The sequence below is a fragment of the Hyla sarda genome, chromosome 3 (genome assembly GCF_029499605.1).
Source record: "Hyla sarda isolate aHylSar1 chromosome 3, aHylSar1.hap1, whole genome shotgun sequence".
Lineage (NCBI taxonomy): Eukaryota > Metazoa > Chordata > Amphibia > Anura > Hylidae > Hyla > Hyla sarda.
In genome coordinates this window covers 188,655,968-188,800,146 of record NC_079191.1, presented here as the reverse complement: position 1 = coordinate 188,800,146, position 144,179 = coordinate 188,655,968, and the positions used below count along the sequence as shown (strand labels likewise).

At 43.7% G+C, this 144,179-nt stretch overlaps 1 protein-coding gene across 2 annotated transcripts; it reads left to right on the top strand.

The window, feature by feature from the left end:
- Positions 1 to 49,117: 49,117 nt before the first annotated feature.
- Positions 49,118 to 117,200, top strand: GCLC (glutamate-cysteine ligase catalytic subunit). Of its 2 annotated transcripts, none has more exons than XM_056565734.1 (16): positions 49,118 to 49,442; positions 75,323 to 75,435; positions 76,656 to 76,838; positions 83,723 to 83,836; positions 92,564 to 92,622; positions 92,707 to 92,843; positions 92,922 to 92,996; positions 100,092 to 100,208; positions 101,192 to 101,330; positions 101,496 to 101,608; positions 101,859 to 101,951; positions 103,438 to 103,542; positions 107,499 to 107,580; positions 114,215 to 114,318; positions 114,406 to 114,526; positions 115,915 to 117,200. In XM_056565734.1, exons 1-16 carry the CDS (start codon positions 49,293 to 49,295, stop codon positions 116,118 to 116,120), a joined length of 1,911 nt encoding a protein of 636 aa, XP_056421709.1. In that variant the 5' UTR covers positions 49,118 to 49,292; the 3' UTR covers positions 116,121 to 117,200. The 2 variants fall into 2 exon arrangements, with proteins under 2 accessions (XP_056421709.1, XP_056421710.1); XM_056565735.1 differs by lacking the exon at positions 49,118 to 49,442 and adding an exon at positions 49,518 to 49,668.
- The last annotated feature ends 26,979 nt before the right edge of the window (positions 117,201 to 144,179 follow it).

Genomic DNA, 144,179 nt, shown 5'->3' with positions numbered 1-144,179 from the left:
TTTTAACCGTATGGACCTACAGAATAAATATCAGGTGTCATTTTTACCGAAAAATGTACTACGTAGAAACAGAAGCCCCCAAAAGTTACAAAATGGCGTTTTTTTTTTCAATTTTGTCTCACAATGATTTTTTTTTCCGTTTCACCGTAGATTTCTGGGCACAATGACTGATGTCATTACAAAGTAGAATTGGTGGCGCAAAAAATAAGCCATAATATGGATTTTTAGGTGCAAAATTGAAAGAGTTATGATTTTTTAAAGGCAAAGAACAAAAAACGAAAATGCAAAAACGGGGAAAAAAAACGGTCCTTAAGGGGTTAATCAATTTTTTATTTTTCAAAATTTTCATATAAACAAGAAACATGCAAACATCCGTGTGAGTCACGCAGGACTAAGAAAATGTTAGGGGATTCAACGAGTATGTTACACAAAAAAGTACCACAGTAGTAACACAATAAGGGCAATAAACAGTACATCGCAATGGTACAATAGCCAAAAGACGAGCAGTGACCCCTTCACATGGATCTATATAAGGGAGAGCCTGCTAAACATGTGGAGAGACTCAACCAAGTAACCAGGTGAAAAAAGACATTGAAGCAGAGGGAGGACAAGACGGAGAGGAAGTAGAAGGTAGCAAGGAAAAGAACAGAACGGGGGAAAGGTTCAGGGGTGGGGGGGGGGGTTTAAGAAAAAAAAGAAAGAAATAACCAGAAGAATAGCAGAGACAACCAGAGGGAAGAAGGAGGGGGGGGGGGGGGAGAGAGTAAAATGTAAGGGGCAGGGGGGGGGGAGGGAGTAAGGAAAGTTGGGGAGAGGGGACGGGTGGGGGGAGCACAGGTCCAGTCCTAGGGGAAGAGAAAAAGAAAGGGAGGGGGGAGGAAGAGAGGGGGACAAGGGAGAGAAAGGAGTGGGGTAAGTGCAAGGAAGACCTCAAAGTGTGAATTGTGGAGGTAAACTTCTTAAGACAAGAGTGGGAGTGCAGGAGAATGGGACCCAGAAGGAAAAGTGTTGGAGGTGGGGGGAGAGGAGGCATGGGGGACCGGGTGACATGTCAGAGACGTGGCATAGCTCAACCATGGTGTCCAGACCTTTAAGTAGGTGTCATGAGAGCCGAGGCTCCAGCTCTCCATCTATTCCATTCTACACAACTCGTGCACTTTTTGATGCCATTGAGCCAACGTGGGAGCCTAGGATTGCAGACAATGCAAGGGTATCAAAGCCTTTGCAACAGAGAGAAAGTGGGCAACCAAGGAATTCCTATGAAGATTACAGTCGGCATTGGAGAGTCCCAGTCGGACTAAGGCTGGGATCAGCTTCACTGTTTTCCCCACTACTACAGATATGAGCCCACCCACTTCTGTCTAAAACTGCGTAATTCCCGAGCAGGACCACCAGATATGGATGTATGAGCCCAGCTCCCCCTGACACCTCCAGCATGTGGCCGTAGCAGCCAAGCACCTGTGATAAAGCAACTCAGGTGTACGATACCAGCGAGAAACGAGTTTATAGTGGTCCTCCTGCAATTTCACGCACTTGGAGAAACCGTGGGAATGCCTCAGTACCTCCCTGCATTCTTCACCTGTCAGCGAGACACCCAACTCCCTCTCCCAAGAAAGCAGGAACAGGGGAACCATGGGCTCCCCCTTCTTGGACAGCAAAGAGCGTATTGAACGCAAAGTAAGTTTTGAAGGGGGGGCGACTATCATGAATTTCTCCAGCCAGTGTAGGTCAGGACCAAGGACACACACCCTGAGCATCGCAGCACAAGCCCTCCTAATCAAATAGCAATGAAAGAAATTCGGGGCAACCATCGGCAACAGCGTTTGTATATGACCAAGGGAAGGTGGGGAGTCATCGGGGCACAGGTCACCCAGGTATATGTGTTCCAAACGTAACCAAATATCGTCAATGACAGTTGTTTGGGGGTGGGCGAGAAAAGGGACAAGGGAGGCTGGCAGTGCTGGTGAGACAAGTCTACGGTCAGAGGTCGCCCTTCCCTCCCTCTTGTCATAAGCTTGTTTGAGGGCCAAAGTAGCTTTAGTTAGTGGGTTAGTCACCATCTTAATAGAATGTATGGATGGGAGCCATATAGCCCCAGAAGCTGAGTTAGTCACGTGGGTCAGTAGATATAATTCTAAAGAGTCACCTAATGGGAAGGATTTCAGCTGCGTCACCAATTCCGCCCATCTCTGCAGGTGAACCGTACGATGCAGGCGAGAGATGTCTGGCACACCTAGTCCTCCCAAATCCCTATCCCTAGTGAGGAGGGAATAAGGCAAATGCGGCCTCTTACAAGACCACAAAAACGTACTGAACAATCGCTTCGACTGAAGTCCATCCTCAGCATGTATAATATGGTCAGAACAATGTAAGTTTGCAGCAAATTCCTCCTTCCAATCCAGCAGAGGTAGGGCAATTTATATTGTTCTATTTGCAGTCTTAACTTATTGTACAGGGGTGCATAATTGGCAATAAAGAGGTCGCTTAGCGAGCTATGCACCACAATTCCTAGGTACTTGATTCCAGACTGTGGCCAGCAATAAGGTGACCTGGATTTCAGTACAGCTGCTTTGAACGGAGGAGAGTAATATTAAGGATCTCGGACTTACCATAATTGATCTTAAAATTAGAGAGGCTACCGAAATGGTCTAGTAGGGCCTGTATTTTAGGGAGTGAGTGTTGGGGGTTGGTAGTCATGATCAACAGATTGTCTGCAAATGCTGCCACCAAGCGTGTCCGCCCCCCAACCCTCAGTCCCTTGATTTCATTGCCCTGACGTAATACCTGCATGAGCGTCTCCATGATCAGGATGTAAAGGGTTGGAGACAGAGGGCATCCCTGTCTCGTCCCGTTCCTAATCCGGAAGGGCAGGGACAGGGTGCCATTGACCAGTACTCAAGCCCTGGGATCTGAATAAAGCGTCATCACAGCCTGGACAAATGACAGGGGCAAACCTAATCTTAACATAGTATGGTGTAAATAGTCCCAAGCAACCCTATCAAAGGCCTTCTCTGCATCTGTTCCCAGAAAGAGTAAGGGGGTTTTGGTGTGCGTGGCGTGGTGAATGAGGTGTAAGACCCTGTGTGCATTGTCTCTGCCTTCCCTACCCTTGACAAAGCCAGTTTGATCAATATGAATAAATCTAGGCAAAAACGCCGCTATACGTAGGGAAAGTAGTTTGGCCCAAATCTTTACATCCAGATTTAGCAAAGATATGGGCCTGTAGTTAGAGCAGAGCATTGCGTCTTTACCCTCTTTAGGGAGGACTGTTATGTAAGCCTCTAAGGCTTGTGGCGGTAAAGGCACCCCTGTGAGTAAAGCATTGCACCACAAGGTCAATCGAGGAAGGAGGGTGGTTGCAAATTTTTTGAAATAAAGAAGGCTTAGGCCATCGGGCCCTGGGCTCTTCCCAGCCGGAAAGGTGGACAGAACATTGCCCACCTCCTCCTCCGTACATGGGCGTAGGAGCATTGATCCCTCCTCCTCTGAGAGACCAGGCAGGTCCAGGTTGTCCAAGAAAGTTTTGATAGCCAAGGCTCTATCGTGGGGGGTTGGGGTGGTGGTGGGGGGGGAGGTTGTACAGTGAAGCATAATATGCTGAAAAGGCTGAAGCAATGGAAGAAGTGTCAGTAGAGGAGTGGCCTCCGGGTTGACATAGAGAGTGAATGTACATTTGGTCTCTGTGTTTCTTGATCATAGCAGACATTAATCTACCTCCCTTGTCGCCATGGAGGAAAAGCCTCTGAAACATGTGACATTAGCAGCATTCTTGGAGTGGAGTAGCTGTTTCAGTTCGTCTCTCAATTGTGTCAGAGTCCCCTACCTCTCCATATCCCCCCGCGGCTCCCCCCGCCATCAGTTTGTCTCTCAATTGTGTCAGAGTCCCCTCCCTCTCCATATCCCCCCGCGGCTCTTAACCTTAGTCCCCAGTGCTATCAGCAGTCCTCTCATGTAGCAGATGAGAAGAGAGGGAGACAAGACAAGAGAAGAGCACTGAGAGAGAAAGGGAAAGACAGAGAGTGCAGAAGAGAAACAGAAGTGGGAGAGGGGGTACAAGGAAAGGAAGACTTAGAACGAGAACGCCTATACAGGCAAGGCACAAAGTACAAAGAAATCAAAAGACTAAGAGGACACTAAAGTAGTGTACTCAACGGGGTACGGCTGCACTCCTGAACCGACAGACGATCCGACCTGCAGAACCACCAGGGAGGCCAAGTGGTAACCAATTAAACACTATGAATTAACAGAAATCTAACCACCCCTAACATGTAAATGGACTACGGAGGGAAGGATCAAAAGCAGGGGAGAGAACAGATGGGGGGAGGGGGGAAGTGAGGGGGGAAGGGAAAAGGAGGTGGATGAAAAAGGGTGGGGAAGGGAGGGGGGTAGGAAAACTACTAGATCTAATGGAGTAGGTAAGGCCAGATAGCAATAGAGGTTGCCCCCGGAGCCCGAGACGGTCAGCAACAGATAACCCCTTTGAAGGCATGGCAGGACCATCGGGCACACAGAGTCATCCCCAAACCGACAAATATCAACAAGACATGCATAATCACAGTTGCTCAGAAATAAAAAAGAAGCTTGGGTCGTACTACAGGCAAGTAGGCAAGCAGATGTAGATGCAGTCCACGGCTGCAGTAGAGGGCCCCACTGACACAGGAGAAAAGTCCCCAGGGATCTGGCACCAACTGTGTAAGCCATAGGAATGGTATGATGGTGAGCGGGCATCGTCCAGCAAATAAACGGCAGTCCAGGTGCTTCCAAAAAAAAAAAAAAAGGACCGAGGTCCGATGGGCCCAGTCCCCTGTGTGGGCATGAGGCCAGGGAAAATGGGGGTGGATGGGAGGCGAGGGAAGGGGGGGCGATGAGGCCTGGGGAAATGTCGGGCAAAATGAAGGGCAAAAAACAAAAATAGCACTAAGGTGCATGTGAAAAACGGCAAACGAAAGTCTTAAAGGGGTAGCACATGCAGCTCCTCCAGCATGAAGGTGCTGTTCTTGCGCTACAAAAATGGGGCAAAAGAAAGGCAAAGAGTCACCTTATGTCTGCTTGTCGGCTCCGTTGTTTCTGCAAAGCTCTGCAGGCTTTGGGCGACTTCAGCTTCTCCGAGGAGGACCACGAAGATACTGCCGGCAGTTGTGGCAAGCAATGACTCAGCTGCACCGGTAGCCATGACGGAATGTCCATCGGCGGGATATCAAGCAGGACCCATAGCTTCTCGAGGTTCTCCGGTGACCGGACAGCCAGGCGGCCCTCCTTCACTATCGATATACCGAACAGGTAGAGCCAGGTATATTGAACTTTCATGCCTCTCAACTGCTGCAACAACGGCTGGGAGGATCCGCCGCTTGGCCAGGGTAGCAGGGGAGAGGTCCTGGAAGAAGCACAAGGCATGGCCCTCGAAGGTCACCTCACCCACTGTTCGGTTTGCAGACATCACGGCAGCGGTGTCCACGTAGCTGAGAAGCCCACAGATTTCATCTCACGGAGGTTCTTTGGGAGATGGTGTCGGGCAAAGCGCTCGGTGAACTCTCTCAATCACCACAGTTTCCGCACGTTCTGCACCCAGCAGAGAAGCTTCTGCGGCATAGGACTCAGGTAAGCCCTTGATCCAAAATGTTTTCGTCTGCTGAGATTTTCCTGATTCTCCAGAGGAGAAATGCTTTATTTAAGTGGTCTTTTTGTTGCATCAACTGCTGGGTTGTGGTGTCGCAGAACGTTACAGTTTCAGAGATGGCTCCTTCCAGGTACTCTGTGCGGTGTCCTATTTGCTGCACCTCGGTTTTAATTTCGGCCAGCTCCTGTAGCACCGGAGCCAGGTCACCCTGTAGGGCCTTAGCCACCACCTGATGCACTGCTTTCTTTATCATCGAGCGAGAAAGGGGACCTCGGGTGTCTTCCCCACCTGAATCAACTCGACTGCTAAGGAGGCTTTTTGTGTGGGGGTCGGTGTACGTGCCACCAGCCACTGTTCTGGGCTGAGTGGCCAGACACCCCCCCACTGACTTCTTCGCCTCCTGCCGCCACCAAGTGCTAATCAGTGGGCACACCACTGATTTGGTAAACATATTTTTTGGGCGCATGATTTTTGCGCTAGACTTTTTTTAGTTTCTTTTTCTTCTTAGGGCGGGTAATTTAGTAGTTTAGGTTGGGTTAGGGCGGGTTACGGTAGGAAGTCTCGCACCACACCACACGCAGCACACACACCAATTCCCCCCACATATATACACTTCACCCCCCATTAGAGTAGGGAAATGGCCTGCAGGGCATTTTCAGCGGAGGAGGCATATGCCGTACTTGCCTCATTCAAAGCGCCACAGAGGACAAGGAAGACCCCACCTTCCTTATTTCCTCATCCTCTCATCATTTTCTGATGAGCCACAAAGGAGGCGGAGTCACTGCCATGCGAGGCCGCAAACCTCCTCGGCTCCTGACCCTGTGCCCCATGCTAGTATGTGTCCCCCTGGTGCTCATACTAGTCAAGCCCCCCAGCCAAGTCCACTGGTGCCTGATACCGACGAACTTGTCTGGACTCAGCTAGGGGACCTCGAGCCTGTGATTCCTGAGTTTGTTGGCGACACAGGAATCAAGATTGATATCGTCAGATTCACTGAAATGGACTATTTCAGTGTTTTTTTCAGTGATGACTTTGTCAATCTGATGGTTGACCAGACGAATCTGTACGCCCAACAGTTCGTCTCTGCAAACCCGGGCTCATTTTTAGCTAGACCCAATGAATGGTACCCAGTCAATGCAGCTGAAATAAGGACCTTTTGGGGCCTTGGGCTCCATATGGGTCTAGTTAAAAAACCCAGTGTCAGGCAATACTGGAGTGGGAACATCCTCTACCAGACCCCGCTCTACAGTATGGCCATGGCACGTCCCCGGTTCGAGGCCATTCGGAAATGTTTGCATTATGCTGATAATCGGCATGTCCCCCCCAAATTTTGGGAGGCCTATGTCCCTGGGCGGGAGGTCGCTATTGATGAGTCTCTCATCAATTTTAAGGGGAGACTCAGCTTCCGGCAATACATCCCAACCAACGAGCGCGGTATGGCATGAAGTTTGCGAGAGTACCTCAGGGTACACTTGCAAGTTCATGGTGTATGAGGAACGAAAATTCCCGTATTGAACCCCCAGAATGTCCCCCCCACTCTGGGTGTTAGTGGGAAAATCGTAGATAACTTTTATACTAGTATCCCTCTCTTCACATCCCTCGCCACCAGATCAATGATCGCTTGTGGGACAGTCCGGAAGAATCAAAGAGGCCTTCCACCCCATCCCGTACGCGCTCCTATCCCCCGGGGTGAGTCTCGTGCCTTTTCCCATGAAAACCTGTTGCTGATCAGGTATAAGGACAAGAGGGATGTCCTTATGCTCATCACAATTCATGGGAACGGCAGCACCCCTGTCCCTCTGCGAGGTACCGTGGGAGCGGTCCTCAAGCCCGATTGTATTCTGGACTACAATCAGTATATGGGGGGAGTTGATCTTTCTGATCTTTTGTACTGTTCAAGCACGCTGGCAACACAGAGACATTCCTGCAGTTTCAAGAGGAAATTCTAAAGGCCCTCATCTTTGGTGACCGCCAAAGAGCGGGTCAGAGCACCTCTGGAACTGTGGTTCCCCAGATCGTCCCCGGCCAACACTTTCCAGGTAGGGTCCTCCACACTGGAAAGAAGGGATGATCACAGAAAAAATGCAGTGTGTCACAAGAGGGGCATTCGGAAGGACACCACCACTCAGTGTGACACTTGCACCATCTTCCGGGCCTCTGCATTAAAAACTGCTTCAGGGAGTATCACACTTCCATGGAGCACTACATTTTTAATACCCCACTTCATCTATTCCTGGAAAATAAATTTAGGGAACACCTGTCTGTTCCAAATCTCCACTTCACTCCTATACCCATCCACTTCACCCCCTTCCCTAGGGGGTGTACTGTTTGTAATAGGCTCAATGTGGGTGTTCCTTTCTTGTATTTTCCTCTGAATGTATGTAACAGTTAGGTCCGTAAGAAACATCGGCCTCAAATGCGAAGAGTTCTCGCTCATGAGCTCTCTCGTATTTCCAGGCGGCAATTCGGAGTCACATGTTAGTTGTTCCCAGAAAGATGAAGCAGAGCATAGGTTGAAAATTGCAATTTTCAAAAGCTACCCTTCATCCATTCCTGGAAAATAAATTTAGAAAAACCAGTGCATTCAAAATGTCCTCTTTACCCCTATACCCATTCCCCAGGGAGGGTACTTCCTGCAATGGTGTCACATGTGGGTGTTTTTTTTTGTGTATTTTCCTGTGAATGTATGTAACCGTCAGCTACTAATATGCCATAGGCCTCAAATACAAACTGACCTCTATGACTTCTGAGCCTTGTTCTCCAAAATTTTTAACCCAATTTCTCCCATTACCCAAATTTTTCAATTTACGGGCCACTGTTCCAAAAACCTCTGAGGTGTAAGTACTCACTGTACCCCTTGTTACCTTCCTTGAGGGGTGTAGTTTCAAAATTGTGGTCACTTGCCGGGGTTATTATTTTAGATTTTGTGTCAGAACCTCAACTATTGCAGTGCAAAGCACCACTTTAGGCCTCAAATCTCATTGGTGCTGTCTCACTCTTAAGTTCTGTTTTGCACCCGCATAGTGCTTTACTGTCATATATGGGGTATATCCTTATTCTGGAGAAATTGGGCTACAAATTTTGTGGCGTTTTTATTCTCTTACTACTTGTGAAACTAACAATATTTTGGTTAATACCAGCAATTTAGTATTAAAAATCAAATTTTTCACTTTTACGGACCACTGTTCAAAAAACCAGTGAGGTGTAAATACTCACTGTAACCCTTGTTACGTTCCTGGAGGGGTGTAGTTTCCAAAATGGTGTCACATGTGGGGGGTTTCTGCTGTTCTGGCACCATGGGAGGTTTGTAAATGCACATGGTCCCCGACTTCTATTTCAACTAAATTCTCTCTCCAAAATTCCAATGGCACTCGTTCTGTTCTGAAACTTGTAGTGCACCAGCAGAGCACTTAACATCCACATATAGGGCATTTTCTTAATTGGGAGAAATTGGGATTAAAATTTTGGGGTACATTTTCTCCTATTACCCCTTGTGGAAAAGAAAAATTTTGGAGTAACACCATCATTTAAGTGTTAAAAATCAAATGTTTCACTTTCCACGTCCAACTTCAACGCAAAGTCGTCAAACACTGTGAGGTGTTAAGGCTCACTTTACCCATTGTTACGTTCCTTGAAGGGTGTCATTTCCAAAATAGTATGCCATGTGGGTTTTTTTCTGCTGTTTTGGCACCCTGGGGACTTTCTTAATGCAACATGCCCCCCAAAAACTATTTCAGCTAAATTCTCTGTCAAAAAGCCAAATTTTGCTCCTTCTCTTCTGAGCATTGTAGTGCGCCAACAGAGCACTTAATGTCCACATATGGGGCATTTTCTTAATTGGGAGAAATTGCACTTCAAATTTTGGGGTCTATTTTCTTCTATTACCCCTTGTGAAAAAGAAAAATTTGGGGTAACACAATCATTTTAGTGTTAAAAATCTAATTTCCCATTTTCATGTCCAACTTCAATGCAAAGTCGTCAAACACCTGTGAGGTGTTAATGGGGTACCCTGGTCGAAGACTGTCCAGAGTAGGAGAAAATCCCCATAGCAAACATATGCTGCTCTGGACAGTTCCTAAAATGGACAGAGATGTCAGCAGAGTGCACTGTGCTTGTGATGTCAGCAGAGAGCTCTGTGTTCCAAAAAGAACTGAATTTCCTCTGTAATATTCAGCAGCTAATTAGTACTGGAAGAATAAAGATTTTTTAATAGAAGTAATTTACAAATCTGTTTAACTTTCTGGCACCAGTTTTCCACCGGAGTACCCCTTTAAGGCTCACTATACCCATTGTTACGTTCCTTGAGGAGTGTCATTTCTAAAATAGTATGCCATGTGGGGGAGTTTTTGCTGTTCTGGCACCCTGGGGACTTGCTAAATGCAACATGCCTCCCAAAAACTATTTCAGCAAAATTCTCTCTTCTGAGCATTGTAGTGCGCCAGCAGAGCACTTAACGTCCACATATGGGGCCTTTTCTTAATCAGGAGAAATTGGGCTTCGAATTTTGGGGTCCATTTTCACCTATTACCCCTTGTGAAAAAGAAAAATTTGGGGTAACACCATCATTTTAGTGTTAAAAATCAAATTTTCAATTTTCACATCCAAATTCAACGCAAAGTCGTCAAACACGTGTGAGGTTTTAAGGCTTACTATATCCCTTGTTACATTCCTTGAGGGATGTAGTTTCCAAAGTAGTATGCCATGTGGGGGTTATTTTGCTGTTCTGGCACCATGGGGGCTTCCTAAATGCAACATGGCCCCCAAAACCATTACAGCAAAAAATTTTTTAAAAATCCCAGTTTCTCTTTCCCTCTTGAGCCATGTTGTGAGCCCGTAGAACATTTTATGTCAACATATGAGGTATTGCCATACTCGAAAGAAATTGGGCTACACATTTTGGGGGGCTTATTCTCCTTATACCACTTTTAAAAATGAAAAAAATTGGGGCTACAAGAACATGTTAGTGTATAAAATGCAGATTTTTATATTTTTCTCCTCCATTTTGTTGCTATTCTTGTGAAACACCTAAAGGGTTAACAAACTTTCTGAATGTCATTTTGAATACTTTGAGGGGTTTAGTTTCTATAATGGGGTAATTTATAGGGTATTTATCACAGAAAGGCCCCTCAAATCCACTTAAAACTTAACTGGTCCCTGAAAAATTCAGATTTTGAAATTTTCGTGAAAATTTTGAAAATTGCTACTATACTTTGAAGCCCTCTAATGTCTTTAAAAAGTTAAAACATGTCAACTTTCTGATGCCAACATAAAGTAGACATATTGGAGGGGAGATTTATCAAAATCAGTGCAAAGGAAAAGTTGCCCAGTTGCCCATAGCAACCAATCAGATTGCTTCTTTCATTCTGCAGAGGCCTTGTTAAAAATGAAAGAAGCGATCTGATTGGTTACTATGGGCAACTGGTCAACTTTCCCTCTGCACAGGTTTTGATAAATCTCCCCCATTGTATTTGTAAATCAATATAAAATGTATTTGAAATATCCATTTTGCTTACAGCCCCTATACACAGCCCCATACACACATACACTGCCCCAATATACATACACACAGCTCACATACACAGCCCCATACACACATGCACTGCCCCCATACACATATACACTGCGCCAATATACACATACACAGCTCCTAGACACAGCCCCATACACACATACACTGCCCCAATATACACATACACAGCTCCCATACACAGCCCCATACACACATACACTGCCCCCATATACACATACACAGCTCCCATATACACATACACAGCCCCCATATAAGTTAATACCTGCGTGCAGTGTAGTCGGCTCTGCTCCTCTTTTGCGGGTGCTGGGCAGGGAGAGGAGGGGTGAGACACGTGGGCCAACGTCACTGGCCTGCTGGTAACTGACGGCTGCGCGCAGGCACGTCTCTTACCAGATGCAGCCACAGTGTCAGTGTGCTGCCCTCCGGACAGCACTCCCTCTAGCTCCAGCCCCTGACGGCCATACCCTGGCTGGGATGAGCTGATCGGGCCTCAGTAAGAAAGGAATGTGATGATAGCAGCGGGCCCTCTCTCTGGTGTGACTGACTGCTTGTACAGAGTAGGGTCAGTCAGTCAGTGTATAGTAGAAATGGGTAAGGGTCAGCACTCCAGTCCCTTGGTGGTGCACGTGGAATAAGTGGCAACGGTAGAAAGAACAATCCCAGCACTCACTTTAGTCTTTTGCCAAGTGAAATGTGTTTATTAAAACATGGTGCAAACACAATATGACGCGTTTCGGCCAAAGCCTTTGTCAGTCTGAAACGCGTCATATTGTGTTTGCACCATGTTTTTTTTTTTTTTTTCACCAATCAAGAAAAGAAAAAAGACAAAAGGCCAAATAGCCATACTTATACTTGTTTACATCTGAGAAGTATACCTAGTCATTATTAACCCCCCCCCCCCCACCCCACCCCACCTACTGGCACCAAGAAAAGGAAAGAGGGAGAAGAAAAAAAATAATAATAATTTTTAGTAAATAATTGTTTATGTTTAAGTCTACCACACATTCCAAATTTTTCTACATTCTCTTTGACCCTTCTTACTCCTCATCCATCTAAACTCCTTATCTTTCATGATTTTTAACCCTTCCTTCCATTCCTCTATCTGCAGTTCTTTAGGGGATATCCAATTTCTTAGTATGGTCAGTCTGGCGAAGAGCAAAATCCGATGTAGCAGGCACTCAAATTTCCCCATATTACCAATAGCTCCCAGCAGTATAAACTCTATCGTACGAGGTACCTTCACAGGGATTTTACTTTCTACCTCTTTTATTACAGATTCCCAGAAAACAGATATCTTCTCACACAACCAAAAGCTATGTAAATAATCCGCTTCTTCCAAACCACATTTAACACACTGTGACGTAATTTTCACCCCTATCCTATATAAATGAAGCACGGAATAGTGGGTCCTGTGTAATATCTTAAATTGTGTGATTTTATGTTCCATATTACGAGAAACCTTGCTTATATTTTGGGCCATAATGTCCCAGTCATCCTCAGACACAGTACCCACTATCCCGGACCATTTTTCTTAGATTCTATCGGTCCCCCTTACTCCAATAATCTTATTTAATTTCTTATACAAAATTGATATTCCTTTTTTTTTTTTTAAAGTGTTCTATTTGGGTTAGTGCTTCTATCAAATTGTGTTTCTGTGCTACATATACCTCCTTATCTATTGTGTTATGGACTGCATGACTAACCTGCCAATAGTACAGCCAATCATTATCACTAATGTCATACCCCCTTTTTATGTGCTCAAATGAAAAAAGTTGTCCTTTATCAAATGTTTGTTCCAATCGTTTTATACCCTTACTATCCCAAAAAGTTGACTCACAATCCACCAATTCTTTAAATTTGTTGTTACCCCATAAGGGTGTGAACCCAAAACTATTTTCTATATGCAATTCTTCCTTTAATCTTTCCCATACTTTTCTGTATTTGTGCAGTAGCGTCGTGTTATTTGAACCGCTCTCCTCATAATCATCTAATTCCAACACCTCATATATGTTCTCTTTCTCCTTATCTACTACAATCTTCTCCAGATATCTAGAATTCCTCCAATTCACGACTCGTACCAACTGCGCGGCCAAGTAATAAACAAGAAAGTTGGGCATGTCCAATCCCCCCCTATCTCCAGGGGCCATAAAATATCTGTACTTCAAACGGACCCTTTTTCTTCCCCATAACAATCTGCCCAGTATCACTTCTATCTTCCGGAACCAGCCCTTGCCGATCCACATTGGCGAGGCACTAAGGAAAAAAAGGATCTGTGGGAGGACCACCATTTTTACTATCGACATCCTTTCTGACATCGAGAAAGGCATTTTAATCCATACTTCTACTCTCTTCACTAGACTATTTAATAGGGGGCATATATTGTTAATCACAAACCTATCATTTGTGGCTGCTATTTTTACTCCCAAATAGGGGAAACGTTCGTTTTTTTTAGCACGGATAGTCTTCCCACCATCTCCCCCATATCTTCATCCAGGGGGAGCATAGTAGATTTACTCCAGTTTATCTCCAACCCAGATAGAGGGGCAAATACCTTGAACAGCTTAATGATACAATGTATTTTTTCTTGTGGGTTAGTTAAAAAAAGGAGGATATCATCTGCAAATAATAAGATCTTGTTAATTTCTCCGTTTACTCCAAATCCCTCATAGACATTGTTATCTCTTATCCAGGCCGCTAGGGGTTCAATATAAATTAAAAATAAAGAGGGTGAGAGGGGGCAGCCCTGCCTTGTTCCTCTACTTAGTTTGAATGGGTAGGAGGGGATTCCATCCATCACTACACTCGCCTCCGGATTAGTATACAATAACTGAATATAACTCAAAAGTCTAGGGCCCACCCCCACCCTCTTCAAAACTTCCCAAAGGTATCCCCACTCCACCCTGTCAAAAGCTTTAGTAGCATCCAGTGACAGAATGGAGCGGGGCCCCCGGGATCCACTCTGGATTGCCTCATACACCTGGTGGATTTTGTCGTGGACCGTTCTTCCTGACCTAAATCCCCCCTGGTCGTTCCCCACCACTACCTCCACCACTTTATCTAATCTCCTTGCCAATACTTTCGCTATTATCTTTATATCCGTATTAAGCAAGGAGATAGGGCGATATGAACCCAGATCCAAAGGATCTTTATCTTTTTTCCTAATGAGTCTGATATTAGCCTCACACATTGATTTAGGGAGAACACCCCCCCCCCCCCCCCCTCCAGGATTCATTAATGATACCCAGCAGTTTTGGAAGTAGCAGGGTTGAATATATCCTATATATCTGGAATGGAATACCATCGGACCCAGGGGATGTATTCCCTTGAATTGATGCCAATGCTTCCTCCAATTCCTGGAGGGAGATTGGGTCATCCAAGGAATCCCTGGCATCCTCTGTCAGACTTGGAATATTAATTCCCCTCAAAAATTCCACTACATCAACCCTATTAATGTTGCTGCTTTTATAGAGATTGGAGAAAAAAGAGCTAACCGTTTGAGCCATTTCTTCTCTTTCTGTGGTTATGCTGCCATCCTCCCTCCTCAGAGCCATAATACCACATTCCTCACCTTGATTTTTAAGTAATCTTGACAATGTCTTATTTGGTTTCCCTTTCTCAAAAAAGTTAAATTGCCCACTAAAGAATAGTTTATTTTGTGCCTTTTTAAGTAGATATTCTTTGTACTCCTCTTGGGATGCCTTCAATTCTAACAGCCGTTCACCCCCACTATCCTCATCTATCCCTGCTTCTAATGTTGCCACTTTACTATTCAGTGTTGATTCTTCCAGTAAAAATTCCTTTTTCTTTTTATTAATTCGCCCTATATATAGGCCCCTCAAGTATGCCTTCATGGTATCCCATACTACCTGAGGATTAGCTGACTTATGATTAATCTCCCAGAATGCCTCTATTTCCTGTCTAAACCAGTCCTGGTCTCCCACTAATTCTATCCAGTGGGGGTTGAGCCGAAAGCCCAACCTTATCCCACCCATTGCCTTACCTCCGATTTCCACCACCACTGGGCAATGGTCCGATAGGGTTTTAGCTCTATACTGCACCCTACTGGTCCAGGTCATCGCATTCTTATCACAAAGGCATAGGTCAATTCAGGAAGCAGTGTTATAGGAAGTACTAAAGCATGAGTACTGTCTTACTCCTGGGTTTAATTTCCGCCACCCATCAACCCAATTCATCTCTCCACAGTACCTCGCCAATGCTGTTTCACTCCCCCCTAAATTACTACCTAGTTTGTATCTGTCCATACTAGGGTCCATTACATTATTCAAATCTCCAACTATCCATAATGCCGCATGTGTCTTACTTTCGCTATAACTCACAAGGTCCCTCAGAACATCCACTCTAAAAGGTGGAGGAATATAAATAAAGGCCAAGATAATGGCCCTATTTTCCCACATTCCATAAAGAAATACGTATCGACCATACTTGTCTACCTTTGCATTTTTTGTTTCGAATGGTACCTTCCTATGGACATATACTGATACTCCCATGGAGTAGGAAGAGAGTCTGGAATGGTATTCTTCTTTGGCCCACTTCCTTGGTAGTATCTGCTCATCTCTTGACCTATGGGTCTCGACTAAACATATGATCGCAGGAAGGCACCACCGAATATAATCAAAGATTGCACACTTTTTAATTCTATCCGACATGCCTCTCACATTCCAAACTACCAATTTAAGCATAGACATATTAACCTAATAAAAAAAAAAAAAAAAAGGAACACCTCTTTCCATCTTCCCGTGCCATCCCTCCCCTTCCCCCTACCCTTCCCCCCCCACAACCCCCCTCCCCATAATGCACCGTATTCTACTATGCATTCCTATCCTAGTGACACCCAAAGGTCCCCCCCTCCCCCCCGAGACGTAGATTTAATACTCAACTAATACTTCCAACCCCTAATGCCACAATAATATCTTATACTACATGCCTTCTTTATCCATCCAATCTGAGACTTCCTGTGGGGTTCCAAATATTATTACCTTTCCCTTATGCTCTACCCGGAGTCTCGTTGGAAACAAAAGAGAAAAAGGCACCCCCGCACTCTTTAGCCGCCTTTTTATCTCCCGAAAGGATGCCCTTTTCCTCTGGGTCTCCCAGGAGAAATCCGGATATACAAAAATGTTCTGCCCACTGTACTGTAAGTCCCTCATTTCTCTCGCCCTCCTAAGAATCATATCCCTATCCTGGGAGGTGTATAACTTGATTAGGATTGTCCTAGGGGGAGGGGGTATCCGCCTTGGGACCCGATGAGCTCGTTCGATCCCAAACATTGGGGTGAAGTGCCCTTCACCTATCGCTTCCTTCAGCCATCCACTGAAGAACTGGATAGCAGAGTCCCCCCCCTCTGCCCCTTCAGGGAACCCCACCATCCTTATATTACAGCATCTAGATCTATCTTCAAGGTCAGTGAGCTTATCATTGATGGATATCTTATCCTTCTTCAAATCATTGACCTCCTCTTCCAGAACATTGATCCTTTTTTAAATTTTTGGGGCTTCTTCCTCTAGTCTGGAAATCCTATCTCTCATCTTAGACATATCATGTCTTATCAGTGATACCTCGGTAGATATCACAGTTGTTTATTTATCTCCTCAATTGCACAATTAGATTTTTTTTACCCCTCCCAAGATCTCCTCCAACAACTGGGTTCTCATGGGGGGCACGGTCTGTCTGTCCTCCATTTCTTCCACCTCCAGAACTGAGTATCTAGAGCCTGTTTTGCTAGGGGAGAGATCCTTCTGGGTTCTGGTTTTAATACCCACAGCTGGAGATTTCCATATTTTATCCAGTTTCCCCATAGCCCCCTTATCTTTCTGTGGCGAGCTACCCCCTGATCTTCTGGGGTTCAGTTTCCCCATAGCCCCCTTATCTTTCTGTGGCGAGCTACCCCCTGATCTTCTGGGGTTCACCTTAGGGGCCATTTCTCCCGTTTTTTTTCTCTTCGGTTTCTACTTACAAGGTGTACGAATCCCCACCCCGATTCCACCTATTATCTTAACAAAATTATACACCATAAGCCCCTCCCATCCAATAATTTGCATCCAATTATTTACAACATACAAAGGTGAGGATTCGTGGCTCCACACAGTTCTGAGATACGCTTAGATCTGCAAGTATCCACCGCCAAATATAACATAATAATATACAACTAAGAAATCATTAACATATTCAAGCTCCCCTTGATAGATAGTCCAGCCTCCCCCTAAAGTCACTGATCTTGTAAGCCCTCTGTTGGATCCAGAGCAAGAGTCCGATTTCATGGAAAAGGAGATCTACCAAGGCCCAACCGATCGATTATATCCGTGAATCCGGACTAGTCCTGTATATGGGTGAGAGAGAGGGAGGGATAAGTCTTCTAGGGACATCACTTTAGCAATAGAGCAGGCCATGGATACATCTGCGTGGCCATAGTTATATTACCCATACTCCTTAAAAGTCCATAGAGATTCCATTATGGGCAGCAATGTTTTCGTGGTTTAAAAAGATGTCTAGAGGAGGGAGGGGGGGCGCCAGTCCCACAACACACAATACATTCAGTTCCCCAAGACCCCCTATTGTCCATTAGGGCTTGACCTCGGTAAGGCAGGGTTGGGACGCCACTACCCCTGTGATTATAGATATTATAACTCCCTTCCGATGCATAACCACCAAGGAACACCACAAGGGAGATCAGTGCCAACCACCACGGGGGGGGGGGGGGGGGGGAGGAAGGACTTGCATATACATTGCCACGACTTTCACTCACCAAGTCGCCAGAAGGAATAACCAGGCAGGATATCTGGTGTCCAATGTTGTCTATTCCATCTGGGACCATTACTGAGGGCCGCTGCCGTTCATAATATGCAGAGATGCTAATGACTGATTTAACCTATTAAAGGAAATCCATGGGTAGGTTACATAACAGTCTCTCTCCGTGTTAGGCTCCTCTATCCAGGGAGACTGGCTACTTAAATGTCCCACCACCCCAGAAGGGGGGGATAACTCACCGGCTTAGAGGCTGCCAAGCTAGATCTCGTGTGACTGTTATCAATGTGGCATCAGATCTTTATCGTTTCTCCTTTCCACAGGAGAGGGTCTGGCCCAGCCTAAAAGAGTCCCAGCAAAGAGCAGCAGGACCCCACATGTGCGCTTCTCCACCTCAAAGCCGCCGCACCGTACTGCCATATTAAACTTCAACCCATGGGTGGGCTTCTGGAACAAGGCCGGCACTCCTCTCCTGTATTGGCTGAAGAAATTCACACCTCCCTCTCTCTCACCTTCTCTCCGTCGCCTCTCCCCACACCACACGGGGGGAGGGAAAGCATCAGCCACGCCACCTCCTGCCGGGCAGCAAACCGCCATCGCCTCCCACGGAGAACATCGCGTCTCATCGCGTCGCGCGAGTCGGCAGACGCCTAAGCGTCGCTCCTCCTACGACCCGTCCAGGGAACAGCGCTCCCAGCTCTCACAGGCTGTCTAGGTAGGCATGCAGCCCTAGCAGCATTACTCCATCGACGTCTCGGCATCTCGGGGTTCACTTCGCCTCCACGTCCCGAGGGCTCAGGGGCCGGGGGCGGAGCCCCGGAGCGCGCGGCCCTAGCTCATGCTGCCGTCACTTCCTCACCCCGTTTGCACCGTGTTTTAATAAACACATTTCACTTGGCAGAAGACTAAAGTGAGTGCTGGGATTATTCTTTCCTGTCAGTGTATAGTGACGCCCCGCAGCAGTCAGTGAGTGACTCACTGATACACAAAAAAAAAAGGTTTAGGCCCAGTCGGGCCCCCCTGGGGGTCCGGACCCCTTACTGGGGTAATGGTTGTACCCCCCTGATGGCGGCCCTGCTTACAGCCCAACACTGTGCACTGTGGAACACAGAGCTCTCTGCTGACATCTCTGTCCATTTTAAGAACTGTACAGAGTAGGAGAAAATCCCCATAGAAAACATATGCTGTTCTGGACAGTTCCTAAAATTGACAGAGATGTCAGCAGAGAGCACTGTGCTCGTGATGTCAACAGAGAGCACTGTGTTCCAAAAGAAAATAATTTCCTCTGTAGTATTCAGCAGCTAATAAGAACTGGAAGGATTAAAACATTTTTATAGACGTAAATAACAAATCTGTTTAACTTTCTGGCACCAGTTGATATAAAAAAAAAAAAAAAAACTTTTTCCACCGGAGTACCCCTTTAGTTCATTCATTCAGATCTAGGATGTGTTATCTTAGTGTTCCTATATATTTTTGAGCAGTGTATATAGATGTATGTACCATCTGCCTCTTAAAAAATGGGCTACCTCACATAGTCCAGCCACACAATCCAAGTCCATAAGAACATTTTAGCCCAATCCCATCCACAGAGTACGGCTTATTAAAAATGGGCCCCTGGGCACTTAATGTGCATTAAAGCTGTGTTCTCCTCAACAAGAGTCTTCCAACATTACTATCAGGTGCCACACTGTAACCTCCATAGCAGTCATGCTGTGGTTACCTCACCTCAGAGGTCTGCGTGCAGGTCCTGGTTCCTTCTCAGCCCGAAAGAGAGCATCATCAGCGGATGCGGCTCGTTATGTACACTGCTCAGGTCACCTCACTCGGCTGCACCACATGATCGCTCACGCAGGAAGCCAAGGAGGGGGGAACCCGTGCCCTTCACAGCCAGCGAGGGTGACACCGCAGCCAGCAGGGGGCCGCCACATTGCAAAGCGGCCCCAGAGCATCCAAGCAGGTAGTCAACCAGGCCCGGTAAAAGACCCGGTCCGGGTCCGCCGGGGTCCTGCAGCCGGCGAGGTGAGTATTGATGTTGTGGCATTGTGACAACGCACTTTCTTAAATTTTCATATGTGAGGAAGAGGAGAGTAGAGTCAGGGGGAGCGCATGGAGGGAGAAGCCAGGACGAGGAGATGCTACGTCCTATGTCGTGTCGCTAGGACACTCCCCACAATGTATGCTTAAAATTGCTCTATTCTGACCACTATAACTTTTTCATTTTTCCGTATATGGGACTGTATGAGGTGTAATTATTTGTGCCATGATCTGTAGTTTTTATTGATACCACTTTTGCGTATATATGACTTTTTGCCCAATATTTATAACATTTTTCTGGAATAAAATGTGAACAAAAGGCAGAAATTTTTAACCTCTGGTCACATAACGTTTTAAAATATGTTTATTACATTTTTTTTTACACTTATTTGAGTAAATGCCGTGTTCAGTATTGATCAAGGCTCATGAAGGGTTAATGGTAGAGAGGAGTAGCTTCGAAGGAGATGCCGGCTCAACGTGGCACTGGACACAGGCAGCAAGAATAGGTAAAAGCAGGGGTGTTTATTTTTCCCAAAATGCAATGCGTTTCACTGCATAAGCAGCTTCATCAGGCATAGGTGAGAACAACAAGGTGGTGCATTTATCCTTGTACTAATTAGTCACCCCTAACACCCCTGCTTTTACCTATTCTTGCTGGCTGTGTCCAGCGCCACGTTGCGCCTGCGTCTCCTTTGAAGCTACTCCTCTCTACCATTGCCATAAGCTGGAGGGCTGCGGACACTTTTATACTATATGCTCACCATTGTTGTGTATGTGGTTACACAACTGTATCAGGTGAGCAGCTTATACAGCTTTTATACGTTTTTATTGTCCTCTTGTATTACACCACGGAGCGCTGTTACTTCCTTTTTCCAGATCGTGAAGGGTTAATGGCAGGCATCAGAGCAATTGCTGATGTTGGTCATTACCAGCAGGTCATCGGCTGCTGATAGCAGCCAGGATCCACTCTACAAGCCCTTCATGTACAGGATGTAAACGTACGTCTTGGTGCGCAAAGTACCAGGGCATCATTTATGCCCAATCTTCTTAATGGGTTATACATTAGCACTTTAAGCATATTACATCATTCAACTTGACCTTTGTAAAAAATAAATGCTGAGTCATAATTTTTGTTTACAAGCAAAAGATAGACTTTTAGAATGTGCTATTTCGTATGTGTATCCATTCTCTAGCTTACATCTACACAAATAACTTAATCTGATAAAATGTGTGTATGAATTAGTCATCTTTTCTATTGTACCTGGAGAATATATGAAACACATACAGCTACAGTTTAGGCGAGCGCTGACAGGCAATAAAAGGTATGGCTTCAATTTAGCTGTGTCATTTTGTATCTGCATCTTTTACACAGTACCTATGGATTTCACTGTATTATATCAACAAAACATAACAAACACTATATATACACTATACCAACACCTACAGGAGTAAAATCTGTCTGCTGTATTTGCTGCTATGCATTACAGATTGTTACACTGTTGGATAGCTGTTAGGGTATATAAACAAACTACAATTCCTGGAGCTGATAATGGTGGTTGCCAAACTCAAAAATTCCCTTTTTATTTCTCAGCTGAGTGTCAAGGAGGCGTAGCCAAGCTGCTCCGGTGCCAAAGCCTGGCATGCGTTCCCACTTGCCCTGTCCTTCTTTAATTGTAACTTTTAGTTATGGACCGTTACACTACTACTCAAGTAGCTGTGACACAGTGTGACATGATTCCTTCCTGTGTGGACATTGTTCCTTTAGTGACTACATGAAGACGAAAACGTTCACAAATCCAGTTGATGAAAAGGTCTATAAAATCTGTGACTTTATAAATTGTCGGCATCAGGGGTAGTGTATATAGGGAAGTGTACCCGTCTGAAACAGTATGTCGGTAAGTCAATACAATAGTTTAGGGAAGGACCTGAACTTACCAAACTTAGGGAAGGAACTAAAGTCATTTGACATTAACCCCCTATCCACAGCATAGGGGATACATGTCTGATCGCGGTGGGGTCCGACCACTGGAACCCTCCCGCGATCTCCTTTATGGGGCTTCAGCTACTTGGCTATCCCAGCCCTCACATTCCTGGACTAAAGAAAGTGACAGGCTGCTCAGCCAATCACCAGCTAAGGCAGGACATCGTAGCAGCTGGTGATTGGCTAAGTGGGCTTTCACTTGCCCTTGTCCAGGAAGGTGGGGGCTGAAGCAAGCTGAGAACAAGTAAGTAGCCATGGCCCCATACAGGAGTTTGCAAGGGGTTCCAGCTGTTGAAGCCAACATCACCCCCCCCCCCCCCTACCCCCATGAGTGCTTATGAGTGAGACACTTATACCCTTGTCTCATAAACTATCAATCAAAAAAGAGGTGGGATCTTCTAAACATTGGGCATTATCTTTATTGTGAGCATGGAGAGAGAGGAGTGACTGCTGACGTTCCCGAATGGGTCCGGATAGTCATAACTGAAGTGGTCTGAACTATCATGCCACAACAAAGGTTAGAAATAGCTGTGCTGTGGGGTTCTATTGCCGTTTGCATCTAGACCCTTCAGAAAGCAGGGCCACCGCTTAAACGTCAGGGTGGCGATACCTTTATTTTTAACAATCTCTCCTGTGTTCAGAATATAATTTAAAACAGAAAATTGATTGTTTTATTATTTTTAGGGCAGAAAGAAAGCTAATTCAGAGAAGCCATACAAAGCCGTCACAGATGCCGTGTTCAGTATTGATCACGGCATCTGAAGGGTTAATAGCGGGCATCAGCGTGATCGTTGATGTTGGCCATTACCAGTCGGTCCCTGGCTGCTGATAGTAGCCAGGACCCACTGTGCATAAAGAGAGTGGAGCTCCTGCAAGCCCCTCATGTACAGGACATAAATGTACGTCCTGGTGCACAAAGTAAAAAGGCATCAGGACATACATTTATGTACAATCTCCTTAATGAGTTATACATTAGCACTTTCACCCTTTGGGGATGGAGGGTTTTTCAGTTTTTGCACTTTTTATTATCTCCTTACCTTTTAAAAATCATAATCCTTTAAATTTTGCACCTAAAAATCCATATGATGGCTTATTTCTTGAACCACTAATTCTACTTTTGTAATGACATCAGTCATTTTACCCAAAAATCTATGGCAAAATGGAAACAAAAATAATTGTGCAACAAAATTGAAAAAAAAAAACGCAATTTTGTAATTTTCCGTGCTTCCGTTTCTACACAGTAAATTTTTCGGTAAAAATTACACCTTCTCTTTATTCAGTAGGCCCATACGATTAAAATGATATCCTACTTATATAGGTTGATTTTGTCGTACTTCTGGAAAAAATCATAACTACATGAAGGAAAAATGTATGCGTTTAACCCCTACAGAACCCATGACGTACCGGTACGTCATGAGTCCACTCCTGTTCTATAACGCGGGGCCACGATAGTGGGCCGGGACCCGTGGCTAATAGCGCGCGGCACTGATCGCGGTGCCGCAAGCTATTAACCCTTTAGAAGCGGGATTCAAAGTTGAACGCTGCGTCTAAAGTAAAAGTACACCATAGCCGGTTAGCTGCGGGGGCTGTTTGGGATCACCGCAATGAAATTGCGGCATCCCGAACAGCTTACAGGACAGCCGGAGGGTCCCTACCTGCCTCCTCGCTGTCCGATCGCAGAATGACTGCTCAGTGCCTGAGATCCAGGCATGAGCAGTCAAGCGGCAGAATCATTGATCAATGGTTTCCTATGAGAAACCATTGAACAATATAAAAGATGTGGGAGAAATACCATTGCAAAAAAAAGTAAAAAAAAAAATGTTTGAATCACCCCCCTTTTCCCATTTATAAAAAAAAAACTGTGTAAATAAAAATAAACATATGTGGTATCGTTGCGTGCGTAAATGTCCATTTTATAAAAATATATCATTAATTGAACCGCGCGGTCAATGGCGTATGCGCAACAAAATTCCAAAGTCCAAAATAGTGTATTTTTGGTCACTTTTTATATCATGAAAAAATTAATAAGTCCTATCAATGCAAAAGTGGTACCGATAAAAACTTCAGATCACGGCGCAAAAAAATTGAGCCCTCATACCACCCCATAAGCGTAAAAATAAAAAAAGTTATAGGGGTCAGAAGATGACGATTTTAAACGTATACATTTTCCTGCATGTAGTTATTTTTTCCAGAAGTACGACAAAATCAAACCTACATAAGTAGGGTATCATTTTAATCGTATGGACCTACAGAATAAAGCTAAGGTGTAATTTTTACCAAAAAAAGTACTGTGTAGAAACGGAAGCCCCCAAAAGTTACAAAATGGCGTTTTTTTTTTTCAATTTTGTCTCACAATGATTTTTTTCCCCGTTTTGCCGTAGATTTTTTTGTAACATGACTGAGGTCATTACAAAGTAGAATTTGTGACGAAAAAACATAAGCCATCATATGGATTTTTAGGTACAAAATTGAAAGAGTTATGATATTTTAAATGTAAGGAGGAAAAAACGAAAATGCAAAAAACAGAAAAACCCCGGGTCCTTAAGGGGTTAAAATTGTCATTTTCTGACCCCTATAACTTTTTTATTTTTCCACGTACGGGGCAGTATTAGAGTGCGTTCAGACGTGTTTATTTTCTGCTGCAGATTTACTTCAACAGATTTTGCTGCCCATTGAAATCAATGGCAAGCAAAATCTGCAGCAGCCTTAGGGCTAATTTTTTGTGCCGTGATCTGAAGTTTTTAGCGGTACCATTTTTGTATACGCAATTTTGGACTTTGGAATTTTTTTTGCGTCTACGCCATTGACCATGCGGTTTAATTAATGATACATTTTTATAATTCGGACATTTCCACATGCGGCGATACCACATATGTTTATTTTTATTTACACAGTGTTTTTTTAATGGGAAAAGGGGGGTGATTCAAATTTTTATTAGTTATTAGGGATGGGGTTAAATGATCTTTATTAACTTTTCTTTTTCACTTTTTTCATTTTTTTGCAATGTTATAGCTCCCATAGGGGGCTATAACAATGCACAGACTAATCTTTTACATTGATCAATGGTTTTCATAGGAAACCACTGATTGATGATTCTGCCGCTTGACTGCTAGTGCCTGGATCTCAGGCACTGAGCAGTCATTTGGTGATGGGACACCAGGAGGCAGGTAGGGGGACCTCCTTGTGTAATACAGCTGTTTGGGACGACGCAATTTCGCCGTGGCGATCCCGAACAGCCCCCTGAGCTAACCGGCAGCAGTTTAGTTTCATTTTAGACGCGGCAATCAACTTTGAATGCCGCGTCTAAAGGGTTAATAGCGCATGGCACCGCGATCAATGCTGCGTGCTATTAGCCACAGGCCCGCAGGTTAAGCATATTACATCATTCAACTTGTCGTTTGTAAAAAAAAATCAATGCTGAGTCACAATGCTTGTTTATAAGCAAAAGATAGGCTTTTAGAATGTGTTATTTCCTATGTGTATCTATTCTCTAACTTATATCTACACAAATAATTTCATTTGATAGTTGACAATGCACTCACTAATTGCTCACCTGTAAAATATGTGTATGAATTAGTCATCTTTTCTATTGTACCTGGAGAATATATGAAACACATACAGCTACAGTTTAAGCGAGCACTGACAGGCAATAAAAGGTATGGCTTCAATTTAGCTGTGTCATTTTGTATCTGCATCTTTTACATAGTAGCTATGATTTCACTGTATCATATCAACAAAACATGACAAACACTATTTAACCCCTTAAGGACCAAGGACGTACCGGTACGTCCTTGGTCCTGCTCTCCTGATATAACGCGGGGTTACACAGTAACTCCGCGTCATATCACGGCGGGCCCGGCGTCATAGTGAAGCCGGGACCCGCCTCTAATAGCGCGCAGCGCCGATCGCGGCGCCGTGCGCTATTAACCCTTTAGCCGCGCGCTCAGAGCTGAGCCGCACGGCTAAAAGTGAAAGTGAAAGTTGCCGGCTAGCTCAATCGGGCTGTTCGGGATAGCCGCGGCTAATCGCGGCATCCCGAACAGCTGACAGGACAGCGGGAGGGCCCCTACCTGCCTCCTCGCTGTCCGATCGCCGAATGACTGCTCAGTGCCTGAGATCCAGGCATGAGCAGTCATGCGGCAGAATCGTTGATCACTGGTTTTTTATGAGAAACCAGTGATCAACGATGAAGATCAGTGTGTGCAGTGTTATAGGTCCCTATGGGACCCATAACACTGCAAAAAAAAAAGTGGAAAAAAAAAGTGAATAAAGATCATTTAACCTCCTGAGCGGTAATCCCGAGCGTGACTCGGGGTTAATTTTCCCTGCCAGGATCGGTAACCCCGAGTCACGCTCGGGGTAGAATTGCAGAGTTCCCGGCCGGGCTGCACGATATATCGCAAAAGCAATGCGATATAGCGATGCGGCCCCCCGGGAAAACATGCGATTATCTGCTCTGGTCGGCTCCCGTTGCGGGGGCCGGCCAGAGCAGGTAAAGAAAAATACTAAAAGTCAGTGTTTCCCTACCAGGGGGCCTCCAGCTGTTGCAAAACTACAACTCTCAGCATGCCCGAACAGCCAAAGGCTGTCCGGGCATGCTGGGAGTAGTAGTTTCACAACAGCTGGAGGCCCCCTGGTAGAAAAACACTGAGCTAAGTGTAAAAGGAAGAAGTAGTAAAATAAAAAAAAACTTTTGCTCACCTAGTCCCGGTCCCTGCAGATGCCGTTCCCCTCCGTGCGGTCCGGGGTGTCCTTTCTTCACTATTCATCTTCTAGGACCTTTCACTTTTCAGCCAATCACAGGCCGCAGTGGTGTAAAGCCTGTGATTGGCTGAAGGGGAAAGGGCTTGTTCTGCAGCAAATACACTAGGTTTGAAATCTGCCCGGCAAACCTAGTGTATCCTGCTGCAGAACAAGGTGACAAGGGGGGATGAATGTGACAAGGGGGGAATGTGACAGGGGGGGGGGTTTGACAGAGGGGGGATGTGACAAGGGGGGAATGTGACAGGGGGGGATGTGACAGAGGGGGGATGTGACAAGGGGGGAATGTGACAGGGGGGGGGGGAATGTGACAAGGGGGGAATGTGACAAGGGGGGAATGTGACAAGGGGGGAATGTGACAGGGGGGGAATGTGACAGGGGGGGGATGTGACAGGGGGGAGGGGAATGTGACATGAAGGGGGGATGTGGCAAGGGGGGGGGATGTGACAGGGGGTGGGGAATGTAACATGAAGGGGGAGAATGTGACAAGGGGGGGGAATGTGACAAGGGGGGAAGAATGTGACAAGGAGGGGGGAGAATGTGACAAGGAGGGGGGAGAATGTGACGGGGGATGTGACAAGGAGGGGGGAGAATGTGACGGGGGATGTGACAAGGGAGAGGGGAATGTGACGGGGGAGATGTGAAATGGGCGGAGGGAGATGTTAAATTCAGTTAAAAAAAATTGTACCGCTTTTGGTACAAATTTCCAGACAGAATCATACCGCGAGGGAGGTTAACTCCTCCCCTATTAAAAGTTTGAATCACCCCCCTTTTCCAATAAAAAACACAGTGTAAATAAAAAGAAAAATAAACATATATGGTATCACCGCGTGCGGAAATGTCCGAATTATAAAAATATATCATTAATTAAACCGCTCGGTCAATGGCGTGCGCGCAAAAAAATTCCAAAGTCCAAAATAGTGCATTTTTGGTCACTTTTTATATCATGAAAAAATGAATAAAAAGCGATCAATAAGTCCTATCAATGCAAAAATGGTACCGTTAAAAACTTCAGATCACGGCGCAAAAAATGAGCCCTCATACCACCCCATACACGGAAAAATAAAAAAGTTATAGGGGTCAGAAGATGACAATTTTAAACGTATTAATTTTCCTGCATGTAGTTATGATTTTTTCCAGAAGTCCGACAAAATCAAACCTATATAAGTAGGGTATCATTTTAATCGTATGGACCTACAGAATAAATATCAGGTGTCATTTTTACCGAAAAATGTACTACGTAGAAACGGAAGCCCCCAAAAGTTACAAAACAGCAGGTTTTTTTCAATTTTGTCGCACAATGATTTTTTTTCCCGTTTCATCGTAGATTTGTGGGCAAAATGACTGACGTCATTACAAATTAGAATTGGTGGCGCAAAAAATAAGCCATCATATGGATTTTTAGGTGCAAAATTGAAAGAGTTATGATTTTTTAAAGGCAAGGAGCAAAAAACGAAAATGCAAAAACGGAAAAACCCCCGGTCCTTAAGGGGATATACACTATATCAACACCTACAGGAGTAAAATTTGTCAGCTGTATTTGCTGCAATGCATTACAGATTGTTACACTGTTGGATAGCTGTTAGGGTATATAAACAAACTGTGCATATACTGGAGCTGATAATGGTGGTTGCCAAACTTATAAAATTCCCTTTTTATTTCTCAGCTGAATGTAAAGGAGGCGTAGCCAAGCTGCTCAAGTGCCCAAAGGCTGGTGTCCGCCCCCACTCGCCCTTACCTTCCAGTCCTTCCTTAATCATAAGTTTTAGTTAGGGATCGTAACTATACTACTACTCAGGTAGCTTTGACATGGCATGACATGGTTCCTTCCTGTGTGGACATTGTTCCTTTTGTGACTACATGATGGAGACGAAAACATTCACAAATCCAGTTGATGAAAAAAATCTATAAAAATATCAGGGGTAGTGTATACAATGGCGATCAAAATAAGAGAACAATTTATGAACACTTAATTATTTTTTTAAAATGTAATCAACATTGATGATGATTTGAAGGATTATTTTGTACAAGATAAACCATGCCATTAGAAGTGTTTTACAAAATTACCAAACTACATCAACATAAAACCTGGAATTTTTCGAAAAATGTGATGATCATAATTAGAGAACAGCCTGGGCACAGGAAAATACATTTTCTTTTACTGCATATCTCCTTTAAACTTGCTTTATCACTAAAATGAACTCTAGAACAATTCTCCTCTGTCCACACATGCTCCTCAGCAAAGGTGAGTCTAGCCTTTTGAGAGGTTTGGTCACTGCAGAGTGGGCTTTCAGTCCAAATGCTCTTAAACGTTGAGACACTGTATGACAAGACACATCCTAAACCTGTTCAGTGCTGAACTTCAGCAATTCCAGCAGCAGTGTTGAAATGATGGAGAAACTATGGAGATACTCTGCACTATCCTGACCTCTCTTGCATTTGTCTTTCAAGGGCGACCAGCCTTCTTGGGGAACTTGAATGAGTTTGTGATGTTGTAAAGATGCAATATTCTAGAAGTCACAGATTTGGAATGATCAACTTCTCTTGCTACGGCTGATTGGGTCACCCCTTTGGCATTAATCTATCTGGACAACCAGCTGCTGGAGGGTTTCAGTCACTTTGGAACAGCACACCATTTTGTCAAAGTCAGTGAAAACTGGAAAGTTAGGCTGCCAATTAAATAGGGTTTGTCAGATCATTAAGGTGAAAATGAGTCCCTAAGGGGTTAAACATTTAGCTATTTTTGGGAGATTTCGTTTTTACACAATGCACTTTGTAATAAAAGCGACGATAACTTTATTTTGTGGGTCAATATGTTAACAATGATACCTATATTTACATAGTTTTCTCTTATTGTACCACTTTTAAAAAAGCCAAACTTTTTAAACAAAATAAGTATGCTTAAAATTTCCCTATTCTGGCCCCTATAACTTTTTATATTTTCTGTATATGTGGCTGTATGAGGGCTCGTTTTTTTTTTTTTTGCACCATGATCTGTAGTTTTATTAATACCATTTATGTTTTGATGAGACCTTTTGATAACTTTTTATTCATTTTATTTCTGATATATATATGATATGACCAAAAATCTGCATTTCTGGCATTTAATATTTTATTGTGTTTACGCCATACACTGTGCGATGCCAAATAAGTTTATTTTTTTCTTCTTTATGTTTTTTTGTAAAAAGATTGCTGTACCACTTACCAATTTGTCACTGGGCCAAACTTGGGAGCGGAATCTAAGTGTTCCGCTCATTTTCACACTTTATCCCGGAACCTGGTCTTAGCTGCAGGGGAACACCAAGTTGCTGCCACAAGAGTGGGCCCGGTGGTAGCTGGCTGAGCAGGCCAGAACACTCTGGAGCAAAGCACCAGGGATACAGGCAGGTGACTGCGAGCTGCATTGGAGATGTAAGAACACAGCAAGAGGAATCAGACGCAGAAGGGCAGGCCAGGTGATTTAGCAGAGCTGGTGCAGCTAGATGGAACAAGCTTGCTAGCAGAGAGAGGCGTAGTCAAACACAGGACAAGCTGAACAGGAGCAGAGGGGTCAGGCAGAGACAATGTCAGGAACAGGCACAGGTCAGGAAACTTGAATGCGGGAACACAGGAGATAACACAGTTTCTTGCAGAAACTACAATATTGCTCAGGCAAGGAAAGGAGGGCGAAGTGCCCTTAAATAGGTGACGGCAATCAGGGATTGGATGGGGAGCAGAATCAGAGGCAGGCACGGACCCTTAAAGAGACAGACCTTGTGGGACCCCTACTGGATGCACCAGACACTGTTGCCACCTGAGACAGTGTAGAGGGAACAGTCCTGAGCCAGCAGCGATGAGGAGGAGCCATGCATGCAGTTCGACCGAGGTATGCAGAGGAATGCGGTACATGCTAATGGCTGCCAAGCGCAAGCGTTACAGATTACTCATGTCTGTCATAAGTGCAGGGCCCCTAGCTGCTGATAGCAGTGGTCTTCATCAACTATAAACATGCCGTTACATACATGTATGTTGATGTGTGCTAAGTACCAAGGTGCAGCGACTAGGGGTTAAAAGGAACTTGACACTTAAAGGGGTACTCCGCTGGTCAACGTGTTTTTCCGTTTTTGACTTACCCTATTTGTTTTATTTCATTTCTATTCTTGTTGTTAAGGCTACTCTATTTCCGTTCTTTGTTGTCTTTTTATCCCCCACTTTGTTTTCCTATCTTTGCTTCTATTTCCTGTTTCTTGCTGTGCTGAAAACTACAAATCCCAGCATGCCACATACCTTGCTGGTTTTGGGGCGGCTCCTTTTTTTTTTTTTTTTTGTTCCGCCCTTTACCCACCCTACTATTTTCCTGGGTCGGCCCCCTTATACACAGCACACTAATATAATCAGCCCTGGTTGGGATACACTGGCATACACACACAAAAGGGACTACAACTCTCAGCATGTGTCATTCAGGAGTCTTCAGTCTGTGGAATAAGACCAGCATGCTGCCTCTGTAGTCTCCTGGGGGTTTTAGTTCACCACACCTCTATAGGGCATACACCAGTGTTTCCCAACCAGGTGCCTCCAGGTGTTGCAAAACTACTACTACCAGCATGCCCGGACAGCCAAAAGCTGTTGGGGCATGCTGGGAGTTGTAGTTTTGATCCAGCTGAAGACACCCTGTTTGGGAAACAACGCACTTTGTTTGTAATATACTGATTAGGCTAGGCCAGTGTTTCCCAATCAGTGTGCCTCCTGATACAACTCCCAGCATGCCCAAAGGCTGTCAGGTCATGCTGGGAGTTGTAGTTTTACAACAGCTGGAGGCACACTGGTTTGGAAACACTGGTGTAACATGATGCGTATGCTGAATAGGCTAGGACAGTGTTTCCCAACCAGTGTGCCTCCAGCTGTTGCAAAACTACAACTCCCAGCATGCCCAAAGTCTGTCCAGGCATACTGGGGGTAGTTTTGCAATAGCTGGAGGTACACTGGTTTGTAAACACTAGCATACACACACATAACAGGGACTACAACTCCCAGCATGTGTCATTCAGGAGTCCCCCCCCTTCACACACAGAAATCATCCCCAGTCCGAGATTTATTCCCCTGCAGTCTATACATCCCCAGCCTGTGCACTTTGTTATCCTCCCCTTCACATAACACACTTATCTTCTCTGTCTTCTTTCAGTGCAGACCAGCATCCTCAGAAGACAAAGCAGGGGGAGGGGGGATAAGGAGCTGTGTACATCCTCTCTCTCCCCCTGCTCTGGCTTCTTTCTCTCATGCACACCTGCGTCCTCCAGGAGGGGGAGACGAGGGGGAGTGGCTTCTTTCTCTCATGCACACCTGCGTCCTCCAGGAGGGGGAGACGAGGGGGCATGGCTTCTTTCTCTCATGCACACCTGCGTCCTCCAGTAGGGGGAGATGAGGGGGCGTGGCTTATCTCTCTTATGCAGTTCTGAAAGAACAGAGAAAAAATAAAGCCATGTCCACAGCCAAATCCTAACATGGTCGACGTTGAGGACAACAGTAAGAGATCCAACACAGAACTACAGAATTTCCTGGCCCACAAACAGGTAAGAAAAAAAGACACATGCTACACAATAATATAATATGTGTCAATTGCAAAAAACATGAACATTAAAAGAAGATGCAATATAGCCAAAAATCTTAACCACCGTAGTACCCCTTTAACGCATATGGACGTTTATGAACGTCCATAAGCGTCTCCTGAGGTATGACGCCCGCTTGGCAGGTGAGCGTGCATCATACCCGGTGGGGCCCGGTTGCTATAAGTAACCAGGACCCGTGGCTAATACCGTACATCACCGATCGGGCTGATGTCCTGCATTAACTCTTTAGATGCGGCGATCAAAGTTGATCGCCGTGTCTAAAGTGAAAGTAAAAGCTTCCCGGCAGGTCAGTCGGGCTGATCGTGACAGTCGCAGTAAAATCGCGATGTCCTGATCAGCTAGGAGAAAGCAGAAGGGTGACTTACCTGCCTCCTGCGTGTCCGATCGGCGATTGATTGCTCCAAGCCTGAAATCCAGGCTTGAGCAATCAACCGCCGATAACACTGATCCCTGCCATTGAATGCAATGGCAGTGATCAGTGTATTGAATCAATGTACTGCATGTTATAGTCCCCTATGGGGGCTATAACATTGCAAAAAAAAAGTGAAAAAAAAGTTAATAAAGATCATTTAACCCCTTCCCTAATAAAAGTTTGAATCACCCCCCTTTTCCCAATAAAAAAAACTGTGTAAATAAAAAAAATAAACATACGTGGTATCGCCGCCTGCGTAAATGTCCGAACTATAAAAATATATCATTAATTAAACTGGACGGTCAATGGTGTACACGTAAAAAAATTCCAAAGTCCAAAATAGCGAATTTTGGGTCACTTTTTATACCATAAAAAAATGAATAAACACCAATCAAAAAGTCCGATCAAAACAAAAATGGTACAGATAAAAACTTCAGATCATGGCGCAAAAAAAATGGGCCTCATACCGCCCCGTACATTGAGAAATAAAAAAGGGTCAGAATAGGAAAATTTTAAACATATAAACTTTCCTGCATGTAGTTAGGATTTTTTTCAGAAGTAATACAAAATCAAACCTATATAAGTTGGGTATCTTTTTAACCGTATGGACCTACAGAATAAAGATAATGTGTAATTTTTACCGAAAAATGTACTGTGTAGAAACGGAAGCCCCCATAAGTTACAAAATGGTGTTTTTTCTTCCATTTTGTCGCACAATGATTTTTTTCCCGTTTCGCCATAGATTTTGGGGTAAAATGGCTGATGTCATTACAAAGTAGAATTGGTGGCACAAAAAATAAGCCATCATATGGATTTTTAGGTGCAAAATTGAAAGTGTTATTATTTTTAGAAGGTCATGAGGAAAAATCGAAAATGCAAAAACTGAAAAACCCTCCGTCCTTAAGGGGTTAAGTTATGCTGCCCACTAAAGGCAGCACAACATAGTGATAGACATCACTATGGGGGGTAGATTTTTTTATTGCTTTCCTTGAAAAGTGAGTTTAGAAGTAATTTTTCTTTTGCTTTGGTTTTGACACATTTCTCATACTATCATACTATTGGGGGGGGGGGGGGGCTTAGGTAAATTTGGCACACATAAGTAAAAAAAACAATAAATAACTTTAGAAGAGCATTTTATATTATTCCTCCTCTCCGACTTTTGTAAGACTTTTTAAAAGTACTTTTCAAAGGCAGTTTTGTAAGCCAGGTCTGACATGGCTTAGCTTTGCGACTTTTTGGAGGGGTTTGCACTTTATAAATTCGCAATCATTGCAAAGTGAAAACTGAAAGTTGCTTAGGTTAGGCTGTTTGCTACTTTATGCGTACCCACAAAACTCACACAAAAAAAGGCTTTAGCGCACGTGCAACATTTTGTGCGCCCAGAGTAAGCAAAAAAATCTCTAAATGCAATGATAAATCTCCCCCATGGTGTTCCCATGTATGATATGTACCGATGTTTATCAGAAATTACATAATGATGTGGGAAGCATGGGTCCGGCAGTCCAGGATAAGCAGTCATGGATATCCACATGGGCCCTCTAGGCACAGTAATAGGGATAAACCTGCCAATTATTAATGGGTTAGCAGGGCCAATGGCTTATCGGGCCGGGCTAGCAGAACCTCTTTTTCCAAGACAAGGATTAAGTAAAGAAATAGCTACTTTTCAGATGTGCAGATAAACAAATAATTATGGAAATCCATGCAGTAAAGGACCTGCAGAGAGAGTTATCTCACAATATAAACAGATGAATAGGATAGTTAGCAAACAAAGACACTTTTTTTTGCTTTAAAATAAAACTCCTTTTGTATATAATAAACCCAAGTCTGGGCCTACTGTTAGCCCCCATGAACAAAAAAATAAAGAATGGCTGAAACTTCCCATTTGTTCTTCAGATTCAACAGCTATTATATGTACAAGGTTACCAACTTCAGGAAACACACAGAAAAGAATTCAATGAAACCGTAACATGCAACATTAAAAACCTCATCTACACTGTACAATGTCCTTGCAAGATACAACTTGTGGGCCCTATGTCTCATAGTCTTAAAAAGAGAATATCTGAGCACTTTTATATCAAAAGGGTCTATGAAAAACATGGCCTATCCTTACATTCCATGAAAGTACGATACAAGGTACAAAATTTGCTGCCATATTAACTGTGAGTCCAGACTGGAGGGGTGGGAATATACAGTATAGCTAAAATGTCCAGACAAAAATCAAGATTAATCCCTTAAAGGGGTACTCCGGTGCTTAGACATCTTTTCCCCTACCCAAAGGATAACTCAGACTCCGCCCCTATGGGAGGGGGCGTGACAGCGGCGGGAATCCCGCGATCAGGCATCTTATCCCCTATGCTTTGGATAGGGGATAAGAAGTCTAAGCACCGGAGTACCCCTTTAAGGACACAACCAATTTTGGCATTGAAGGGCTACTTCGCCCCAGACATCTTATCCTTTATCCAAGGGATAGCATGTCTGTGACGTCACACCCCACCCCCTCCACTCATGTCTATGGGAGGGGATGTGATGGCTGTGCCGGGTCAGATATTGCGGGGGGGTCCAGCGGCCAGACTCCCCATGATCAGACATCTTATCCCCTATCCTTTGTGAAGTTGATAAGGTGCTATCAGATCCCAATCACATATAGGTATCACCTTTTGCACGGTTACAGGTTGCACCTTCCACATTTGTGACGTCACACCATGCCCCCTCCATTAATGTCTATGGGAGGGCATGTGACGGCTAGTACAGAGCCGTCATGCCTCCTCCCATAGACTTGAATCGAGGGGGCCCGGTGGCCTGAATCACCAGTCACCAGGCACGGAGCGGAGTTCGTTCCTTTCCCCGGATGACAGGGGTGCCGGCCTGGAGATCATGAGGGTCCCCAGCGGTGGGACCCTCAAGATCTAACATCTTATCCCCTATCCTTTGAATCACCAGTCACCAGGCACGGAGCGGAGTTCGTTCCTTTCCCCGGATGACAGGGGTGCCGGCCTGGAGATCATGAGGGTCCCCAGCGGTGGGACCCTCAAGATCTAACATCTTATCCCCTATCCTTTGGATAGCAGATAAGATGTGTGCAGCGGAGTACTCCTTTAAGTGGGGAAAAAGATATCGGTGGATGATGCCCTGTGGGCACAAATGTTGTTAAGTCCCCATGAAGTTTCAATAAATGAAAATCACAAATTAGTTAAATTTAGGTTTATTTACAGATTACACTATTCCCTCAGGGATTTGAGTAGATTTGTGAGAGCTGGAATCATTCCATGTCCCAAATGTCAGTCCCCCAATGCTGACCTGATCCATATGGTCTGGTCATGTATTAAGGTTCAGAACTTTTGGAAATTATTTATCATGGAAATTGAATGTAGATTGAGGGTTCTCCTAGGCTTTGACGTTAGGAGTATATTGCTTGGTGAAATTGATATCTCGGTATTTTACAAAAGAAAATTATTACGGTAAATAAAATTTTATTTTTGGCTAGATTGGTCACTCTTAAAAATTGGATTGGTCCCTTATTTCCAGGGGTGGGGGTTGGGTTCCTTTTGGCTATTTAAAGGAAATCTGTCATCAGTATCATCCACACTAACCTGTCATACAGGCTTGTAGTGCCTGTGATACTGATCAAAATGATACTCACAATGTCCTGAATGGTCCAGCATTTGCACCGTTATCCCTGTTTTTCTTTTTTTGAAAATGAGGTCTCTTGGGCACGGGCGGAGCTAGGACAAGAGCTCTGGGCACCTCACGTCATCTTCTGCCGGGCGGGAGCTCCATCCGGCTCATCAATATGCACGGCCTCCCTTCTCTTACAGCAGGTTCTCACCACGGCGCATGCACCACTACCAGAGTACACCTGGAAGTGGCGTATGTTTCATCCTCATGCTTCAGTGCATCATTACACTTCACTGCTGGCCACGGGAATGAGGCTGAAACTGACGCCACTTCCGCGTGTACCCTGGAAGCAGCGCATGCGCAGTGGCGAGAACCTGCCACGAGAGCAGGGAGGGAAGCCGTGCATATTGATGAGCCAGGTGGAGGGACCTCATTTACATAAAAAGAAAAACAGAATAACGGCACAACGGCTTGACCATTCAGGGCATTGTAAGTATTATTTTGATCAGTATCACCCGCACTACAAGCCTGTATGACAGGTTAGCGCGGGTGATACTGATGACAGATTTCTTTTAATGCAAAATTTTTAATTCTCATATGTTTTAAAAAAAGATATATTTAAAATAGTTTGACAAAAAATAAACATAAATTCTTTCAAATTAAAAACAAAATATTCAGAGGGTCCAGTGTGTGGTAGTATTATATTCAGAGGGCACAGTGTGTGGTAATATTACATTCAGTGGGTACAGTATGTGAAAGTATTATATTAATTATTGTTTTCATATAGAGGATCAGAGTCCACTGATGAAGTGAGGAGCCAGTGCCATCTGGGCATCAAGTTCTGCAGAGAGAAAATTTAGCATAAAGAAGTCACTGTGGTATGTAACAGTTGAATTAACGGAGAGACGTCAAGAACTTCGTTAGCATTGTCCTTCTTATTGGCAATTGGCATATTTGATTATTGTACTGGAAATAATTCTTCCTGATATGCTACACTGTGGGCATCCATCGCAGATGACTAAAAAGTTTATTTAGGGCGGTGAGTATGGCGTGACACCACAATCTAAGCCACTGGCGATCTGATCATCCATTAGAAAACCTGCATTGCCGCAGATGCCGTGATCAGTATTGATCATGGCATCTGAAGGGCTAATGGCGGACATCAGCATGATCACTGATGTCCACCATTGATGCTGATAGAAACTGGGGCCTGCGGTGCATAAAGCGAGCACCACTCCGATGTCTGCGTCATGTACAGGACGTAAATGTACATTTCGGCACATTAAGTACCAGGATGTACATTTACATCCTGTGTCGTTAAGGCGTTAATATTTGGATTTCGAACCCTAGTTCCAGGAGGTTTGCATGCAAATTTGGCTTCCTATGAACGTTCATTTCACTGTTAGGCTGGGGGCACAGACCACTAGCTGGTCCAGAGCCAGACTGTTTTCCATTGCCTGGACAAAACTCTGGCCTGCACCTCTCTATCACAGCTAAGGAGAGATTACACATGGAAGCTGTGATGGCTTCCAAAAACCAGTTAGAAAATAGAACCAAGCAGAACCTCACATACACTGCAAAATGTCAAATTATATGTGTTTTTTAATCTACCTCTCAGCACCGATTAGTTGGCCAATTATGGTCTCGATTAATTGCCTATTAATGGAGAAAAAGATAATCTGTGAGTTAGATTAGGGAAGGAGTTAATGAGGTGAGAGGATCAGACTGAAGGTCTTCTACGTAAGAAATGCATTGTGTGTTAATCTCTTAACAACCATGGATGTAAATATACGTTCTGGTGCGGGGGTACGTAGCGCACCAGGATGTGCATTTACATCCTGAATATGACCGCGAGCATCAGAGCGGTGCTCGCGTCATGCACTGCAGGTCACAGCTGCAATCCGCAGCCGAGGACCCGGCAGTAATGGCGGACATCAGCGATCGTGCTGATGTCCGCCATTAACCCCTCAGATGCCGTGATCAATACAGATCACGGCATCTGTGGCAATGCCGCGGGAATCCAATCATCTAAAATGGCGGACAGAAGTTCCTCACCTGCCTCCGTCCAGGGGTCATCTGCTCTGGTTTGAGATCGAGCAGACCAGAGCAGTAGATCACCGATAACACGGATCAGTGCTATGCCTATGTATAGCACTGAACAGTATTAGTAATCAAATGATTGCTGTAGATAGTCCCCTATGGGGGAAAAAAAAGAAAAGAAAAATAAAAAAAAAGTGTGAAAAATCCCCTCGCCCAATAAAAATGTAAATTGGCCTTTTTCCCCATTTTACCCACAAAGTGTAAAAAAAAAATATATAAACATATTTGGAATCGCCGCGTGCGTAAATGTCCAAACTATCAAAATATAACGTTAACGATCCCGTACGGTGAATGTTGTAAACCTTTAAAAAGAATAAGTCCAAAATTGCTGCTTTTTTGTCACATTTTATTCCAAAAAAAAAAAATGATAAAAAGTGATTTAAAAGTTTCATATACAAAATGTGGTATAGTAAAAAAGTACACATCACGGCGCAAAAAATCATACTGCCGCATATACGGACAATTAAAAAGTTATAGGAGGTCAAAATAGGGCGATTTTAAACATACTGATTTTGTAAAAAAGTTTTATATTTTTTAAAAGCAGTACAATAATACAAGAGTATGTAAAGATGGGTATCATTTTAATCGTATTGACGAACAGAATATACAAAACATGTCATTTTTACCGTTAAGTGTACAGTGTGAAAACGAAACCTTCCAAAATTTGTAAAATTGTGGTTTTCATTCAAATTTCCTGGCGAAAAAAAAGTTTTTTTGGGTTCGTCATACATTGCATGCTAAAATGAGAGTTGTCATTACAAAGTACAATTGGTCATGCAAAAAAACAAGCCCTCATGCCTGTTGATGGAAATATAAAAGAGTTATGGATTTTAGAAGGCGAGGAGGAAAAAAAACGAAACTCAAAAATAAAATTGGCTTGGTCCTTAAGGTCAAAATGGGCTTTGTCCTTAAGAGGTTAGGAGAGAGTTTTGCCCCCCCCCCCCCCAAAACTCTCTCCTAACCTCTTAAGGACAAAGCCTTAAGGACTAGATGCTGAGCTTTGTGAAGGCTAAGAGGAGAAGCTTTTTATTATATTTAAATACATGTAATAATTCTTTAAAGGGCACTGTTATTAAAATTTATTTTAATATGTTGTAGCTTTTAAAAAATAACTATTTTTGTTTTGTTTTAAACATGTCTTAAGTTTTGGCCATCAAGGGGGCTGGCCCCCTCTCAGGTCCTGCCACATTCCTTGTCTCCTGGCCGCAGCAGTTTGGTCTCCGTTTGAGTCCAAACTTAGGAAGTGAAGGCAGGACCTGGTCTAAGCACAACACTCGCTCTCTGCCCTGTCAAGCATACAGGGGAGAGCAATTGCTGTGTGCAGCAGCGTGGCAGGTCTGCTCTGTGATACTCGTGCAAAGAGGAGGGGATTAAGGAGCAGCCTGCGTGATTGGCTGCCTCTTCTATGCTGCGCTCCTGATGTGAGTGCAGCATAGAAGAGAGAGAGCGAAATTTCTCCCGGCAGGCCTTCAGATGAGGTCACGCCTGCTGGGGAACGCCCCCCTCAAGCGTGCTGGAGCTCACACAGTGAAAAAATAAAATATATAAAAAATAAAGGCTTGGGGTGGGTTTATTAGGTGGAGGAATCATAAGGGAGACTAAAAAAAAAAGTTTAAAGACAGTTAAAATATATATATATATATATATATATATATATATTGAAGGGGCCAGCACACATAATCTTCCACTTTCTGCATCTTCTTTCTGCTATAATTGCGATTCTAGTCTTTAGCACAGAGCCTGACAACCAGGGACTCACACTAGCGGCAAAAAGAGCTGCAAAAAAAGATGCTGGACCCCCTCTTCACTAAACAAGCTGCCGAGGACCACAGTTGCTTATATACATAGTGATAATCGCTAAGTGTATGTGAACTTTAGAAACTGGCTGACCAACTAATTGACCAACCGATTATGAAAATAGCAAAGAAGGAAAGTTGTCCAGTGAGGGAATAGTGCAAAAATCTTCTTTATTATTAAAAGCCAGCAAACAGGATACAAAGTGATGCGTTTCAGGTGTCCATATGCACCCTTAGTCTTACATAGTGGAACAAGATAAATTACACATATATGTGCATGGGAAGATGTGAGGTCAATGCCCCCACCCACCCCCCCCCCCCACCCCAGGTGATCTGTATTAGGGTGGACCCCACATCTTAACCCCTTACATGTAAAAACCTTTTACACCTCACTGACAATATATACTAAAACAAAATCAGATGCTATCAATGGACAGGATGGCATAATAATACAGTGACCCCCCAATCTACGATGGCCCCGACATATGATCAAATCGACATACGATGGCCTCTCAGAGGCCATCACATGTCGATGTCAGCATCGACATACAATGCTTTTTTATGTCGGGGCCATCGCATGAAGTGCTATCTGGCAGCGCAAAATGCTTAAGCTGCTGCCGGATAGCAGCTTAATGTTCCCCGTGTGGTGCGGTAAGTATTACTTACCCCTCCACGATGCTCCGGGGTGCCCTCCGGGTCCAACGCTGGTCTTCCGGTGTCTTCTCGGCACTCTCCGATGACGTCAATACGCTGCTGCGCGCGTCATCCAATAGGAATGGCGTACGCAGCGGCGTACGCAGCGGCTACGCAGGCCCAGTAAGGCCTTGCGGAAGACAGCGGAGGACCGGAGAAGACAGCAGAGGACCGGAGAAAACAGCGGAGGACTGCAGATGACCAGGGGAGCCCAGCGGAGGCCCGGGGTCACCACCGGGAGCGGCGGGGACACCATCCCGAGCGGCGGGGACAGGTGAGTACAGCTTCCTATACTTTACATTGCACGAATCCCTCAACATACAATGGATTCGACAAACGATGGCTCGTTTGGAACGTATTACCATTGTATGTTGAGGGACCACTGTATGTGTAAGATATTATTGTACAGAGACCCACTATGAAACCCATATAAAGAAGTAAGCAGGGAGAGAAGAAAGACCAAACAGCAGTGAAGTACTGAAGAGGTAAATAGTAGCATAAGAAAAAATAACTAATGTTTGTGTACAGACACCTCTATGATTCGCCTTACTGGCATTGAAAAAGTAAAAAATGCCCTATCGGGGAGGAGATCGCAAGAAAACATTGCTTAATAGAGAGGTTTACTGGATTGTTAAATTGGCTACCCGAGTACCGCGAGGCCTAAACAGATGCCAAGATGTGTCATTACACTATTGAAATAATATAAAACATTAGTTATTTTTTCTTATGCTATTACTCACCTCTTCAATACTTCGCTGCTGTTTGGTCTGTCTTCTCTTCTCCTGCTTCTGTAAATTTGATAATTTTGTTTTCTTCTTCTTATGTAACTGTAAATTAGGGACTCTCAATATGTTTTTTGAGCTTATATTGTAAAGTAATCGCAAGTTCCATCTTGTAGAACAGTAATATGTACAATTTCCAACTCATATGTATGTATATAGCATCTTTTATATTCATATATCTATTATTTGATGAGACATGCTATTCCCTCTCACGAGGGAAGTTTAATATATTTTTGCTTACCTCTTTATATGGGTTTCATAGTAGGTCTTTGTACAATAATATCTTACACATATAATTATGCCATTCTGTCCATTGATAGCATCTGATTTTGTTTTGGTATATATTGGCAGTGAGGTGTAAAAGGTTTTTACATGTAAGGGGTTAAGATGTGGGGTCCACCCTAATACAGATCACCTGGGGGGGGGGTTGACCTCACATCTCCCCATGCACATATATGTGTAATTTATCTTGCTCCACTATGTACGACTAAGGGTGCAGATGGACACCTGAAACGCGTCACTTTGTTTCCTGTTTGCTGGCTTTTAATAATAAAGAAGATTTTTGCACTATTCCCTCGCTGGACAACTTTCCTTCTTTGCTATATTGCCTTAGTGCCTGCCACAGCACAGGCCGTGCGAAAGACGAGCAGACGATGAGCTAGATTTTACTATTTTTATAATCGATTAGTTGCCGATTAATCGATTAGTTTCAAACCTAATATATATTTATCTCCCAAACTAAAGAAACAAGTAGCAGGAAGTGAGTCAGACTGTGGCTGAAGGACATGGTAGGAAGAGGTTCCCTGTTACATAGAAAGACTGAGGCCTAAAGTAGCTACAGAGGAGCAAGCTAGTGATGTGCAGAATTAGACTATGGCCCTCATTTACTTAGAAAATCGGGTTGTAAGTCTATCTTGCTCTCTTACTCGACTGCTTTTTTCCCCTGGTATTTATTATTATGTCGCATCCTGTTTGTCGCACTGGGTTTTGGTTTCCAACTCCTCTGAGTTGCGGGGAAAAAATCCACAACAATTCAACAAATTCGGGTTGGAAACCTTTATAAATACGTGGGAAAGCTCAGAAATGTCGGGTTACGCCCCTTTTTCGGGTTTGGGAGAATCCACATCGGGTCCGCCAGGAAAAATGTTGCATTGTGTCGCAGACTGGCGCACAATGTCTGCGACATGTCACAGACAAAGATGCGCCAAAAAAAACAGACAAAAGAAGTCGGGTTTAGAATAGTAAATGAGGGCCTATGTGTGTATGTCACTGTGGGAAGATATTTGCCAGTGTTGCGGTGTTAGTGGTAAGATGCTGCTGTGTGATATATACTTGCTGAATTTTGGGGTACTGTACATCTTTATTCTGGGGTACTATAAATCTTTGTGAGCACCACCCTGTATTCTGGACAGTCACATTGCCATTGGGCTCCAGTAAAGGAGGTTAGCCGGATAGTCCGTCAGAAGGATGGAAGTTGTGGGCAGTCCTATTTTTTTTTTCTCTGCTCAACTCCAGTAAATATACCAGATCCATGAAGGACCACATTCAAGTCAATGGGATCCATCTGGTGGTGTCAGTTGTGTTCTAACCCGTTTTGACTCCATTTGGCACAAAAATAAAAGAGCCAGAACCGGATAGAGCATAACGGCAATGTGAACTTAGCCTTATAAGTAAAGCCGAGCAAACGTCAACAAAGATTTGTAAAAAATCTTTGCTAACAATAGCAGCCAATCATAGTGCTGCTTTTATTCTTTAACCTCTTGAGGACCCCTCTTGGGGACCCCTGGTGCAGCAGGCATCCCGTGACAATGCCGGGGGGGGGGGGGGGGGGGGGGCTGAGACCAGTCTGCCTCCAGCTGTTGCAAAACTACAACTCCCAGCATGTATGGTCTATCAGTGCATGCTGGGAGTTGTAGTTTGCAACAGCTGGAGGCACACTGGTTGCGAAACACTGAGGTAAGTAACAAACTCTGTGTTTTGCAACCAGTGTGCCTCCAGCTGTTGCATAACTACAACCCCCAGCATGCACAGACAGCCAAAGGGCATGCTGGGAGTTGTAGTTTTGCAACAGCTGGAGGTTTGCAGGGTACATTCACACGAGCGGGGGTTTATATTGAGTTTTTCGCTGAAAGTGTGAGATGCAGCAAATTTTCCGCTGCAGCTCAAACTCCCAGCGGGAAACTCGCTGTAAACACCCGCCTGCGCAAATGTACCCTAAAAACACTATACTACACTAACACAAAATAAAAAGTAAAACACTACATATACACACTCCCCTACACAGTACCCCCCTTCCCCCAAAGAAAAATAGTCTCGTACAACACTTTTTCCAAAACGGAGCCTCCAGCTGTTGCAAAACAACTCCCAGTATTGCAGGATAGCCATTGACTATCCAGGCATGCTGGGAGTTATGAAGCAGCTGGAGGTACCCAGTTTGGGAAACACTGCCGTAGGGTAATTTTGGCATCGGAGGCAAGTCTAATTCTTGCATCCGGGTCTGTCCCTATGCAATTCCCTTATTTAGGCCTCAAATGCGCATGGAGCTCTCTCACTTCGGAGCCCTGTCGTATTTCAGTGCAACAGTTTAGGGCCACATATGGGGTATTTCTGTACTCAGGAGAAATTGCCTCACAAATAACTTTTTCTCCTTTTACCCCTTATGAAAATCACAAATTTTTCATTTTCACAAGGGGTAATAGGAAAAAAGCCTCCCAAAATGTGTAACCCCATTTCTTCTGAGTATATAAATACCCCCTATGTGGACATAAAGTGCTCTGCGGGCGAACTTCAATGTTCAGAAAAGAAGGAGCGCCATTGGGCTTTGGAAGAGAGAATGTGTCTGGAATTGAAGGTCATGTGTGTTTACAAAGCCAGAACAGTGGCACCATAGGGGCTTCCTAAATGCGACATGCCCCCCAAAAACCCTTTCAGAAAAACTCACTCTCCAGAATCCCATTGTTGCTCCTTCCTTTCTGAGCTCTCTAGTTCGCCCACAGAGCACTTTACGTTCACATATGAGGTATTTCCTTACTTGAGAGAAAATTGGGTTACACATTTTGGGGGGCTTTTTCTCCTTTTTCCCCTTGTAAAAATTCAAAAACTGGGTCTACAAGAACTTTTTAGTGTAAAAAATGGAGATTTTGAATTTTCTCCTTCACTTTGCTGCTATTCCTGTGAAACACCTAAAGGGTTAAATTTTCTGAATGTCATTTTGAATACTTTGAGGAGTGCAGTTTTTATAATGGGGTTTATGATGTAGACATATTGTATATGTGAATCAATATAACATTTATTTGATATTGTTAGGTTCGACCCCAAAGGTCGAGACGTCTTCTGTCGGTGGATGCCCAATTAGTGCGTGGAAGGCTTGTAAGGGGCTGCAGTCACCCTACTTTCCTCCCAACGCCACCCTGCCACTCAAATCAAGACACAGAGACAAGTGCTGTCTCTAAGCCGAGGGCAGTACAAGTCTGACCCTCTTCTCAAGTTTTTCCTTACAAGCAGAGAGTTTAGTAAGAAGTTAGAAAAAGCAAACATTTTCAAATTTTTCATGAAATTTTGGAATTTTTCTCCAAGAAATGATGCAAGTATCAACGAAACTTTACCACTATGTCAAAGTAGAATATGTCATGAAAAAATGAGCTGGAAATCCAATTCATAACTAAAAGCATCCCAGAGTTACTAATGCTTAAAGTGACAGGTCAGATGTGCAAAAAATGCTCTGGTCCTTAAGGTCAAAATGGGCTCATTCCCCAAGCGGTTAAGAGGAGCACAGTGACTCAGTGGTTGGCATTGTCGCCTTACAGCACAGGGGGCCTAGGTTGAAATACCACCAAGGAAATTATCAACAAAGAGTTTGTATGTTCTGTGTTTGTGTTGGTTTCTTCCCACACTACAAAAATCATACTTAGAAATTTAGACTGTGAGCCCCAATGGGGACAGGGACCAATTAGGTGTACAGCACAGTGCAATATAAAGACTTATTATTAGGTGTTATGGGGAACAAAATTTTTTTTTAACATGTTTTAAGTTTTATAAATCTCCTTCATAGAGTACTTATTCCTGCAGGCTCCTATTGGCCAATGGCCAATGGGCAAGAGGATCCATTATGGCCAGCCCTGGAGAACCTCACCTGCAAACTAGTGACTAGTAACATAGTAACATAGTAAATAAGGTTGAAAAAAGACCAGAGTTCATCAAGTTCAACCTATATCCCTAATGAGTCCCTACTGAGTTGATCCAGAGGAATGCAAAAAACCCTCATACTAGAGGTAAAAATTCCTTCCTGACTCCAAATATGGCATCAGAATAGATCCCTGGATCAACGTTCTGTCCCTATAAATCTAATATACATAACCAGCGATGTTATTATTCTCCATAAATCCATCCAGATCCTTTTTGAACTCTTTTACAGAGTTCCCCATGACAATCTCCTCAGGCAGAGAATTCCACAGTCTCACTGCTCTTACAGTAAAGAACCCCGTCTGTGCTGGTGTAGAAACCTTCTTTCCTCTAAACGTAGAGGATGTCCCCTTGTTATAGATACAGTCCTGGGTATAAATAGATCATGGGAGAGATCTCTGTACTGTCCCCTGATATATTTATACATAGTTATTAGGTCGCTCCCAAGCCTTCTTTTTTCTAAACTAAATAAGGGTGCGTTCATGGCCATTTGCCCCCGTTCCGTTTAAAAAAAAAAAAATAAATGGATTTAAAAAAAACTGATAAACAGCTGATCACACGGGTATCCGTTTTGAAAGTTATTTTTTTTTTAAATCAGCCACCTACAGACTCCCGCAGACAGGACTACTACTACTCCCATCATGGAACAGATTTTCTTCCATGGTGGGATTAGTAATTCCCCGGCTGCAGGAGTCTGCCGGTGGCTGGGGAGGTTCCATGATGGGGGTAGTAGCACAGGGGCTGAGGGATTGCACCGGGTCTCACTTCTGAGACCCAATCCGATCAAAAGTTATTAAGCAGGGGAGCGGGCGGCATGGTCTGCAACCCTGCGATCACCGATGTATTTTACTTTAATTTTTAAATTCCCTGCGGGGAGCTCTTAATGGCCGGTAATGAGGAGCCAATCAGAGCTCCCTGCTGGGTTTTTAAAATGGACAATGTATATTAAAAGCGCTGTGGGGGGGGGCAAGATATATAGTGTTGTATATCTAGCCCCGAGCGCATTTGTAAAGATGTAACCCCCGCCAGCGCAAAAATATTTACACCCGCAGTATATATATATATTTATATATGTGACCCCCCGCCGGCACATTTATAATGTAACCCCCGCAGGTGCATTTATAATTATATACCCGCTGCCGGCGCAATTATCAATATATACCCCCCGCCAGCGCATTTATGTGCCCCCCCCGACCCGCTGGCGCATTTGTCATTAATGCAACGCTATCTGTGAAAAGCATTTTACTAGCAGAGCAGAGCACCAGCCGCCGCCGGTGCAATGCTGCTGATAGAATACTATTCATACATAGCGCTGCAGCCTGCAGGGGCAGATTATATAATAGTGCTGTGAGGGCCAGATATATAGTATTATCTGGCCCCCTCAGCACTTCTATATAATATGCCCCTGCAGCGCTATGTATGAATAGTATTCTATCAGCATTTCACAGATAGCGCTGCATTAATGACATATGCGCCAGCGGGGGGGGTCACATAAATGCGCCGGCGGGGATATATATTGATAATTGTACCGGCGGGGGGGTATATAATTATAAATGCGCCTGCGGGGGTTACATTATAAATGTGCCGGCAGTGGGTTACATATATAGTTCATACGAGGGGTAGCACGGCACTGCGTTTGTGGAGGAAACTACCGTGTTGGATGTACGTCGGTGTAGCTGGGAGCTGCTGGTGGTGCTCTGACACAATAAGATTTTCATATAGCATTCGAAGAGAAGAGAAGAAATCGGCAACTCACCATCTCAGCTGGTTTATTCTTTTATTGAAGCATACTATATATTTTTGCGCTGGCGGGGGGGTTATATCTTTATAAATGCGCTGTGGGGCTATATATATAGCGCTATATATCTTGCCCCCCACAGCGCTTTTAATATACATTGTCCATTTTAAAAACCCTGCAGGGAGCCTTGATTGGCTCCTCAGTACCGGCCATTCAGAGCTCCCCGCAGGGAATTTAAAAATTAAAGTAAAATACATCGGTGATTGCAGGGTTGCGGACTATGCCGCCACCTCCCCTGCTTAATAACTTCTGATCGGATTTGGTGCCAGAAGTGAGACCTGGTGCAATCAATCCCTCAGCCCCTGTACTACTATCCCCATCATGGAACACAAACACTTATGTAGTCCCCCCCCCCCCCCCAACCACCGGCAGACTCCCGCAGCCAGGGAATTACTACTCCCATCATGGAACAGACTTGTTTCCATGATGGGAGTAGTAGTAGTCCCACAACACTGTAGGAGTCTGCTGATGTCACCTCTTCTGAGCATGCTCAGATGTAATTGCAGATATTTTAATCCCGGGTGCAAACGGATGAGATTAAAGGTTGATCCGTTTGCCATAGACTTCAATGTTAAAATTATGATGTCCGTGTTTTCTTCCGTTTTTTTTCACAGAAGAAACAATACTGCATGTGCCGTTTTTTCTTCCATGAAAAAAACGGAAATGAGTGCAGACGGGTGCAAACGGATGTAAACGGATTGTAAAATAAATCCCATTGACATGAATAGGATTTTTTTTAAACCGTTTTTAATCTGTTTACAGTCTGCAAAAACGGAACTGAAACGGGGATAAAAAAAAGTGGACAGACGGCCGTGTGAACAAGATGTAACCCTAATTCTGATAATCTTTCTGGGTACTGTAGTCCTCCCATTCCCCGTATTACCCTGGTTGCCCATCTTTGAACCCCCTCCAGCTCCACTATATCTTTCTTGTACACTGGTGCCCAGTACTGTACCCAGTATTCCATGTGTGGTCTGACTAGTGATTTGTACAGCTATCCGGGCATGCAGTGATTTATACAGCTATCCGAGCATGCAGTGATTTATACAGCTATCCGGGCATGCTGGGAGTTGTAGTTTACCAACAGCTGGAGCCTGGCTGTCACTACTCTTGTGAAGTTGCCTTGATGGCCCTATCCAGGAATATAGCAGGGAGTGTGGAGACCAGTGCTCACTCTCCAGCACATTACATCATTGTATAACCAGTGATTCTTCTAGAATACCATTTGAGCACTACATGGTAACAAGCTGCAGCTTATGGTGACCAGAGAAGTGCACAGTCATCCACACCCCCACACTAGTGCCTAAAATCCACAAACGACATGACAGAGCAGTGTGGACGCCTGGCAGCGGCACGGTTAACCTTCCCACTCCAGTCACTAAATCTGCCAAGTCACGGCGGGAGTGACGCAAGGCCCCGCCCACTTGCCGGAGAGCGCGAGAGCCTGCAGCCTGTGGAGACGGCGCGAGTCACGTGGTGGGGCCGGCCGCCTCCTCATAACAAGACGAGTGGGGAGGAGCGGAGTGACAGACCGGCGTGAGAGAGCGGGGAAGAGTTTAGTGACACGACGATTGCTGTATATACACTACCGGGGGTCTCTGCTCTGTACGTACCGCAGCAGCTATGGGTCTTCTCTCTCACGGCTCCCCGCTCACCTGGGAAGAGACTAAGAAATATGCGGATCACGTGCGGAAGCATGGCATCGTCCAGTTCCTGAACATTTACCATAAGTTGAAGGATCGCCAGAAGGACGTGCTCAAGTGGGGCGATGAGGTGAGCGACACTGGCCGGTGCGCCCGCGGGGATCCCGGCTGGCGCGTGATAGGGGCGCCGGTAGTCATGTGACTCCTGGAAGGGAATCTCCTCAGTAGTAGTCATGGCTGCAGGAGAGCGGCGTGCATTGGGGGTGGAGGAGCTGTTCTGGGTCACCTCAGTCCAAAGATAAAAGACCAGGAGGGAACTTGGCACATAATCTTTGCAGTCACCTCAGAGGAACTTGGTAATGGCCACCGCTGTTTCTGAACTCTGCCTTGTGTGCGGCTTTTAGTTCTAGGGTCCCATGCACATCATGTGTGTATTCAAGGAACATGACTAGTATGTGTCAGGGTACAAGCTGAAAGCTAACAAAGCCAATATATCTTTGCTGCGCCTGTTAACTAGACCCTATGTAGTCTGCTTTTGACTATGCTTCTTAAAAAAATAAGTCTTAATGTTCCGTTATAAAAACCCTGAAAATAGTGCCAGCGCTACTTCTCCCGTTACTATCTTCCGTCACAAAATAGCGTCCATTAATAATGGGCTAAAACCAGATTATGTAAAAATCCCATAGGCTATAATGGGTGTTTAGTAACGGCCGTTTATTGGCCGATTTTTCAGGGTTTTTATAACGGAACGTTGAATGGATCTTTAACCCCTTAAGGACGCAGGACATAAATGTACGTCCTGGTGCGGTGGTACTTAACGCACCAGGACGTACATTTACATCCTGTGCATAACCGCGGGCATCGGCGCGATGCCAGTGTCATGCGCGGCTGATCCCGGCTGCTGATCGCAGCCAGGGACCCGCCGGCGATGGCCGACGCCCGCGATCTCTCGGGCGTCCGCCATTAACCCCTCAGGTGCCGGGATCAATACAGATCTCGGCATCTGCGGCAGTTCGCGATTTAAATGAACGATCGGATCGCCCGCAGCGCTGCTGCGGGGATCCGATCATTCAGAACGCCAGACGGAGGTCCCCTCTCCTTCCTCCGTGCGGCTCCCGGCGTCTCCTGCTCTGGTCTGTGATCGAGCAGACCAGAGCAGGAGATGACCGATAATACTGATCTGTTCTATGTCCTATACATAGAACAGATCAGTATTAGCAATCATGGTATTGCTATGAATAGTCCCCTATGGGGACTATTCAAGTGTAAAAAAAAAAAAATGTAAAAGTGAAAAATCCCATCCCCCAATAAAAAAGTAAAACGTCCATTTTTTCCTATTTTACCCCCAAAAAGCGTAAAAAACATTTTTTTATAGACATATTTGGTATCGCCGCGTGCGTAAATGTCCGAACTATTAAAATAAAATGTTAATGATCCCGTAAGGTGAACGGCGTGAACGAAAAAGAGAAAAAGTCCAAAATTCCTACTTTTTTAATACATTTTATTTAAAAAAAATATATAAAAAATGTATTAAAAGTTTTTTATATGCAAATGGGGTATCAAAAAAAAGTACAGATCATGGTGCAAAAAATGAGCCCCCATACCGCCGCTTATACGGAAAAATAAAAAAGTTAGAGGTCATCAAAATAAAGGGATTATAAATGTACTAATTTGGTTAAAAAGTTTGTGATTTTTTTTAAGCGCAACAATAATATAAAAATATATAATAATGGTTATCATTTTAATCGTATTGACCCTCAGAATAAAGAACACATGTCATTTTTACCATAAATTGTACGGCGTGAAAACAAAACCTTCCAAAATTAGCAAAATTGCGTTTTTCGTTTTAATTTCCCCACAAAAATAGTGTTTTTTGGTTGCGCCATACATTTTATGATATAATGAGTGATGTCATTACAAAGGACAACTGGTCACGCAAAAAACAAGCCCTCATACTAGTCTGTGGATGAAAATATAAGAGTTATGATTTTTAGAATGCGAGGAGGAAAAAATGAAAACGTAAAAATTGTCCTTAAGGCCAAAATGGGCTGAGTCCTTAAGGGGTTAAATTGGATAAGTTTTATAGTGTGAAAGCAGTCTAAGGCTACTCTCACACTGTGAAATAGATCCGTTTAGGAACTTCCGCCATAAGTTCCGTCACTACATCGGCGAAACCCCTGACGGCCGTGACTAAATTGCATTGCAGCCTATGGGGTTTTGTAACTGCCCGTTTGCACCCGCATATGCCTGTGATTTATTACGGGCGATATATAGTGACGGGACATCGTGGCGGAAAAATTACTGCATTTAGTCACGGCCGTCAGGGGTTTTGTAACGGCCTGGTTTCGCAGCTGTAGAGACAACTTCTGACGGAAGTTCCTAAATGGAGAAATTCATAGTGTGAAAGCAGTCTAACATGTGACCTATTTATCAAATAGTCGCATGACCTTGATAGATAAATCACATAAGCAAAACCTGGGAAACCCGCTTACAAAAGCATTTTTTAAAGCAGGAAAGTTTTCTCATGCCCGGGCAGAGCTCCTTACATGACCGTGTGCTCAGCCTATGATCGGCCGAGGCGTGATGTGGCCGGTGATACGCTGATGGCTCTGTGACGTTCCTGTCCCCAGGAAGCGGCAGGAGGATTGCAGCGGAGGACCGTGAGGCTGATACCGGAGCAACAGGGGAATTTATGAAGGGAGTTAAAGTTTAGCTTGTTTGTTTTCGCAGCCCGGGCACAGGAATATGTAAAACTCATGCAGTACAGATGTCCTTTAATATCCGAAGTTCTTTACCAGTAGCGTTGCTAGAGAGTGATGGGGGAGGGGGGTGAGTGTCATTTTTAATCGTATTGACCTTCAGAATAAAGAGAAGGGGTCATTTTTAACGTAAAACTTCCTGCGTAGAAAAGGGATGCCCCCAAAATTACAAAATGGCATTTTTTTCCTTCAGTTTTGTTGCACAATGATTTTTCCGTCTTGCCGTAGATTTTCGGGTAAAATGACTGTCGTTACAAAGTAAAATTGGTGGTGCAAAAAAAAGCAATCATGGATTTTTAGGTGCAAAATTTAAAGGGTCATGATTTTTAAAATGTAGGGAGGGAAAAACAAAAGTGCAAAAAAACTGAAATGCTTGGTCCTTAAGGGGTTAAAGGACATCTGCAAATAGCGGTTAGACCCCCCCCCCACGATCTCCTGCACAGGGCCACTGATCTGCCACGCGGCCGACACGCCTCCTCCTTGTAGTTCTATGGGAGAGGCAAGGAGACAGCGTTTGTGCCTCTCCCATAGAACTGTATGGGGAGGGGGTGTACCACCGACCTCAGAGGTCGATGCTACACGCATTTGCCACTCACATAGAGCGGCAATGCGGGGTCTCAGCGGTCGGACCCCCCGCGATAAGACACTTATCTCCTATCCTGTGGATAGGGGATTAGTTGTCTTTTCCTGCAGATGTCCTTTAATCCCCTCCTGTGCCATTTCATCTCTCTCTCATTCCCCCATGCTTCATTCACCTCCTTTATCTCCCCTGTGACACTTATTGGAAAGCCGTGCGTTAGATGATTTGAATGGGACCTCAGGCTGTGTACAGTGTATGCCATGGTACGTCTGTTAGTACAGCCTGCCTGAGACAACCTGTATTGGCAAAATGCCACTTTAACTGTTCAGTACAAGGTTTTAGCTTTGCATTGATCAGTATAAGCAGTCCAATGATTGCTTATAGAAGTCCACTGGGGATCTTAAATGGGCATTTTCCAAGGTTTTGATTGGTTGAGGTCTGAGAGACCAATCAGTAGAACAAGACTGGATTTATTTTTTTTTTTGGACGGCAATTATTTATCAAATGTACACTGACCTTAATAAATTTGGCGCAAATTTTATATATATATTTTTTAACCTTACAATCAGCTAATGAGATGTCATTTTCCCGCTGTTTCTATGAACATACAAGTTCTTTGCCACTCTTGGCTGTAAGACTTTGCGTTCACCCTACAGAGTTATTTTGGAAACCAGTAAGTCTGTTTTTTCTGGGGTTTATTCAACCCTTTCTGATTGTTTCTAATATTTTGCCAAGGTACAATTCTTTTAGTTTGTGTGTTTCATGTATAGTTTAGGTAGCCCATAATGGTGGACGAAGCTGGTGAGGGATCTTCACAAATTCTGTAGCTTGATGACTTCCACAAAGTGCTTTTCATTGCAAAAAGACTTTTTTTTTTTTCTTATCGGGAAATAGAGATTCTTATAGACTAAGTACTGACAACTATGCTACAGTTTCTTCACATGTAATTTACCTGAAAAGTGGTGTTTTTGCCCTTGGCAACTAATTCTCTGGCTAATTATGGCTTTTCCTGTCCTCTTGAACAGTGTGTGAGGATTTTGAAAAGCAAGTGGCCTTACTCCTCATTTTGACTTTTGCCCTGTTTATCTGTGTATGCCATGGGCAGTGTGGTGTACATCACCTTCCAGCTTTACATTCCCTACAGTTGTGAATGTGCCTAAACCAGATAGGCCGGCTGTGTGTGTGGGGGGTGTTTTTTTTTTTTTTTTTTTTTTTTTTTTTTTTTTTTTTTTTTTTTGAGAAAGTGTTAAAACAACTAAAAATGAAATTGGGGAAAAAAACTATTTTAAAATTGGAAATAAGACTGGAAAATTCTTCTAAAGCCCAACCAATTAAGGGGACTGACTTATTTGGTCTAACAAGTCTGTGTAAAGATTAGTATGAATGTAAATATTAAAAAATAAATATAAATAGTAACGTCTAGTGCTAGGCGGTATACCGTTTCATACCGAATAAGTTTATTTTTTATTTTTTAAATATGAATTTTTCATGTACCGCATTACCTGTGTGTAATATCACGCCACGGGACATTGTTTGAGAGGGGCCTGGTTTTGCAGTTGCACAACACAAGCACCATGTGAGTGAGAGCGTGGCATCCTGAGTGGAGAACAAAATGCACAACGCTGGTGAAAGTAGTGTAACTGAAGCTTCAGAACGAGCAGAAAATTAAACATAAGGACTGGTACCAAAACGAGGAGCCATCTGTGTTGTATTAAACCTGTATTAATACTAGTGTGAACATTAATGGTTTTTCTACAATATTCAGTACTCGTGACAGTAAAATAGGGAAGTATAAGGCAGTTTACTGCAGTAATTACAGTCTAATTTATTCGAAAATTAGGTAAACCCCAGTCATGCATGAAGAAAAATACTGTGAAACTGCCTTAACCCCTTAAGCACCAAGGACGTATGAGTACGTCCTTGGTCCCGCTCCCGTGATATAACGCAGGGTCCCACGGTGACCCCGCATCATATCACGGCGGGCCCGGCATCATAGTGAAGCCGGGACCCGCCTCTAATAGCGCGCGGCACTGATCGCGGTGCCGCGCGCTATTAACCCTTTAGCCGCGCGCTCAAAGCTGAGCCATGCGGCTAAAAGTGAAAGTTAAAGTGCCCGGCTAGCTCGGGGAGCTGTTCAGGATCGCCGCCGTATAATCGCGGCATCCCGAACAGCTGTACTACAGGAGGAGGTCTTCTTACCTTCCTTCCTGCAGTCCGATCGCCGATTGAATGCTTCAAGCCTGAGATCCAGGCTTGAGCAATCAATCGCTGATAACACTGATCATTGCATCTCTATGGAGATGCATTGAACAGTGTTAATTGCATCTCTATGGAGATGCATTGAACAGTGTTAAAGATCAGTAAATGCAATGTTATAGCCCCCTATGGGGGCTATAATATTGCAAAAGAAAAGTGTAAAAAAATAAAATAAAATAATCATTAACCCTTTTGAATTATCCCTTCCCCTAATAAAAGTTTGAATCACCCGGCATTTCCAATAATAAAAAGTGTAAATAAAAACAAAAATAAACATATGTGGTATCGCCACGTGTGGAAATGTCTGAATTAAAAAAATATACTGCTAATTAAACTGCACGGTCAATGGCGTATGCGCAAAAAAAATTCCAAAGTCCAAAATGGCGTATTTTTTGGTCACTTTTTATATCATGAAAAGATGAATAAAAAATGATTAAAAAGTCAATGCAAAAATGGTACCGACAAACTTCAGATCACAGCGCAAAAAATGAACCCTCATAGCGCCCTGAACACGGAAAAAATAAGTTATTGGGGTCAGAAGATGACAATTTTAAACGTATAAATTTTCCTGCATGTAGTTATGATTTTTTTCTGAAGTACGACAAAATCAAACCTATATAAGTAGGGTATCATTTTAACCAGATGGACCTAGAGAATAAAGAGGTGTCATTTTTACCGAAAAATGTACTACGTAGAAACAGATGCCCCCAAAATTTACAAAATGGCTGTATTTTTTTCAATTTTGTCAATGATTTTTTTTTCCCCGTTTCGCAGTAGATTTTTGGGTAAAATGACTGCTATCCTTACAAAGTAGAATCGGTGATGCAAAAAATAAGCCATAATACAGATTTTTAGGTGCAAAATTTAAAGTTATGATTTTTTAAAGGGAAGGTGGAAAAACAAGAGCAAAAACGGGAAAACGCCTGGTCCTTAAAGGGGTATTCCAGGAAAACTTTTTTTTTTATATATATATCAACTGGTTCCAGAAAGTTAAACAGATTTGTAAATTACTTCTATTAAAAAAATCTTAATCCTTTCAGTACTTATGAGCTTCTGAAGTTAAGGTTGTTCTTTTCTGTCTAAGTAATCTCTGATGACAATTGTCTCGGGAAACGCCCAGTTTAGAAGCAAATAGCAAACCTCTTCTAAACTGGGCGGTTCCCGAGACACGTGTCATCAGAGAGCACTTAGACGGAAAAGAACAACCTAAACTTCAGAAGCTCATAAGTACTGAAAGGATTAAGATTTTTTAATAGAAGTAATTTACAAATTTGTTTAACTTTCTGGAGCCAGTTGATATATAAAAAAAGTTTTTTCCTGGATAACCCCTTTAAGGGGTTAATTTAGGAAAGCACCATGATATTCATATTTGGTCATACCGCCCAGCACTAGTAACATCTTCACATTTTTAAGAATACCCTTCAACCTGATCCCTCTGCCACAAACTGCTCTACTGTATATAATCGTCTGCCCCCCCTTTTTTTATTTTATTTTTTTTTATAATATGCCATGGTTGTCATGGGTGTCGGGGAAGATGGAGGCGTTGTGGGGAACGCCGGCGCCAGTTACCTGAGCTCACACGGCAAACGAGGACCAGGGACCAGCGGCTGACAGGAGGCGCAGTCAAGTGGAGGCGATTGTTTCCCAGATACAGCTGTGAAGATCGCCGTAAAGTGATCTACACTGCTGTATCTAGGAGTTTAAAAACTACAATTCCCAGCATGCCAAGACAGCCCTGTAGCCCTCCAGACAACATCTGGAGGTACAGTTTGTACACCACTACACAGTGGTCTCCAAACTGTTCTCCTCCAGTTGTTGCATAACTACAACTCCCAACATGGCCCTTCGGCTGTCTGGCCATGCTGGGAGTTGTAGTATTGCAACAACTGGAGGCACATGGTTGGGAAGCACTGCGGTAGTAGGTTTCCTAAATCAGCGTTTCCCAATAAGTGTGCCTCCAGCTGTTGCATAACTACAACTCCCAGCATGCACCGACAGACCATGCATGCTGGGAGTTGTAGTTTTGCCCCAGCCCCTCCCGCACGTGAATGTACAGGGTACATTCACACGGACAGGGGTTTACAGCAAATTTCCCGCTTCAAGTTTGAGATGCAGCAAATTTTCCGCTGCAGCGGGAAACTCACTGTAAATCTCATCGCGTGTGAATGTACCCTAAAAACTACACTATACTAACACTAAATAAAGAGTAAAACGCTACACCCTTACTGTCGCCCCTCCCCCCCAATAAAAATTAAAAACGTCTCATATGTCAGTTTTTCCAAAACGGAGCCTCCAGCTGTTGCAAAATAACTCCCAGTATTGCCGGACAGCCATTGACTTTCGAGGCATGTTGGGAGTTTTGCAACAGCTGGAGGCATCCTGTTTGGGGAAAACTGATGTACAGTATTGTATTTTTGGTTGAGGAGGCAAGTGTAACGCTTGCATTAGGGTCCACCCCTATGAAAATCCCTAATTTAGGCCCCAATGCACATTGCGCGCTCTCACTTCAGAGCCCTGTCGTATTTCAAGGAAAAAGTTAGTTTAGGGCCACACATGGGGTATCTCTGTACTCGGGAGAAATTGCGCTACAAATGTTGGGGGGGCTTTTACCCTTTATGAAAAGGTAAAGTTGAGGTCTACACCAGCATGTTAGTGGGGGGGGGGGGGGAATAAAAATATTTTTTTTACTCTAACATGCTGGTGTTGCCCCATTCTTTTCATTTTCGTAAAAGGAGAAAAAGACCCCCAAAATTTGTTCCAATTTCTCCCAAGTACGGAAATACCCCATATGTGGACGTAAAATGCTATGCGGACGCACAAGGCTCAGCTTGCACAGGGGTGGCTGCTGGTTACAGCGGTTCTGACATAAATGCTAAATAAATATCCACATGTGACCCCATTTTGGTAACTACACCCCTCATGGAACGTAACGAGGGGTATAGTGAGTAGGGATCGACCGATATCTTTTTTTTTTTTAGGGCCGACACCGATAATCGGTGCAGGTTAGGGCCGATAGCCGATAACTTATACCGATATTCCGGTATAAGTTATCGGCTATTTAACCCCCTGCGACACCGCTGCAGATCATGGATTTAAAGCGGGCGCTTTAAATCAATGATCTGCAGTGGCTTTTGCGGGGCCATAGACCGCCGCCGCCACCACCCGCTTCTCTCCCCCTACCTGTCAGGGTGGTCCAGGCCATCCATCCATCGTTCCTGTAGTGTCCGGGGGCGTTCCGGGTGGAGGGTGAACCAGTCCGGGCTGTCCTTCTTCTCCGGGGGTCCTCTTCTCCACTCTGGACAGGCTCTGGCCTAGTACGCTGCATAGACGCCGCTGCGCAGTGACTCCCATGCACAGCGACGCACCTGACGTCACGGCGTAGCGACGTCTATGCAGTGTCCTAGGCCGGAGCCTGCCCGGAGTGGAGAAGATGACCGCCGGAGAAGGACAGCCCTGACCGGTTCACTCTTCACCCGGAACGCCCCCGGACACTACAGGAAGGAAGGATGGATGGCCCGGACCACCCACATTACGGGTAGTGACAAAGATAGACTTGCATATTATGAAACTATGTGACAATCATTCTTATAGACAGTTAGGCGTGAAAAGTGTGGCTATTGACTGGGGTCTGAACACTTATGGGGAGTTTTATCTAAACATGTGCAAATGAACAGTAGATCAGATAATTATATTTTAATTAACTCCTTAACCTGTTAAGGATGCAGGGCCCTCTGCACCTGCTCCCCTGCTATGATGCGAGCTCACAAGCTGACCTGGTGTTATAGCAGACCCATGTCTAATGCTGGACATCACCGAACGCGGTATTAACACCTTAGACGCGGCGGTCAAAGTTGATTGCCGCGTCTAAAATGAAGAAAAAAGCGTAAGTTGGGCTGATCAGGATCACCGTGGTGGCCCGACCAGTTGGGAGGACGGCGGGAGGGTCCTTACCTGCCTCCTCGCTGTCCGATCTCTCCTGTGATGCTCCAGGCAGCCTGGAGTAATCGAGCGTAGATAACACTGATCAATCACTGCATAATATTGAACAGTGTATGCAATTAGAAGATTGCATGTTATAATCCCCCTATGTGAACTAAGTAAATTAAACGTGAATTAACCCCTTTCCTAATAAGTTTGAATTTGAAAAAGTGATGTAAAGTACTTAATCCTGATTATGTACATATCATTTTCATGTGTCTAGGACATATAACAAATAGCATTTATACGTTGCTCACTTGCTTTGTTTTCATGCCTTGTGAAGGGGGTGTGTCCGTCTCTCTCCCTCACTGTGATGACTCATCTGTCCTGAGTCTGGGAGCAGCCTGGCAGTCTGCAAATACTGCACAGTAGTTTTTATGCATAAATTAACTAGATGTTCCTAGTAAAGCTGGAGGCTAATCAACATAGCTCGCTCTCACTGTGTGTCATTCAACTTTCACAGACTCCTGAATGTCTGTCTGATCAGCTTTTTTGTCATACAGGAGTCAGAGAAAGCTTTGGCTGTTCAAGCATGCTGGGAGTTGTAGTTTTGAATTGGCAGCTGCTGGAACTGCAGTGTTTGTAAAGCACTGTTAGCAGTGTTGCCTTTAGCTGTTGTGAAACTACAACTCCCAGCATGCTCACACATCCTTTGTCTGTAGTTTTGCAAGAGCTGGAGGCACACAGCTCTAAAACTGTTTTACAAAGATTGTATCCCCCGCTATTGCAAAACTTCAACTCCCATCATGTGAGTTGTAGTTAAGGAATAGCTGAAGGCTTTAGTGGTGCAATGTGATCTCTAGAGATGAGGGAAGTTACAGCAATTCGATTCGTCTCGAACTTCTCGGCTCGGCAGTTGATGACTTATCCTGCATATATTAGTTCAGCTTTCAGGTGCTCCAGTGGGCTAGAAAAGGTGGATACAGTCCTAGGACCGTATCCACCTTTTCCAGCCCACCGGGGGAGCACCTGCAAGCTGAAATTTATGCAGGCTAAAGTCAGCAACTGCCGAGCCGAGAAGTTCGATGCGAATCGAATTGCTGTAACTTCCCTCATCTCTAGTGATCTCCTATACTGATCCCAACACACTTTACAGCCGGTATCCAGTATGCTGCAAAATAGAGTAGTATGCATAAAGACAGATGACCCCTAGTGGTGGCTATTTTCATTTTACATTTTATTAGTAAAATTGACACTTCTTAAAAATTTATATTTAAAAAAATTATAGCAGTAGTACTACGAAATATAAAATGTTTCATGACAGTGGGGAGGGCTGTGGCTGTGGTGTAAGATTGTGATTTCAAAAAGCCTCCTGAGCATCCATGTTTAAAACTCAGTGGAATTTTATTTAATTAAAAAGGGATCTTGTTTAACTATTGGTGACCTAACAAAGTATTGTTAGTGAGTTTACATTTATTGCATATGCCAGGTTTTCATTATTTTAGCTTCTACATTTAACTCATTATTCTAATGTGATTAATTTAGTTTCCAGAGACTTGAACATAAAAACCTTTCATGATATACAGTAACATTGTATTAAACAATCCTATTTATGTTTGTGGCTTTGACCCTGGCTGCCTCCTATATTACTTTTTAATGGACTGTTGAGCTATACTGGCAGTGTTAAAGGGGTATTCTGTGTTATAAAAATGATCCCCTATTGTGCTGGGATCCCCTGCTGAATGGTCAGGCTGCTACTTTCTTGAAAGACAAGACTTGTCTTGACATTGACAGCCTGCTCAGCCAATCTCCTGCCTCTGTGGGCTGTCGCTGCTGAAGAGTCTCTTGAAGATAGCAGGCAGAGCATTCATTGGGGGGCTACACACACTCTCACACACTCACTCACTTACTTAACCAGTTTATCTAAATGGTGGTATATACTAGAACACTGATGGAACTTGAGAGCCTGAATGTGACAGAATTTGAGAGAATCTGACAGCTGGTTCACGCACACTAAACCCTACATATTAGATTGTTGTGTGTGTGTAGCTGTAAAATTAGGGGTCACGTTTATCCATGACTTGTGTACGGAGTTATGTTAGTTAATACTTTTATTTGTATTGGAGTTGGGGATTTACTATTGTAAACAAGCCAGAATTCTGTCTCATTGTGCCAGAAATGAAGAAAAATAACCTGACCAACACTCCATTTTACTGAGAATCAGAAAAAGGGGCATGTCCCTGACATTTTCACAAAACCCAACATATTTACAGTACTAAGGTTTCCACAGAAAATGTGGATTTCAGAGGAGAAAAACCCTACAGATCAGAGCATGATTATAAATAAATAAAACTATATATCACACAGAAACCCCCCCCCCCCCCCCCCCCACACACACACACATATGATGAAGAGGCCATCGCATGTCGCTGTCAGCATTGACATATGATGCTTTCATATGTCGGGGCCATCGCATTAAACTGCTACCCGACAGCGCAAAATGCTTAAAGGGGTAGTCCAGTGGTGAAAAACTTATCCCCTATCCTAAGGATAGGGGATAAGTTTGAGATTGCGTGGGGTCCCACCGCTGGGGCATATTGGTATGTTATCAGTTACTTATCCCCCCCCCCCCCCCCCAGCGACACCGCTGCAGATCATTGATTTAAAGCGGGTGTTTAAATCGATGCACTGCAGTGGCTTTTGCTGTGCCAGAGACCACCGCCACCACCCGCTTCTCTCCCCCTGCCTGTCCATATATAAGGAGATAGAGATGCAAAACATAAAATGTTGCAGTATCTTGTAATACCCTTTTTTTTTATTGGACCAACAGCATTTTGTAGAGACAAGCTTTCGGGATTCCTCCCTTGATAAAGGACTTGATAAAGGGAGGAATCTCGAAAGCTTGTCTCCGTAAAATGCTGTTGGTCCAATAAAAAAAAAGGTATTACAAGATACTGCAACATTTTATGATTTGCATCACTGGACTAATACGGCTACTCAAATTTACTATATATAAATATATAATAATTTTTTATTTTTTATACATATTGAGAATACCTTTTTAGTCTTTATGCTGATGACACAAAAATATGTAATAACAGGGTTGATGTTCCTGGAGGGATAGGCCAAATGGAAAAGGATTTGTGTAAACTAGAGGAATGGTCAGAACTCTGGCAACTAAAGTTTAATGTGGGTAAGTTCAAGATAATGCACCTGGGATGTAAAGACCCAAGGGCAGAGTATAGACTGTGGTACAGTCCTAATCTCAGTATCTGAGGAAAGAGATTTAGGAGTAATTATTTCAAAAGACTTAAAGGGGTACTCCGGTGAAAACCTTTTTTTCTTTTAAATCAACTGGTGGCAGAAAGTTAAACATTTGTAAATTACTTCTATTAAAAAATCTTAATCCTTCCTGTACTTATTAGCTGCTGAATACTACAGAGGAAATTCTTTTCTTTTTGGAATGCTCTCTGATGACATCACAAGCACAGTTCTCTTTGCTGACGTTATTATAATAATGCATAATTTATTGTTGTCCTTAGTGGGATTTGAACCAAGTCCCCAGCACTGCAAGGCAGCAGTTCTAACCACTGAGCCACCATGCTGCCTTTAGCATACATCTGCTATGCATGGTTGCTAAAATGGGCAGAGAGCACTGTTTCCGTGATGTCATCAGTGTTCCAAAAAGAAAGGAATTTCCGCTGTAGTATTTAGCAGCTAAGTACTGGAAGGATTAAGATTTTTTAAATATAAGTAATTTACAAATATGTTTAACTTTCTGCCACCAGTTGATTTAAAAGAAAAAAGGTTTTCACCGGAGTACCCCTTTAAAGGTAAGAAGACAATGTCGTAGAGCAGCAGGAAATGCTAGCAGAATGCTTGTATGTATAGGGAGAGGTATTAGCAGTAGAAAGAGGGAAGTGCTGTACAGAACACTGGTAAGACCTCACTTGGAGTATTGTGCGCAGTACTGGAGGCCGTATCTGATGTCATTACAAAGTAGAATTGGTGGCGCAAAATAAGCCATCATATGGATTTTTAGGTGCAAAATTTAAAGGGTTATGATTTTTAAAGGTGAGGAGGAAAAAAACGAAAGTGCAAGAATGCAAAAACCCTTGGTCCCCAAGGGGTTACAAAAAAAAAAAAAATTCTAAGGGAGAAAAGGTGAGGGCTCCTATGAGAGTTGTGCAAATACCGGCACAATTTGTAATAAAACGAAATGGAAACCAGGCTGTGGCTCCTTCCCCCAAACACACCAGAATGTAACCTACAACTAAATCACTCCTCCTCAATGTTCACAGGGTGCAGCTAGTAAAATGGTAAATAGACCAAACTTTAAAAACTAAAATAGCTTTTATTGCATACAGCTCGCTACAAAGCCAGTCTGGCTTCTTCCTCGGGTATAAAACCTACAAGAAGACTTAAAATTCCCACAAAACTAAATCACGTGACAGAAAATGAAATCCTACTCATTAGAATTCAGTGTGTGTGTGTGTGTGTATGTATATGTATGTGTGTATATATATATATATATGTGTGTGTGTGTGTATATGTATATGTGTATATATATATATATATATATATATATATATATATATATATATATATATAATTTTGCACGTAGTATTACAGAACCATTATGTCCTCCTGAAGACACACAAATGTTTAGATATATAATTCACATTAAAGTCCATTAGATTACAATTCTTAATATTTTAGCTGTGCTTGTTAATTGTTGAACACACTTTCTGAACAACGTGTCCGACATATTGAACCTAGTAAATGGTAAATGCATGTTAACAAATCACAAACTAAGATCCACGTGAAAAAGAACTTTTCAGCGATAACACTTCATCTGTAGAGTTGTAAAGAGGTGATGCTCCTCTTGATTCAGTAATCCATGCATGACAAAGGCAATGATTTACTCCACATCGGGAGGTGCCAGGATGTTTATCACAGGACTATTAACTTTTTCCTAACCCTATATGAGGATCCTTATTCTTTTATATAGAATGCAACATATCCAGTGGTACAAAATCTTAAGTTTCTAACCCAATTACTCCAATTATTTTAAAGATTTTTTTTTATTGTCCTAATGAGGTCGAATAAAAAAAAAAAAATGGACCAGTGGTTCATGAGAATTTTCTTTCTTAGAGCGATCTATTGATTTGAACTATTTACTTGTTTTAGAAAATAAAATGAAAAAAGGTCTTTCCATTTGATATTAATTTTACCAGTTTTAATAGCTCTAAGAGAAAATGCTCCATTAACCATTGTTCCTTGACACTGTTTGAGAATGAACAAGCAACACTCAAATATTCAGAATTGTTTTATAAAACTGGGGGAGATTCATCAAAACTTGCAGATAAAAATGTGTCCAGTTTCCCATGGCAACTAAGAGCTGCTTAAATTTTTTTAAAAGGCCTGTGAAAAATAAGCAGCTATCTGGTTGTTATGGCAGCTGCGCAACTTTTCCTTAGCCCAGGTCTTAAGGACTCTTCCCCCAGTGTGTCATGCCATGTGTGTTTAGCATACAATGGAGACAAACTCTACAGCTATGCTTCATTGAAATTATACCTTATTTTTCCAATGGTGTCCAACAATCAATTGGAAATCCTAGATAATTTTTTTTTGTTAACTCCTTAACCTCTTCAGGACATAGGGCGTATGGATACGCCCTGCATCCCGAGTCCTTAAGGACCGAGGGCGTATCCATACGCCCGGTTGGGGACCGGAGCCAGATGCCTGCTGAAATCGTTCAGCAGGCATCGGGGCATATCGCCCAGGGGGGTCATTATGCCCCCCCATGTCGGCAATCGCCGCAGATCGCTGGACAATTCAGTCCAGCGATCTGCGGCGATTCCGGGTCAATCGGGTCTCCAGTGACCCGATGACCCGGAATTATTGGCTGTTCCCGGCCCCGAACAGCCAGAGCCTGCAGGGGTGAGGTGGCACTGGTGCCACCTCACGATCGCCCTGATTCGTCGGCCGGATTACCGGCCGACCAATCAGGGCGCCTGCTGCGGGTGTCACTCCCGCACCCGCTCCGCCCCTCTTCTGGAGGACGTGAGCGGGTGCGGGACGTGCACCCCGGGTGCTGGGGACCCCGATCCCCGGCGCCCCTGTTGGGATCGGCGCCCCAGGACCAGCTGCGGCGGCGGGACTGACCTGCAGCGTCTGGATCATTGGAGGTGAGTGACAGCCTCCTGCTGTTGCTTAGCAACAGCTCCCAGCATGCAAAAAGGGCATGCTGGGAGCTGTAGTTATGCAACAGCAGGAGGCAGACCACCACAACTCCCAGCATTCCCTTATGGGCATGCTGGGACTTATGGTTTTGCAACAGCTGGAGGCACATTCTTTCTATGGAAAAGTGTACCTTCAGCTGTTGTCTAACTACAACTCCCAGCTTGCACAAACAGCTAAAGTGCATGCTGGGAGTTGTAGTGGTGCATCTGCTGGTTGCATAACTACAACTCCCAGCATGCCCGTTGGCTGTCGGTGACTGCTGAGAGTTGTAGTTTTGCAACAGCTGAAGGCACACTGGTTGTGAAACTCAGAGTTTTTTTTTACCAAACTCAGTGTTTCACGACCGGTGTGCCTCCAGCTGTTGCAAACTACAACTCTCAGCAGTCACCGTACACCATGCACCGTACATGCTGGGAGTTGTAGTTTTGCAACAGCTGGAGGCACACTGGTTGTGAAACACTGAGTTAGGTCACAAACTCAGTGATACATAACCAGTGTGCCTACAGTTGTAGCAAAACTGCAACTCTCAGCAGTCACCGACAGCCAACGGGCATGCTGGGAGTTGTAGTTATGCAACAGCTGGATGTCCCCCCAATGTGAACGTACAGGGTACACTCACCTGGGCGGAGGATTACAGTAAGTATCTGGCTGCAAATTTGAGCTGCCGCAAACTTTCTGCTGCAGCTCAAATTGCCAGCGAGAAACTACTGTGAACCCCCGCCCGTGCGACTGTACCCTAAAAACACTACACTACACTAACACAAAAAATAAAATAAAAAGTAAAAAACACTACATATACACATACCCCTACACAGCCCCCCTCCCCTCCACAATAAAAATGAAAAACGTCTGGTACGCCACTGTTTCCAGAACGGAGCCTCCAGCTGTTGCAAAACAACTCCCAGTATTGTCGGACAGCCGTTGACTGTCCAGGCATGCTGGGAGTTTTGCAACAGCTGGAGGCACCCTGTTTGGGAATCGCTGGCGTAGAATACCCCTATGTCCACCCCTATGCAAGTCCCTAATTTAGGCCTCAAATGCGCATGGCGCTCTCACTTTGGAGCCCTGTCGTATTTCAAGGCAACAGTTTAGGGTCACATATGGGGTATCGCCGTACTCGGGAGAAATTGTGTTACAAATTTTGGGGGGTATTTTCTGCTTTTACCCTTTTTAAAAATGTAAAATTTTTGGGAAAACAAGCATTTTAGGTAAAAAAAAAATTTTTTTTTTACATATGCAAAAGTCGTGAAACACCTGTGGGGTATAAAGGTTCACTTAACCCCTTGTTACGTTCCCCGAGGGGTCTAGTTTCCAAAATGGTATGCCATGTGTTTTTTTTTTTTTTTTTTTGCTGTCCTGGCACCATAGGGGCTTCCTAAATGCGGCATGCCCCCAGAGAAAAATTTGCGTTCAAAAAGCCAAATGTGACTCCTTCTCTTCCGAGACCTGTAGTGCGCCAGCAGAGCACTTTTCACCCCCATATGGGGTGTTTTCTGAATCGGGAGAAATTGGGCTTCAAATTTTTAGGGGTATTTTCTGCTATTACCCTTTTTAAAAAGAATTTTTTTTTTGGGAAAACAAGCATTTTAGGTAAAATTTTTTTTTTTTTTTTTTTTTTTTTTTTTTTTTACATTTGCAAAAGTCGTGAAACACCTGTGGGGTATTAAGGTTCACTTTATCCCATGTTACATTCCCCGAGGGGTCTAGTTTCCAAAATGGTATGCCATGTGGTTTTTTTTTTTTTTTTTTTGCTGTTCTGGCACCATAAGGGCTTCCTAAAGGTAACATGCCCCCCAAAAACCATTTCAGAAAAACGTACTCTCCAAAATCCCCTTGTCGCTCCTTCCCTTCTGAGCCCTCTACTGCGCCCACCGAACAATTAACATAGACATATGAGGTATGTGCTTACTCGAGAGAAATTGGGCTACAAATACAAGTAAAAATTTTGTCCTTTTACCCCTTGTAAAAATTCAAAAATTGGGTCTACAAGAACATGCGAGTGTAAAAAATGGAGATTGTGAATTGTCTCCTTCACTTTGCTGCTATTCGTGTGAAACACCTAAAGGGTTAAAACGCTGACTGAATGTCATTTTGAATACTTTGGTGGGTGTAGTTTTTATAATGGGGTCATTTATGGGGTATTTCTAATATGAAGACCCTTCAAATCCACTTCAAACCTGAACTGGTCCCTGAAAAATACTGAGTTTGAAAATTTTGTGAAAAATCGGAAAATTGCTGCTGACCGTTGAAGCCCTCTGGTGTCTTCCAAAAGTAAAAACTCATCAATTTTATGATGCAAACATAAAGTAGACATATTGTATATGTGAACCAAAAAAAAATGTTTTCGTAATATCCATTTTCCTTACAAGCAGAAAGCTTCAAAGTTAGAAAAATGCTAAATTTTCAAATTTTTCTTCAAATTTACGAATTTTTCACCAAGAAAGGATGCAAGTATCGACAAAAATTTACCACTATGTTAAAGTAGAAAATGTCACGAAAAAACAATCTCGGAATCAGAATGATAACTAAAAGCATTCCAGAGTTATTAATGTTTAAAGTGACAGTGGTCAGATGTGCAAAAAACGCTCCGGTCCTTAAGGCCAAAATGGGCTCCGTCCTGAAGGGGTTAACAACCATGGGCGTAAATGCACATCCTGGTTTGGCGGTACTTCCCCCACCAGGACGTACATTTATGTCCTATGTATGACAGAGCATCGGAACGGTGCTCGCATCGTACACGGCAGGTTCCGGCTGCTAGCAGCAGCCGGGGACCTGCCGGTAATGGCTGACATCCGCGATCGCACGGATGTCCGACATGAACCCCCTCAGATGCCGTGATCAATACAGATCACGGTATCTGCAGCAGTGCGGTACTTTGAATGGATGATCAGATAGCCAGCAGGGCTGCCGCGGCGATCTGATCATCCAGCATTGCGGCCGGAGGTCCCCTCACCTGGCTCTGGCCGTCTCCCGGGGTCTTTTGCTCTGGTCTGAGATCGAGCTGACCAGAGCAGATGATCACCGAAAATACTGATCGGTGCTATATCCTATGCATAGCACTGAACCTTATTAGCAATCAAATTATTGCTATAGATAGTCCCCTATGGGGACATAAAAAGTGTGTTTAGAAAAATGTAAGTGAAAAATCCCCATCTCCAATAAAAATTAGTCCATTTTTCCCATTTTACCCCCCAAAAAGCTTAAAAAAAATAAAAAAAATGTATAAACACATTTGGTATTGCCGCGTGCGTAAATGTCCAAACTATCAATATATGTTAATGATGCCGTATGGTGAATGCGTAAACATAAAAAATATGTCCAAAAATGCTCCTTTTTTTTGGGTCACATTTTATTCAAACAAAATTAATAAAAAATTAAAGTTTTATATGTGCAAATGTGGTATCGATAAAAAGTACTGATGACGGCACAAAAAGAGCCCTCATACCGCCCTATATACGGAAATATGAAAAATAGGTGGGCAAAATAGGGCGATTTTTACATTACTGATTTTGTACAAATTTTTTCTGTATTTTTTTTCTTTAAGCGGCATAAAAGTATCTAGCCATGGGTATCATTTTAACAGTCAAACCAAGAATCTTTTATTGAAAAGAATAATGATAGCAGTACAAAAGGCAAAAGATAAATAGTAAAATGCCTTTTCAGGCATAAAATCACATAAGAACAAATAAAACAGAGAACATGGAGGTTACATCATCTCGTTGGTTCGCACAGAAACAAAGAACATATGCATGGAAAACAGTACAAATACAGGGCAATGGCAGGATCGGTCGTCCCAAACAGTCGCCTCAAGCACATATAATACCTAGTAAAATTCCCCGCCCCCCAGTTCAATATAGAGAAAGGCAATTCTGCATAGGTGGGCAATAAGAGGAGGCCTGCCATTCTTCCCATAATTTATCAAAATATTCCACCCTGTTCTCACGAATGGCAGACAATTTTTCACAAAGCATAATAAAGTTAACTCTATCGATAACCTTCTGGAACGACAATAACGGGGATTTCCATTGGGCCGCTATATGAATCCTGGTAGCCATAAGAATGAATTGAGCCATTCGAAAGGTGCGGAATGGCATCCTACTGGGTCTGTTGCTTAAAAGACAAAAAGATGGGGAACTGGGCATGCGGTCACCAAATAAATCTACCAGGACCACATGAACCCTTCTCCATAATTGCGCTACCGTAGGGCAGCTCCACCAAATATGATGCATAGAACCAGTAGTCTGACATCCCCTGAAGCAAAGAGGAGACACCGATGGGTATAGTGTGTGCAATCTAGAAGGGACCATATAGACTCTATGTAGGATTTTAATAGATGTCTCCATCAAGGAGACCTGCCAACTACCCTTACTAATAGCCGTGCAACAAGCATGCCATTGGGGCAAAGATAGGGTCACACGGAGGTCACGTTCCCAGGCTACCATGAAGCGCAGTTTAGTATCAGTAGGGGGAGCATTTAGATGAGCATAAATGCGAGAAAGCATGCCTGGCAACGTAGGACTATAAAGCAAGGCTGCTTCATAGAATGTAGTATGTACCTGAAAGCCCTTAGGTCCCAATGAGGAGTAATATGATAGGATTTGAAGGGCCCGGAAGTATTCCCCAGGCGGGAGTGTATGTATGGAGCAGAGTTGCGTTATGGTGATCAATTGTTTACCCACCAGCAGGTCAGATAATCTAGTTAGGTTAGCAGAGCGCCACCAAGAATATAAAGCAGTGGAAATGCCAGGTTGAAAAGAGGGATTAGAAAGAAAGGGGAGGAGGGGAGGTATAGGGGACTGCAGACGGAATTTGAAGCGAACCAGACGCCAGAGACAAGGAAAACAGAGTGATTTGCGCCAAAGAGGAGAGAAGAGCTGAGACAGGACAAGAGGACCACATCAAGGCGGAAAAAGAGTAGGGAGAAATAAGGGATGCCTCCAACCCCACCCATCTAGGGGCATTTTGCGTGGCGTGTGTGAGGGCCAATTGGGCTAGGCGAGCAGCATAGTAATATTTCAACAGGTTGGGAACCGATAGGCCACCCACCCTTTTATGATAATGCATAACAGTCTTATTAATGCGGGGTCGTCTCCCATTCCAGATGTAATGGGAAATAGTGTGTTGAAGAGAGCATATGTCTTTTTTCACTACCGGGATGGGAAGGGAGCGGAACAAATACAGGATGCGTGGAAGAATAACCATTTTGCATACATTTATGCGGCCTATCCACGAGATATGGGGTACCGTCCACTTAGTGAGATCCGCTCTAATAGAGCGAAATAGTGGAGGATAGTTTGCCGCATATATAGCTTTAATGGATGTAGTAAGAGTAACACCTAGATAGGACAGGCCTTGGGAGGAATCATGAAACCCAAAATTTAATTAAATCAATTGACGTGTCAAAGGTGGGACATTGCAATACATAACCTCCGATTTAGCCACATTCACCTTCAACCCCGACAGCCCAGCAAACCTATCCAAGAGGGTGAGTAAATTAGGTAAAGTAACTAAAGGATTCGTTAACGTCAGGAAAAGGTAATCTGCAAATAGACTAGTTTTGTATTCCAGCGAACCCACCACAAGGCCCTTAATGTCAACATTGTCTCTAATAGCAACCGCCAAGGGCTCCATCACGAGCGCAAAAAGTGCCGGTGAGAGGGGGCATCCCTGGCGCGTTCCCCTCCCTATAGATATAGATGAGGGTGAAGTGGAGGGCAGCTTCAAGTAGGCCGTTGGGGCCGAATAAATGCCACGCAACATGCTAACAAAGGGACCCGAGATGCGAAATTTCGACAGTACCTGAAACAGGTAGGGCCACAAGACCGTATCAAAGGCCTTTTCTATATCTAGCGCTAGGGCGACCATGGGAGTTTTAGTTACATCTGAATAGTTGATAAGGTTTAAGATCTTCCTGATATTATCTGGGGCTTGTCGGCCTGGGATAAATCCCACCTGGTCATGGTGGATAAGAGAGGGCAAATAGGAATTAAGTCTAGAAGCAAGAATAGAGGTAAGTAGTTTAGAATCGACATTAAGAAGAGAGATAGGATGGTAGTTAGAGGGTAGAGTGTGGTCCTTAGAGGGTTTAGGCAACACAGTGATCAAAGCATCAAGAAATTCAGAGGGAGGTTTGGCGCCAGAAAAAAGGGAGTTGAAAAAGGAAACAAGATGAGGAATTAGCAAAGAGGAAAAGGTTTTATAGTAGGAGGCAGAAAATCCGTCCGGGCCGGGAGACTTGCCCAATTTAAGATGGTCAATGGCCCATTCTACCTCCTCCACCGTGATGGGTCCGTTCAAGGCCTCCCGGTCCAAAGCAGATAAAGATGGGAGAGACAATTGAGAGAAAAAAGCATTGAAAGAAGCAGAATAATTAGGGGGAGAGGGAGGAGCCGAGTAGAGGTGAGAGTAGAAGGAAGAAAAAGCCTCATAAATACGATCAGGGTGGGATGTGCGGAGACCCGGTCTCAACTGAACACTATGTACCCGGTTAAATGAGGAAGTTTTCTTAAGCATAGCCGCGAGCAACCTGTCAGGTTTGTTAGCCAACCTATAATAGGTTGCACCCGTCCACCTCAAAGCTTTCTCAACCTTAGTAGAAAGCAGGGCATCCAATTGCAACTTAGTATCCGCAATAGACTTATAAAGATAGGGGGTAGGATCCTGCTGATGGGCAAAAACCAATCTAGACAATCTGGCCTCCAAGGCCGCCTGGACTCTAGACCTATCTCGCTTAATACCCGAGGCCGTAGAGATCAGGCGTCCGCGGATGTAAGCCTTATGGGCCAGCCACATCCAATGCGGAGACGATTGTGGGGAGCTATTTAAAGAGAAGTAGGAAGCAATATCACTCTCCAATTGGGTTTTAATTCTAGGCATAGTCAATAGAGACTCGTTAAGTCTCCACCTAAATGGTAATATGAGAGTGGACATAAAATTAAAGACTGACAATACCAGATCATGGTCCGACCATGACACGGGTACATGACGAGCATAGACCAGCTTAGACACCGTCGCAGCGTTGACCAAGATCCAGTCTATCCTCGTGTAGTGGCGTTGGACCGGGGAATAATAGGTATAACCTCTACTGGCACCGTTATGTTCCCTCCATGTGTCCACAAGAGAGTGCATAGCAAACAGATTGGATAATAAGCGTTGTTGAGTCCCCGACCTACGAAACTGAACCGTATTAGAACGGTCCAACTTGCCGTTATAAACAAAATTAAAATCACCTGCCCACAACAATGTCTCATAAGTCAGGGAGTCAAGAATGGAACACATATCTCTAAAGAATAAAATAGGGTTGTCGGTGGGGGCGTAAGTATTCACAAGACAGTTTTCCCATACAGAGTACCCAAAATAATTAGATAACGACCTTCAGGATCACATTTCGCCTCCGTCACCTCAAGTGGAAGGGAGTTGTGCAAGAAAATAGCAACTCCTCTACACTTAGTGGTAAAGGACGCCCTGTACATTCTTACAAAAGATTTATGAATAAAACTAGGGTAACAAGTCACAGTAAAATGCGATTCTTGTATACAGACTATGTCAGGTTTGAGGCGGACATATGTATGGAAAGCCATTTTCCGTTTGTTAGGGGAGTTAAAGCCCCTAACGTTATGTGATATTATCCTACACATAATGGGTAAAATTAAAAAAGCAAAATATAAAAGAAGGCAAACCATCACCCACATATACTTTACAATAGGCGACGACCGACCCTGTTACACTGCCTTCATCACAAAAGAAAGGTGTAGCTGGTAAACCTCCTGAAACAAAAGAAAAGACAAAAACAAACCAAATAGAACAAATCAAAACAATACAATACTCAGGAAAGGCGGTCCAGGATATCATCTGAACCATCGTACTTCCTGTGCCCCAATCGGGACAGGTGAGGCGCAACAGTCCACATTGCGTCTAGCCAGCTAAATAGGTGACCCAAGTAAAGGCACCAGGTCAGCCCAGAGAGGAGCTAGAAAGGTAAGGACAAGGGAAGAGACGAAAAGCAGGATGAGGAAGAGAGAGAAGCAGGAGCAGTCTAAAGAGGAGAACAGGGAAATCTAGAGGGAAAAAGGTGGGGGAAAGAAAAGAAACGTAGAGGATCAGAGTGTAGGTAAAAGGCAACAGAGACTAAGTCTCAAGTACACAAGTCCCGGGCAGCTTGGCAAAAAATAGGTGCGGATCCAGCAGGTAAAGTCTCGCTGAGCAGGAGAATTCTCATATGCTTAGTAAACATTATAAAAATAAAAAAAAATGGAAAGTAAGTGAATATCCACTGTCAGGACTAGAGGCCATATTGAAAAACAAAGAAAAACTCAATCAAATCAGGGGGCAAAAAGCAATCCACAACTTGCCAATGGGGGTGTACAGTTCACTTCAAGTAGGTTGGCGCGGCTCCCGTGAGGGAGGTCGGTCCCGCTTAGCCTGCGGTGCCGGAGTCCAGGTTCTCGACGGCCGAGGCACTCTTGGAGGCAAGGGGGGATTCTCCACTAATGGTACACGGGCTTGCAGCAAAATATCCTGTGCCTCTTGCAGGGAACGCACAGTATGTAGCTTGCCTTTCAATTGGAACGAAATGGAAAACGGAAAGCCCCACTTGTATTTTATCTGCTCGCGTTGTAGTGCGAGGGTGACAGGACGGAAGTCCCTACGGCGGGCCAACGTGGATGGAGCTAGGTCCGAATATATATGCACCGAGGGAGGCATCCCAGGGAGCACCGGCAAATTACGGGTCGCAGACAGCAGGACATCGCGGACCTCGGGGTAGTGTAGCTTGAGGACGACATCCCTGGGTAAGTCAGGGCCTCTTGGCTTAGCTAAGGCACGGTGAATGCGGTCAAAACGGAGCATTTCCGGCTCCAACTGTGGGGCAAGCTCAAAAAATAAAGATGTTACCGTTTTAGAGAGGTCCACATCGGGTTCAGGGAGACCGCGTATCCGCAAATTAGCCCTCCGTGAGCGATTTTCGAGGTCCTCTAACTTGAGCTCAAAGTCCCGCAGCTGTGTTGTATGGTCATCAATGTCCCTCCTGTCCTCCTCCGCTGCGTCCGCCAGCACGTCCAGTTTGGCCTCGTTGTCTGAAACTATCCTGCAGCTGGGAGGTAAAATCATCCACCGCCTTAGACAGGGCTGAGTGGAACATCTTCTTAATGCTCCGAAACATGGCCGTTGGTGTTAAGTCGGCGGGTTCTGCAGGCTCCTCCCCATCTGAAAGGCCTGCCGGAGAAGTGTCTCTCCCCGTCGCCATCTTGGAGCGGGCCCCGGAGCGGAATAAGTCCGGAATTGATTGAGAGAGGACTTGAGAATTGCGGAGAGACCCCCTTCCGCCTGACCGGGGCATATTCAGGAATCGATGGGTAAGTGGATCAGCGTTTTGGAGCCGAATTTCGGCGCTAAGTGAGGCTTAAAGACGCGTGTGGCGCGGAGCTCACATCACCTACGTCCTACTCCGTGAGCTGCGCGCATGCGCCCCCATGGGTATCATTTTAATCGTATTGAACCACAGAATAAAGACATGTCATTTTTACTGTAAAGTGTACAGTGTGAAAACAAAACCCTCAAATGTGCAAAATTTTTGTTTTCATTAAAATTTCCTCCCTAAAAAAATAAAATTTTGGGGGGTTCGCCATGTATTTTATGGTAAAATGAGCTTTCATTACAAAGTACAATTGGTCACCCAAAAAAAACAAGCCCTTATATCAGTCTGTAGTTGCAAATAGAAGAGTTATGGATTTTAGAAAGTGAGGAAGAAAAAACAGTGAAAATGGGCTTTCACACTTCCAGATAAGTAGTGAATTCTGGGATCAACCCAGTGATCTCCTGTCTTGTGGGTCTGCAGTACCCAAACAAATGGAATCTGTGAAATTGATTTAAAATCTGAAAATGTGCCTCCTCTACTAGTTTAGGCGCATCTGCGCCGTCCTCAGGAGGAATATGCGGCATATAACAGTATATTTTTCTGCCTTCGGAGGACATAATGGTTCTGTGATATTATTTGCACATTGTTTTTTATGAGTATTGTATTCTAATTGGCATATCACTACCGGTCATGTGATATTTTTTATTTTGCACATATTTTAACCCCTTAAGCATACTTTTATTTTCATTTTTTACTCTTTCCTCCTCCACCTTTTTAATACGTCTTTCAATTTTCTACCTACAGTCTCATGAGAGCTTGCTAATGAAGTACAGTGTTTGAAACTTTGATGCATTGTTTTAAACTCATTTAAAACTTTTCCTTTTATTTTTTTCCAGGTGGAGTACATGTTGGTTGCCTTTGACCGTGAAAATCGCAAGGTGCGATTAGTTCTTCAAGGAGAGGAAATGCTTGACACACTTCAGGGCCGAGGTGAAAAAATAAACCCAAAGTATGTTACACTTTTTATTTTCCTTTTTTAATAATTTTTACTTTGTTTGATTTGTACTTTTTTCTATTCTACCCTGTTTGTTCAGTAATTGCTTACTGTATAAACACCCATTCTGCTGTAGATGGCTAGCTAAAGTCTTAGCTATGGAAGGAGGTACCCAACCCACAATTTACATGTAAAGCAAAAATTCTCATGTATACAAACGCAGTAAGTGTTGTGCATGCGGGCCACAAGTGTGCTGCATACAGCTTCTGGTAGCGGCTGCAATTCTCAAAAGGAGCTTCATAGTCTCAATATCTGCCTCTGCTAGCAAAACTGCAACAAAATGTAAAATGTAAAATTTGCTTGAATGTTCTCATGCTTTAAAGGGTAACTGACAGGGGTCACCAGTGCTATGCTGAATACGAAGGCTTATAGTAGGGATGACCCTCTTTCAAATGAGGTATAAATCACCCTAATTTGTGAAGTCGCTGTAGAATTCTAAAGTAAAATAATGCAGACAAATAGCAATGCTTTTTTAGCAATACTAACCTCTCCTCTCCTGCCTGTTCTTCCACCCCTTCATTAATAGTCACTGCTCTTGCTGCGAACTGGTGTCTAAGCAACTGAGCACCAGCCATTCCAGGTGCAGCAGCCATTCACAGTTCTGGATCCTTATATTTTAAGTTATATTTCTGCAAGTAGTGATAACAATTAATGTAAAACTTTTTGGTGAAACTGAAAAAGGCGCTTTTATTATTTGGGGAAGGGCTTATTCACTTTTGAGAATGTATTTTATACTGTACAAGCATAGCACTGATCCGTTTTATCAGTGTTCTACTTCTCCTGGTCTTTAAGAAGGCAGACCAAAAGAGATGTACACAGGAGCCAGCTGTGGATCCCTCTGTAAAGAGTTGCACATGTTTCAGCTATCAAGCAATGGCACAATAATTAGACATTTTTACACAAAACACATTTCGTAAACCCATGATAAATTCCCAATTTATAAAATGGATGTTGTTTTAGACCTTATTGCAGTTTAGGTGCAGTGGTACATTTGTTTGAAGAGGTTGAAAATATTTGAGGGCTTGATAGATGAATGTTGCCTTTTAATTTGTAAATGTTTGTATCATTATTGAAACTGAATAATTCAGAAGCTGGTAATTCTGTGCACAATTATTGCTTGTTTATGTAAACTTGGTATAGGATATTGACTGGTCCTTTCTGCATTCAATATTTAGCCATCCTACACTTTGGAGACCAGAGTATGGCAGCTATATGATTGAGGGAACTCCTGGACAGCCTTATGGAGGAACAATGGCAGAGTTTAATACAGTGGAGGATAATATGAGGAAACGACGTCAGGAAGCCTCCTCCTTACTTTCAGAAAATGTTTCGATTTGTACTATAACGTCCTTTCCAAGGTAAAGGTTACATGTTTTGGGTGGGTGTATGTCTATAAATAAAAATAAAATTGGGGCGGGGGGGGGGGATGGGGGAGGCAACACAGACCATGGGTATATGCTGCTGCCACCAGGAGGCTGACAATAGGCAGTAGAAAAAAAGTCAGCCCCTCCTAACAGGATATACCCCGCCTACAGATTCTGAGCTGTCAGATTTAGCTTATTGTCCGTAGGAGGCACACAGGTCTGGAGTTTTCAAAACCTGTTCTTCTACATTCTTAGTTTAGGGATGCGTGTGGATTTATTTATTTAGGTGGGGGTTCACCTGTCCCCCCCCCCCCCCCCCCCCCCCATATGCAAAGAAGGGGCACAGACAGTTTTTGTACTGTCAATCCCTTCTCGCCACCAGCCAGTGCCTGGGGTTGTACCTTGAGTCCAGGTCCCCCTATCTTCCCTGCTCGTCTCGCTGTCTCAGCCCAGCATGATACAAATGTTTAATACCTGGCTGAAGACTTCAGTAGATAAGTTTTCCCTGGACAGGGAGAGAAATGTATGTATTTTATATAGATTTTTTTTTAAATCCGGGGCCCCTTCGGAACATTTGACAGGTCTTGCTCTTCAACTCTCCAATGCTGGAGACTACTTGTGCTCTGCTTTCAGTCTGCCCGTAGTACGGCTTTTGCCACAGGTAACCTGGTGGCAATTCATCGCTCCATGTGGCTCAAGGCCTGAGACGCCGATGTGGCTTCCAAGAAATCTCTCACTGAGCTTCCTTTCTCTGGGACATGACTCTTTGGGAAATGGCTGGATGAGATGATCTCTGAGGCTACTGGAGGTAAGAGCTCCTTATTGGGACTCTTGGGTCCGAGATGTCGTTTCCGATGGTTATCGGATCGAGTTTGCTTCCTTTCCATGGGACCGCTTTTTTTCGATCCCACCTTCCTCGCTCTTCTTCCTTGGCGGCAGCTTTTCGGGTCGCGCTTCGGACCCTTCTCACTCAGGGAATGATCGTCCCAGTTCCTCCCAAGGAGCATTTTTCGAGGTTCTATTCAAACCTGTTCATCGTCCCCAAGAAGATCTGAAGCTCCTCAACCGCCACCTTCTCCTTCACCATTTCCGTATGGAGGCACTCCGTTCTGTGGTGGCATCCATGGATCAAGGGGAGTTTCTTTCCTTGGTGGATATGTGAAACGTTTACCTTCTGAGGGCCATTTTCAGTTTGTGGCCCTTCCTTTTGGCCTGGCCGTGGCCCCAAGGGTCTTCACCAGGTCCTGGTGGCAGTGATTGCCATCCTGCGAGCCCGAGGTGTGCAAGTCATCCCCCTACCTGGACGACCTCCTGATCAAGGCTCCAACCAGGTACCAGAATCAGGAGTCTCCTTCTCACTCTTTTGACCTTGTCCCGTTTTGTCTGGGTGGTCAATCAGGAAAAGTCCAACCTGATTCCCACTCAGTCTCTGATCTTCTTGGGACTCCAGTTTGACACAGCGGCCGCCCAGATTCGACTCCCGCCAGACAAGCGCCGCCCTCTTTCAACAGGAGTTTGTTTTCTCAGTCGTCCTGTTCCATGCAGAAACGAATGGAAACTGGAAGTCTTGGGTCAGATGGTGTGTTTCCTTCGCCCAGTTTCCCTGTCTCACTCAAACTTCCTCTTACTCAGTCTCCGCTGTCAATCTTTCGCAGGATTATTATTGTAGACTCCTTAGTGATCCCCTGGTTGCACTTCGTCCTCCCCTATCTCTTCACTCTTCCTCTACTTCCCAGGGTCCTGAGGAAACTCAAAACGGAGGGCGTCCCCGCCATTCTTGTAGCTCAGAACTTGCCCAGGTAAGCGTGGAACGCCAGCGTAGTTCGCCTAGTGGCCAATGTACCACTGCGCCTCCCAGTTTGTCCTGACCTGCTCTCTCAGGGTCCCCTTTGCCAACCCAGTTTACTGTCATTTGATGGCGTGGCGGTTAAAACGAGGGCCAAGGGGTTCTCTCCCCAGATGATCTGCACAGTTATCAGGCCGCGCAAGCCTTCCTCTGTGAAGAATTATTACCATACTTGGCGGTCCTACTTTCAATGTTGAGTATCCCCTTCTCCCTAGTTTTCTCCCTTCCATGACACCTTTCCTTTTTGTAGTCTGCACTGGAACAACTCTTGGCTCTCAGTTCCCTTAACCTGTTAAGGACCAAGGGCATGAATTCACACCGGGTCATACGGGTCTATGGTGACCCGGAAAATAAGGGGGATCAGGGTTGTCCAAGACAACCATGATCCCCCTGAAGGGATAGCAGTGAGGTGCTATCACTGCTATTGGTCGTCTAGAAGCGACGACAAATAGCAGATCGGAGGGGTTAACTTTCGGTTTCCCTGTTATGCCCACCCACAATAGGCGGGGAAGAATGGGGAAACAGGAGGGCCGGCGCCAAAGTCCACTTAGCCATCAGCGGCGGCAGAAGAGCACGGCGATGCGGCTCCCTGGATCCTACGGAAACCCGTGAGTTGCCTAGCAGCATCTGGAGAGCTACAGTTTGAGACCACTATACAGTGGTCTCTAAACTGTAACCCTCCAGATGTTGCAAAACTGTAAATCCCAGCATGCCCAAACAGCTGTCTCGGCATGCTGGGAGTTGTAGTTGTGTACCTCCAGCTGTTGCATAACTACATCTCCCAGCATGCCCTTTGGCAATCAGTACATGCTGGGAGTTGTAGTTTTGCAGCAGCTGGAGGCACACTGGTTGGTAAAATACTAAGTTAGGTAACAGAACCTAACTGTTTTCCAACCAGTATGCCTCTAGCTGTTGCAAAAGTACAACTCCCAGCATGCACGGTCTGTCAGTACATGCTGGGAGTTGTAGTTTTGAAACAGGAGTGAGAGCGCACTATGTACATTTGAGTTCTAAATTGGTGATTTGCACAGGGGTGGCTGATTTTAGAGGTTCTGACATAAACACAAAAAAATAATTAAGCACCCACATGTGACCCCATTTTGGAAACTATACCCCCTCACAGAACGTAACAAGGGGTATAGTGAGCCTTAACACCCCACAGGTATTTGACTAATTTCCGTTAAAATCGGATGGGAATGAGGAAGAAAAATTTCAGTAAAATGCTGGTGTTGCCCAAAAATTTTTATTTTCCCAAGGGAAAATAGGAAAAAAGCCAGCCAACCACATTTCTTCTGGGTAAGAACAATACCCCATATGTGGGTGTAAAGTGCTCTGCGGGCGCACTACAATGCTCAGAGTGCCATTGTGCTTTTGAAGAGAGAACTTGTCTGGAATTGAGGGCCACGTGTGTTTACAAAGCCCCCATAGTGCCAGAACAATGGACCCCCCCCCCCCCCCCCCCCATATCATGTGACCCCCCATTTTGGAAACTACACCCCTCATGTTATGTTTTAAGGGGTGCAGTGAGCATATACTCCTCACAGGTGTCTGACAGATTTTTGGAACAGTGGTCTGTGAAAATGAAAAATGTTAATTTTTCATTTGCACAGCCCACTGTTCCAAACGCCAGTGGGGGTGTAAATCATCACTGCACCCCTTATTAAATTCTGTGAGGGGTATAGTTTCCAAAATGGGGTCACTTTTGAGGGGTCCACTGTTCTGGCACCACGGGGGGCTTTGTAAACGCATATGGCCCCTGACTTTCATTCCAAATAAATTCTCTTTCCGAAAAGCTCAATGGCGCTCCTCCTCTTCTGAGCATTGTAGTTCGCCAGCAGAGCACTTGACATCCACACATGGGGTATTTCCATACTCAGAAGAAATGGGGTTACAAACTTAAGGGGTAATTTTTACCCCTTGTAAAAATGTAAAATTTGGGGGGCTAAAACTGCATTTTTTTTTTCTCATTTACACATCCAACTTTAACAGTCGTTAAACACCTTTGTTACGTTCCTTGAGGGGTGTAGTTTCCAAAATAGTATGCTGTGTGTTGTAGTTCGCCCGCAGAGCTTTTTATGTCCTAACATGGTGTATTTCCATAATCAGAAGAGATGGGGTTACAAATTTTGGGGCATTTTCTCCCATTACCCTTAGTAAAAAAAAAAGGTAAATTTGTGGGAAAAAACTGCACTTTAGTGAGATTTTTTTTTTACACATCAGACTTTAACAGAAAGTTGTCAAACACCTGTGTGGTGTTTATGCTCACTGGACCCCTTGTTACGTGCCTTGAGGGGTGTAGTTTCCAAAATGGTATGCCATGTGGGGTTTTTTCTGCTGTTCTGACACCATAGGAGCTTCCTAAATGTGACATGCCCCCAAAAAAACAATTTCAGAAAAACTCACTCTCATCCCATTGTTGCTCCTACCCTTCTGAGCCCTCTACTGCGCCCACCAGACACTTGACATACACATATGAGGTATTTCCTTACTCGAGAGAAATTAGGTTATAAATTTTGAGGATTTTTCTCCTTTTACCTCTTGTAAAAATTCAAAAGCTGGGTCTACAAGAACATGCAAATGTAAAAAAAATGAAGATTGAGTTTTCTCCTTCACTTTGCTGCTATGCTATTCCTGTGAATCACCTAAAGGGTTAACACACTTACTGAATGTCATTTTGGATACTTTGAGGGGTGCAGTGTTAATAATTGGGTAATTTGAGGTATTTCTAATATGAAGGCCCTTCATCCAATCCACTTCAAACCTGAACTGGTCCATGAAAAATTCCGATTTAGAAAATTTTGTCAAAAATGTGAAAATTGCTGCTATACTTTGAAGCCCTCTGATGTCTTCCAAAAGTAAAAACATGTCAACTTTATGATGCCAACATAAAGTAGAAATAATGTAATTGTGAATCAAAATAAAATTTATATGGAATGTCTACTTTCCTTTAAAAGCAAAGAGCTTCAACGTTAGAAAAATTCAAAATTTTCTATATTTTTTTTTTTTTTTTTTCCCATCAAATTTTGGAATTTTTCTCCAAGAAATTATGCAAGTATCGACAAAATGTTACCACTAACAAAGTAGAATGTCATGGAAAAACAATCTCTGAATAAGAATGAAAGGTAAAAGCATCACAAAGTTATTAATGCTTAAAGTGAGAGGTTGCCTTCCTCATTGAGGTCCAGGCATGTGGAAATCCTATCGCCCGGGACAAGTAGTTCTGGGCGCCGGGCAGGTGACTTTTTCATAGATTTAGCCCTGTGTCGGGCTAGCAGGGAAAGACCACCCCTTGGGTTCGGAAATCTCACTTCACACCCCCCGCTCTACATTACACAAGAAGCAGGGGGTACACAGCTCCATCCCCCGCACACAGCTCCATCCCCTCCCCCTGCTCTGTCTCCAGGATCTAATCTACCACAGGGAGGTTGCAAGTTTGCACGGGAAAATCAGAGTGGGGGGGGGGAAGAGAGGACGTCCTTGCACAGTTCCTCACCTCCATAATGACTGCTATGTGTGAAGGAGGACAGACTGCACGGTGAGGATTTCTTTGTGTGAAGGAGACTTTATTGGGGTGAAAAGAGTTCATGCGGCCCCGCACAACTGCTGCTGCCAGTTGTGCAAATTTTTTTTTTTTTTTTTTGTGGCTTCTAGCCACCCGCACTGAATTTCACCACCAGAATCCTGCCCCTTCATACTCGCCCGCCAACCAAGAGCCCCACGGATGCATGAAAACACGCCCGAACCAAAACTGCAACTTCCAACATGTTCCACCATAACAACATGCTGGGAGTTGTAGTTTTGGTTTGGGTCAGCTGCAGAGCCATAGGCTGTCGTCCCGTCCTTTAGACCAGCTCCGTCCCATCCCAGGGAACAGTTGCTTCATGGTCTTCACGTGGTACGGGCAGTTCGGATTTACCTTTCAGTCAATTCATCCTTTTGCCAGTGTGACTCTTTCTTTGTGCTTATGGAGGGTCGTCGTAAGGGATTTCCTGCTTCGAAGGCAACCATTTTGTGGTGGATCCATTCTGCCATCTTGGAAGCTTACTGCTGCAAAGGAAGACTCCGCCTTTCCGGCTCTCAGCTCGTTCTGTCGGGGCCTCCTGGACTCTCCACAACAGGGATTCAACCTTGCAAGTCTATAAGGTGGCCACCTGGTTGTCCATGTACACTTTATGACAAAATTTTACAAGGTGCACACCTTTTGTGTCTGACGCTGGTTTGGGTTGCAAGGTGTTGAAGGCAGCTGTGGCCCTGCCTTCCACCTGTGTTGCTTGGGTTCTCTCCCACCCCAGGGACTGCCTTGGTACATCCCACGGTCTGTCCCCCCAAGGGAGCACAACGAGAAAAGTAGATTATATATATATTTTTTTTTTTTTTGCTTAACGTAAAATCAATCTTGGCGGATCCATTGGGGGACATGGCACCCACCCATTTGTTCTGGTGTCCTTGGTTCGGTTAACTGTCTGAGGGTTGCTTTTTTTTTTTTTAAATTTTTTTTTTTTGTGGTTTCCTGGGACAGTTGCTGTTTTTTCTTTTTCGGTCCTCTCCTCCTACTGCTTTGGGACTAAACTGACAGCTCAGTCTGTAGGCGAGGTATACCCTGCTGGGAGGGGCAGACTTTCTTCTTGTTGCCTAGTGGCAGCAGCATATACCCATGGGCTCTCCCCAGTACCTTGTAGATGTAGGGTACAGTGTTTGGACACTGGCCCATAAACTTTGATGCCACACTAGGTTTGCATGAAATACCCAGCACTCTGTATAGAGAGGGTATAAAGGGGACATCTATTATTGTCTTTGGAAAGTGAGTTTTGAAGTGTGTGTGTGTGTGTGTGTGTGTGTGTGTGTGTGTGTGTGTGTGTAATAAATATATTTTATTATATTACATTTTCTCAGCTTAGCTCTGTAGTCTTTATTTTATTTTTTTAAATTAATCTTCCTGTTCTTAAACTGCAACCCTGGTTACTAATTTCTATTTTACAAAATGAGAGCAGCTGATGTGTTACTAATGTTTTTAGCATCTGTATGTTTTTAGATTGGGATGTCCTGGATTCACATTGCCAGAATTTCAACCAACTCCTATGGAACATGGAGCCTCCAAGTCTCTCTTCTTTCCAGATGAGGCGATTAACAAACATCCTCGTTTTAGGTATATTTAGGTTAAATAACCTTTTGTACTGTTGAGCAATATTAAACTCCGTTTTATTGTGTGGGGTGTGTATGTATGTATGTGTGTGTGTGTGTGTGTGTGTGTGTGTGTGTATATAATAGATGTATATAATGTATGTGTGTATAGCATTAGATCTAGACATGTAGCTATATGAAAGCAAGAAGTATTCTCCTAGAAATATAAACACTGTAAAGGTTGGAAGAAATGATTTCACCTGTGAATGTGGCCAGACTTGGCTAAACGTATACTCTCCAGTCCTGTTTTAGGGTAGGGTCACGCGTGCCATATTTTGCTGCGTATTTGCAGCTGTATAAGTGTGTGTATGTGTATATATATTATATATATTGCCATTAAGCACTCTGCGGGCATTCTGGGTAGGGAAATATGCAAAGCAGCTCATTAAATCACCTTTTCAGGTAATGTTCCCTGGTATCAGCTTAGCTCCTGTTAAGGAATATTAAAAAACTGATCAGGATTTTATCCCAAGCCAGATTAATCCCCAAAAGGGAAGTTTCTACCCATCTGCAGAAAGCTGTTTTGTGGTTTGTGTCACTCGTCAGTACAGAGCAGGGTGATCTGGCTTCCCTTTTGGGGAGTAGTCTGGCTTGGCATAAAATCGCGATCAGCTTTTTATATTCCTTAACAGGAGCTAAGCTGATACCAGGGAACATTACCTGAAAAGGTGATGTAATGAGCTGCTTTGCATATTCATATATTTATATTATATTATATTTATAATTATATTATATTTATAATTATATTTATATTATATCTACCCATTAAAGTTATTGGCATGGATTTACTAAAAGTGGAGTGTGGTTTAAGTAACTTTCTCTGTAGTTTTTAAATAACACATAAGGACGAAGCCCATTGTGGCCTTTTTAGTTTTTTGCTTTTTCGTTTTTTTTTCTCCTCCCCTTCTAAAAATCATAGCTCTTTTTTGCTTCACAAATTGTACTTTGTAATGACATCACTTCTTTTATAACCTAATCTGCGGCAAAAAAAGCCCTTATACTCTCTAAAACCTACATAATTTGGGCATCCTTCTAATCATATGGACCTACAGAATATTTTTACGGAAAGCCCCCCAAATGTTACAAAATGTCATAAAATATATAAATATATTATATATTTTATGACATTTTGGAACATTTGGGGGGGCTTTCTGTAAAAATATTCTGTGCCTTTGCTATGTTTTGTGTATGCCATTGTCCGTGCGGTTTAACTAAGCTTATATTTTTATAGTTTGGACATTTTACGCACATGGCGATGCCACATATGTTTGGGTTTTTTGTTCATTATGTAATTTTATTTTTAAAAATACCCATTTTACTGTTTCTGAGCTTTTGGCTCTGCTTTGAGCACGGTTATCGGTGCTCTGCTGCTCCAGCATGCCAAGGCTGGGGACAGCAGAGTATCTCGATCAGAAGGCGAGGAGGTAGTTAAGGGCTTCCCACCTTCCTCTAAGCTGATCGGGACAACACATATTAGATGCCGTGTTCACCTTTTGATTGTGGCGTCTAAAAGGTTAATGCCAGGCATCGGCCCGATCGCTGATGCCTGCCATTAACCCTAGGTCATGGCTGCTGATGGCAGTCGGGACCCACTGGATTTGAAGCACGTTCTGCCCGTGAGCATGCTTTAAACACCGGTTACGGGACCAGAGCTTTCAGGTACCGAAACGCAAAGGCATACCTATTCACCCTTTGTCCTTAAAAAAACTGTTTTTTAACCACTTAGCGTTCAAATCCACCACATTTTTGTGGGGACATTAGTACATTTGTTGGGATTTTCATGAAACTGTCAGTGGCCATATCTCCTTTCCCCTGTGGTCACGCCCCATCTTTGCTTTTTCTGAGTAAAATGGAGAATTAGTCAGGTTTTTGGGATCATGTGAGTAAATAAACCTGTAATCAGCTGCAGAAAATAATCAGCAAAATATGGCACTTGAGACATGTACGTCATGGACAGAAAGGTTTTCCCGACCTCTGATGTACATACCGGCCACTGCTGACAGTACAGCATTGCGCCAGGTAAGATGGTGGTTATCACTGATAACCAGCCATCTTGTCAGGATCCGGGGGGGGGGTTTCGTCGAAACGTGAATAAATCTAGTTTCCCGGAAACCTCCGTGTTAAGTCACAACATACACCTCTCCCCAAATTTGAAACACAAAATGTCCCGACCAAAATGCTCATCGCAAAGGGGGTTCACGGTAGAAGAGGCTTATGACATTCTTGCCTCTGATACAGAGACAGCCAGTGATGCAGAAGAGGAATACGCTCCATTCTTCTTGCTGTCCTCCTCCTCATCCTTCTACAGTAGTTATGAGGAACCGCGACAAAGGTGTCGCAGGACACTGCCTGAGCCAACACCTGAACCAAGTGACCCTGTGTGGACCCCTGTCCCAGAAAATTGAGGCCCAGATTCCTAAGTTTGTGGCCAGCTCAGGAATCCAGTTCAATACAGATGGCCTTACTGAAATTGATTATAATAAAAAAAAAAAAAAAAAGACCAATTTATATGCCCAACAATTTTTGGCCCAGAACCCCACTTCATCATATTCAAACTGTTTGGGCCTTGTTCTCTACATGGGCATAGTGAAAAAACAAGAAACGAGGCAGCATTGGAGTTCGGACATATTGTACCATACCCCATTGTACAGAAACACTATGCTCCGCAAAAGATTTGAGGTAATCCTCAAATTGCTACATTACAATAATACCCAATGCCCACCCCCAAATGACCCCTCTTTTGATCGCCTCTATAAACTACGGCCAATAATTGACCATTTTAATGCCAAGTTTTCAGAGTCATACATCCCAGAAAAGGACATTTGTGTGGTTGAATCTCTAATCCACTTCAAAGGCCGGCATAAATTCAATCAGTACCTGCCCAATAAGAGGACCAGGTATGGAATTAAATTGTACAAGCTGTGTGAAAGCTTCTTGGGGTACACTCATAAATTTAGAGTGTATGAAGGGAAAGACAGCATTATTGAAAAATTAAGTGGAAAAATTGTCTGGGACATGGTGTTCCCACTTTTAGACAAAGGGTATCACCTTTTACATGGACAACTTTTTTATTAAAGTCTGCCTCTTTCAGTGCCTGGCTGCCTGGGCTACTGTCGCCTGTGGCTCTGTATGCAAGAACCAGTGAGGCCTCCCCACACTGTGCAACCACTGCCAAGAGGCAAGAGCAGGGCACTTTGCAGCAACAACCTCTTGCTGCTAAAATATAAAGACAAAAGAGATGTCCTTATATTGACATCCATCCATGGCAGCGGCTCCACCACTGTCCCTGTACGAGGCACAAGTTCCCAGATTTCCAAGCCAGATTGCATTCTGGATTACAACAAATACATGGGAGGGGTGGACTTATCTGATAAAGTCCTCAAACTGTACAGTGCCATGAGAAAAACTAAGGCCTGGTACAAAAAGCTTGTGGTGCAGATTGCACTGTACAAAGCATACATGCTATCACGTAATGCAGGTGGGACAGGGATATTTCTTGACATTCAAGAAATTAAGGCCCTCATTTTTGGACACCAAGAGGAGCGCCCCAGTACCTAATCAGTGGGGTACAAGCATATTGTACCTGGCCAACATTTTCCCAATGTTATCCCCTCTAGCGGAAAAAAGGGAAGGACCCAGAAGAGATGTAGAGTCTGCTACAAAAAAGGCATCAGAAAGGAAACCACTTTACACTATGAAACTTGCCCTGATAACCCTGGCCTGTGCATAAGATTGTTTCAAAAAGTTCCACAAATCACTAAATTTATCTTTTTATTAACCCCATTATCACCTTTTTATCCCCATTCTCTGCAGTTTCTGTACATCCCCTACATCTAAAGTCCAACCTCCATTTGGCACCCATAACCCATTCTGTTAATCAGCTTAATTTTACCCCAAAACCACTCCAGCAAATTGTGCGGTAGAGCGTGGTGCAAATTTTTTTCATTATACCCCATAACCATTCCAGCAAAATCTGTAAGCTGCTAAGCACAACTTATTTGGCACTTACATGGCATATCTGTGACACTATCACAATTTTTCTTTTGCACAATCCCTAAGAAGAGCATTAGCTTTTGGAATTCCTCTGGAACAAAATGCTCAATTTCCCCTTTTTATGAATTCCTTGAGGGGTGCAGATTCTAAAATGGGGTCATGTCTCTGCGGTTTCCACAATTTTTACACCTCTAAGCCTCTGCAAATAAAGCACAATGCAATAAATTTGACTTGAGTAGACCTGAACATGGGCTTGGTGCTCTCTCTCCTGAGCCCTACTGTCTGCCCAGTCAGAAGATAATTTGACCCAAATGGGGTACTGGCGTGTTCAGGAGAAGTTGAATAACAGTATGGGGTGCTATTATTCTTGTGTTCCTTGTAAAAATGAGCCAACTTGTGCTAAATGTGCAATTTCTGCATAAAAATTACAAATACTAGTTTCATGGCCTAATGTTAAAAACAGTCCTCAGTCACCTGTGAGTGAGATCAAAATGCTCACTAACCCCCCCCCCCAAATTCTGAGGGGTATAGTTTCCAAAATGGGGTCACTTGGGTGTTTTTTTTCCACTGTACAGGTACCACAGTGGGCACTGCGAAATATCCAAGAAAAAGGTGTCAAAATTCACTGCTGCACCATGTCAGTGAGCACACTAGAATGACATAAGATTTCTAAAATCTTTAGAATATGGGTAATACATACACATTTTTTTTTTTATATAATTTTTTTTTTACCTTTCATGTCACCGAAAAAAAAAATTGAAACAAGATAAATGCTAAAATGTTAAATTTAAAAATGTCCCTTCACTTTGTTCATGTGAACAACCTAAAGGGTTAATAAATTCATTCTGAATGCTTTGAAGGGTGCCGTTTTTTAAAGGAGGTGGGTTTTTTTTTGTGGGGTTTCAAGAATACAGGCCCCTCAAATCCACTTCATAATTGAAGTGGTCACTAAAAGAATGTTGTTTTGAAATTACCGTGAAAATGCTCATATTCTAAGCCTTCTAATGCCCTAAAAAAGTAAAAGAATTGTAAAACAAATGATGCAAACATGAAGACCTATTGTAGATGTGAATTAACTACACTTGGCTTAACTATTTCTCTTACAAGTAGATAATTTGCAATCTAGAAAAATGCAAATCTCAAAATTGCATTGCCCAGTAAAAACATTCTAGTTATTACCACATAGAGGCACATGTCAGATTTGAAAAACTGGCTGGGTCATGAAGGGGTTAACCCCTTAACGACCAAGGACGTATATTTACGTCCTTGTCCGGCTCCCGCGATTTAACGCGGTGACCCCACGTCATATTGGGTCGGTCCCTAATAGCGCGCGGCAGCAATCGCGGTGCCGCGCGCTATTAACCCTTTAGACGCGGCGTTCAAAGTTGAACACCGCGTCTGAAACGAAAGTGAAAGCTGCCTGGCTGCTCAGTGGGGCTGATTGGGACCACCGCAGTGAAAATGCGGTGTCCTGATCAGCTGGGACACAAGCGGAGGTCCTCTTATCTTCCTCCGGCGTGTCCCTTCGGCGATTGATTGCTCCAAGCCTGAACTGCAGGCTTGAGCAATCGACCGCCGATAAAACTGATCAGTGCAAAGCTATGGCTTTGCAGTGAACAGTGTATAAGATCAGTGTGTTCAGTGTTATAGCACCCTATGGGAGCTAGAACACTGCAAAAAAAAGGACCTCAAGGACCCGGGCTTTTTCTGTTTTTTCACTTTCAATTTTTCCTCCTTAACTTTAAAAAATAACTCTTTAAAATTTTCACCTAAAATTCTATATGATGGCTTATTTTTTGCATCACTAATTCTACTTTGTAATGACATTAGTCAATTTACCCAAAAATCTACAGTGAAACGGGGAAGAAAATCAATGTGCGACAAAATTGATGAAAAAACACTATTTTGTAAGTTTTGGGGGCTTCCGTTTTTACGCAGTACATTTTTCGGCAAAAATTATACCTTTTCTTCTGTAGGTCCATACGGTTAAAATGATACCCTCCTTATATAGGTTTGATTTTGTATCACTTCAGAAAAAAATCATGAATATATGTGGGAAAATTTATACGTTTAAAAAGGTCATCTTCTGACCCCTATAACTTTTTTTATTTTTGTGTTCAGGGCGCTATGAGGGCTCATTTTTTGCGCCGTGATCTGAAGTTTTTAGCGGTACCATTTTTGTCCTGATCAGACTTTTTGATCACTTTTTATACACTTATGTGGTATAAAAAGTGATTAAAAATGCGCTACTTTGGTATTTTTTTGCGCGTACGCCATTGAACGTGCGGTTTAAAAAGTGGTATATTTTTATAATTCCGCACGCGGCGATACCACATATGTTTATTTTATTTACAGTTTTTTTTTTATTCTTGGAAATGCCGGCTGATTCAAACTTTTATTAGGGGAAGGGATAATTGAAAAAATGATTTTTTTTTTTTACACTTTTATGCAATATTATAGCTCCTATAGGGGCGCTATAACATTGCATTTACTGATCTTTAACACTGATGCATCTCCATAGGAATGGATCAATCAGTGTTTTCGGCGATTGAATGCTCAAGCCTGGATCTAAGGCTTGAAGCATTCAATCGGCGATCAGACTGCAGGAAGGAAGGTAAGAGACCTTCCTCCTGTGCTACAGCTGTTCGGGATGCCGTGATTATACCGCGGTGATCCCGAACAGCTCCCTGAGCTAACCGGCAACTTTCACTATCGTTTTCAGCCGCGCAGCTCCGCTTTGAGAGCACGGCTAAAGGGTTAATAGTGCGCGGCACCGAGATCAGTGCCGCACGCTATTAGAGGCGGGTCCCGGCTTCACTATGATGCCGGGCCCGCCGCGATATGATGCAGGGTCACCGTGTGACCCCGCGTTATATGGCAGTACCGGGACCCAGGACGTACCCATATGTCTTGGGTCCTTAAGAGGTTAACCCTTTCCCTAATGAGTCCAAATCACCCCCCTTTTCCCATGTAAATAAATATAAATGTGTTTTCGCCGTGTGCAGAACTGTCCGAACTATAAAAATATATAATTAAACCGTACAGTCAATGGCGTACGCGCAAAAAAATTCCAAATTCCAAAATAAAATATTTTTGGTCACTTTATAATATGAAAAATGAATAAAATGCAACCAAAAAGTCAGATCAATACAAAAAATGATACCGCTAAAAACTTACGATAATGGCACAAAAAATGAGTCCTCATACTGCCCCATACGCGGTAAAATAAAGTTATAGGCGTAAGATGACAATTTTAAACCTATAAATGTTTCTGTATGTAGTTATGATTTTTTACAGTACGACAAAAGCAAACCTATATAAGTAGGATATCATTTTAATCGTATGGACCTACAGAATAAAGATAAGATGCCATTTTCGTCGCACAATGATTTTTTTTTATTCCCGTTTCACCGTAGATTTTTGGGTCACTGCAAAGTAGAATTAGTGGCGCAAAACATAAGCCATCATATGGATTTTTAGGTGCAAAATTTAAAGGGTTATGATTTTAAAAAGGTAAGGAGGAAAAACCCTGCGTCCTTAAAGGGTTAAAGGGGTACTCTGGTGTTTTAAGGTTTTTTTTTTTTTTTTTTTTTTTTAAATCAATGGATGCCAGAAAGTTAAACAGAATTGTAAATTACTTCTATTAAAAAAAAATCTCAATCCTCTCTCCTGAAGGTCAGTTCGCCTGCTAGTACTGTGATTGCAGCATACTACCTGTAGACATGGCTCTCTGCACTAGCCCTCTTGTCTGGTAATTCTCCTTCTCTCTCGTTTCCCTCTTTCTTTCGATCCCCTCTCCTCTTCTTCCTCTCCCCCTCTCGTACTTTCTTTCCCTCTTCTACACTTCTTCTCCCCCCTTCTTCCCGCCCCCTCACCCCCGAATTTATGCATTACTGTTCCTACAGTTTCTTCATACTTTACATGCCTATGTTGGCTGCAGATTCCGAAAGGGGATCTGTAGTAGTTAGATATTGGTTATTCTATTGCCTTATGTTGTTTCAGAGACACAGATGTTAATACCTGCCTTCCTTCTGAGCGTTAACAAGAGTCATGATATACTGTTCTGTAGGCATACCTCATTCATAATGTGTCCTGAGGAACTTGCCTATTTACCTTGCAAGTAACATATTTGCATATTGTTTGCGTAACCTGTATTGTCTCACATTCCTGGATGACTTGTTTATCTTGCATTGTTTAACTTGCAAACTTCAAAAAAACTTTAATACCAAAAAAAAAAACTTAATCCTTACAGTACTTCTTAATATTTGTATACTACAGAGGAAATGCTTTTCTTTTTGGATTTCTTTTGTCACAAACAGTGCTCTCTGCTTACACTTATGTCCTTGTCAGGAACTGTCCAGAGCAGGAGAAAATCCCCATAGCAAACATGTGCTGCTCTGGACATTTCCTTACATGGACAGAGGTGTCAGCAGAGAGCACTGTGTTCGTGACAGAAAAGAAATCCAAAAAGAAAAGAATTTCCTCTGTAGTGTACAGACACTAAGTACTGGAAGGATTAAGAATTTTTAATAGAAGTCATTTACAAATGTTTAACTTTCTGGCACCAGTTGAATAAAAATAATTCAACCAGAGTACCCCTTTTAAACTATGTTCTACCACCCCTTTTAAACTTGCATGTCAATGTAATGTCTTAATGCTTAGTTTCAGTCTTACACATGGCTTTTCTGTTTTTGCATAGTACTTTAACAAGAAATATTCGACACAGACGTGGGGAAAAAGTAGCCATTAATGTTCGTAGTGAGTATGCTTTATGGTTATGCTTGTCATTCTGTTAGAAATATAACAGGGTGGAAATAATGGTTTTTGTATTACTGCTTTTAGTTTTTAAAGACAGAAATACTCCCTCTCCATTTATTGAAAGATTTTCAAATGATCCTGGTGATGGAGCAAAGGCAGCCCTGCCTGATCATGTATACATGGATGCCATGGGTTTTGGGATGGGAAACTGCTGTCTCCAGGTATGCGACGCATGGTCTCAGATTTTCATTTCTATTTAAAAAGTTGATTATATGTGGGGTTTCTGTTCCTTGCAATAGGTAACTTTCCAGGCTTGCAGTATTTCAGAAGCCAGGTATCTTTATGACCAGCTAGCAACAATATGCCCCATTGTGGTAAGTGTACATTTTTTCTGTTTTACTAAATGTGTGTCTGTGTGTGTGGATATATATAGATTTTGTAAACTTTTTATTTTTTTTATTTTTTTACTTTTTATTGGTGTCTTTCACAATTTTTCATACAATGGAGCCATCATCCAAGGAGCACGAACTAGGATTGTGAGACACCTTAATGGAAACCTCAGAACCAGGGACCCTACGCATACTAAAGTTTTTGTCTTAAGAATTGCATCTACCGTATATACTCGAGTATAAGCCGACCCGAGTATAAGCCGAGACCCCTAATTTCAACCCAAAATCGCAGGAAAATTATTGAGTTATTGACTCGAGTATAAGCCTAGGGTGGGAAATACATCATCTCGCCCCCCCCCCTCCCTGTCATCATCCAGACCCGTCATTAACATCCTCATCATCATCACCGCCTGTCATCATCCAGACCCTCATCATCATCACCTGTCATCATCCCCTTGTCATCATCCCCACCCCCCTTCATCATCCCCTTGTCGTCATCCCCCCCCCCCCTTCATCATCCTCTTCTCATCATCCGCCCTCAGTGGTCTTCAACCTGCGGACCTCCAGAGGTTTCAAAACTACAACTCCCAGCAAGCCCGGGCAGCCATCGGCTGTCCGGGCTTGCTGGGAGTTGTAGTTTTGAAACCTCCGGAGGTCCGCAGGTTGAAGACCACTGCGGCCTTCGACATCATCCAGCCCCCTCTCACCCCCCTTTAGTTCTGTACAGTACTCACCTCCGCTCGGCGCTGGTCCGGTGCTGCAGGACTGTCCGGTTAGGAGGTCGTCCGGTGGGATAGTGGTTCCGGGCTGCTATCTTCACCGGGGGCGCCTCTTCTCCGCGCTTCCGGCCCGGAATAGAGGCGTTGCCTTGACAATGACGCAGAAGTACGTTGGCAATGAACGTACCTCTGCGTTGTCGTCAAGGCAACGTGACTATTCCGGGGCCGGGCCCGAAGCGCTTAGAAGAGGCCTCCCCGGTGAAGATAGCAGCCCGGAACCACTATCCCAACGGACGACCTCCCCACCGGACAGTCCTGCAGCACCAGACCAGCGCCGAGCGGAGGGGAGTACTGTACAGAACTAAAGGGGGGTGAGAGGGGGCTGGATGATGTCGAAGGCCGCAGTGGTCTTCAACCTGCGGACCTTCGGAGGTTTCAAAACTACAACTCCCAGCAAGCCTGGTCAGCCGATGGCTGCCCGGGCTTGCTGGGAGTTGTAGTTTTGAAACCTCTGGAGGTCGGCAGGTTGAAGACCACTGCAGGTGGAGAGTTCACTCGAGTATAAGCCGAGGGGGGGGGGTGTTTTCAGCATGAAAAATCGTACTGAAAAACTCTGCTTATACTCGAGTATATACGGTATTTAGAAGAAAAAGAAAACTCTGTAATTGTTGGGAGTAGGACTAATCCAGTACTGAGCAATATGCTTATGTGCCTGTTCTTCAGAACAGACAAGAAAGCCTAAAACATGGCACTTAGGCATGCCAGAGAGTCTAAAAATAATGGCTAGCACCTCCTGCCAAAATAAAAGGGGACAATACTAGATCAAATGGAGTAAGGTAGCATCTGAATGCCAGCATCTGGGGCATAGACAGAATGCAGATCAATTCTGTGTAAAGGTACCCAGGTTTTATATACCCCTATGAAGTCAAAACAAATAAGACAATAACCAGCTTCAGACAGTGAGAGCAGAGGGTGTAAAACAGGGCAGCCTCCCTCTGATCAGTAGACACACTTAAGTCAGTTTTTCATGGACCGTGAGTGGGTATTTCAAATACTATCAAGTAAATCCCTATAGAAGCATGAGATGACTCCAGTGGAGTCCAGTGATGTAACCACAGGCTTACAGCTAATGACCCTGACTCTCAATACTTAAACCCTACCACGAATGGGGAAGACCGAATTATTGTGGCCAAGGGCAAGATGACCAGAGTAATAGGCACAAAGCACACCCTTGGTGGGTACCACGCTGGAGTGTAAATACAGGAGGCAGACCCCCCCCCCCCCTTATATTGAAGAGACATGACATGAAGCCAGGGCCAAAACCCACAGTTCTACTTAAAGTACCTCTCATGATCTTGTTAAATTTTATAATCCTCCCAGTTCACTGCCCCATCATGATAAACCACCCCCTGCCTTTATTTTTACTTTTCTACTTGATATTGCTCGGTCTGCTCTGCTCTATTGCGCAGTCTGTCAGATTCAGACTGGGAATGGGCATTACCCAGCAGGCGTGACATCATCTGAAGCCATACAGGGGAGAACTTCCTCCCTCGCTCTGGTACACACAGCCCAGAGCAGTTCAGTGTGAGATTAGCTATGATTGACTAAAGCTGCACACACCCCTCAGCATTTCCTGTTTTTGGCCTTCTGCCAGGCCAGCAGGAGTCCAAAGTCTGTGCAAAAGATGGAGGGAAAATGTGCTCTGGACAAGTATGGAGACACCTAGTGGCAGCTTTTTTAAACACACAAAACATAGAAATCTAAAAAAAAATTGCGCTCCAGATGTTGCAAAACTAAAATTCGGAGCTTTCCGAGACCGTCCAGGCATGCTGTAGTTTGGCAACATCTGAAGGGCCAAATGTTACAGAACTAAAACTCCTAGCATTCCTGGACTGTCTGGGCATGCTGGGAGTTGAAGTTTTGAAACTCCTAGAAGCAGCAGTGGTCTCCAAACTGTTCTCCTCCAGTTGTTGCAGAACTACAACTCCCAACATGCCCTTCGGCTGTCTGGGCTTGCTGGGAGTTGTAGTTTTGCAACAGCTGGAGGCACACTGGTTGAGAAACACTGAGTTAAGTAGCAAACTGTTTTGCAACCAGTGCGCCTCCAGCTGTTGCATAACTACAACCCCCAACTTGCACGGGCAGCCAAAGGGCATGCTGGGAGTTGTAGTTTTGCAGCAGCTGAATGTTTACAGGGTACATTCACACGGGTGGGGGTTTACAGTGAGTTTCTTGCTGCAAGTTTGAGATGCAGCAAATGTTCCGCTTCAGCTCAAACTCCCAGCGGGAAACTCTGTGAACCCTCGCCTGTTTGAATGTTACCTTTAAAAACACTACACTAGCCCTACACTAAATAAAATAAAACACTACATATACACCTACACAGTTACCTCAAACCATTGCCATCGACTGTCCAGGCATGCAGGGAGTTCTTCAACAGCTGGAGGCACTGTTTGGGAAACACTGCCATAGTCATTTTGGTATGTCAAGTGTAATTCTTGCATCCGGGTCTGTCCCATGCAAATCCCTAATTTAGGCCTCAAATGTGCATGGTGCTCCCACTTCAGAGCCCTGTCTTATTTCAAGGCAACAGTTTAGGGCCCCATATGGGGTATCTCTGTAGAAATTGCCTAACAACAAATTATGGGGGGCTTTTTCTCCTTTTACCCCTTATGAAAAGGGTAAAGTTGGGGTCTAGTCCAGCATGTTAAAAAAAAATAAAAAAAATTTTTGAATTATTTTTTACCTGAACATGCTGGTGTTGCCCCATCCTTTTTCATTTTCACATGCGGTAAAAGGGGGGGAAAACAAAACAAAATTTTTAACTTAATTTTTCCTGAGTACGGAAATACCCCATATGTGGATGTAGAATGCTCTGCGGGCGCATAACTAAACGCAATTTATTTTAAATTCAATTTTTTCACAAATGCTGGTGTTATCCCAAATTTTTCATTGTCACAAGGGGTAATAGGAGAAATAACTTAAATTGTGACACCATTTCTTCTGAATATATAAATACCCCATATGTGGTGGCTAAGTGCTCTGCGGGCACACTACAGAGCTCAGAGGAGAAGGAGCACCATTGGGCTTTTGGAGAGAGAATGTGTCTGGAATTGAAGGCCATGGTGCCAAAATAGGGTCACGTGGGGGGTCCATTGTTCTGGTAGCATGGGGGCTTTGTAAACGCACATGGTCCCAGTCTTCCATTACAGACAAATTCTCTCTCCAAAAGCTCAATGGCGCTCTTTCTCTTCTGAGCATTGTAGTTCGCCCGCAGAGCACTGTACATCCACATATGGGGTATTTTCATACTCAGAAGAAATGGGGTTAAACACTTTGGGAGGCTTTTTCTCCTTTTACCCCTTGCAAAAATGAGAAATTTGGGCAACACAAGCATTTTGTTGAGAAAATTTTCACATCCAAATTTTACAAATTTCCTCTACACTACTGTGGGGTGTAAAGGCTCACTGTACCCCTTAAGTTTCTTGAGGGGTGTTGCTTCCCAAATAGAATGCCATGTGGGCCTTTTTTTGCTGTTCTGGCACCATAGGGGCTTCCTAAATGTGACGTGCGCCCCCCCCCCCCCCCCCCCTCAAAAAAAAAAAAAAAACTATTTCGACAAAATGTGCTTTCCAAAAGCAAATGTGACTCCTCTTCTGAGCATGGTAGTGCACCCACAGAGCATTTTATGTCCACACATGGGGTATTTCCATACTCGGAAGAAATGGGGTTAGAACTTTTGGGGTGCATTTTCTTATTTCTATTACCTCTTGTAAAAATTGTCAATTTATGTAAAAACTACATTTTAGTGTGTGTGTGTGTGTGTGTGTGTGTGTGTGTGTGTGGGGGGGTTGCTTTTGTGGCACCATAGGGGCATCCTAAATGCTACATGTCCCCCAAAAACAATTTCAGCAAAATTCACTCTCCAAAAACCCATTGTCGCTTCTGAGCCCTCTAGTGCACCCACAGAACACTTTACATACACATATGAGGTATTTCCCCATGGGTTACACATTTGAGGGGGCATTGTCTCATTTTTACCCCTTGTAAAAATTCAAAAACTGGGTCTACAAGAACATGTTAGTGTAAAAAATTGAGATTTTTAACTTTCTCCTTCACTTTGCTGATATTCTTGTGAAACACCTAAAGGCTAACACTTTCTTAATGTCATTTTGAATATTTTGAGGGGGGCAGTTTTTATAATGGGGTCATTTCATGAAGCATATTTTGAGACTTTTATGCGCCTTTTGATACAGTTTTACTTTTTGCCTACCCATAGAACGTTTTCTTTTTGACCATGCAGTGGTCATGTATTTATAATTTGCGACTTTTGTAAAACGTCGCTATTTTGTGCGCAAATGTAAATTTTTAGGCGCAAAGCTACACCACCTACCTGTAGGTGTGAGAATTATTTCTACCTTCCACAATTCAACCTTTAACTCCTTCCCGCAAAATCCAGTCTATAGATGGCGAACTGCGCAGGTCCTTCGCGCATTCCGCCGTCATCGCACGGGTTAACTGGCAGAAGTCCTGCTGTTACCAGCCAGATAGCCGATAACGTATACCGATATTCTGGTATAAGTTATCAGCTATTTGTAGTTTTGCAACAGCTGGAGGTTTGCCCGGCTATGCGCTGACAAGTACTTGCCAGTGCATGGGCAGTATTTGTCGGCGCTTTCGCATACCAATGCTCAACCCGTGGCGTACCCCTATGGATACGTGTACCACGGATTGAGAACCCAGGCCTCTGGTTGTTGACCTGACTCTTTTAGAAAAGGTGTACGTTAGACAACTTTTCACACTAAATGAGAGCTGCACCTTATTCATCATTATGCTGCGCTTTATTGATGAATAAGACACGCTAGTCAAAGTATAGACCAAAAAAATTGTGGCAATTTGATCTAACATAGACATTTCTTGATAAATCTCCCCAATGTTGTATGTGAATCAATATATAATTTATTTGGTTGTCCATTTTCCTTATAAGCACAGAGTTTCAAAGTAAAAAAAATGCCAATTTTTTTTATTTTTCATAAAATTTTGGAATTTTTCACCAAGAATTGATGAAGTATTGACAAAAATTTACCACTAACATGAAGTAGAATGTCACGAAAAAACAATCTCTGAAATGCTCGGGTCCTTAAGAGGTTAAAGGGGTACTCCACTGGAAGCCTTTTTATTTATTTATTTTTATTTTTTTAATGAACTGGTGCCAGAAAGTTAACCCCTTAAGCCCATTTTCACCGTAAGGACCCGGCCATTTTTTTGCACATCTGACCACTGTCACTTTTTAAACATTAATAACTCTGGGATGCTTTTACTTTTCATTCTGATTCCGAGAGAGTTTTTTTCGGGGCATATTCTACTTCATGTTAATTGTAAATTTTTGTCGATACTTGTATCATTTCTTGGTGAAAAATTCCAAAATTTGCAGAAAAAATTTAAAATGTTGCATTTTTCTAACTTTAAAGCTCTCTGCTTGTAAGGAAAACAGACATTTCAAATAAATTATATATTGATTTTTTTACACTCACATGTCCTTGTAGACCCAGTTTTTTTTTTTTTTACAAGTGGTAATAGGAGAAAAAGCCCCCCCAAAAAATTTGAAACCCAATTTCTCTCGAGTAAGGAAATGCCTCATGTGGATGTAAAGTGTTCGGCGGGCACAGTAGAGGGCTCCGAAGGGAAGTAGCTACAATGGGATTTTGTCGTCAAACACCCCACAGACCCCTCTATCCACGTCAGGAACTGTCCAGACCAGGATAGGTTTGCTATGGAGATTTGCTCCTACTCTGGACGGTTCCTGACATGTACAGAGGTGTCGGCATAGAGCATTGTGGTCATACAGAAAGGAAATTAAAGAAAAACTTCCTGTGGATCATACAGCAGCTGATAAGTACTGGAAGGTACCGTTAAGATTTTTAGATAGAAGGAATGGACAAATCTGTTTAACTTTCTGGCATCAGTTGATAAAAAATAACATTTTCCAGTGGAGTACCGCATTAACTATTTTTAGTGAGGGTCCACTTATCCAGGTCTGCCATCCGGGAAAGGTCCAAGCTGAAAGCTAAGACATGATTTACCTTGCAGCCGCAGTGCCATGCAGAACATGGGTAAACGAGCGACTGAAGTGTATGGAGGATGTCAATCTTTCACACACTGTACCCCCTGAATATTTTTCTGCCCCTGACTCAGTGTGTTTTTTTTTTTATTTTTTTTTTATATTTTTTTTATTTTTTTTATTTTTTATTTTTTGGCTCAGTGATGACACTTGCGCTTTATGTATGGCAAGTAATATAAACTATTAGGCTGAGCAATATTAGTTTTTTGGAGCATGATGAAGATAAATTTTCTTTTGTAGATGGCTTTAAGTGCAGCTGCTCCATTTTACAGAGGCTACATCTCTGATATAGACTGTCGTTGGGGAGTTATATCTGCCTCTGTAGATGATCGCACTAAAGAAGAAAGAGGCTTGGAGGTATGTTTAATGTTTCTTGCATGCTTCTATCCTTTTTAGTTTTAAAGCATTAGTTATGTCTCACATAGACATGTCAAAAGTTGAGATCTGTTGAGATTTTTTTATGCAAACCCCTCCCCTGACCCCAGCTTGCCTTGCAGGCAATTGATGGTTAAAGTGCTCCATTGTAGTCTATGGAGCCATTCCCATGCATTGAACAAGTAGGGGAGTGAAGCCTTCTACCTCCTGCTTCACCAATCTGTAACTAATGGTTGAATGATCACTGTTGACATGGCTGTGCAACATGTGAAGCATTAATTTTAAAGAGTACCTGTCACCAACTTTTAGTGCTGTGTTCCTTGTGTAATTAGCAGACACTTTCCCATTCACTTGCTTTTAAGATTATCAACATAAATGTTTAAAATGGAATATAAAAAACAGCCACTAGGTGGTTCTGTTCCCTGCCACAATTAATAGTAAGTTTGGTCTCCTCGTGGCCTGGCTGGAGTCCAAACTCAGGAAAGGTTTCTCTGCACTGAGCTTGATTGTCAGCTGCACAGAAAAGTGAAAGCTCCACAGATTCTCACAGATAGCTGCACAGACTGAAAGCTGCAGGAGAGCCTCACTGACCGCAACACAGACTGAAACATGCACAGTCTAAGGTCTTCTATTTATCACAGCACTGCAACCATGTGAGGGCAGAAGTGGTCACCCAGCAGGCTTCAGTGATGTCATACCTGCTGGAAAATGCCCTCTTTCTCCTGCTGGGAAATTGCACTATGTGAGCAAAAAGAAAGGTATGAAACACAGTTTTTTTTTAAAGCTCTGAAATATTTTTTTAAGGGCTGGAGGGGTGTTAGGAGCTAGGGAACATAGCCGGAGTTGGTTTAGAAAAGTTTATTTGGTGACAGGTACTTTTTTAAATCACAGAATGCTTTAATTTCTGTTTCTACATATGTTTATGGCTGAGGTAGAATTTATACATTGTACTATGTTTTCTGCAGCCACTGAAGAATGATAAATATAGAATCAGTAAATCTCGATATGATTCTATAGACAGTTATCTGTCAACGTGTGGTGAAAAGTACAATGACATTGATTTAACTATAGATAAGGACATCTATAGTCAGCTAACAAGAGAGGGTAAGATTTTCAGCTTTATTAAAAACATTGTATTTGTAGTTTTCAGTGAATTTGTCAGTGATATTTTAGTAAATTCCTTACTACAACATGAGTTATATTTAATTTTTAGTCAGTCAGCATGATTCCATTTATAATCCTCTTGTGCTTTAATGTTGCGAAAAACAGGAATCGATCATCTCTTGGCTCAACACATAGCACATCTTTTTATCAGAGATCCATTGACCTTGTTTGAAGAGAAAATACATCTAGATGATGCCAACGAATCAGATCATTTTGAGGTAAAGTACTGCAGCAATTTGGCACTTCTATTGCCTATATAATAGTTTTATACCCCCTGTATAGAATACTTGCCCATGTAAAGAAATCAAAAGGCAAAATGGGAAGCAGTTCCATTAGTGACAAATGTAAAACCAAAACCAAGGTGAGGCTTACTGCATTGAAAATATTGAGTATCTTAAACTACTGTTTTATCATATGTCATGGTCCTATCCATCCTTCCCTTTTTTTTTCTTTTTTTTTCCCCCACAGAATATTCAGTCAACAAATTGGCAAACTATGAGGTTTAAGCCACCTCCACCCAACTCTGATATAGGTTGGAGAGTAGAGTTTCGTCCTATGGAGGTCAGTTTGTGTATTATCAGCATTTAGTTACCTACTAAGGTTATCTATCCTGCTTTATTTATTTATTTATTTATTTATTTTCTTTTCTTGAAATGTGTTCTACAGTATATGCTGCGAGGTGACAGTTTGCACCCCTTCTATGCTTTTCTCTTAAGTAGAATCTATTTGCTTTATATCATGCTTAATACCAATGATGGCTGTATCTTAGCTGATGCAAAGTTAAAACATATATATATATTTTATTTTTTAACCTTGAAGGACTCGGCAAATATTCGTTTTATTTCCGCCTTCCCTTCTAAAATCATAACTCTTTCAATTTTGCACCTACAGACCCATATAAAGGCTATTTTTTTTGCATCACCAATTGTACTTTCTAATGACATCACTTATTGAAGAAAATTAACGCCATTTTATAACTTTTGGGGGCTTCCGTTTCTACACAGTGCACTTTTTGGTAAAAATTACACCTTATGTTCTGTAGGTCCATATGGTTACAAGGATACCCAATTGGGGTATAGGTTTTATTTTGATACTTAAAAAAAATTATAAACTATATGCACCAAAATTAGTATGTTTAAAATTGGCATCTTCTGTCCGCTATAACTTAATTTTTCCGTGTACAGGGCGGTATAAGGGCTCATTTTTTGCAGGCACAGTCTGTAGTTTTTATAGGTACCATTTTTTGTTTTGATGGGACTTTTTTTTTATTGCGTTTTATTAATATTTTTATGGTATATGAAGTGACCAAAAATGTACAATTTTGGACTTTTGGTATATTTTTACGTGTACGCCATCGGCTGTGTGGTTTAGCTAACTTTATATTTTAATAGTTCAGACATTCACGCACGCGGCGGTACCGCATATGATTATTTTTATTCATTGCATTATTTTATTTAAAAAATGGGGGCGGGGGAAGGGTTAATGAACTTACATTTTTTTTTGGGGGGGGGGGGGCTAAAACATGCAATCTTCTGATTGCATACACTGTTCAATGCTATGTAACCGTCGCTCTGCTGCAGGCATGGAGCAGTAGATCACTGATCTGACGTCTAAGAGGCAGGTGAGGACCCTCCTGTCATCTGGTAAGCTGATCGGGACATTTTGTCGCGATAGTCCCGATCAGCTCGGCTGAGCAGCCGGGTTTCTTTTGCTTTTAGACGCTGTGATCAACTTTGATCGCAGCATTTATAGGGTCTATGCCGGGCATCAGCCGTCTCCGGCATTGGCCGTAGGTCCTGGCTGCCATTAGTGAACGGTTTAAACCTGTTAAACTGGACCAGGGTGCACAGGTACGCCCTGAGTCCTTAAGGATCGGGAATGCAGGGCATATGCCCTGCATCACCAAGAGGTTAAGCTTGAATAGTAGAGGCTGAGCTGCAGCATGCCACGTAACCCAAAATGCAGTGTATTACTTCTAATAAGTTACTGTAGACTTGTAATATGTGGCTACATAAATAGCTTTTTATATATTTTTTTTTTTTTTTAGGTTCAGTTAACAGATTTTGAGAACTCTGCATATGTGGTGTTTGTGGTTCTACTGACTAGAGTGATTCTTTCATACAAGTTGGATTTTCTAATTCCTCTGTCAAAGGTTAGTAATTAAGACCTCTCGGTGGTAGAGGCATCCTATGAAATTTTGTTGTTGGTTATTAAAAACATACATTTTGTATAAATTGGATAAATTAAAGGCTGAAAAACCTCTTAGCTTTTTTTGTGAAGAGGTATTGGAAATAAAAATTGTAACCTGGTCTTCTGTAGAAAAGGGACCTTTAATCCTCTTGTACTGGACTCCTTATCCCAGTCCATCAAATCTCATATAAAATATATATTATAAATTGTTAAAATGTTTTTTATTAATTATTGTGCAGCAGAACCCATTTTCCTGATGTGATGTTGAGAAAGGTAGAAAATAAAATATGCAGCCATAAATTGATGGGTGTACTCTACTTTCTTGCATGTCCTCGAAGCAGAGTGGCCTCTAATTTCCAATAGGGTATAAGTTGTTTAAAAGGGACTCCAGTGGAAACAAGTGGGAAAACAAATGTTAGAAAGTTAAACAGATTTGTAAATGACTTCTATTAAAAATCTTAACCCTTTCACTACGTATCAGCTGCAGTATGCTACAGAGAAATTTGTGCCGTTCTTTCCAGTCTGACAACAGTGCTCTTTTCTGACACCTGTCTCTGTCAGGAACTGTCAAGTTTAGAAGCAAATCCCCATGGCAAACCTCTTGCTCTAGACAGTTCCTGACATGGACAGGTGTCAGCAGAGAGCACTGTTGTCAGACTGGAAAGAACTGCACAAATTTATCTGTAGTATACAGCAGCTAGGTACTGAAGGGTTAAGATTTTTATATAGAAGTAATTTACAAATCTGTTTAAAGGAAATCGGTCACCTGCACTTACCTGTCGGTACTGACACGTAGTGCAGATGCCGTTCCGTGGCAGGGATCTCGGTAATCTTCAGTCCAGCACCCGGCTTGGGGCAAGGGCGGAGCTTAGTGTTGTCACTGCTGCTGAGAGACCCAGCAGAGAGGAGCAGCTGCTTGGGGCATGGGCGGAGCTTAGTGACATCACCGTTGCTGCTCTCTGCTGGGTCCCGCTGCTAGAGAACAGCATTGGTGATGTCGCTAAGCTCTGGCCATGCCCCAGGCCAGTGCCTGGAGCTGGACTAACTGAGAAGATTACTGGAGATCCCCGCCACGAAACGGGATAAGTACAGTTGTCATCAGTGTCACCTACAAGATCTGTCTGTACTGATAGGTTAGTGCAGGTGACACTGGTGACAGATTTAATTTAACTTTCTGGAGCCAGTTTATTTGAGGAAAAAAAAAATTTCTTCCACCGGAGTTCCCCTTTAATCCCTTCCCACTGTAGGACGTATGCATTCGTCCAATCATCCGACACGTGCTGGATCGCACAGGCTGTACAGTGTGCAGCTAATCAGGTCATACTGTGCTGCAGCACAAATGTATTGCAGCATAGTATAACCTGTAAAAAATAAAAAGTTCTTCAATAAAAGTATGAAGTGTAAAAAAAAAAAAAAAAGCCCCTTTCCCAATAAAAGCCCTGTATTAACACCAAAAAAGATCAAAAACACAAATCATATACATAATTGGTATTGCCACGTCTATAATGACGTGTATTCGAGATGAGCGAACTTACAGTAAATTCGATTCGTCACGAACTTCTCGGCTCGGCAGTTGATGACTTTTCCTGCATAAATTAGTTCAGCTTTTAGCTGCTCCAGTGGGCTGGAAAATGTGGATACAGTCCTAGGAAAGACTCTCCTAGGATTGTATCCACATTTTACAGCCTACGGGAGCACCTTAAAGCTGAACTAATTTATGCAGGAAAAGCCATCAACTGCCAAGCCGAGAAGTTCGTGACAAATCGAATTTACTGTAAGTTCGCTCATCTCTAACGTGTACTATAAAACTATAATGTAAATTATACCGCATGGTTATGGTAGGAAAATATGATCTTCCTTACCATAACCATCAGACATTCCTGCTGGCATGGAATGTAACAATAGGTGCAGTGAGCATTTACACCCCACAGGTGTCTGACAGATTTTTTTTTGAACAGTGGTCCATAATGAGAATTTTTTTCATTTGCACAGACCACTGTTCCAAAGATCTGTCAGACACCTGTGCAGTGTAAATGCTCACTGCACCCCTTGTTACATTCCGTTAGGGGTATGGTTTCCCAATTGGGCTTATATGTGTGTGTGTGGGGGGGGGGGGGGGGGGGGGGGGGGGTCCACTGTTCTGGCAGAATGGGGGCTTTGTAAACACACATGGCCTCAGACTTCTATTCCAAACAAATTCTCTCTCCAAAAAAGCAAATTTTGCTCCTCTTCTGAGCCCTGTAGTGCACCTGCAGAGCACTTAAAGGAAATACCCCACATGTGGATGTACTCAGAAGTGGTGTTAACATTTTTAGGGGTCTTTTTCTCCTAGTACCCCTCGTGAAAATAAAAATTTGGGGTAAAACCAGCATTTTAGTGGTAAAAGTTTGTATTGAAACTTTAACGAAAAATTGTCACACCTGTGGGGTGTTAAGACTTACTGCACCCCTTATGTTCCATGTGCAGCTTCCAAAATGGGGTCACATGTTGGGTTTTGCTTTTGTCAGAACCACTGCAACTGTCAGCCGTCCCTGTACAGATCACCAATTTAGGCCTCGAATGTACATGACTCGCTCTCTCCTGAGCCCTGTTCCGCAAACCTCCAGCTGTTGCAAAACTACAACTCCCAGCATACATTGACAGACCTTGCAGGCTGGGAGTTGTAGTTATGAAACAGATGGAGGCACACTGGGTTAGGGTTTGTTACCTAACTCAGTGTTTTGCAACCAGTGTTTCACAAGTGTTCCTTCAGCATGCACAGCAGACGGGCGTGCTGGGAGTTGTAGTTTTGTGTCTCCAGCTGTTTCATAACTACAACTCCTAGCATGCTCAGACAGCTGGTTTCAGTCCGTGCATGCTGGAGGCTGTAGTTATGTAAGATCTGTAGGGCCACAGTTTAGAGACCACTGCACAGTGATCCCCCAAACTACGAACATCCAGATCTTTCAAAACTACAAATCCCAGGCAGCAAATGGCTGGCTGGGTATGCTGGGAGTTGTAGTTTTGCATGATCTGGAGGGCCACGTTTAGAGACCACTGCAGAGTGGTCTCCAAACTGTGGCCTTCCAGATGTTGCTAGGCAGCCAGCAACTTACCGAGGGTAAGCCACCTCCTCTGCCACTGCTCAGTGTTCCCCTGCTCTGCCCGGAATACCATGGGTGGATAGAGCGGGGGAACTGAAATTTCCTCCTGACCGACCAATCGCACGGATAAGAGGGGTGGCACACCTGCCACCTCACTTCTATCCTTCGGGGTGATCGATGCTGTCTCGGACAGCACTGATCACCCTTATTTTTGGGGCCATTGGGTCACCAGAGACCCGATTGGCCCAGAGAACCAGTGACCAGTGAATCACAGCCACCGTTAATTGAGGGGGGGACGGACTGGTTGGTCTCAGGGCATACGGTACACCCTTGGTCCTTAACTACCGGGATGAAAGGGCGTGCTTGTATGCCTTTCATCCCCAACAGGTTAGTCTTCTAGCTTACTTAGTCATGTAGGGGGAGAAAATATATTAGGCTAGCCAGTTTTAAATGCTCTATATTAAAACACTGCTCCTAGTGGCAGAAGAGGTGACCATCCATTAAAGGATACTTCTCATTTCAAAAAGGTGCATGCTTCCAAGTGTTGACCTTTCATTTCTGATCTGAGCACCTAAAGCTAGCATGCAAGTCTATAGGACATTCAGTAATTCCACAAATTTTTGCTGCATAGAATAGAAATAAAAGGACACAGCACTTTAATTGTCACATGTCCCCCATGTCATATTTTGGACAAGCTGTTCCTCATGTTGGAAAAATTGTTTTAATGTGCATCTGTCTTTTACATGTTTGTGTGAAATGGTATTTATGAAGCAAATATGCACAATACCATATTCAAAACAAACTGGCTATAATTAAACAATCTCTTTTCCTGCAGGTTGATGAAAACATGAAAATGGCCCAAAAAAGAGATGCTGTTCGGGAAGGAATGTTTTATTTCAGAAAAGATATTTGTAAAGGTATTAATTGTAGTTGTGGTCAATTTTTCCTAGTTATAAGGCGTTGAATGTAGGAGATCTGCTGCCTACAATGGCTCTTTGGAAAGTGTACTATTGTCTCAAGATTCAGCTAGGCGTCGGAGGTAATGTCACTCTCCAAATCCAGATGCTGTGTGGACAAAATCAAAGTGGCCCTTGAAGGGGTACGCCGGTGAAAACCTTTTTTCTTTTAAATCAACTGGTGCCAGAAAGTTAAACATATTTGTAAATACTTCTATTAAAAAATCTTAATCCATCCAGTACTTATTAGCTGCTGAATGCTACAGAGGAAATTCCTTTCTTTTTGGAACACTGATGACATCACGAGCACAGTGCTCTCTGCTGACATCTCTGTCCATTTTAGCAACCGTGCATAGCAGATGTATGCTAAGGGCAGCATGGTGGCTTAGTGGTTAGCACTGCTGCCTTGCAGTGCTGGGGCCTTGGGTTCAAATCCCACTAAGGACAACAATAAATAAAGACTTATTATAATAACGTCAGCAAAGAGCACTGTGCTCGTGATGTCGTCAGAGAGAATTCCAAAAAGAAAAGAATTTCCTTTGTAGTATTCAGCAGCTAATAAGTACAGGAAGGATTAAGATTTTTTGATAGAAGTAATTTACAAATCTGTTTACCTTTCCGGAGCCAGTTGATTTAAAAGAAAAAAAGTTTTCACCGGAGTACCCCTTTAAAGCAAATTACTTACCTAATTTTGATTAAAAAAGGTGTTCTTTCTCTACTCCATTGGGGGACACAGACCATGGGTGTATGCTGCTGTCTCTAGGAGGTATGACACTAAGGCAACAAAAAAGTCGGCTCCTCCCAGCAGGATATACCCGCCTCCAGGCCCTGAGCTAATCAGTTTTAGCTTAGTGTCTAAAGGAGGTGGACATGGTCTGGAATTCTCCAGACCAGGTCTTCTGTTTTATTATTTTCCTAGTTAGGGATGTGTTAGTTTTTCCTTTTTCTTTCATGTTTTCAGGTGGGGACTCAGGAACTGCGGCTCACTGTTTCCCCATTGCAATTGAGGGGGCACAGACATTGCGTATATGCGCTGTTAATCCCCTCTTGCCAACGGTCAGCGCCTGGGGTTGTACCTCATGGGTCCGGGTCCCCCTATTTCTCTGCTCTCCTCGCTCGCACATGGTAGCTCGGCTTGATGCAGGTGACAGAAAGCTGACTGAAGACCTCACCGACTCCATTAGGGAAGTTCTTCTGACTGAGGTGAGTATATATTCCTTTCTCCCTTTAGGTGCTGCCTTGCAACCTCTGGCGACCCTCAGATTTTGGCCCACCTTTCAGGGTCTAATGGGCTGGCCTATGCTAGGGGGCTTTATCTTTTATTCTGGGGCGAGCAGTGGCATATTTGGAATGAATGGATCACTTTATTCTTATGCACTCGTGTGTGTGTGTTTTACTATGCGGCTGTCAGCCGTGGCCCTTACTATCCGGCTGACAGCCGCGGCGCTTATACTGTTCGGGCGCATGAAGCACCGACTTACTTTCGCTTCGGCAGCACACGCTGTCGGCGAATGTCTCGCCAGCTCACTTCCCCGCGGGCGCATATGCGGTGGACATGTGCGCTCGGGGCAAGGAGCAGGCGCCATTACTATTTCTCTTCATCGGCATTTCGGCGGCCGGGGCACTATAGCTCTGCCCACAGGGCCGCCGGAGCTTACTGGAGGCGTGAATCGTCCTCCAATCAGTGCCGTGCACTCTATTTTAGGTGGCAGGGACCAATCGGACAGTGCCCCTGCTCCAGGCACGCCCCTCTGTCTATTGGCTGGCCTGTTTCTCCCTCTCTATCTACACAGAGTGGAGTTCTCCTCACAGCAGCTGCCACAGGGGACACAGACTCGGGTGAGTTCTTTTTTTCATTATGTCTGTACCCAGAACTGTTCCTCCCTCTAAACAGACAACTGGAGTGTTAGTTTTCTATTTTGTCTGTAAGAGCTGTAATTCCAAAATGCCTGGTTCTGCTGAACCCACTTGCTCTGCCTGCTCCACTGCTACCCCAGACCGCCTGGTACCCCCGGATGCTCTTTCAGTTCCGGTGGATTTGGCCGCTCCTCCAGCCTGGGTTTCTTCCCTATCCCAGTATATGGCTGACTTGACTCCAGTCTCCCGTTCGGTGGCTGAGGCCTCCCGTGACGTGGTATCTGCCTTGTAAAGGTCTGCCCTGCGCCAACCTCTAAAGGGCCCCGCTCCTCTTCTCGACATACTTCACGCTCTCACAAGCGTGTGCACAGCTTCCATGCAGTCAGCCCGTTGTGCTGCCTTTGCTGTGGGTCACCTAGCGGCCCTCCGCCGTTCCATGTGGCTTAAGGCTTGGGATGCCGCCTCCAAAAGGTCTCTCGCCGAGCTTCCTTTTACTGGTGCCCTTCTTTTTGGCAAGCGCCTTGACGAGATTATCTGAGGTGACGGGGGGAAGAGTTACTTGTTGCGTCAAAATAAGGCTTGCTCTACTTACCAGAGGAAGTCCTCCTCCTTTTCGGTCCTTTCAGACTTTTGGCACTAATAAGGGGTCTGGGCAGGCGCCTTCGCGGGACAAGAAGACTCCATCGTTCCGGGCGCGCCTGTCTTGGAAGTCGGACACCAATTGTTCTTGCCGTTTTGCGGCCAAATCGGGCAACCGCAAACCCACTTCCGCATAAAGTGATGCACCCACCCACAGATTTTTCTCAGGTGGGAGGTCGTCTTACTTTTTCGAGACATCTGGACCACACACATTCAGGACTCTTGATCAGGGACGTGGTGTCCAATGGATACCAAATCAAATCTGCCTCCCTCCCGGGGGATCTTTTTTTTTTTCAGTCCCGGGCCCCCCGGTCTCCTTCTCTGGCGAAGCAGTTTCGGGAGGCTCTCCAGTCCCTGCTTCTCCAAGGAGTTATTGTCCCCGTTCCTCCAGGGGAACATTTTCGGGGTTTCTATTCCAATCTTTTTGTGGTCCCCAAGAAGGGCGGTTCTTTGCAGCCAATCCTGGACCTCAAGCGTCTCAACCGTCATCTTCTCATCCACCACTTCCAAATGGAATCTCTCTGTTAAGTAGTGGCAGCCATGGAACAAGGGGAGTTTCTTTCTTCGGTGGACATCAAAGATGCCTAGCTCAATGTTCCAATATTTCTCGGCCATCAACGGTACCTCAGCTTTGCGGTTCCGGAGGGGCATTTTCAATTTGTAGCCCTCCCCTTTGGTCTGGCCACTGCTCCTTGGGTCTTTTCCAAGATCCTTGCTCCAGTAATAGCCCTTGTGGTCGAGAGGAGTCTCCGTGATCCCTTACCTGGACGACCTTCTCATCAAGGCTCCCACCAGAGTCCAGACCCTGGAGAATTTGGATCTCACTCTCCAGACCCTGGATCGCTTCGGGTGTATGGTCAACTGGGACAAGTCTGTCCCCTCTCCCACCCAGTCTCTGATCTTCTTGGGACTTCAATTCAACACTGCCTCTGCCCGGATCTGCCTTCCGCCGAAAAAATGTCTGACTCTCCTGTCAGGAGTCCGCTCCCTTCGGTCCCAGGTCAGTTTCCATCTGCATTTGCATGGAAGTCTTGGGTCGGATGGTAGCGGCCATGGAGGCCGTACCCTTTGCCCAGTTTCATTACCGCCCCTTCAACTTGTGATTCTCTCTCGATGGGACAGATCTCTCTCCCTCGTCGGATCAGTCAGTCTCTGCTCTGGTGGCTCCGCTACCCCCTTCTTCTTCAGGGGAGATCATTTCTTCCCCTCCATTGGCAGGTAGTTACAACTGATGTCAGTCTGTCGGGCTGGGGCGGTGTGTTCAGGGACTGGACGGTTCAAGGCCTCTGGTCTCCCCGGGAAGCCCTTCTTCCGATTAAACATCTTGGAACTGAGGGCGATTCTTCTTCATTGGTAGTTCCTGCTTCAGTCCCGCCCTGTCCGTGTCCAGTCAGACAACATCACGGCCGTAGCGTACATAAATTGGCAAGGCGGAACTCGCAGCTCGGCAGCCATGGCCGAGGTGACAAAGATTCTCGTCTGGGCGGAAAACAAGGTTCCGGCCATTTCGGCGATTCACAATCCGGGTGTGCTTAACTGGGAAGCGGAGTTCCTCAGCTGTCCCCGGCAAGTGGTCCCTACATCCAGAGATCTTCGCGCAGATCTGTGACCTCTGGGGCCTTCCAGACGTGGACCCCTTCGCGTCTCTGACACAATTGGAAGGATCTTCAGACTGTGCAAAGTCCCGGGACCCCCTGGCTCTAGCCGTGGACGCCCTAGTGATTCCTTGGTTGGGGGTTTGCTCTGCCCAATCTGTTTCCTTCCCTTCTGCTCCTTTCCAGGATTCTGAGGAAGCTCAAAGCGGAGGACGTTCCCGCCATACTGGTAGCTCCAGATTGGCCCAGAAGGTCGTGGTACAACGACGTGGTCAGGCTCCTGGACGACACTCCGCTGCGCCTTCCACTTCGTCCAGACATGCTGTCTCGGGGTCCTCTTTGCCACCCCAATTTAGTCACTGCATTTGACGGCGTGCGGGTGAGACCACAGTTTTGAGAGCCCACGGTTTCTCTTCCCAAGTCATTCGCACCATGCTCAGGGCTCGTAAGCCCTCCTCGGCGAAAATTTACCACTGTACCTGGCGGTCTTAATTTCGTTGGTGTGGAGCTCAGGTCTAGTCTCCTGTTACTTTTTCTGTCCCCCGTCTTCTTTTCTTCTTGCAGTCGGGATTGGAACTGGGGTTGTCTCTCAGTTCCCTTAAGGGTCATGTTTCGGCCCTATTTATTCTTTTCCAGCGTCCTCTGGCTTCTAATTCTCATGTCCGGCCCTTCCTTCAAGGCGTGGCGCATGCTGCCCCTCCTTATCGGTCACCTTCTCCCCCCTTGGGACTTGAATCTGGTTCTGGTTGTCCTCAAAGGTGAACCTTTTGAACCCCTTAGGGAGGTGTCCCTGCACCTCCTTTCTTGGAAAGTGGCGTTTCTTGTTGCTATCACCTCCATTCGGAGAGTGTCTGTCTGAATTGGCAGCTCTCTCCTGCCCTTCTCAGTTTCTGGTGCTTCATCAAGACAAGGTTGTCTTCCGGCCAGATCCTTCCTTTTTGCCTAAGGTTGTTTCGGCCTTTCATCTCAATGAGGACATTGTCCTTCCGTCCTTTTGTCCCGCTTCTTCTCATCCTAAGGAGCGTTAACTCCACAAACTGGATGTGGTTCGGGCTGTTAGGTCCTACCTCTCAATCACTTCTTCGTTTCGCCAGTGTGATTCCTTTTTCGTCCTTACCTAAGGTCGTCGTAAGGGACAACCTGCTTCCAAGGCCGCCATTTCGGAAGCCTATCACTGTAGGGGGAAGATTCCTCCCTGCAGGATTGTGGTTTATTCTACCCGTTCTGTTGGGGCATCCTGGGCTCTCCAGAACAAAGCCTCGGCCTCGCAGATTTGCAAGGCGGCTACCTGGTCGCCTTTCCACACTTTCTCGAGGTTCTACCGGGTTCATACCTTCGCATCGGCTGATGCTAGTCTGGGCCGTAAAGTGCTGCAGGCGGCAGTGGAACAGCAATCTGCCTGACTAATTATCTGCCCACCCAAGGGACGGCTTTGGTATGTCCCATGGTCTGTGTCCCCCAATGGAGCCGATAGAGAAGGAAATTTTTTAATGCTTACTGTAAAATCTTTCTCGGAGGATCCATTGGGGGACAGAGCTTCTGCCCTTTTGGGTTTCTCTTTGGTTCTCTGTCTGAGGGTGTCTTCTGTTATACTTTTTCTTCTGGTTCTCGGACAGTTCGTGTTTTTTTCCTTGACCTGTCGGTCCTCTCCTATTGCTCTGGTACTAAAACTGATTAGCTCAGGGCCTGGAGGCGGGTATATCCTGCTAGGAGGAGCCAACTTTTTTGGTGCCATAGTGTCATACCTCCTAGAGACAGCAGCATACACCCATGGTCTGTGTCCCCCAATGGATCCTTCGAGAGAGATTTTACGGTAAGCATTAAAAAAAAAATCTCGTGTTTGTACATGTAAAGAAGGAAAGCAGAATTTGAAGAGCTGCTGCAAGGGAATAAGAGGTTTAAAAAAAAAAAGCAGCCACACTACCTGGATAAGTTTCCTGTCTGATATGCATAGCTCTTTTTGTCCCTGTTGTCTTGTCTGCTTTATATTCTTTTCCATCTCTTCCTCCTCTTCAGCATGAATACTACATTTCCCAGCAGCCATTCCTGCTGTCATGTCGTCCTGCTCCTCACAGCTCCCTCTTTGAGAGCAGCCCCCTCCCTCCTGCTCTGTGAGCAAAGAGATGGTGTGTGACTGACTGAGGCTGCACATACCTCCCAGCTCTCAGCATTAAAGGAAACCTGTGTCGGCAGATAAGAACCATTTGGCCCATCTAGTGACTCATTAGTGCAGGGCAAAAACTGCTTTCAGAGAGGGATTTGGACAGACAGTGGATGGTGACTACTTAGAGGGAGAAACTGCTATATATAGCAAATGAGTGATCTTAAGACAAATAGGTTGGTGAGAAGGAAACTATGAGCTAGGGGTATAGTTCCCCCAGAGTACCCCTTTAAGGACAAACCTCCGTGTGCTTGCTTAATCTTAAAACAAATTGTGCACCTATACACTTACATTTTAAGCATTATTGAATCTATTTTGTTTCTAATTGTGCCCTTTCTAATAGCTGGTATTGCTGCAGTTGATGGCTGTTTTACAGCAGTTAATGGTACAGAAACTGAGACAGAAGAGTACACTTTGATGAGCATTGATACAATAATCAACGGAAAGGTAATGTGTTTTGATAAGGTTTAATAGCAATCGCATCGGAATGACTATTTTACATAGTACATTAATTTCTTACTTCACATATTACAGGATGGTGTTTTTCAAGGTTTGCTCCCAATTCTTAACTCATACCTTGAAAATATGGAAGTTGATGTAGACACTCGCTGCACCATCCTAAACTACCTTAAACTTATTAAGAAGAGAGCATCTGGTAAGGTTCCATAGAAAATTACTTGGCCTAGTTAATGTTCTCTTGTACTGTAATGGTGGTTGTCAGTAGAGATGAGCGAACTTACAGTAAATGTGATTCGTCACGAACTTCTCGGCTCGGCAGTTGATGACTTATCCTGCATAAATGGGTTCAGCTTTCAGGTGCTCCCGTGGGCTGGAAAAGGTGGATACAGTCCTAGGAGACTCTTTCCTAGGACTGTATCCACCTTTTCCATCCCACCGGAGCACCTGAAAGCTGAACTCATTTATGCAGGATAAGTCATCAACTGCCGAGCCGAGAAGTTCGTGACTAATTGAATTTACTGTAAGTTCGCTCATCTCTAGTTGTCAGTATTTACAGTTTTGTGTTCCTTTTTGATGGCTCGACAGTACAAATCCCTGAGAGTCATACATTTTCCAAGTTATCTTTTCAAAATGGCAAGCATATGGATTTCTGAAATGAATGGCACAGTTGCAAAAACTGTCAACTAATCTGCAATGTGTGTGCAAAGGCGGTTTCAGATGACGTGTATTTTGGTATCCATATTAACACTACATAAGTCAGGGACTGACTGTGCTGCTTATGATCAGAACAGTTGTCTGTTTGGGTCATAAGAAATGTGGTTAGGTCCAGGTTGGTGTCAGTAATTTAGATGCAAATATACACTTGTAATACACTTCTGTGAAACCAGTCACAAGGTTTTTAGCTCCTGGTTAATGTTGGCTTTTTATTGGGATTGGGGGGGTTTAGATCACGTAAGCCACAAAATGGTAAAGGAAAACTTATCAGTTTATCCTGTAGTAACCTGTTGGTACAGTTGTGCGGACATGTTACCCCTACTTACCTACCCCCATAGGAGTCCATTATCTCCCTTGTACAAATTATCAGTTTCCCTTTTTAAAGCGCAACTATCATTAAGAATATGCTTGATGCTGCACACTTGCACTATGGCTTCACAAGCATATTCCCGGCACTGGAGCCACACAGGGCTGCCACAGGCAGGCGAGCCTTGCGTGTCAACTGAGTGAAGTAGCCAGAGAGGCAGTTGTTCTCCACCTCTAGGAGTGCTCTGACTCCCGGAGGGATTATCCAAAAATGTTTTAAACCAGCCTAATTTTAATTATAAAGGAATGCTGAAAATATGCATGTGGAGCCCTTATTCATTGTATGTGCAGCTTCACAAGCATATTCTTAGTGACAGTTGTGCTTTAAAGATTATAGGTAGAAGCAAAAATGCTTTGCAAATTATCGACCTGCTTCAATAAAGGCTTGCCAGTATCCATTAACACATTGTTTGGAACTAGTTTCTATGTTGAGACTTATTCATATATATAAAAGCAGATTTCGAAGCTGGATGCATCTTCCTGGACATGTTTTTTGTTTTGTAGGAGAATTGATGACTGTTGCCCGATGGATGAGAGAGTTTGTATCTAATCATCCAGACTACAAGCAAGACAGTGTGATCACTGACCAAATAAACTACGACCTGTTGGTGAAATGCAACCAAATAGCTAATGACCAGACTAGTTGTCCTGAGCTGCTAGGATTTTCAACTAGGATAAAGGAAAATGGGAACAAAAATGTCTCTCTATGATGTGACATGTAACCCAGATAATTCAGTCAGTTGAGCAGTATCTTTTTGGTATGGTGACCAAGAGATGCTCCAGCAAAAACATGGGGCAATGTGATTTTATGCAGTGGTAGCTTCATAAATGACATAAATGAATACTATTAACATTTATACAGTATACATGTAAATAGTAAAATATTTTTATGACTAACAATGTATTTAGTTAACATTGTATCAAGCTACTGTGAAATTTTATGTATAATCTGGGAAAACAGTTGTTAGGTTCTATACAGTAGGGTACCAGTAGTTGTGAAATGTTTGATTTTTTTTTTTCTTTAGAAAAATATATATTAGCATCCCTTTTAGTAACCAGTTCCTCAGCACAGAGTCTTGCATTCAAAAAGTAGGTAACAGTACAATGCCTGGCCACAAAGCTGGCAGATGATAACTTTATTTGATTCTCTAAATGAAGCAGTCATCTGAAAGGCTGCTGTGCTGAAGCAAGCACATTTTGCTCAGTGGACTGGTGTTGCCTGGGGGAGACCTGCATTCCATGACTCGTAAGCATTTTTTTTCCCACAGTAAATAGCCAGTTTCACACTCTGCCCGTTTTAGGACAAATGCTGCTTAGAATACCTTTTGGGGAAAAAAAGAAAAAAAAAATTTGGGGTATTTAGTTTTGATTGAATGACTTCTACAGTAGAATTTACTGTTAGTACTGACCAGAACATGTCCAGCTGATAACCCAACTGGCCTCAAGTCTTGTTATGTACAAACCAAACGTTAGCCTGATTTTGTGATATGTTGTAATTAACTATTACTTGTAATACTGCTTGTCTGTTGTAAAAAAAAAAAAAAATTATATCAAACTGTATATATGTGAATTGATCATAATTGAATGTTGATGCAAGCCCAAACTTATTTTAAGAACTGGATATGAAGTAGGTTGCATATATATTAAACTTTTATTTCTGTGGCTAAACCTATGACCATTGCCTGCTATAGGTGTGCTATAAAGTCTGGAGAAGACCTGTTAAATGTTATACAGCACTGTTTTAATCCTGATGTATATTTTAAAGCGAAAAATATATAGTTGGTACCAACTGTGTTTGTGTTTTTTTTTGTTTTTTTTTGGTTTAGTTTAGGGGTATAGTATGATAAATGCAAACCTTTTTATCACGAAGATTTTCTATGGGGGTTTGCTGCAGTACTCGCTATCAAATTTTCAGATTTCTTAGCAAAACTGGAGACAGCTTCTCATTTTCAGTGGGATTCTGCTGCACTGTGCACATAGAACTTTAGCGGTGGAAAACTCTGCTGTGGAAATTTACATTCCAGACTTCTCCTGAAAGATTGAACATGTTTACTGGATTTTTATTTTATTTTTAACTGACTTTATTTTAATGTATATGCACAACAGGATCACAAACAATATAAGGCATAAAAAAGGGACAATGTCATCCTGACGGCATGTCAGGCGGGGTGAGCAAGTGCAATAAAAGAAATGAAACATATACACTTCAATTTAAACAATGGTATAAGTATCTGATGAATGTTAGACCTGTGTTACTTTGCACAGTGTAATAGGGTGTACACAGACCTCTTAAAACATAGCTTTTATTATTCTTGCATTAAAATGAACATGTACAACATTTCTAATTAATGTGATAGATAATACCGTCAGTTACAGCTGGCTAGATGTGTTTAGGCCCACTACTGTATAGCCTCTATTCTGACCCTGCTGGTTAATGGACCTCCTACCTGTTAATGCAGGGAGGACGTCCTACAGAGAGGCAACCCGCATCTGGGACCTCCTCCCTCACCCTATATGGACTAGGATGGAGGTGAGGTTGGGTATGGGGAAGTACAGATAAAGCAGTGGCCTATTAGCTAACTTAATTAAACCTCCAAAGTAAACCTCATGTGAGTCAGGTTCATGCAAAACACAAGTGTGTGTGTGTGTGTGTGTGTGTGTGTGTGTATACATATCATACAATGGTCACAGAACAGGTACTATATTTACAATATCCACAATTTTCCAATGCGTTTCATTGTGTCTGTTACACAGCGGCACAACTTATAATTTTTATTTTATTTTTTTAATGCCCCTAGTCTTCTCTGCACTTCTCCCTGATAAGTGCCTCTGTCTCTCTTCTCACATAGTATATCTAGATGCAATGGCGAGAAGGTATAGGATTTATTTTAAGTCCAGTGCAGTCTAGAGAGACTACATGGAGATGTTTATCAGAGCCTTGTTGCTTAGAAAGTCCATAACAGAGAACAAAAGCTGATGGTAAACTTGTCTCTTGATGTAGGCTTGCTTGTAATTGAGATGTGATCGGTGATAAATCGGATTAGGATATATAGTCCAATCCTTTAGCCAAGGGAAATTGCGATCCACTTACTATTGACAACATGTGTTTCTCAGTATGCCAGGTCCTGCTATTTACATAGGTTTGAATACTTCCAGTCTCCAGGTTAGCAGAGATAAGGCAGCCTAATAAAGAGTATACTTGAAGGCATGATGATCCTTATGTGGACAATGCAAACTGACCGGCACGGCCAATTTAAACTACGGAAAACTGCAAAACACACAACCAACCAATGTAAGTGGGAACTTGAACAAAGACATAAGACTAGATTCGATATAAACTAAACAGTACACCGCAAGAAAGGGCCTACAACAAAACAAAAACCTAGACAAACACTCACTCGTCAGCAAAAGAGAAAAGGGGACAAATCAAAGAATTAAGAGTATGAACAGAGGGGCAGGTGTTGGCAATAAATCATAGCAGGTTTCAAACAGGTCTACCTGGGAAGTAAAGGAAGAACATGCGAGTAGTAAATGGGAGATTATGACGGGAGTGTTCAGCTGATCCCTAAGAGTCAAGAAGCGTGAAACAATATACTTTGCCTGTGGAGAAGCACACCATGAAGACTAAATTTTATAGAATTTAGAGGGATTCTTGCGGTGCTTGTATACAAGATATTAGTAGTTCACAGCTGTCTTACAAAGGGCCTTCCAACCAGAAAGGGTTGGGGTTCTAGGATCCATCCATTGCAGGGTTATGACCTTGCGTGCCAAGAATAGTACTTTCCTGAGGTAAAAACAATTTCAGAGTGTGTCCACTGTTCCTCATCAAGAAGTGCCAGTAGGCACGATTTAATATCAAGCTGAATTGGGTGATTCACCAATGTTCCTACAAATTGTACAACTTTTCACCAAAAAGCACTAATGGCTGGGCAGGACAACATCATATGCAGATAAATCACCTCACCCACACCACATTGATGACAGTTTGCGGTCTACCCATCTTGACAAGTCTAACTTGAATATGATAGCACTGGTGGAACATGTATGATTGGATGAGTTTGTGAACACTCCTCGTCGGTTAAGTCGGGCATAAGAGCTTTCCAGTGTGTCTTCACTAAAAGGGGTTCCCCTTACATCTTGGCGCTTAACAGTGTAGTATATAGAGCAGAAATTAGCCCCCTAGGGCCTTGTGATTTGAAGACACCTATAACTGGGAAGCAGGAGAAGGGTGCGTGTGAGCTGGAGGTATTTATAAAAGGACTGTCGCAGGACATCCTTATTGTCCTGGAAATACATGACAGTTCCAGAATTAGAGACTCAGTATGTCATCTACAGTGAGAACCCCATGGGACCTCCAGAACGGAGGGTCTAATACTGTGGGGCAGCAGGGGGCCAGACCACATCTGTCTATCTAGCATTATGTTGGGATTCGTGAGGAGTTTCTTTGAGGCAACCCATACTTGGGATGCTAATCTATGTAAAGGAAGCCACAGACCACCCACACATGATCAACCCTCCAGAACTGTCCACAAATGGGTTAAAGGGGTACTCCGGTGAAAACCTTTTTTCTTTTAAATCAACTGGTGGCAGAAAGTTAAACATATTTGTAAATTACTTCTATTAAAAAAATCTTAATCCTTCCAGTACTTATTAGCTGCTGAATGCTACAGAGGAAATTCCTTTCTTTTTGGAACACTGATGACATCACGAGCACAGTGCTCTCTGCTGACATCTCTGTCTATTTTAGCAACCATGCATAGCAGGTACATAGCAGATGTGTGCTAAGGGCAGCATGGTGGCTCAGTGGTTAGCACTGCTGCCTTGCAGTGCTGGGATTTGGGTTCAAATCCCACTAAGGACAACAATAAATAAAGTGTTTATTATTATTATTATAACGTCAGCAGAGAGAAAAAGAACTGTGCTCAAGATGTCATCAGAGAGCATTCCAAAAAGAAAAGAATTTCCTCTGTAGTATTCAGCAGCTAGTAAGTACAGGCAGGATTAAGATTTTTTTTTAATAGAAGTAATTTACAGATATGTTTAACTTTCTGCCACCAGTTGATTTAAAAGAGAAAAATGTTTTCACCGGAGTACCCCTTTAAGTGCAAATAATGAGCTAGGTGGTGTTCACTGTTAGGTATTGGGTGACTACATCCTCACTCCCTAAGGTAGCAAAGTTGTCCCGCTAGATAGTACAGGTTGATATCAGGGAGTGACATACCCCCCTGCCTTCTAGAATGCTGTAGTATAGACAGTTTGAGTTTGGATCTATTACCACCTCAAACAAAAGTCTGAAAAAGGGCATATATCTGTTTGAAGAATGCCACCAGTACAGGTACGGAGGCGTGTTCGAGCAGGTACAGACATTTGGGAAGAATTCCCATTTTTATTAGATTGTTACGGCCAGCTACTAAGAGCAAAGTTGCCCACACCTTGAACGTCTCCCGAATATATGTAAGAAGGGGTTGGATATTCATTAGGGGATTGTTCTCAAAAGAACGATTAATGTGAATACCTAAATATTTAAAGTGGGAAACCACCTTCAGTCCATGTGTACTCTCCCCCAGTCAGGATCCCATAGAGGCCTGTAAACAGACTTTCCCCAATTTATCCAGAGGCCAGAATAGTCACCAAAACGGTCGATAAACATAACAGCAATAGAGAGAGAGAGAGTCACAGTCAGGTAAGCCATGAACAGTATCAGGCCTACCCTATCCTCGCTCGAGCCAACATAGACTCTTAAGAGTACATAAGGGGAATTATCTATAAGAGAGAAAATACAGTCATGGCCTTAATTGGCACCCCTGATATTTTTCTAGAAAATTATGTATTTCTCACAGAAAAGGATTGCAGTTACACATGTTTTGCTATACACATGTTTATTCCCTTTGGGTGTATTAGAACTAAATTGGACATAATGTCACACCAAACTCCAAAAGTGGGCTGGACAAAATGATTGGCCCCCTTTCAAAATTGTGGATAAATAAGATTGTTTCAAGCATGTGATGCTGATTTAAACTCAGCTGGAGCATGTAACAGGTGTGGTCAATATAAAAATCACACCTAAAAGGAGAGAAGTGCACTTAGTCTTTGCATTGTGTGTCTGTGTGCGCCACACTAAGCATGGACAACAGAAAGGAGAAGAGCACTGTCTGAGAACCAAAATTGTGGAAAAATATCAACAATCTCAAGGTTACAAGTCCATCTCCAGAAATCTAGATTTGCCTTTGTCCACAGTGCTCAACATTATCGAGAAGTTTGCAACCCATGGCACTATAGCTAATCTTCCTGGGCGTGGACGAAATAGAAAAATTTATGAAATGTGTCAAAACAGGATAGTCTGCATGGTTAAACAAGTTCCAAAGATATTCAAGTTGTCATGCAGGCTCAGGGGAGCATCTGTGTCCGTGCGAACTATCCATCTACATTTAAATGAAATGCTATGGCAGGAGACCCAGGAGGACCCCACTGCTGACACAGACATGAAAAAGCAAGACTACATTTTGCTAAAATTAATTTGAGTAAGCCAAAATCCTTCTCGAAAAACGTGTTGTGGACATATGAGACCAAGGTAGAGTTTTTTGGTAAAGCACATCATTCTACTGTTTACTGAAAATGGAATGAGGCCTACAAAGAAAAGAACACAGTACCTACAGTGACATATGGTGGAGGTTCAATGATGTTCTGGGGTTGTTTTGCTGCCTCTGGCACTCGGTGCCTTTGATGTGTGCAAGGCATCATGAAATCTGAGGATTACCAATGGATTTTGGGTTGCACTGTACAGCCCAGTATCAGAAAGCTGGGTTTGTGTCTGAGATCTTGGTTCTTCCAGCAGGACAACGACCCCAAGCATATGTCAAAAAACACCCAGAAATGGATGGCAACAAAGCGCTGCACAGTCCTGAAGTGGCCAGCAATAAGTGCAGAGCTAAATTCCATTGCACACCTGTGGAAAGATCTTAAAATTTGGGAAAGGGCACCCTTTCAGTAAGAGAGACCTGGAGAAGTTTGCAAAGGAAGAGTGGTCCAACTTACCGACTGAGAGGTGTAAGAAGCTTATTGATGGTTAAAGGTTGACCTGATTTCAGTTATTTTTTCCTAAGAGTGTTCAACCATATATTAAGTTAAGGGTGCCAATAATTTTGTCCAGCCCCTTTTTTTGGAGTTTGGTGTAACATTATGTCCAATTTGCTTTTTTTTTTTTCCTGACTTTTTTTGTTTTATTCCAATACCCACAAAGGGAATAAACGTGTATAGTAAAACATGTGTACTGCAATCCTTTTCTGTGAGAAATACTTCATTTTCTTGAAAAATTTCAGGGGTGCCAACATCTACGGCCATGACTGTAAAAACATAACGGCCATCTGGGTCAATTTGGGTCTGGCGTACCTCCCATTTCAGAGATTTATGTATCATGAAGGAGACAACCCTAGAGTGCGAGGTGTGACTAGAATGTAGGGACCATTGCTCCTACGGCCGTGATAGCTTGCTGGTGTTGTCAGGGGTCAAATGCATCTTCTGCGGGCAAAAAATAAAGGGATTATACTTACGAATAGTCGCATATACCAGGGATCGCTTACAAGGGCAGCCCAGGCCTCCCACATTCCTCGAAAGGCACCTCACAGGAGCCATGGGATCAGTACAGGGCAGGAACTACAGGGGAAGCAAAGAGAGTAAGTGAGGGTAGCAAATCCAACCCACATAAAAACAAGACATAGACAAAGACACAAACACAAAGAACCAACAGAAAACAAACGTGAATTGTGGCACTGGGGGTCAATGGAGTCCAAAACTATACTGAGGGAGTCCGTGCTTCAGGTATGAAGGGGCATGGGACACACACAGATCAAACACCCAAGAACTATAACGGAAACAAGATCACAATTTTAAAAAAAGATCCTTAAGGAATATAGACAGTACAACAGATACCCGAAACAATGCCCACCCAGAGGCCCAAGTGTCTGGTGTCCAACTCAACATCAAGTATAAAATAAAGGAGAAAAGGATAATAAACGGGCAAGGAGTACCAGGGCAAGGAGAAAAAAAAGGTGGAAGGGTAAAGGGGAGAGGGAGGGGAGGGAAAGAGAAGAGGGGGAGAAAACGAAGGAGGGGGAAAGGAGAGGGGTGAAAAAAGAGAAGGGAGGGTAGAAAAGGGGGAAAGAATGGCGGGGGGAGGGAAGCAAAACGGGAGACCAGAAAAGAAAAAAAAACAACAACATTGCATATTCAAACAATCCCCAAATACATGCGGATGGCAACCAGGGTATAAGAAGAACAGGGAAACCAACACACTAGTTGATGGGGATATATAGGAATAGACAACAGCCAAGTATTGTGGGTTAAGTGGAGGTGGGCAGGGAGGAAGCAGGCAATGACATGAAAGTGCAGCAGCTGATGAATCTCCAGTCCCGGGTATAGGCAGTTCATGGAAAATAGTGCGAGGGGAAAATGGGTACAGGGAATGGGGGATAAGAGGGCATGAACGTAGTCCAATGTATAGAGGGAGAGGGCAAGGCACAGCACTCACGGCCGTTCTGATTCTGTAAGCAGCATGCCTCCGTGTATAGAAAGAAGGCTGTGGCCCACTTGCAAGGCATTAATATGACAGTGTAAGGCACAAGTAAGCATCAGGTTATGCCGAGGCGAGAAACTTGTTGTCGGACATTGCATCTACGGGATGCCCACTCCTCTGCCTCCTGCGGTGTCAGGAAGAAAATGCCACGTTCATCAGACGGAGGATAAATCATGGAATACGGTATGGCCATCTCGTGTAGCTTGCTCTTGGCGGCTTGAAAGGTGGCTCTTTTCTTCTGCAGGTCTGGGGAGAAGTCTGGAAATATGCAAACTGGGGACCCACTGTAGGTGATCTCCGGCAGGCGACAGAGAAGGCACAGAGCCAAGTCCCAGTCACGGCAATTAAGCATTCGAGCCAGGAGCGGCCTCGGTGGAGCCCCCGAGGGCAGAGGGCGTGTCGAGACATGATGGGCTCGCAAGGCCGATGAGAAGGGAGCTTCCGACAAGAGCTCCCGCCACCACCGCTCCACAAATGGGCCCGGGTCCTGGCCCTCGGATCGCTTGGGTAGGCCAACTAATGTTTCTTCGGAGTATATCTGCCTCTTTCCATTGCGAGGCAGTGTGTTCAAGGGCCTCTGGCAGCTGGCAGTGGAGCAACAGTATCCTATACAGTAGTGATGCGATCCTCAGCGTGGCGCACCTTGTCCCTCAGGTTATGCAGCAGGCCAATGTCCACCTTAACCTCCTCCAGCATACTGGTGAGTGAGGTTTTGCAGGCAGTGATAGCGGAGAGGAGCTGAGTAGAAACTTCTCCAAGGGTTACTTCCCCCGCCGATGAGGATGGAGATGGATCAGGAAACAAACAGGCAGCAACAGGAGCTTCCATGGCTGGAGGCTGTGAGGAGCCGGTGCCATCTTGGGAGCCCATGCGGGCAAAGGTTTGTAGCCTAGCTAACACTGCCGAATTGCCTTTATCAGTCGGCCAAGTGATCCACTCAGGTTCCGAAGCCTCTGTGGTAGGATTAGGGAGTCCAGGATGATGGTAGGATAGCATGGGCTCAAAGCAGAGCTACAGCAGCATGCTTCTGCACAACTTGGCCTTTACTGGATGTTTAAAGGGGTACTCCGGTGCTTACACATCTTATCCCCCATCCAAAGTATAGGGGATAAGATGCCTGATCGCAGGAGTCCCTGTGGTCGACCGTAATCAGACCCGTAGCGAACACGCTCCAGGGACTGATTACAAACGGGGGGCCGCGTGCATGATCACGGGCGGCCCCAGCTGCGGTACTCCAGTGATCAGGCATCTTATCCCCTATCCTTTGGATAGGGGCTAAGATGTGTAAGCACCGGAGTACCCCTTTAATTGGAATCTGCTCGGTCATGCATTGATGTCCAAACAGTCCTAGTGCTGACTGAGTTGGCGTCTGCTGCAAACAGAATGTGAATGGACCCATTTCTAAGTTCTGCCAACGAAAGCTTTTTCTTTAGTTGAAAAAAATAGGCACAGCAAAACTGGATGCTAGAAGGGTCTATTCAGGGCCTTCAGGGTCTTTGTGTCCTTTAGTAAGCAGGACAATTAAGGGTTAAAACTGTTCCTATATTACATGAAGTGCTTTAGGCGGGGGGGGGGGGGGTGTCGGAAAGGTGTCCCCGCATTCTCCCGCGCTTCACAAGGAGGCACTTTTAGGGTCTATTCACACGTACAGTATTCTGTGTGCAGATTTGATGCGAAGGATTTGAAGCTGTGTTCAGTCAGTTTACATTGAAATCTGCGCAGAATACTGTACATGTGAATAGACCATTAAGGATTTACATGGGATGGCTCCTGATTCTTGCTCAAGATACCAAGTGGTTTATTGAAAATGTCCCTTAACCCCTTCAGGACCAAGCCCATTTTGGCCTTAAGGACCGGAGCGTTTTTTGCACATCTGACCACTGTCACTTTAAACATTAATAACTCTGGAATGCTTTTAGTTATCATTCTGATTCTGAGATTGTTTTTTCGTGACATATTCTACTTTAAAATAGTGGTAAAATTTTGTGGTAACTTGCATCCTTTCTTGGTGAAAAATCCCAAAATTTCATGAAAAAATTGAAAATTTTGCATTTTTCAAACTTTGAAGCTCTCTGCTTGTAAGGAAAATGGATATTTTTTTTTATTATTCACATATACAATATGTCTACTTTATGTTTGCATCATAAAATTTATGAGTTTTTACTTTTGGAAGACACCAGAGGGCTTCAAAGTTCAGCAGCAATTTTCCAATTTTTCACAAAATTTTCAAACTCGCTATTTTTCAGAGACCAGTTCAGGTTTGAAGTGGATTTGAAGGGTCTTCATATTAGAAATACCCCATGAAAGACCCCATTATAAAAACTACACCCCCCAAAGTATTCAAAATGACATTCAGTCAGTGTTTTAACCCTTTAGGTGTTTCACAGGAATAGCAGCAATCTGAAGGAGAAAATTCAAAATCTTCATTTTTTACACTCGCATGTTCTTGTAGACCCAATTTTTGAATTTTTGCAAGAGGTAAAAGGAGAAAAATTTTACTTGTATTTGTAGCCCAATTTCTCTTGAGTAAGCACATACCTCATATGTCTATGTTAATTGTTCGGCGGGCGCAGTAGAGGGCTCAGAAGCGAAGGAGCGACAAGGGGATTTTGGAGAGAACATTTTTCTGAAATGGTTTTTGGGGGGCATGTCACCTTTAGGAAGCCCCTAGGGTGTCAAACCAGCAAAAAAATAACACATGGCATACCATTTTGGAAACTAGACCCCTTGGGGAACATAACAAGGGGGTAAAGTGAACCTTAATACCCCACAGGGGTTTCATGACTTTTGCAAATGTAAAAAAAAAAAAAAAAAAAATTTACCTAAAATGCTTGTTTTCCCAAAAATTTAACATTTTTGAAAAGGGTAATAGCAGAAAATGCCCCCAAAAATTTGAAGCCCAATTTCTCCCGATTCAGAAAACATCCCATATGGGGGTAAAAAGTGCTCTGCTGGCGCACTACAGGTCTCAGAAGAGAAGGAGTCACATTTGGCTTTTTGGAAGCAAATTTTGCTCTGGGGGCATGCCGCATTTAGGAAGCCCCTATGGTGCCAGGACAGCAAAAAAAAAACACATGGCATACCATTTTGGAAACTAGACCCCTTGGGGAACATGACAAGGGGTAAAGTGAACCTTAATACCCCACAGGGGTTTCATGACTTTTGCAAATGTAAAAAAAAAATTTAAAATTTTTACCTAAAATGCTTGTTTTCCCAAATATTTTACATTTTTGAAAAGGGTAATAGCAGAAAATGCCCCCCAAAATTTGAAGCCCAATTTCTCCCGATTCAGAAAACACCCCATATGGGGGTGAAAAGTGCTCTGCTGGCGCACTACAGGTCTCAGAAGAGAAGGAGTCACATTTGGCTTTTTGGAAGCAAATTTTGCTCTGGGGGCATGCCGCATTTAGGAAGCCCCTATGGTGCCAGGACAGCAAAAAAAAAACACATGGCATACCATTTTGGAAACTAGACCCCTTGGGGAACATGACAAGGGGTAAAGTGAACCTTAATACCCCACAGGGGTTTCATGACTTTTGCAAATGTAAAAAAAAAATTTAAAATTTTTACCTAAAATGCTTGTTTTCCCAAACATTTTACATTTTTGAAAAGGGTAATAGCAGAAAATGCCCCCCAAAATTTGAAGCCCAATTTCTCCCGATTCAGAAAACACCCCATATGGGGGTGAAAAGTGCTCTGCTGGCGCACTACAGGTCTCAGAAGAGAAGGAGTCACATTTGGCTTTTTGGAAGCAAATTTTGCTCTGGGGGCATGCCGCATTTAGGAAGCCCCTATGGTGCCAGGACAGCAGAAAAAAAACACATGGCATACCATTTTGGAAACTAGACCCCTTGGGGAACATAACAAGGGGTAAAGTGAACCTTAATACCCCACAGGGGTTTCATGACTTTTGCAAATGTAAAAAAAAAAATTAAAATTTTACCTAAAATGCTTGTTTTCCAAAAAAATTTACATTTTTGAAAAGGGTAATAGCAGAAAATACCCCCCAAAATTTGAAGCCCAATTTCTCCCGATTCAGAAAACACCCCATATGGGGGTAAAAAGTGCTCTGTTGGCGCACTACATGTCTCAGAAGAGAAGGAGTCACATTTTGGCTTTTTGGAAGCAAATTTTGCTCTGGGGGCATGCCTCATTTAGGAAGCCCCTTTGGTGCCAGGACAGCAGAAAAAAAACCACATGGCATTACATTTTGGAAACTAGATCCCTCGGGGAACGTAACAGTGTTACAGTGAGTTCTTACACCTCACAGGTTTTTTGAAAAGTGGGCCTAAATTGAAAAATTAGATTTTTTTACACTAAAATGCTGGGGTTACCCAATTGTTAACATTTTCACAAGGGGTAATATGAGGAATTGGGTTACAAATTTTGGAGGGCTTTTTCCCCTGACTATAAAAATACATCCACATATGGGGTAACGTGCTGGACGGGCGCACAACAAGGCTCAGAAGTCACTTTGTATTTGTGGCCTATGGCATATCAGTAGCTGACGGTTACATACATTCCGAGGAAAATACAAAAATGAAACACCCACATGTGACACCATTACAGAAAGTACCCACCCTGAGGAATGGGTATAGGGGTAAAGAGGACATTTCTAACGCACAGGTGTTTCCTATATTTATTTTCCAGGAATGGATGAAGGGTAGCTTTTGAAAATTGCAATTTTCAACCTATGCTCTGCTTCATCTTTTTGGGAACAACTAACATGTGACTCTGAATTGTCGCCTGGAAATACGACAGAGCTCAGCGAGAACTCTTCGCATTTGAGGCGGATGTTTGTTACGGACCTAACAGTTACATACATTCAGAGGAAAATACAAGAAAGGAACATCCATATGTGAGATTATTACAAACAGTACACCCCCTAGGGAAGGTGTATAGGGTGAAGTGGAGATTTGGAACAGATGGGTGTTCCCTTCATTTATTTTCCAGGAATGGATGAAGTGTACTATGGGGGGAAGAAAATTGCAATTTTAGAACTGACATGCCAATTATTTTCCCAGAATGATGACCCAGAGTACAGCCAAAAGTAAAAAGGATGCCCGCCCCAAACCCTATACTCTGAATCATCATTCTGGGAAGGGGATGTGTGGGGCCGTCCCTATTCTGTTACCTCAAATGCGCAACCCGCTCAGGTGGGGAGAGAGAGCGTTGCGCATTTGAGGCAACTGCAAACCTCCAATGCTGTTGACTCTGTGTCCCATGACCCATTTTTTAGGGGGAAGAAAAAAAAAAGATATTGGGGGTATTGAGAAAAAGGTTTTTTTTTTTTTTTGGGGGGGGGGGGGGTTTGGTATAAAATTTGGAAGACAATGTACCCTGGACTGGTACATTGGAGTCGAATTGTGGGTAATGAAAATTAGGGCAAATTACGGAAAATTTAGTACTCCATGGAAGTGTGATACTCCCTGAAGCAGCCTATGCAGAGGCCCGGATGATCGGGGCAAGTGTCGCATTGAGTGGTGGTGTCCTTCCGAATCCCCCTCTTGCGACACACTCTGCATTTCTTCTGAGATCGTCCCTTCTTTCTAGTGTGGGGGATCACACCTGGAAAGTGTTGGCCGGGGACGATCCGGGGACCTGAAGTTCCAGAGGTGCTCTGACCCGCTCTTTGGCAGTCACCATAGATGAGGGCCTTTAGAACTTCCTCTTGGAACTTCAGGTATGTCCCTGTGTTGCCAGCGTTCTTGTACAGTACAAAAGAGTTGTACATGGCAACCTGTACCATGTAGACCGCAACTTTTTTGTACCATATCTTTGTTTTCCGCATGGCATTATATGGCTTGAGGACTTGATCAGAAAGATCAACTCCCCCCATATACCGATTGTAGTCCAGAATACAATCAGGCTTGAGGACCGGTCCCACGGTACCTCGCACAGGGACAGGGGTGCTGCCATGCCCATGAATTGTGGTGAGCATATGGACATCCCTCTTGTCCTTATACCGGACCAACAACAGGTTCTCATGGGAAAAGGCACGGGACTCACCCCGGGGGATAGGAGTCTGCAGGGGATAGGAAGGAAGGCCTCTTTGATTCTTCCGGACTGTCCCACAAGCGAGCGTGGATCTGGCGGCGAGGGATGTGAAGAGAGGGATACTAGTATAAAAGTTATCCACGTAAAGGTGGTAACCTTTATCTAGCAATGGGTGCAAAAGGCCCCAAACGATTTTCCCGCTAACACCCAGAGTGGGGGAACAATCTGGGGGTTCAATGCAGGAATCTCGTCCCTCATACACCATAAACTTGCAAGTGTATTCGGAGGTACTCTCGCAAAGTTTATACATCTTCACGCCATACCGCGCTCGCTTAGTAGGGATGTATTACCGGAAGCTGAGTCTCCCCTTAAAGCTGATGAGCGACTCATCAATAGCGACCTCCCTACCAGGGACATACGCCTCCCAAAATCTGGCCCCGAAGTGATTGATGACCGGCCTGATTTTATGCAGGCGGTCATACACGGGATCAGTTCTGGGGGGACATGCCGCATTATCAGCATAATGCAAACATCTCCGAATGGCCTCGAACCGGGAATGTGCCATGGCCATACTGTAGAGGGGTGTCTGGTAAAAGACGTCCCCAATCCAATATTGCCTGACACTGGGTTTTTTAACTAGACCCATATGCAGCACGAGGCCCCAAAAGGTCCTCATTTAGGCTGCATCGACTGGAGTCCAGCCGCCGGGTCTAGCTAAAAGTGAGCCCGGGTTAGCGGCGACGAACTGTTGGGCGTACAGATTCGTCTGTGTAACCATCAAATTAACAAAGTCGTCACTGAAAAAATGACCGAAAAAATCCTTTTCAGTGAACCCGGCGATGTTAATCTTGATTCCTGAGTCGCCAACAAACTCAGGAATCACGGGCTCGTGGTCCGCTGGCTCAGCCCAGACAAGTTCTCCGGTACGAGGTACCAGTGACCTTGGCAGGGGGGCTTCACTAGTATGAGCGCCAGGGGGACTCATACTAGCATGGGGCACAGGGTCAAGGGCAGAGGAGGTTTGCGGCACCGCACGGCGGCGTCTCCGCCGCCTTGGTGGCTCATCATCAGAACTAGATGATAAGGAGGACGATGAAATAAGGAAGGTGGGGTCTTCATCGTCCTCTGAGCCGCTCTCGGTGTTGGAGGCGGGGTGATTCAAACTTTAATAGGGAAGGGGTTAAATGACCTTTATTAACACTTTTTTTCCACTTTTTTTTTGCAGTCTTATAGGTCCCATAGGGACCTATAACACTGCACACACTGATCTTTTACACAGATCACAGGCGTGTATTAACACGCCTGTGATCAGTGTTATCGGCGCTTGACTGCTCCTGCCTGGATCTCAGGCTCAGAGCAGTCATTCGCCGATCGGACACCGAGGAGGTAGGTAAGGTCCCTCCCGGTGTCCTGTAAGCTGTTCAGGATGCCACGATTTCACCGCGGCGGTCCCGAACAGCACGACTGAGCAACCGGGATACTTTCACTTTCGCTTCAGATGCGGCGGTCAGCTTTGATTGCCGCATCTCAAGGGTTAATACAGGGCATCACCGCGATCGGTGATGTCCTGTATTAGCCGCGGGTCCTGACTGTTGATGGCCACTGGGACCGACCCGATACGGGACCAGAAAATTCTGCGCTGAATATTAAAAATGAATGAGGAGTCCATTTCATAATTTTTTTTTCGAGTTTTCGCTCTAAATTAAAAAAATTTATTTTCACTTTACTTTTTTAGCCCCATTTTTAATATTGAGAGCTGAATTTTCTGGTCCCTGCCCACTCCCGAAAATTTTAAGACAAAAAAATTGTAAACTTTTAAACAGGGATCAATTTATGTGGGTGGGCAGGGCACTAAAAATGTAGCCGACAATAATAAAAAATGTAGTGTGTGTGTGTGTGTTTTTCACTTTTTTTTTTTTTTTGGTAGTACTACTACTCCCAGCATGGAACACACTGTTCCATGATAGAAATAGTAGTTCCTGTACTAATAGACAGATCGCCCCGGGTGTAACTCCTAACACCCGATGCGATCGTCCATAATATAGCAGAAATGCGGAGCGTCTCTATATAGAGCTCGCATCTCTGCACTATAGACCAGTGATGTGAATAGAACATCACTCATTCATTTTTTGCACCCAGAGTGGGGATTGGCTGGATGGTGGCAGCCAATCACAGCTCTCAGCGGGAAATATGAATGAGTGAGTGGCCGGCCGGAGTACAGAGCAAACATGCGAACGCAGGAGAAAGCTGCTCCACATCTCAGGGATGATGGATGATCTCAGCGGGTGGTAAGAGTGACACCCGCTGTGATCTGTCCTTAACTGCAAGTACTACTGCTCCCAACATGGAGCACACTCTGCTCCATGCAGGGAGCTGTAGTACCTGCATTAACAGACAGATCGCAGCGAGTGTCACTCCTGACACCCGCTGCGATCCTCCTGTATAATGTATAGATGCGGCCGCTCTTCTATGGTCCCCTGCACTGACGTATATATACACCTATTCATATTTCTCACAGAGAGTTGTGATTGGCTGGGACCATCTGGCCAATCACAGCTCTCTGCGGGAAATATGAATAGGAGTATAAATACGTCAGTGCAGGGGACCAAAAAAGAGCGGCCGGACACATCTATACATTACACAGGAGGATCGCAACGGGCGATCTGTCAATTATTACAGGTACTACTACTCCCATCATGGAACAGTGTGTTCCATGCTGGGAGTAGTCGTACTACCTAAAAAAAAAATTATTTTTTTTTTAAGTGAAAAACACACACACACACACTACATTTTTATTATTAAATTTTTAGTGCCCTGTCTGCCCACATAAATTGTTCTGTTTAAAAATGTATTAACATTTGATTATAATAAAGATACCTTTTGTTAAATGCAATTTTTTCTATCACTACTGTATCTTTGTTAATGTATAGATTTTTTTAATGCTACCCTACGAAATTTTATTAAAAAAGGTATCTCCATCACTTTTTTTGGATCGCTAAAGTCCAAAAAAGAATAAAATCCACCTTCAAAAAAGCCAAAGTTGAAACCTACTTGTCGTTTTTCTTCTATGGGACTTCTATGGGAGAAGAATGCCATGATTTAAGGGAAAAAACACCATAGGCTCAACATGCTGCGACTTTGCAAATTTGCCAAGGAGCTGAAAAATGCCGAACTGAAAAACGCAAAGTGGAAAAATAATTTTGTGATTTGTCATTGATTCACAGCTAACATCTGGCCACAACGTTTTTTGGCCGAAAAAATGTCATGTGGCGGAATTGGCATTTATCCCCCCCAAAAAACAAGTGGAAACTTAGCCTTGGCTATGTTCACATGGCCATTGTCCCCCGTTCATATTTTCTCCATAATTGCCTCCTAAACGGACCATTCTAATAACGTATGCAAACTGATGCAAAGGGATGCCATTTAGTGGCATCCATTTGCATCAGTTTTTCATCCGTTAGTATCAGCCGTCGGCAGACTTATGCAGCCAGGACTACTACTACTTCCATCATGGAACAGACTTCTTTCCATGATGGCAGTAGTAGTTCCCCGGCTGCGGGAGTCTGCAGGTGGCTGGGGAGGCAACATTAGTGTTTGTACTACTACCCCCATCATGGAACCCACCAGTTCCAGACATGTCCTGCTGCTGCCCTGCTCCAAGAAGATGAGGAGCAGGCAGCAGGAGGGGAAAAAAGCACACTGGGACCAATGCATTTGTATAAGCACACTGGGGCCAATGAATTATTATAAACACACTGGGGCCAATGAATTATTATAAACACACTGGGACCAATGAATTATTATAAGCACATTGGGGCCAATGAATTATTATAAACATGCATGGGGCATACATTTGGGGGGCAAAGTAGTTTAAAAACCCCGCCGGGAGCCCTGAGGGGCTTCTCGGTGCTGACTATTCAGGGCTCACGGTGGGGGATTTAAAAATGAAAGTTTATAGTAGTATATACATCGCAGGGGAGCGGAACATACGACCCGCTCCCCTGCTTTATAACTGCTGATCACATCGGGTCTCAGAAGTGATCAATCCCTATCCCTTGTACTACTACCCCCAACATGGAACAGACTCTGCTGATCACATCGGGTCTCAGAAGTGAGACCCGGTGCGATCAATCCCTATCCCTTGTACTACTACCCCCAACATGGAACAGACTCTGTTCCATGATGGGCGTAGTAGTACAAACCCTAATGTAGCCTCCCCAGCCACCTGCAGACTCCTACAGCCAGGGAACTACTACTCCCATCATGGAAAAAGTCTGTTCCATGATGGGAGTAGTAGTAGTCTCTCAGCACTGTAGGAGTCTGCTGATGTCACCTCTTCTGAGCATGCTCAGAAGTAATAATAGTTCAGAAACTGATATTATAAACCAGGTGAAACGTATGACATTAAAGGTTCATCAGTTTACCATAGACTTCAATGTTAAATTTATAATATTCGTTTCTATTCCGTTATTTTTGATGGGAGAAAAAATACTGCATGCAATGTTTTTTCTCCCGTCAAAAAAATAAAAACGTAACAGGAAGCAAACGGGTGCAAAAGGGTGATAAAGGATTGTATTAGCATCAATGATTATTATACAGCCATTTTGCAACCCGTTTAAAAATTATCAAACGCATTGCAGAACGGGCATTTATTAACGGAGGCAGATTGCCGTGTGAGCGAGCCCCTAATGTTCATTTTTAACCTCTTAAGGACGCAGGGCGTACCTGTATGCCCTGCGCCTAGTCCCGGTATAGAACGCGGGCTCACGCTGTGACTCTGCGTCATACCGGGTCGGTCCCGGCAGCTAATGACAGCCAGGACCCTGGGCTAATGGTGTGTGACACGATCGTTTTGCCGCATGCTATTAACCCTTTAGACGCGGCAGCTCAGTCGGGCTGATCGGAACCATCGCGGTGAAATCGCGATGTCCCGATCAGCTAAAACGCGAGCGGGGGTCCCCTCACCTTCCTCCGTCGCGTCCGATCGGCGATTGATTACTCCAAGCCTGAAATCCAGGCTTGAGCAACCAACCACCAATTACACTGATCTTTGCCGTGTCAATGCATGGCAATGATCTGTGTATGAGATCGGTATGTGCAGTGAAATAGCCACCAGGGAGTGTAAATAAAAATAAACATGTGATATCGCCGCATGCAGAAATGTCCGAACTTTAAAAATATATAGTTAATTAAACCGCATGGTCAATGGTGTACGCGCAAAAAAATTCAAAAGTCCAAAATAGCGTATTTTTGGTAACTTTTTATATCATGAAAGAATGAATAAAAAGCGATCAAAAAGTCTGATCAATATAATCATGGTACTGATAAAAAATTCAGATCACAGCACAAAAAATTAGCCCTCATACTGGCCCGTACGCCGAAAAATAAAAGAGTTATAGGGGTCAGAAGATGACCGTATAAATTTACGTATGAAACATATCAATTTTCCTGCATGTAGTTATGATTTTTTTTTTGAAGTAATACAAAATCAAACCTATATAAGTAGGGCATTTTTACCAAAAAATTCACTGCGTAAAAACGGAAGCCCCCAAAAGTTACAAAATTGCATTTGTTTATTCAATTTTGTCGCACAATGAATTTTTTTCTGCTTCGCCGTAGATATTTTGGTAAAATGACTAATGTCACTGCAAAGTAGAATTGGTGGCGCAAAAAAATAAGATATAATTTGGAATTTTAGGTGCAAAATTGAAAGCGTTATGATTTTTAGAAGGGGATGAAGAAAAAATGAAAATGCAAAAACGGAAAAACCCTTAAGGGGTTAAACAGGGATCAATTTATGTGGGCGGGCAGGGACCTAAAAGTGTAGCCGACAATAATAAAAATGTAGAAAGGGGCCATTTAAATGTAAACATAATATAGTTTTTATAATTAATTAAAAAACATTTTTTATTAGTAATATATTTTTATATTGTGTTTAATAAAGTGTGTGTGTAACGCCTGCGCTCCCCCCAGATACGCCGACCGTGAGCGCTCTTTGCTCATGTCCCCGCTGCCGGCGGGGCTGGGATTCGCATCGCATGCAAATCCCAGCCCGTCACTCACCTCCCTCATCTTCCGCCTCTCCATGTCCCTGCAGCCCTGGCCCGCCTGCCTCCGCCTCCTAGGGCACGCGTGCGCCGGAGCTCTTACTCTTAAAGGGCCAGTGCTCATTTAATCAAGTGTCTACACCTGCACCCTGTCCTTAAATATCAGCTCCCTCCTTGGTTCCCTGACGGATCTTTGGATACCTTGTGCCATAGTGAAAGTCTGTATCCCTGTTACCGTGTACCTGTTCCTTGCTTCCTTACCTCCACTGCACCTGTGTTACCTGCCCTGACCTATTGCCATCTTGCCACGTCCTACCAGTCTCTTTCTGTGCCACACCACCTACCAGCTACCTGTGTGGACGAGTCGTGCTTTGCAGTAGGCTCTGGTGAAAACAAGCAGCACCTTAGACTCCCCTCTCTGGCACGGCTCACGTCATCATCCACACAGGCCCAGAGTATCCACCAGCTGCTGTGTCCCGTTACAGTGTGTGTTTCACTTTTTTTTTCCTATTTTTTTTAAAGCTTTTTTTAGGTAGTATTACTACTCCCAGCATGGAACAGACTGTTCCATGAAAGGAGCTGTAGTACCTGTACTAATAGACAGATCACAGCAGGTATCACTCCTGACACCCGATGCGATTGTCCTTTCTATTGCAGAGATGGAGCAGCTTTCTCCTGCGCTCGCATCTCTGCTCTGTACTCCAGCCAGCCAATGATGTGAATAGAATTCACATCACTTGTTCATATTTCATGCACAGAGCTGTGATTGGCCAGATGGTTCCAGCCACCAAAAAAGGGAGGAAAAAAATAAATTGGACATAATGTCTCACCAAACTCCAAAAATGGGCTGGACAAAATTATTGTCACCCTTAACTTAATATTTGGTTGCACACCCTTTGGAAAAAATAACTGAAATAATTTGCTTCCTATAACCATCAATAAGCTTCTTACACCTCTCAGCCGGAATGTTGGACCACTCTTCCTTTGCAAACTGCTCCAGGTCTCTCTTATTGGAAGGCGCCTTTTCCCAACGGCAATTTTAAGTTCTCTCCACAGCTGTTCAATGGGATTTAGATCTGAACTAATTGCTGGACACTTCAGAACTCTCCAGCGCTTTGTTACCATGCATTTCTGGGTGCTTTTTGATTTATGTTTAGGGTCATTGTCCTGCTGGAAGACCCAATATCTCGTACGCAAACCCAGCTTTCTGACATTGGGCTGTACAGTGCAATCCGCTGGTAATCCTTAGATTTCACAATGCCTTGCACACATTCAAGGCACCCAGTGCCAAAGGGAACAAAAAAAAAACCAAGGCATTATTGAACCTCCACCATATTTCACTGTAGGTACTGTGTTCTTTTCTTTGTAAGCCTCATTCCATTTTCGGTAAACAGTAGAATGATGTGCTTTACCAAAAAGCTCTATCTTGGTCTTATCTGTCCACAAGACGTTTTCCCAGAAGGATTTTGGCTTACTCAAGTTCATTTTGGCAAAATGTAGTCTTGCTTTTTTATGTCTCTGTGTCAGCAGTGGGGTCCTCCCGGGTCTCCTGTCATAGCGTTTCATTTCATTTAAATGTCGACGGATAGTTCCCACTGACACTGAGGCTCCCTGAGCCTGCAGGACAGCTTGAATATCTTTGGAACTTGTTTGGGGCTCCTCATCCACCATCTGGACTATCCTGCGTTATCACCTTTCATCAATTTTTCTCTTCTGTCCACGCCCAGGGAGATTAGCTACAGTGCCATGGGTTGCAAACTTCTTGATACTGTTGTGCACTGTGGACAAAGGCAAATCTAGATCTCTGGAGATGAACTTATAACCTTGAGATTGTTGATATTTTTCCACAATTTTGGTTCTCAGACAGTTCTCTTCTCCTCTTTCTGTTGTCCATGCTTAGTGTGGCACACACAGACACACAATGCAAAGATATAGTAAACTTCTCTCCCCTTTTATCTGCTTTCAAGTGTGATTTGTTTATTGCCCCCACCTGTTACTTGCCCCAGGTGAGTTTAAAGGAGCCTCACATGCTTGAAACAATCTTATTTTTCCACAATTTTAAATGGGTGCCAATAATTTTGTCCAACCCATTTTTGGAGTTTGTTGTGACATTATAGTCACATAGTCACATAGTTAGTATGGTTGAAAAAAGACATACGTCCATCAAGTCCAACCAGGGAATTGAAGGGAAGGGTGTAAGGGGATAAGGGGAAGGGATGTAGTTTTATAATTCTGCATAAGCATTAATGTTATTTTGTTCCAGGAATGTATCTAACCCTGTTTTAAAGCTGTTAATTGTTCCTGCTGTGACCAGTTCCTGAGGTAGACCGTTCCATAATTCACAGTCCTTATGGTAAAGAAGGCGTGTCGCCCCTTTAGACTAAACCTTTTCTTCTCCAGACGGAGGGAGTGCCCCCTCGTCCTTTGGGGGGGGTTTAACCTGGAACAGTTTTTCTCCATATTTTTTGTATGGGCCATTTATATACTTATATACGTTTATTATATCCCCCCCTTAAACGTCTCTTCTCAAGACTAAACAATTGTAACTCCTTTAATCGCTCCTCATAGCTAAGATGTTCCATGCCCCATATTAGTTTAGTCGCGTGTCTCTGCACACTTTCCAACTCAGCAGTGTCCCTTTTATGAACAGGCGACCAAAACTGAACAGCATATTCCAGGTGAGGCTGTACCAATGCTTTATAAAGGGGGAGTATTATGTCCCTGTCCCTTGAGTCCATGCCTCTTTTTATACATGACAATATCCTGCCGGCTTTGGAAGCAGCAGTCTGACATTGCATGCTATTCTGTAGTCTGTGATCTACAAGTACACCCAGATCCTTCTCTACCAGTGACTCTGCCAGTTTAATCCCCCCTAAGACATACGATGCATGCATGTTCTTAGTACCCAGATGCATAACTTTACATTTATCCACATTGAACCTCATTTGCCAAGTGGATGCCCAGACACTTAGTCTATCCAAGTCATCTTGTAACTTATGCACATCCTCTATAGACTGTACTGTGCTACAAAGCTTGGTGTCATCTGCAAAGATAGAAAAAGAGCTGTTAATACCATCCTCTATATCATTGATAAATAAGTTAAACAACAGCGGGCCCAGTACTGAACCTTGGGGTACACCACTAATTACCGGGGACCAATCAGAGTACGAATCATTGACCACCACTCTCTGAGTACGATCCATGAGCCAGTGTTCAATCCAGTTACAAACTAAAGTTTCCAAGTCCAAAGACCTTAACTTACCTGTCAGACGTCTATGAGGGACAGTATCAAACGCTTTAGCAAAATCCAGAAACACTATATCCACAGCCATTCCTCTGTCAAGGCTTCTACAAATGTCCAATTAGCTTTTTTTCCTCCCTTTTTTGGTTTAGTTCCAATACACACAAAGGGAATAAACATGTGTATGGCAAAACATGTGTTACTGCAAATACTACATTTTCTTGAAAAATTTCAGGGGTGCCAACATTTACAGCCATGACTGTATAATGCCCCATCATGCGCCCCTCATATATAATGCCCCCATTTTGTGCCCCTCACATATAATGCCCCCATTATGCGTCCCTCACATATAATGCCCCCATTATGCGCCCCTCACATATAATGCCCCCCATCATGTGCCCCTCACATATAATGCCCCCTTAATCGCGCCCCTCACATATAATGCCCCCATCATGCCCCCCTCACATATAATGCCCCATCATGCCCCCCTCACATATAATGCCCCATCATGCACCCCTCACATATAATGCCCCCATCATGAGCCCTTCACATACAATGCCCCCTGTGCTGTGCCCCTCACATTTAATGCCCCAAACGTGCACCCCCTCACATACAGTGGGGATCAAAAGTTTGGGCACCCCAGGTAAAAAATTATATTAATGTGCATAAAGAAGCCAAGGAAAGATGGAAAAATCTCCAAAAGGAATCAAATTACAGATTAGACATTCTTATAATATCTCAACAAAAGTTAGATTTTATTTCTATCATTTACACTTTCAAAATAACAGAAAACAAAAAAATGGCGTCTTCAAAAGTTTGGGCACCCTGCAGAGTTAATATCTTGTACTGCCCCCTTTGGCAAGTATCACAGCTTGTAAACGCTTTTTTTAGTCAGCCAAAAGTCTTTCAATTCTTGTTTGAGGTATCTTTGCCCATTCTTCCTTACAAAAGTCTTCCAGTTCTTTGAGATTTCTGGGCTGTCTGTCACGCACTGCTCTTTTAAGGTCTATCCATAGATTTTCAATTATGTTGAGGTGAGGAGATTGTGAAGGCCATGGCAAAACCTTCAGTTTATGCCTCTTGATGTAATCCCCCATGGATTTCAAGGTGTGTTTAGGTTCATTATCCATTTGTAGAAGCCATCCTCTCTTTAACTTCAGCTTTTTGACAGATGGCATCAAGTTAGCATCCCAAATTTGCTGAAATTTTATTGAATCCATTTTTCCTTCTACTCGTGAGATCGTCCCTGTGCCACTGGCTGCAATACAACCCCAAAGCATGATTGATCCACCCCCATGCGTAACAGTTGGACAGAGGTTCTTTTCATTAAATTCTGTTCCCCTTCTTCTCCAAAGTTAAAACGCTGATTTTTGTGGTGATGAGGTAGAAGAGATTCTGATGAATCTTCCATGAAGACCATATTTGTACAAGTGGAATAGTGTACCACAACTCCAGTGTCTGCCAGAAATTTCTGGAGGGATTGTGCAGTCAAACGTGGGTTTTGAATAGTTTTTCTCACAATCCTGCGAGCAGTTCTGTCTGATATTTTCTTGGTCTTCCAGATCTTGCATTAACTTCCACTGTTCCCGATGACTGCCATTTCTTGATTACATTCCGAACAGAGGATATTGACATCTGAAAACGTTTTGCTATCTTCTTATAGCCTTCTCCAGCTTTGTGAGCATCAACTATTTTTAGTTTTAGATTTTTAGACAACTGCTTAGAAGAACCCATGGTGCTGATTGTTGGGGCAAGGTCAGATGAGTCTGGGCATTTAAACCTTTGAGATTGACATCACCTGGTCTTCCCAGATGATGATTGAGAACAATCCATGACACTGGCAGGTCTCAGCTTTGCAAAGGGGGCAGTGCATGCTATAAATTCTGCAAGGTGCCCAAACTTTTGCAGACACCATTTTTTTGTTTCTGTTATTTTGAAAGTGTAAATGATGGAAATAAAATCAAACTTTTGTTGACATATTATAAGAATGTGCAATCTGTAATTTGATGCATTTTGGAGATTTTTCCTTGGCTTCTTTATGCACATTAATACAAATTTTTACCTGGGGTGCCCAAACTTTTGATCCCCACTGTATAATGTCCCCATCATGCGCTCCTCACATATAATGCCCTCATCATGTGCCCCTTACATATAATGCCCCCATCATGCGCCCCTCATATATAATGCCCCCTGTGCTGTGCCCCTCACATATAATGCCCCCTCTGCTGTGCCCCTCACATATAATGCCCCCTGTCCTGTCCCCTCAGGGGGCATTATTTGTGAGGAGCACAGCACAGGGGGCATTATATGTTAGGAGCACAGCACAGGGGGCCCCACCTGTCATGTGCTCTTACCATATAATGCCCCCTGTGCTTTGCCCCTCACATTAAATATTCCCTTTTCTCTGCCCCTCCAAGTTTTTAAATCCCCCCCCTCCTCCTCCTGTATGATTTAGTGCCCCCTGGGCACTGAGCATACTCGTCTTACTTACAGTATGAGAGCCGCGGGAACAGGATCTCAAGGCGCCGGCGCAATTATGTGATGTCATTGCGCCAGGCTGCCGTGGATCGCGTCCCCGTGGCTCACATGGTGTGTACTCACAGCGTGTGAGGAAGGTTAGTATACAGATGTGCCAGATTTATCAAACAACCTAAGCTACTGTAATAAATAAGTCTTAAAAACTGCCCATAAGGCACTGCTTTCTTGAAGTGCTCAGGGTGATAGCTGCAGTAGTGAAGCAATGAATTACAGGCTGTAGGCTTGCGATAGCCTTTTGTAACAATGCCTTCATTTTCTATCACCCCAAGCATGTCCAGAAACTCTAATTCTTTCCTCCCAACTTTTGATGTAAAACACAGATTCATGTCATTAGTTCTGTTAAGTGTTAACATAAAATCCTGAAACTCAGACTCTGATCCTGTCCATACTATGAATATGTCATTGACAAAGCGGTGATAACTAGCAACAAACTTCAAGTAGGGGTTAATGGCAGAGAAAATATATTTCTTTTCGAAGATGGATACATATAAGTTTGCCAGGGTACATGCCACAGATGACCCATGGCTTGTCTGCTTATACCAAGTTTCTCCAAACTTGAAGGTGTTGCAAGTTAAGATGGATAGAATCACACACAAAATCGATGTAGGCTTTCATTTTTCCTGACCCCTGCAGTAATTCTCTAATATGATACACTTCTCTCCTGGGGGATGCTTATATACAAGCTTTTAATGTCTAACGACACAAACATGCCATTCTGTGGCCAATTTAGCCCTTTAAGAGTAAGAAGGAACTTGTTAATGTCTTTAACTAACCCTTGTATTTCCCCCAGGAAAGGGTGCAACAGCCAATCAATATACTTGGACAAGGGGCTCTGTAAGTGACCCCACTCCGGAGACAATAGGTCTCCTGGGTGGGGACACCAAAGTTTTGTGTGTCTTTGGCAAAACGTTGGCAATTCGAAGCTTTGGGGTTAGGGAGGAAAAGCTTTTCAGTGTTTTTTTGAGAAAGTACTCTCTTTTCAACATAAAATCTTAAAAACGACTCTAGTTTAGAGGTTAATTTTGGTAGGGGGTTGCCCGAAATTTTTTCATAACATTTTACGTCCCCTAACTGTCTCTCAGCTTCAGAGAGATTGTACTCTTTATCCATAAGCACTATGTTACCCCCTTTATTCGACTTTTTTATAGTAATGCCCTCACACTTTTTTAACTTCTCCAAAGCTTCTTTTTCTTTAGAGGACAAATTTAGAGCATCTAGGGGGTAACATGGCACCTTTATGTCTTCAAACACTCGTTTTTGGGACAAGTCTATACTGCTCCCACTAAATATAGGGGGGCAGAAAGTAGGCTTAGTACCACCAGTAAATTCTGGGATGCAAATGGTATCAACATTCACGGGAGGCTCTTTTTCTAGAAGCAAATCTGTTAAGGTATTCAGGCCTTCCCTCTCCGTTTCTGAACCTTCTGGCAATATACAAAACCCCAGAGCGCCAATACTAACTGCAATTTCACCATCTGTTCTCTCATGCGTTTTTTTTTATTATTGTGGAAAAACTTTTTGAGACTTAATTTACGGGTAGCCTTGAAGAGGTCGAATTTAAAGCCGACCAAATCAAAGCTCTCCGTCATACAAAAATTCGGACCTTTTGAGAGAATAGACTTTATGGCAGCATCAATACTAATGAGGACAAATTGATTATAGACAGATTGTCCTAATCATTTAGTGCCTCCAAGACACGGTTTTTCTTTTTTGTCCTGTTATGTCCCGTCCTCCTCCTAAAGGAACAGATGTTCCTACCACTTTTTCATTTGTTCCAGTCTCTGAATTTTCCATTCCTGTATTACCCTCTGAACCACTTGATTCAGAGTCAGTAGTCCAGAAGCCTGTCTTCTTTCTTCTTCCTTGGCTCTTTTTAGGACGTCATTTTTGATTAACAAGACAGGAAGTCAAAGAATCAAGACAGGAAGGCACTTCTGACAGGCAACAAAAAATTTAAAAAATATAACCAAAAATGAGAAAAAAGAAAAACACAGAATTATGAATGTAGGCATTCCCCCAATACTCCTAATTCTAGTACCACTCTATCACAAAAAAGAATAGACAGGTCCCCTTCCCACATTATGTCGTCTCCCGAATTTGCCATTTTTCTTTCAGCCCAATGGTTAAACAGATTAAAAAGTCTATAAGTGACAATTGGTTTTTAATCCAGAATGATGTTGATTTGGTGGAGAGTGCGATGCAAAAACCTCTGGTTGCTTTCAGAAAATGCAAAAATATAAAAGACATCCTAGTGAAGAGTACTCTAAAAGGTCCCCCAAAAAATATAACTGGTTAAATAAACCAATATTCCCCGGGATGTATAAATGTAATACTTACAACTGGTGTACCCAAGCCTGCACGGACAAGAATGTGA

Excerpts from the sequence above, each read along its gene's own strand:
- GCLC (XM_056565734.1), top strand. The coding sequence starts at position 49,293 with ATGGGTCTTCTCTCTCACGGCTCCCCGCTCACCTGGGAAGAGACTAAG. Across the intron at positions 103,543-107,498 it reads TTCTAATTCCTCTGTCAAAG|GTTGATGAAAACATGAAAAT; the intron begins GTTAGTAATTAA and ends CTTTTCCTGCAG. Across the intron at positions 114,527-115,914 it reads TATTAAGAAGAGAGCATCTG|GAGAATTGATGACTGTTGCC; the intron begins GTAAGGTTCCAT and ends TTTGTTTTGTAG.